Source organism: Thermobia domestica, chromosome 3 (genome assembly GCF_964235325.1).
Source record: "Thermobia domestica chromosome 3, izTheDome1.hap1.1, whole genome shotgun sequence".
Classification (NCBI taxonomy): Eukaryota; Metazoa; Arthropoda; class Insecta; order Zygentoma; family Lepismatidae; genus Thermobia; species Thermobia domestica.
In genome coordinates, this window is record NC_137456.1 from 178,813,236 (window position 1) to 178,930,138 (window position 116,903).

The 116,903-nt window shown below is 36.8% G+C and overlaps 2 protein-coding genes across 3 annotated transcripts; both read left to right on the forward strand.

Moving 5' to 3' along the window:
• Window positions 1-15,363: 15,363 nt before the first annotated feature.
• On the forward strand, window positions 15,364-70,228 carry LOC145680886 (uncharacterized). 2 transcript variants are annotated; one of them, XM_081752038.1, is made up of 5 exons: window positions 15,364-15,789; window positions 23,821-24,060; window positions 41,978-42,121; window positions 47,816-47,880; window positions 64,397-70,228. In XM_081752038.1, exons 1-5 carry the CDS (start codon window positions 15,655-15,657, stop codon window positions 67,023-67,025), a joined length of 3,213 nt encoding a protein of 1,070 aa, XP_081608164.1. In that variant the 5' UTR covers window positions 15,364-15,654; the 3' UTR covers window positions 67,026-70,228. The 2 variants fall into 2 exon arrangements, with proteins under 2 accessions (XP_081608164.1, XP_081608163.1); XM_081752037.1 differs by having other exon boundaries at window positions 15,365-15,789; window positions 64,394-70,228.
• A 15,436-nt stretch (window positions 70,229-85,664) lies between these two features.
• LOC145682036 (uncharacterized) lies at window positions 85,665-91,229 on the forward strand. The gene is made up of 4 exons (XM_081753636.1): window positions 85,665-85,968; window positions 87,201-87,392; window positions 87,684-88,412; window positions 91,222-91,229. Exons 1-4 carry the CDS (start codon window positions 85,665-85,667, stop codon window positions 91,227-91,229), a joined length of 1,233 nt encoding a protein of 410 aa, XP_081609762.1.
• The last annotated feature ends 25,674 nt before the right edge of the window (window positions 91,230-116,903 follow it).

A 116,903-nucleotide genomic window follows, 5' to 3' on the forward strand; every position in this document is an offset into this window, starting at 1 on the left:
CTACCCGTTCCTACTCCTATTCCTACAACTACTACTACTTCTACTCTTACTATTAATACTACTTCTCCTACTCTTACTATTACTAGGCTAAGTACTCGTACTTCTACTCTTATTACTTCTTACTCCTCCTACACCTACTACTACTACTACGTACTTCTACTACTATTACTCTTACTACTACTACTACTACTACTACTACTACTACTACTACTACTACTACTTCTACTACTACTTACGCCTCCTCCTACTACTACTTACTCCTCCTCCTCCTACTACTACTACTACTACTTATACAATGGATCCGTATAGTAAAACTACACGTTGCCAGCTGTCTTGCAGAAGACCTGTTAAAGTGGACCTGCACCGAAGAATTGAAAAGCACACCTCAAAAATGATTGCTGAAGGAACAATAAATGAAACGAGAAAGAATTTTTTTTATGAATTTCTGTGTGGATTCGTATAGTGAAACTGCACGCTTTTAACTTGGTACAAACAAGGATGTTCCTCATATTTTTTAATCAACATAATAATAGTATCCCTTCTCCAAATCATTTTTCTTTATAATTCAATTTCCCACACAAAAACAAAGAGCATGGATATTTGACAAAGAGCCTTATGCTGAGTCGTTTTGACGTGTGATTAGTGACATACTAAAGAGTTCGATTAACATATGTTTCCTGCAGTAGTCAGCCCTTTAGTATGACACTAATCATCTGTCAAAATGACTCTGCTTAAGGCGGAAAATCTTTCGCTTCCTTTTAACACTCCACGGCGCTGCAATCGGACCAGAAATGCTGGGGAAAATGCTCCGAAATAGAGCGGGTTCTATCGACAAGAAATGCCATAGGATATGCCATGGCATGGGAAATGTTACAGCATTTGCTACTTTACACCGTAGGATATCGATGATACGATTTTTGCTACGATAAATGCTTCCGTCTAAAACTAGCCTTACTTTGAAGCTCGTTCGTTGCTGTGGGTGGATGTGGAGCGATGGGGAATGCAATTGCTGCAGTAGAGCAATTCGAGTGGTTACTGCTGTGTTGTCATATCGAAGGCCTGTTAAGGAATCGAGACACACTGCTTGGAAAGAAGTTAGTTGATGTTTCAGTTCTCAGAAACTTGCATCATTGAAAGAAGATATTAAACTACAAAAGTATCAATATGATTTAGTTTATGCTATAATAACATTATTTTCCAATATTCTAGGGCTACCGCCGGTATCCCACAAAATACGCCACTATTCCGCATAAATATGGCGCGGGCTTGTTTACAGTGGCGGAGCCGAAAGGACTTTTCAAAGTCCATTTATTTCATTAAAAATATTGCATATATAAAAGAAATATATATTCCCCCTCTGCAATCCTTATGCGCACCTACTTTCTATATATATCAGGGATGGCCAAAATTTTCCGGAATCCGGATTCCGGAAATTTTGTTTTCCGGAATCAGAAAATTTACTTTCCGGAATTCGGAAAAATTCCGGAATTCGGAAAAAATCCGGAATTCAGAAAAATTCCGGAATTCAGAAAAAATCCGGAATTCGGAAAAATTCCGGATTTCGGAAAAATTCCGAAATTCAGAAAAAATCCGGAATTCGGAAAAATTCCGGATTTCGGAAAAATTCCGAATCCGGAATTTAGAAAAAATTCGGAATTTTTCCGATTTTACTTTTCGGATTCCGGAAAGTAAAAGTTCTGGAATTGGCCATCCCTAGCTAGTAGCTGTTAAAAGAGAAACAATAATGAATATATATACTGTATTAGTTTCTTGTAGTTGGATATGTCTTTATCACTTACGTAGACAATTGCTACTGCAGTTATTTACTGCTTTATGAGGAAGGTCTTATTTTCACACACAAAACAGTCGCCGGTATGTCTCAAACATTATCGCGTTCCCACCTGCAGCTGCTCCAAAGCACTGCAAACTACTTCGCTTATTGTCAACATAGCTACAGTGAGCGCAGAAAGTGTTCGTACACCGTGCATACTTTATATTGGAAACAGCTAGCATGAGAACGGGAGGTGGAAAATATATATATAACCAGAATTAAGACTACACATTCATACATTTTATTTCTATATACAAGAGAAAGGCCAAACAAAGACAATCACTGTTTTGTTCAGAAGAAAGAGAGAATTCCTTTCTTGTAAACGCAAAAAGTCACCGTACACTTATGCTTGAATTAATGCTTATAAAGTATATTACGCTATTTAATATTTTGTGGGATTACCCTGTGCGTTAATGATTGTCTGTAGTCTTCGTGGTATTGATTTCACCTGTAGTAGTTCGTAGTTCTGTAGCTTCGGGACTGATTATGTTCCATTCTTCTTGAATAGCTTTTCTCAGGCCTTCTTTAGTAGAGAAGCTGTGCCTTCTGATTCTTGTCTCCAGAACAGACCATAGATGTTCTATGGGGTTCATGTCTGGAGATTGGGGAGGTGTGCGAAGCTGTTTCAAGTTATTATAGAGTAGCCACAATCGAGTATTTTCCGCTGTATGTTTGGAGTTGTTGCCTTGCTGAACAATAAATTGTTTTCTGCGCACTATTATGAAGATTTTCCTTTAATGTTAATATACACTTTGTGGATCATCACTCCATCGATAAAGTGGAGACGACCCACTCCTGAGGCACTCATACAACCCCAGACGAGCACGGACCCTCCTCCGTGTCTTACTTTAGGGACGAGATTTTGACGATTCATCTCTGTATTCACCTTGCGCCATTCCATACGCCTCCCATTAGATTCGATAAGATTAAATTTACTTTCGTCCGAAAATATGACCCTATTCCAGAAACAAGCCTGATCCCTTATCTTTATACTTCTTTTTCAAACTTTAGTCTCTTTATACGATTTGTCTTGTTCACCCATAACATTTTCCTGGCTATCCGACCATGATACCCTGCAATTATTCCGCACTGTACTGGCTGATACTTTAACACCGCGTGTTTCCAGATCCGTTGCCAATTGCACAGCACTACTTTTCGGGACCTTTTTTCTTTCCCTAATAATGTAACGTTTATCTTGTTCACTCAGCACTCTTGGTCTTCCAGTTTTTTTTTTTTTTTTTTTTCGCACAGTGAGAGAAACATTATACATCGCAATTATTGTTTGTACTGTTAAACGAGGCCTGTCTGCAAGGTTTGCTATCTTTCTCAAATACGTACCTTTCTTATGCAATTTAATAATTACTTTTCTTGTCTCCTCATTTGTTTCTGTTCGGTTGCTTCCCATTTTGACAGCCCACCGTGCAGTTTTTTCACTCCTATTCACAACTAAACTCATTCTGTTATTCGTCAAGCTATACAGAGGTGTATACTCAGGTGAATACTATTGAACCCCAGTTGTGGTATTTTTGTTTCGTATTCGTACGTCAGGTGTACGATCTCTTTTTTCGTCTACTCTATACACTTTCTACGGAATTTATTTACTTTCTGACCATTAAACTTGTCTTTGTTGTTCTTTATTGATATATTCATAAAGCTTAGTTTTCATTATTCATATTGTGTGTGTTATTACACTTCTTAAATTTTCTGTTTCTTTTTCTCAGGCATTCTTGTTTCAATAGCATAGGTGTACGAACACTTTCTGCGCTCACTGTATGTACAGTAAATACAAATTTACAATTTTTGACTTTACGAAGTATACAATGTAATTGTTCAATAATTAACATAAGCAGGCATTCATTAATTTATAATAATATAATAATTAATGAAACTAATAAGCGGGTGATTGATGACTCAGTGGTAGAGTTTTCATCTATGGTATTCTAACCCAGGACATGTGGGTTTTCGATGGCTAATTTTGTGTTCGAAAATTTTTCCGGTGGTAGGCCTACTCTTGGTTCCCTTTCTTATATTTGTTCCATCATCACTCATTAACGAATTTAGTTTATCAAAACTCCATAGCCATATATTCATTCTGCCCGTCAGTGGAACAAACAGTCTCAAGAACTATCTGATGGATTACCAATCAATTTTGGCCATGATGTAGATGTACAGAGTCAATAGTTAAGAATCGAGTTTCCTGATGAATGTAATATTCAAACCGGAAGCGGTACAAATCAACCATTTCCGGTTTTAACGTTAATCATTATATAGTAAATATGGTAATAGATAGCGAGAAGCGGTTTCCAGTAATCGACATATATAACATTCATGTAGATAGAATGTTACCCAATTTGTGCATCTGCTGAAAATAATGAGCTTAGGTATTTAGAGAGCATTTTCCACTTTAGAGAATGTAGAGAATAAGCTGAGTCAGGCACGTAGCTAGAATGTGGTAATAGGAAGGGGGGAGGTCTGTCACGAAATACTGTAGTTATTTAAAGGGGCTCGATCATTCTAAACTATTTTATTGGCTACATATATTGGTTCGTTTAGCCAAGATTTCTAATGGAGGGATGATATGAAATACTGTGGTTACACACCAGAGGCTCGATCAATCTAAATATTTTACTGACAACATACCCATATTGATTGGTTTGGACAATAAAATGAGGATATATTAGTAAGTATTTTAATAAGAAGCTATGAAGAAATCTCGAGTAAAAAAATATAAAAAAGTATTGAAAAAGATATAGTCTTCCGAAGTCATTCGAACGGTGTCGAGAATTTTGCATCTGGGAAATTTGCGCCCTACCTCAAGAACAGGGAAAATTGCGCCTGCGATGTACCTCCACCGGCAAGTTTGAGCCCTGCGAAATAAAAGAACCTATTGGAGCTTACGCATTTGCTCGGAGGGGCTGACATTACAGCATAAACAATCCTGTCCCACAACCATGCCATTTGTGATTTATTTTCATTGTGGCTATATAAGGGGAGAATAAACTTCAATATAAGCCAAAAGAACACAACGGATCAACGCAATCACTGCTTCTTCCAGAGATGATTTTGGGGGAACACTGGCCTCCCCAGAGCTCTCAGAGTGCCCCCTCGGAGGAGACCAAAATAATACGTCTATAATATAATAATAAATAGAATAGTACCAGCAGTGACCCCCCCTCCGGAATACTAAGTGTGCCCCCCGGAACATTTTTTCTGAAAGAACGACTGAACGCAATTGTGTGTTTGAAGTGTAATTCCAGCAAGTAAACACACTGTACATAGTTTTCTCGATAATATTACTGAACTGATTTTACATTCACTTTACATTTCTTTTCTATATTTTGTGTCCTGAAAAGCCAAACAACTCGCAAGGATTGTGAACAGAGATATCTGGGTAGAACCAAACAGCCTTTTGTAGATTAAATTATACTCTTTGATTATATTAATAAATAATTATATATCAGTCATTTATACTTTTATTGTAAATTTTGTAGTATAATGAAAAATTGTATTTGTATGGATTGCCCTTTAGTGAACTAAAATTGTATTTTTTCATTTGTTCGGAATATTATAACAGATGGAGTAACTCACTGAGACGATGAGAGGCAAGCCTAGTTCAAATGTGAGTGGAAGTTACTTTACACAATGCAAAAATAAGTTGAATTGTAGGGCGCTAACATCCCAGTGCAAATATATAGCCGGAGCATTTTCCCCTCTTTTTGCGGTAGGGCGCAAACATCCCAGTGCAAATATATTGCGAGCGCATTTTTTCCTATTTTTGTGGTAGGGCGCAAATTTCCCGGGCGCAAAATTTTCGCATTCAAGGAAAATATAATGTCCGTGAAGTTGACAAGCCACTTACGTCAGACTCCAATTTCGACTTTAAACGTCGCTAGTGCTATGTTAGTGTTCGATAGTGACGCAAATCGTTAGTACTTCACAGATAACGTGTGCTTTTTAAATAATGGATATAAGTCTTCTAACTGCATGCCAACACGCCCACTTCTAAGAATCATCTCAAAAATGAGGTTAACCGTTAGAGCAAGTAAGTGCTCATTAGTGCCATTAACATTAGCCTCCATCGTACGGCCCTTTGAGTAATAATAACACAACGCTCTTTGCTAGAGTCTCAATGCGTCCTTATATTCTCGCGAACATTCTGACATGCCCAAGTTAGTTTTTTTTTTGCAACTATTGTTTATCTGTTATTGTTTATTGTTTATTGCTAGTCTGCAGAGTAGTCCTTACATTAATATGCCATTGTCCTTGATAATCATTACGTATTTACAAGCAGTTTGTTATTACTGTTAGAAGATATAAAAAAACAACAGATAAAATCTACTACTTAACGGTTCATATTTTTCTTTTACAGTACATAAACGATTAATAATAATAATAATAATAATAATAATAATAATAATAATAATAATAATAATAATAATAATAATAATAATAATAATAATAAAAATAAGACTATTCCAGCATAAAAGTTATCAATTGCATCACACTGGTAACAAGCGATGCATATTTTAACTTCATAAAAATTTGTTTCTTACGATTTTCTGGAAAACTACGTATGATATCTTCATTATGTCAAGTTGTTTATCTCAGTGTGATATATGTATTACCTCTGGACAATATCACAGTAAAACAAAAATTAAATATTAGGAGTACATCGTACTTTTGGACTACATCTCATTAACCATGGGAAGATTGAGTAGTGTATACTTTAGGATGTAAGTTTCAGCTTAACTTGCATCATACATTCTTAGGATTACAACAAGGAAATTTGTTCGTTTGCATTTGAACAAAATTCTTAGGATTACAAAAAGAAAAAACAATTTTTCCAAATTCCGGAATTATTCCGAAATCCGGCTTTTTTCTGAATTCCGGAATTTTTCCGAAATCCGGAATTTTTCTGAATTCCGGAATTTTTCCGATATCCGGAATTTTTCCGAATTCCGGAATTTTTCTGAATTCTGGAATTTTTCCCAATTCCGGAATTTTTCTGAATTCCGGAATTTTTCCGAAATCCGGATTTTTTCTGAATTCCGGAATTTTTTCCGAAATCCGGAATTTTTCCGAATTCCGGAATTTTCCGATTTTACTTTCCGGACTCCGGAAAGTAAAAATTCCGGAATTGGCCATCCCTAATATATATATATATATATATATATATATATATATATATATATATATATATATATATATATATATACAGGGTGGGCCATTTTAATTAATCCACGGAAATATCTGAAAAATGATAAAACATAGAAGAAATGTTTGAAGTACACGTTATATATTGCTAAGGGGGAAAACCAATTCTGCCAAAAGTACCCCTCCTCGCCCCCCGTAAATGGGGGTAACGGGGGGTAACTTTGAAATGTCAAATGGGAACATGGGTCGAGTAATACCTCGTTCGAAAGGTCTTGGAAAACTAAGTAACGCTGTACCAAAAGATGTTTCATATTGTGCACCAGTTTCAAAATGGCCGCCATGATATGGTTCGGAAACTCCAGTACCCGTAGTATTAAAACCATGGAAGGTAAATGAATGGAACAAAATTGAAATACGTAAATATCATAGGATGATCCCTGTGATCTCAGTGGCCTCCCTGAAGGGGTCTTGGGAGCTAACTTCAAAATTTCAATGTCCGACCGGACAACGGTTCGGGCGTACGCTTGACCTACCCAATGCTGTTTGGAAGGCAGACTTCATGGATAGAGAATTGGTGCACTGAGTTAATGCGGATGGCCACAGTTACATTTTGAGTAACTATTAGCGGCCTTTTGAGAACACTGCCATTTCACCTCAATCGTTTTCTCCTGCAAGATGTTTGATTTTGCAAGATTTATCGAACGAGGTACCACTCGACTCATGTTACTATTTGAAATTTTGAAGTTAGCTCCCAAGACCCCTTCAGGGAGGCCACTGGGATCACAGGGATCATCCTATGATATTTACGTATTTCAATTTTGTTCCATTCATTTACCTTAAATGGTTTTCATACTACGGGTACTGGAGTTTCCGAACTATATCATGGCGGCCATTTTGAAACTGGTGCACAATATGAAACATCTTTTGGTACAGCGTTACTTAGTTTTCCAATACCTTTCGAACGAGGTATTACTCGACCCATGTTCCCATTTGACATTTCAAAGTTACCCCCCGTTACCCCCATTTACGGGGGGCGAGGAGGGGTACTTTTGGCAGAATTGGTTTTCCCCCTTAGCAATATATAACGTGTACTTCAAACATTTCTTCTATGTTTTATCATTTTTCAGATATTTCCGTGGATTAATTAAAATGGCCCACCCTGTATATATATATATATATATTACGCCCCAGGAGCTCGTGCGCGGGTTTCGGAAGTGCAATTTACGCCTATGGCAAATCCCCACTGATTGCGGTTTGCATGTGACGGGGACTCACAGCCTCATGGTTGACATCCACGTTAATCCCCCCTTCTCACACTCATACTAATTCTTCCGTGCAGGCCCGGCGCTAGCAATTTTGCCGCCCTGGGCGGTGCTTTCACATGCCGCCCCTTTAATCCGCAAACCTTATTTTGATAGATGACGTTCAAATGTCATGTAAAAACATGTATAGAATGGAAAAGTAAACAAAAAAAAAACTTCCTTTCTGGAATGCTTACGTAATATTTAAACGACTCTATACTGACACAATATTCAGTATGCTCGATTTCGCTGTATATCTGTAATATAGAGAAGCGCATACAGAAAATAAAATTAAAAAAATATATATATATACTTTAGTCATGACTAAGAATTTTAATCTTTAGGCTTATTTTATATCAAAAGGCGTTTTCAATAGAGTATGGAGCAAAAAGATAATTAGTAAATCAGATATTACGGTAAATCTAAGTGATTAGTCTAAGCCTTATAATGTACTAAACACAATAGAGATACATAAACTTAAAGGAGCAGTTCGAGTTAAAAACAAGTTTGGTGCAATAGAAAGAGTAACAAAAAATAAGAGACCCGTATTTTTTTATATCTTGATAGGCCGTCTCGTTCAGCTTCTACAGACATTTGTTTTTGATGAATCGTAAATAGTGACGTCATTGGTGGGATAAGCGAGAAACTCAATGTGAGTCAGCAACCACTCCCTTGTACGCAGCTGATAAACCTTTAATAGTGCATTGGATTTAATAGATTGTGTTTTGGATTTGTTAGCAGTCTTGCTCTGTTGAATTCTTGAGGGAAGTTTTTGTTAGTTGTTTTTCCTATAGCATTAGTATAAAAAAGAGTAGAGAGAGAGAGCAGTAATTACGTTTGTTGTGCGAAACAGTGTTTCTTCCAGACATGTTTTTAGGGTGGCACTGTCTCCCGGAGCTCTGAGAGATTCCCCCGGAGAAGTCCAAAATAATACGTCTATAATGTAATAAATATAATAGTAGTGTGTAAAAATAATGTGCCTCGCCGAATACTAAGTGTCCCTTTGCCTCCCCCCCCCCGGATTTTTTTTTCTGAAAGAAACACTAGTGTGAAGTAGAAAACATGTGTTAGTACAGCGCGTGCTGTGTCTGTGAAGTGAAATAGAAATGCCTAACACCTGCTGTGTTTTCGGTTATAATTCTTGTGCAATTGAAGCTGAGGACGTAAAGTATCTTTTCTTACGTTTCTAAGTCGTGAGAAATCACCAGATCGATATAAATTATGGCTCAAGAAAATCAATGGGAAAAAATGTACCAAATAAAATCACTCGTGTTCCAAACATCTTGAAGAGCCTGCCTTCAAGAAGTCAAGTCTACTGAAAGAAAAGTTAATGCCAGTGGCGGATCTAGGCTGGGGCCGGGGGCCTAGGCCCCCCAGTTTTTGAGTGACAGAATTGATTTAAACTATTATTTAGATATTTTTGAAAGTTTTTAGTAAACATGATATACATATCATAGTCTGGGTTCTGACTCCCCCCTCCTGAGTTTTTACCGTCTACATCCACTTCTGGCTAATGCCAGGAGAATTATTTACACGCAAACAGAAAGAATGCTGCTCCAAGTATATTATTGAAAGGTTTAAAATCCGAGCCATTGAACGAGCACCGATCTATGTCCAGTTACCAACGTACAAATATCGTACAAGACGCAATTAACGGTTGTAGTCAAGACGAGGCATTAGAGGGTAATAGAGACGATGTCACTCATGATTCTGAAGATACTGCTTTAGAAATAAGCTATACAATGTGAATTAGGGAGTGAAATATACCGGCTTGTAGAAGGAATCAGTGACGATGACTGTTCCTCAAGACATTGATTCATCGTTTAATTTCTCTGTATCATGTGACAATGATGAAACGGGTGATGAGAGTTGTTCCGCGGACAGCTATGAGAATAAAAGAAATTTAACCGGTGAAGTGTTTTTCGTATTCTGGCAAACTTTACAGATGTTATTTCATTTTTGCCTCATATGTTGCGCTCCTGTACATACCTTGAAGCACAAAATCATAGGGTCAGCATTAAAAATTGCAACAAAACGTGAAAATGAACATACTTATGTTCGGGAATCGGAAGAATGCTTAAAGAAAAGGTACTTAGGTATTGCAGCAATCTCGTCCGCCATCTATTTACATACTGGTTTCGATTTTTTTTTTTTTTTTTTTTTTGAAACGCTGAACTCATGCTTTATAGGATACGTTTTATAATATAAAAACGTTTGTACAGCCCACCATCAAATATCATTTTCTACATGCAGATGATATTTGTAAGTCTTTGCAATCAGTTCTGGAAAAGGAAACCGCACTTAGAACGTGCCACCGCACCTCTCACAAACGAAATGCTTGGCACTGTGTAGTGTGTAAGCCTGCTCTCGCTACTTGCCCACCTATGACGTCATCACAAAATCTTTCTTCCTCTGTTACTCGCTAACAACTGAACGTATCGCGATCAAACAAACACCATTCCTTTTAGAATTTTCAACTCTACAAATGGAAATAAATTGTAAAAAATGCATTTCTAAGTCGAACTGCTCCTTTAACATACCTTATTTGAAAGAAACTTTTCTTGCTTTGATATAAGCAAATTCCTTTATCACATTCGCGTAGTCCAATGTTTTAGCCAGTTTGTGTTCTATTGATATTATCGCTAGACCATTCAGGCGTGTTTCAGATATGTAAGAACGTAGTTTTTAATAGGCTTAAGTTTCGAAAAACGTCTTTCTCTACTTGCCACTGTTACCGGTAAGGTTAACAAAATTCCAAGTGCAATACTGACTTTGGGAGCAAATTTATGTTCATTAATTAATTTTAAAGTCTCTTTTGGTGAACTTTTAGGCTTAATTATAGCGGATAACACTTTCAGTTCGTCTTTCAAATCACTGGGGTTAATATCTTTCTATTCTTCGTTTGTTAAAATGCTGGCAAGTTTAGTACACTTTTCAGACAAAAGTTCAGGTGGCATATCTTTAAAATTACTTATACTGTAAAGTAAATCGAAATACTCGTCGTGGTATATAAGTTGTTCAAACCTTTCTCTTATAGCTAAGCGTTAGAACTTTGTAATAAAAATCGATCTTGTATCTTGTTTGTAGATCTTCAATAGCTTCATCATTTGCCTCGCACTGAAACTGTCTCCTCTTCTTTCGACTTCGAGCTTGCACTGTATTTCATATCCGTGGATCATCCATATCTAGTGCTGATGCCAACTCTGTCGCATCAACTAAGATTGAAACTTTGGATAATTTCTTTTCTCAAAGTACCCAGATATATTTTCAAGAAATCCTACTGCATCCAACACATGAGAATCGATGTTTTGAAGATTTTTGCTTACTATGGTTATGTGGAGTAAAAAGTCAAGACTGGATCTCGAACGGGATTGTGAACTTATATGGGTGGAAGTATTTATTCCAAAGCGTCGTTCTGTGTTTATTGGATGCTTCTATAGGCCGCACAAGAACACCCCCCAGCACATCTTAGAAGCTTGCCATGCCTCACTGTTACATGCGTTGTCACACGGTGACGTCATCCTATTGGGTGATTTCAACCTTTCCATCACGTGGCAGGACAGCAAGCATGGAGTCGCTAAAGATGGAAACGACAGTTATTTCATGGACAATTTTATTCATGGACTTGGTCTAGGTCAACATAATATGCATAATACCCGCAATAATAGCAATCTTGACTACATTCTTTCTAACTTAGAACCTCGTTGTGTTGTCCCATGCAGAAATCTTTTTCCCTCGGATCACGATTCCTTGGATGTTTCTTTCGATTTCCTCCCCTCCACTACTACAAACCAGCCCCTCAAAAGTAGGTCACAACTTCTATGGAAGAAAGCCCCCTGGGGGGACATCTGCCGGGCTATTGAACTGTTTCCTTGGTGTTTGTTAGAGGTAGGAACTGTTGACGACGCTGTGGACTTATTTACATCCGTTGTCCACTCAGCCATAAAGGACTTTGTGCCGGTGAAAGCATCAAAATCGAACAGGTTTCCGGTCTGGTACGACAATGAACTTCGTGACCTTCTTAAAAACAAAAAGCTTGCCTGGACTCTATGGAAATCACATCCGAGTGACTACACATATAAAAACTTTGCTAGAATTAGAAGTCTTGCCAAGAAGGTACAGCGACGTAAATATTTTGAATACATGGACTCAATTGGTGATTTTACTGTTAGTAACCCTAAAGTCTTTTGGTCTGTAATTAAATCTAAAACAAAATCTCCGGGCATACCGGCAACAATTCAAGATGAAAATACTGAAGCAAGTGATGATCAAAGACCAGACCTCTTCAATAACTACTTCTGCAAAACATTTACTTCCCTTTCGTCTACAACCCATCTCCCTCCTCTCCACCCCATCTGTTCGAACACCTTATCCATTCTCTCTACCACCCCGGGCGAAGTTCTGGCTCTCTTGCTATCGTTATCTCCACATAGATCACTTGGACCTGATAAAATTAGTCCTCTCTTTCTCAACAAAACTGCTTCAGTTATTGCGGTTCCTCTATCTATCTTATTCAATAGATGCTTCAAGGAAGGGTATTATCCCACCAGTTGGAAACTGGCTCACGTGACCCCAATATATAAATCAGGACTTAAAGATCATGTATCCTCCTATAGGCCAATATCTCTTCTTTCTGTAATATCAATTATCTGCGAAAAAATAATTAAAGACAGGCTACTTAAATTCACCTCACCTTACATCCATAGTTCTCAGCACGGCTTTCTACCGAAAAGCTCAAGTCTCTCAAACTTAAGTACTCTTCTTTCCTGTGCAGTCAAATGTATGAATAACAATACTCAATTAGATGTTATCTACTTTGATCTCTCGAAGGCCTTTGATTCTGTCAGTCACATTCATCTTCTTTATAAACTCTCCAATAGATTTAATGTACATGGCAAATTTCTCTCTCTAATCACAAGCTACTTGAAGGACCGTAAACAGAGAGTTGTTCTTTCAGGGGCGACTTCTAACCCCCAACCCGTGATCTCAGGGGTGCCTCAGGGGAGTGTACTTGGGCCTCTACTGTTTGTCCTGTATATGGATGATCTCTACACGCACTTATCAGCTCAACCTAGTGGCCTTCTGCTTTTTGCTGACGATTGTAAGTTATACAGAGAAATATCGTGTCTCCATGACACAATTGCTCTACAGGAAGACATAAATTACCTTACAGGCTGGTGTGAAATGTGGCACTTGAAACTCAACAGTAAGAAATGTGACAGTATTACTATTACTGTGAAAAAGTCTCCTGTTCCCTCCACATACCATATCAACGATTCCCCTATCACACATTCTGCTAGTCATAACGATCTTGGTGTCATCTTTGATTCAAAACTCACCTTCTCTGACCACATCTCCTCAATACTAAAGAATTCAATGCGCATGTTGGGACTTCTTTATCGATTCACCGAACTACGCACTGTTACTTCATTAGCAACTTTTTATAAGACTTTAATAGCGCCCAAGATCGAATACTGCTCTCCCATATGGGCCATGGCAGCACCTACACATCTCTCCAGACTTGATTCTGTTCTCAATTTCTTCATTGCTATAGTCCGATTTCGTGTTCCTGCACTTCGAATATTATCTAAGAAGGAGCTCTTGCGACATCTTAATATTCAGACTCCTGAAGTACGCAGAATTATCTCTGACCTGAAATATCTACATAAAATAGTTAATGGAACCTTAAGATCGGAAATATTACTTCAGGAACTATCCTTACGTGTCCCTTCCCGCATCACTCGGAATACCCACCTATTCCATCTTGCCCGTCCTAGGTTGGCTGTTATACAGAGGTCTCTTTTTTATAGAATACCAAACAGTTATAATCAAGTAACAACTGATGTGGACATTTTTTCGAGCTACCCAGTGTTTGAAAGAGCAATTAAACGAGCTTTGACGGAATAGTTTTACTTTTACACTCTTTTTTTTCTATGTTGTTGTTAGTGTTGTCTTGTTTTTTTTTCTTTCTTTTGTTAGCATGTCCCTGTGTAAAATGGCAAAGTTATGCTGTATCTGGGAAATTGTTCAATATATAAATAAATAAATAAATATCAGACAATGAATGAGTAAAGGAAAGGAAACTAACGCAGCTGGTTTGCTATACACAGAGCATCGTGGGAGACCATTCTATCTGTTTTATTGTCATTACTTATTTGAAGTAAGCCATCATAAACTTCCCCTATTTGATAACTGAGTCAGAACATCAATTCGGCTCTCCCACCTTGTGGTGGTTAATGATTTTAAAGTGAGACTGCTAATATGTTCCTTTAGTATGGCCCAACATTGAACTGACGCAGAAAAGAGTCATAAACTTTTTTTTAGCTATACAAAAAATGAAACATTTCTCAAGAAAAAAATTTGCTCTACGATTTACTATATTCGAAATGAACAATTTGTAAATTGGTGAAAAATTCGCTGTTAGAACCTAAATGTCTCTAGATGCTACAGGCTAGAACTGCCTGTCTCAAGTGAGAGTGTACCTTTTGCATACTTGGAGCGGAGTAGTAGAACATTAGTGAATAGAAAAAGTATAAAAAGACACCTTGATAATCTTATGCACTCTAGCTCAAAATCTTGTCTAGCCGCTGCAAGGGAAATATTGAACGAGATACCTGTGGCTAGTAGTTTGATAATTGAAAATGAGGAGCAATGCTCTGAATTTCCTGAGTGAGTATTTTCTTGAATGTGAGTGAAGTAAGTTCAATTACATTCTCAGGTGAACACAATTTTATTTTTCCATGTGATCCTATTACGAAGCATTATATTTGATAGTATTCTTTTCTTTTTCAAATTTTGCCGCCTATTAGACTTGCCACCCTGGGTGGTGGCACGGCTAGACCCCCCTCGCGCCGGCCCTGCTTCCGTGCCATTGTCTCCAGTGTAATTTCTTCGGGTCTTCTTTTCCGAGGACGTTTTCCCGCTTCTCTTTAGCCCCCCCCCCAAACTAATCCAAACCTCTTTCTTTTAAGTATTTAAATAGTTATTAATTCAAAAAAGATATAGAAGTTCTCATTTTGTGTAAAATATTATCTAAAGATCTAATTAGAGGAAATATGGGAAAACCTGTTTGTAAGGCTCTGGCAGCACTGATGTAAGTGATGTCGTCTGAGCTAAAGTGGTATTTGGAAGAAGTGATCCATTTGTTACGTACAAGTGTTCTTTTCATTTATATTAGTGAATTTGTATTATTTATAGTCATCAAAAAGCAAAGAAGACATAAATATGACGTCGCAACTAGGAAGAGTTATCTATTGAGCAGCTAGTGCCATTAATGGATCCTCTTGTGACAATGTATACTACAGTTGTTTAGGAAAAACTCAGCTTTTCTGGTGTTTACATTAGCAAAAGTCGGCGATAAAACAGAAGATGAAAGTTATAAATACAGCTTTGAATATATGTCGTTTGTGCACGGAGAGTGATGGAATTCTCCTAAGTATATTTGGTGAAAGAAAGGAGAACCGAAATTTTCGTAAGGAAATCGAGAAGTGTTTACCCATCAAAGTAAGCATATGACATTAAGGGATGTTTGTTCCGTGAAATTAATCTAAATTTGATCATTTGCTGTACGAGAATTGTAAATTTAGGCCTTGTAGAAAGTGTATACCAATATATACAAATGTCTGATGGGAAATATTATACAATTAAGAACAACTACAAAATACCGGTAATATATTGTCAGTATTTTACAAAATAGGAATGGCCAAAACCAATTCCTGGTGGAATCGGTTTTCGGCTCTGGACTGATACAGTTCCGGAACCGGTTCTGGAAACTGGATCTCAAAGGTTCCACCGGACCCGGAACTTTGTGGCCATCCCTACGGTCAACCCGAGCTGCTGGCAGACTGTGAACAGTGTGCTAGATGAAATGATAGAAGCGAGAGGCAGGCGGCCGCTTGTCTCATTTGACTAAACAAACTGGGTAACTGGCAAACTTATTGGATAAACAGGCAAACTAGCAACCTTATTTGGCTAAACTCCCACTGGTGGACCAAAATTTTTTTCTGAGGGGCACAAGCGCGTGGTCCTCTTTGCAGTGTTTTGAAGGTGAACTTTGTGCCTCCTTTACGGTCTTTTGGGGCTTTCGGATCCAGGTCCGGAACCGGTTCTGAAAACCGGATCTCGACAAGAGTTTACTTAGGCCCTTTCATTCAATTGAATCGTTGGGGGGCGCGGTGGCTCAGTGGTAGAGCGTTCACCTCCGGTGCCTGGGTTCCCTGGTTCGATCCCAGCTCGCGCCGTGTGGACTTTGTGCTGAACAAACACCGTGCTCGTGTGTTTCCTCGTGGTTCTCCCGTTTCCTCCCACTTTCTTCATTCCACCATTTCACTCATCTCTCATCATCGCCGTCTTCTTTAGCCTAACCGTCATAACCGTTGGACATAATACCTAAAAGTTTCATTTCATTTCAATTGAATCGTTCAATGAACCGATTCATAACGAACCGGATCCTCGGAACAGTTCGTGAGATATCACCAGGAGTACCTACCTACTCTCCTAAATGTAGGAGATTAAATGTAGACCCCTACATTTACTCCACTAATTGTAGGGTTCTACTAAGTTCTTTATGGATGGCATTTAGGATCACCCTAACTCGTTTTATGGCTCTAGAACCGAGTGCCTTTTTCTTTTTTTAAATTGTGATAAAGATACAAAACAACGAGCCCTACGGCGCTTCTAACCCCCTTCGCTCGCTCAGCTATATTTTGTGAAATAAGTAACACAGGAGATCTTACATGTGCGAGATTGGAAGAGATACTAAAGATACCCGTTTTTTATATAACGATTATCATAAGCAAGTGTATTTATTCATATTCTCTCTCACCTCTAGTGTTAGGGGTGCTTGCCTCGGTCTTGGATAAGTGAATTCATGAAGAGTGGCATAGTGTCCGTGTATGGAAAGGTTCTAGAACACAGGTTCCTCCATATAGGTTAGTTCCTTTTTGTGCCAAATTTTAATATTTAATTCACATAGTATTGCCTACCGAGCGTTAGCGAGTGAAGGCGGGTTAGAACCTCGCAAGGCACGTTATTTTCTGTCTTTATTACAGCTCAGTGGGAAGGGGGACCTGTGTTCTAGAACCTTGCAGGGTTCTAGAACACTGGTTCACATGAATTGAGTTGTAGTAAATAAAGTAATAAACATAGCTACTAACCCACTTTCATTCGGTATCGCTCGCTCGGTATCACAGTGAATTGAGTATTGAGTTTTGATTAAGAAAAGAATCAACGTGGTTACTAGTTTACCTATGTGTGCGGATCAGCGTTCTAGAACCTTGCCATGTGGATTTCGTAGTAATACGAGTTCCTATAGCACTTATAATGGTTTCACGCTAGTAACGCTACATTTGTAAACATCCTTTGTACAGTGTGCAAAAGTATTCCATGGACAGAAAATACTATCTAATGTAGTCTTCTTTCATTTATTTAACATCGTTTAGCATTTGCAGTTGTTTCAGTCTAGTAACGCTGCACTTGTAAACATAAAATACACTGATTTGCAGGTTGGGTGTCTATACAAATAAGTTTACTAAATATGATTCATTCTTTGTAAATTAAGAGATTTTATCTGTGAATTCTCTAAAAAGTAGTGCCTGTAATCTTAATCTGCACCAAAATTCCATTTCATATTTGCATTCCCATTGCATATGTATGGGGAAAGAGTAAAGTGAGGTAAAGTTCAATTGTTGGTATCACACTAAAATAAAAAAGTGCAAATATTTATCAAAATAGTGACAGTGATGATTTAATTATGTTTGTAAAAGAAAATCTCCAAAATTAAAAGTTGTAAAAAACGAAACAATAAAAAAGAAACCAACTATTTCCAAGTAGTGCAGTGCAAAAAAATGTAACATGGCAATGACTAATCCATCCTACTTTCATTTTCATTGGTCTCCTTCCAAAAATACTACTATTTCAATATTCAAATAATCAATTGCGAATAAAATCACACATACGTTAAAAATGGACCCTATAACATCCACCTGGGACAAACTAAAATAAAAACCACCTGTTAACCATATCCCACGATTGAGTAGCTCTCACAACTACCACACAGGTAACACGTCATACACACCGTACAAGATTACAATACCAACAAATCATAATATTTAAAACCATAATTCACTATAGAAGTGTGCTTACTCACTCTCGCCCCAAAACAACACACTCTATCTCGAAGTGTGTATTAACTTAGTCTTTATGTTGAATAAAGTTTAACACAAGCAAGTTGACAAAAGGCAAGCTAATGAAAAGTTACTCTCACGAAGAGTATATTCACTAAACAACAAAACATTCCCGCAAAATACGAAGAGCAACTGAAACAGTAGACGTTGGTAACAAGGTAAGACAAGACTTAATATAATGTAAGTAGTTTAGATATAATGTAAGTAGTTTAGTGCGAAAGGAAGCATTTGTGCACCCAGATTGGTCTATACTTTTTATCTTATCTTGGTGTTAGGAATCACCTCCCAAACGTTGTCGGTATTGTTCTGAAACGCCCTGTATAATGCACACTAAATGACAGTGTAAGGCATTCATCATTTCTGTTTTCTTTGGATAATTCCATGTTCTTTGTTAAGTAGCCCTTTCCACTCCAATAAAGGAAATGTCTTGAGGAAACAGGGAAGGGCTGTTCTAGTCTACACAGAATGACAACTGCTAACGCTTTTTAAACGTCAGGTTTAGTAGGCCAGGAGAAATTTCTCCCGATCCGCGTCATAAAATTGACTGTCCGTATATTACCCTCAGACTCTTCCACAGTCCCTGAAAAGAAAACAATTAGTTGATCATAAGATTGAGACTTCAATAGGTTAAAAACAGATACCATCCATCTTGACTTGACTGAAGTTTTACCTCCGGCTACCTGACAGCCCCAAATCTGAACTTCCGCGAAACAATCCTTAAATGGGCTAGGACCCACCAGCCGGCCTTTCAGTGTGAATGACACTTGGTCAGCGTGTCGGCTCCTACGACCGTTGCGATGGTCTGCGCGATCAGGTTTCAGTACATCTCTACTCAAATGAGTTTTTCAATTGCCTCACTGTGCGAAGTAAACACCATTAATTTTTGAGCTTCCACCGGGAAACAAACCTAGAACCACGCACGAAAGGCGAGCATACTAGTCACTAGACCATAAACGAGCTTTATTTCTATCAATATATTGAAAGAAGCATAACAAACACTATAGGATTATCAACTCCGTAAACTTGTCTCAACACCGTGGATTCCTTAGTTTTCAGATGGACATGGAGTTGAGAAAATCGAATATAATTTATCTTTACCGGCCCACTTTTTAACCAGTACATGTGAGTAATTGTGTACGAATTTTCTACGTTAAGGCGTAGGTTCCTCAAGGGAAAGAAGGTATATACCATACAAATACATTCAGTAATAAATACCATGGTGTTGAGTATCAATTAATATACGCACCTGCTTTCCACACACAAAAAATATTTTTCCTATAGCTTTTAACACATGCACACAACTTTTTCTGTTCTTCAGTCAAACATGTCTGCCTTGTCTTCTTGTGGGTGTTGCCAATGTGGACGACCATGCTATCTGTTGAGAGCAATGATAATTTTTTCTATTGCCATGGAGTTGAGACGAAATAGAGGTGACAGAAACGAAGCATAGTCAAGCTTTCGAAAATAATCGTTATAAAGGTTTACTTTCCACAAAACCGAAACATTGAAGTGTTCTGTTCCATTTAATTACGATTAAATGATGTTTGATTTGCGACTTCAGTTGTAATTTATTGATTAAAATCAGTCAACTGTAGTCTGTGACAGCCCATGGTGTTGAGAAATTGGGTAATAATTAATTTTTACGTATGTTTCGTGTTATATTTGCAAACTGTTATACATAGCATACCTACTGTGTGACGGTTACTACCAAACAAAATAAAAATGAGGTGATTCTTTCTAGTAGTAGTTTGAAGAAATGCCCGAGACAGAAAATTTCCCTTTTTCGTGGAATCACCTAAATATATATATATATAAAGCAGGGTGGATTGATTTAAATCAGTCTGATTTAAATCACGATTTAAATCAAGATTTAAATCACTTGATTTTTTAAATAAAAATCATTGATTTAAATCGAATTCCGAAATAAATTAATTTAAAGTGAAAATAAGTAAATTCCGGTCTCTGTTCTGTTATTTCGATTATGGAAGTTAACAATCATAATACAATGAGACTCAAATATACAGTATAGTATGAAAACAAGTGTCATGCAGAGGATGATTATGGAAAATCCCGTTTTGAACAGGTAACGGAGCAATCCTGCTTTCTTCTTTTCGTAACATTGGGTTTGGGTTTTAAAATCGTTAACTATTCCAACGAAGAAATCACCATCGACATTTAAGACAAAAATTCTTTTTTGTGCGTGTCTGTTTGTTTGTTCCCAGATAATAGGGCGTACTTAGAGGGGTCCTATCACCTCTCCATTTTTTTTTTTTTTTTTTTGTTTTGTTTTGTTTTGTTATTTTATAACTTTAGGCGAAATTTATGTATTTCATGCCGCAAGCTAGTTCTGAGTTTTTAAAAATAGGCCCCTGCCAAATATCAATAAGTTTTGTAAAAAAAAAGTGTCGTTTTGATAAACGTTGCTGTACTTTCTCCTTAATGCTTAACCTTTTAAATTATATCACCTATTTTTAGGTGATAGGGTAGAATCTTCATTATTGGATTAAAAAAGTACCAATAAGGTTTTTTACTTCGTTTTCTTCAAGACTGGTAGCATTTTAGAACACATTACATATGCTTTCATGCCTTTCTGCGTTGAAGCATAGTATGTGATGACGTCATAAATTTAAAAAGATATTTTTTGTTATGCGTATTATTATTATTATTTGGCAGGTTACATTTTGCATTTAGAAAACTGAAATTTTACACACTCGTTCAGTGCACCCCTTTATAATTTTCAGATGTTTTCAGATTTCTGCGTGGAAACAGTGGGGTCCAGAGGGGCAAAAATGTTTTTAAAAAAGGATATTTTTAACAAAAGTAGCTTTTTTCGTGATTTTCCCGCCTCAGATGGAGACATATGAATGGTACCATTTGAAAGGCTGTTCTATTCTGAAGAAAATGATGTACGTACTATGCTCCTAGGATAAATAGGGATGTCTCAAGAAATTGTTACCTGAGATCTTGTTTTATACGGGAATCTTGGGTATTTGGGGAATATTATTTTTCGCGGGCTTACTTTTGCACCTACAAGACTGAAATTTTGCACGTTTACTCAGTGCACCCTTCAGCATTTTTCAGATTTGTTTCAGATCTCTGCCTTAAAACAGGGGGAGGGGTCCACAGAGGTAAAAATTTAAGAAAAAAGATATTTTTAACAGAAAATTCCTTTTTTCGTGATTTACCCTCCCCAGATACATGCTGGAGACATTTGAAGGGTACCGTTTGAAAATTTGTTTTATTCTGAAGAGAATGATGTACGAATCATGATCCTAGGATAAAAAAGGATGTCTGAGGAAATGTTCATATTACATCCGGGTCATCTGGGGCATTGTGGAAATGTTCTTATCTTATTGTTAAATAGTTTCCTCACCCTTACTACTCAAGATAGAATCTTGAAATTTTGTATACACATTTAGTACAGCCCTTAGTATTTCCTAGTTGATTTTGAGATCTGTGCGTGAGAACACAGGGGAATCCAGAGGGGATTTTTTTTTTAATTTAATTTTATTTTTTAAATGCAGGTTACTCTCAAAATTTCCCACTTCAGGGACATGATAGGGAAATGTGAATGTTACCGTTTCAAAAGCTGTTCTAATCTAAAGAGAGTGATGTATGTACCATGATCCCAGGATAAATAGGGATGATGCTGTAGCTGCTTGAATGGAAGTCTATAATTTATCTTTAAAAAGAGCCATAATTTAAAAGGGTTAAGAAACATTGTTTGGGATTGATATAGGTTAACAATTGGGGATAATTCAAAAATCAACCCCAATACTTTCACTTGAATGGCATAATTAGCATTTAATACTAATTCCTAATGCTTTTTCTTCAGTTTGCGACTTGTATTATACGAGGAAAAAGATTTGATTTAAATCAAAAAAATCAACAAAAATGATTTTTTTTAAAAAAAATCATGATTTTTTTCCACCCTGATAAAAAGCGAAAGATCAAAAAATTATATAACGTTTTGCCATCGTTGTATAAAAATGATATCATTCTTTTTCTGGTGAGATCCTGTAATATACAATAGTTATTATTTACAAAATATAATATTAAAAATATTCGAACAACAATGGCTACATCAGTTTAATGTGTTTTTGACAATGCCTGTAGGATATATTTGAGTTGAGTTGAGTTTAGGCTTTAGCGTCTCTCTCAGTAGTGAGTCTGTATGAGACGTGGACGTGTAGCTTGACGTTCAATCCGAACCACGTGAGCTCCCGCCGGAAATCGAACCTGGATCTGTAGGACGTATTGAATGTATGCATAATAAACACTGCATCGTATAGGTAATAACATTTTATATTTGGTTACCTTTGTAAAGGATCTTGCTTGCACTATAAGTAGTTGGTGCCGTATATGGGACGAATACTATTATCTGTATAATGAAACATAGTCCATTCTTTAATATTTGGTATTCCTAATCTTTATGCTTCACCCATTCCTTTCACATCTACTTTCTGGAACCACAGAGGAAAGAATGATTACTGGCACTGCTTAGCTGTATTAGGCCAATGGACTAGAATATGTCTTCACATAGAACACTCAGAAGATATATTTTAGTAATAAGAATGCGGTGTAATGCTATGATACTACTGATGATACAACTGCGTATGGTATGTGTGTTCTTAAGTTTACCAATGTATATTATACATATATACGGAAAGCATCAGCAAGCAAAGCTGTGTAGGAGAAACTTTGTATATTTCTGAAGAAATGTATGCAAAGAAGCTATAAACTGTATTTTTGGAATTAGATTTCTTTCCTACTCTGAAAGTTTGTTCGTACCATACCATTTTCCCATCTCGAAAATTCAAGTGAGAAAAATCTCTGCAGCAAAAGTTCTAATGCTAGATATAGTAGTTGTAATGTGATATAATGCTGCTTTACTTTCTTTATTTAATAAAATTGTCGGAGTTTTAGAACAGTCTAAAATTTCAGAATGATCAAATAATTCCGAATGAGTATTATTTTCATTATAAGAAAGGGGAATTATTATAATAGATTTGCGATGCAATCAAAGACGAGAACTTACTGAAAGTTTGATTAGGTTTAAAATTGGAATCAGTTAACCTAATTGGGAAGAATTAACATTGTAATTTATTCTATGGACGAAATAATTGTACCAGTTTCAACAAAGTTAGTTGTGAGAGTTATAGTGTCAGACGTAGAATGGTTAATTTATTTTTATCTTTTAATATTCAAACTGAAAGTTGTTGCAGAAGATTTCTGCAAAAACTGTACTTCTTTGAAATAAGGGAAAACTATATAATCTTTTTGTAAACAGATCATAATTCGCTTATACAGCATTTACTTTAGAATATTTATACTATTTATATTGTTTCAGGTTGTTCAGGATGATAATTTGCCACAAAAAATATGTCATAAATGTGCGTATCATCTCTCACTATGTATGACATTCCACGAAAATACATTGAAAAATCGCCATAAGCTGAAGAAAATGGATTCTTCAAAGGACTTCTGCTATTTATGCTTGGACGAAGAAGGTATTCTGTTTGCGTTATTTATCGACAAAGAGAAGCAGTTAAATTTTTCACTCAAACTGGATGACTGTTTGTCATTAAAGGTGAGTCTAACAATTTGATCATCTCTTAATACTTTATAAACCACTGTTATGCTGTATTTTCCGCCAATTTATGATCGGATGTGAATGTTCTAAAATAATACTTTTATTTATCATAATTATGAAATCACGATGATGATATTGTAATGCTACCTACCGTTTCCCTTGGGTACTGGCTTCCAGAGTAGTCCCTAAAGAAACAGTTGATAACAACCTGGGTCAGAGCTCGTGTCCTGTCCAAGCGTAAATTGACAGTAATAAGATAAAATAAGCGATATGACATAAATAGCCTCAGTGGTTCGGAAACTCAAGTTTAATTGTACTTAGTTTGTACACACACTTGCATATATACGACTGGCAAGCTGACGATCCATAAGCATTCGCGCACACACAAATAAAAAAGAGAATATTACCTTGGGCGAATTCCTATTTATTGAATAGACGTGTATATGTTAGAGATGCAAGGGCTCGGAAAAAATCTTTTTTTTTTTCTGTTTCGCTTTTTTGCTTGGGAAATTTTGCTTTAAATTGATAAAGCAGACTTTGTTTCGCTTCTCTACAGCACAAAAACTCATTTAATTAGTGGTTGATATACCTAAAATAAACCATGAATTTCGGGGATTTTTTTTAAAATTCTTAACATATTTACATTATGAATTCCTAAGGATTAACCAATAGATGTAATAATTTTTTAATCTCTTATACACAAAAGTAAGTACTTTTATTTTTTAAAAAATGATATACAAATAACTAGCAAAATTGTAGTATTTTTACTTCAAAATATCACACAACCTCTTTTTGAAACAAATAAAATAAAACATGAGAGAAATACATTTATATGATAATCTTAAAGGCTGCACATCAAGAGTTTGGTTTCGGGTGGTTCTGCACATTCTTGAAACTTTTAAATTTTAACTTTCATATACATTGTACGGATATTTCGAACAAATTTTTCATTCATTGTTCACATACGTATTAATTTGTTACCACCTATCAGGTGCTTCGGATCTGCAAAATCGGTAAAATTCCGAATTCTATAATGCACTGACTGTTCCTTAAGCTTGTTTAGAATCGGGCAAGTACCGAATTTTCTGTTCATGGATCGTATGCGTAATAGACCGTTCATCTGATCGTGTTGTTTCCTAGGCTTATAACTACCATCACGGCTTACCCAGTCCTGAAGGTTTCTGAATTTTTAACAACAGGAATTCAACTTTTTTGCTTTTGGATTACTTTGGTCATTTTGGATTACTTTTATATGTCTTGGTATCTCCCCCCCTCCGGTGACCCCCGACCCGGGGCCGAATAGCGTGAATTTGGAAGTTTATGCGACTGGAGTTTCACCATTGATTTCAGCGACCGCGAAAATATGAATTCGACATTAATAGCTCAAGTGGTAGAGCGTTGGCTTCGCATTCGGAAGGTCGTGGCTTCGAATCCCGCTGCCTCCCATCCTGACTGAGGTTTTCCAGGGTTTTCTCAGTCCTACCAGGCAAATGCCGGGATGGCACCTACTAAACAGGCCCTGGCCGATACCTTCCCATTGTTAATCCTTTCCATTGTTAATGTTGGATATTCAATGTAAAATGGCCTCTGAGCTGTATCTGGTGATTGTTAAATAAATAAATATCGGTCATTTTCTACTACTTTTACATGTCCAGGTAAACGCCCCCCTGAGACCCCCCTGGTTCGAATTTCGACAAAAACGTTTAACTCTGGTCTGGAGCCTGGACCAAGTTATTCGTGACTAAAATTTGGTAACTCTCAGTCAATTTGTCTGGTTCCCAAGCCGGTTCCGGTAAACACCCCCCTGAGACCCCACTGTTTCAAAATTAACATAAAAAACGCTTCGTCTTGATCTGGGGCCTGGGCCAAGGTACCCCTGACCAAAATTTGGTAACTCTCGGTCTACTCGTCTAGTCCCCATGCCGCACACAGACAGACAGACAAACACACAAACTCTTTATTTTATTTATATTAGAAGATAGTTTACAAGACAGTATTCAGTATGTACTTTTTATAATAATTGAGGTCATAACGAAAGGAAAATTGTTATATTTGAGTAAACAGGAGAAAGACGCAAATATTGCAAAATCTTTTATTATTTTGCTCGAAATTTCTTCATAGTTTGTTATTAAAATACTTGCCAACATATCCTCATTTTATTGTCCTAACAAACCAATATATGTTGATAGTAAAGTAGTTTAGATTGATCGAGCTCCTGGGCCTTCAGAATTTCATGTCACTCCCCCCTCCCCGTTACGAAATCCTGGCTAAACGAACCAATATATGTTCCAGTAAAAAGTTTAGAGTAATCAAGCCCCTTTTGTGATGACCACAGTATTTCATGTCACGGACCCCCCCCCCCCTCACAAAATCCTGGCTACGTGCCTGAAGAAGGTAGGAACGCTTTTAAAGTTTTAACTGGAAATGCAATCGGAAAACGTCCATTAGGAAAACCTAGGGGCAAATGGGAGGACAATATTAAGATGGATCTCGCAGAAATAGGAATACAAAGTAAAAGCTGGATCCAGTTGGCTAAGGATAGAAGTCAGTGGAGAGCCTTTGTGAACGCGGAATTGAACCTTCAGATTCCGTAAGTCATAGAGAGAGAGAATATATTTAAGTTGAGCACAACTGCACAACAACCATGAGTGAGTGGTTAGTTTTTGCATTTCTATCGGGAAGTCCGGGATTCAATCCCGAATTCGAGCATTTTGACAAAAGTTATTCTTGATTCCATCTGTGAATGTAGAGATAGTGCATGTACTGTGAATCCTGACCGACTTCCTTTATCATTTTTAAATCGTTGTTATTACTAATTACCAGCAGTGACGGATTTGCGAATGGGGTTAGGGTGGGGATGTCTTACAGATTGAAGCCTGTATCCCGAAATTACGGAATTTCTAAAACAGTCGAAATATTTGTTATGCCTTTACTCATAAACTTCAAGCTCTCCTCAAATAAAAATTAGATATTTTTAGAAAAATTAACATTAATATGGAAAAACCTTCCCAAAATATTTTTCTAAATCCGCCACTGATTATCAATGTAAAATGGTCTTCAAGGTTGTATCCGGGAGATTATTGCTGAATACTTACAAAACGAAATATTAGTTATGCCTATACTCATAAACTTCAAGTTCCTCCCAAATAAAAATTAGGAAATTTTAGAAAAACCAAACACTAAGCAGAGAAACACCTCCCAAAATACTTTTCTGAATCCGCAACTGATTATTTCTATAAAACTGTATTCAAGGATGTATCCGGAAGATTACTGCTAAATCATTGCACAGCTACAGTGTAACAAAAATGTGGAATTACGCTCTGACAGATATACTGACAAACATACGCTCTGACGGGTATATTGAAAAACATAAGTTTAACTTATGTGCTAGAAGCTAGAGTAGGCCTACTAATCTCTAAGAAATGAAATACGGATGACTAAAAAGAAATGACTTAGAGAATAAAAAAATTGTCGATAACTCAGAAGTTAAAATAAAGTTAAATATCCTCTACAATTGCCTTCAAATACTACGTACTGTATGTTTACTTTAATTCATAAAACATATGCTCCATCCATCATGATGGTAAATTCCAGAGCGAAATATGATATTTAGTTCGTGAAATCTTATTTACCTTTAGTGTATATTATAAGAAAGCTATTCAAATAGAAAAATCATGAAAATGAAAAAAGCCAAAATTTCCAAAATTCTAGTTTTTTTTTCAAAAAAGCCGGCTTTTTATGTGCAAAAAACCATCGATTCAAAAAAGCCGGCTTTTTTACATCTCTAGTATACATATATATATATATATATATATATATATATATATATATATATATATATATATAATATAGTAAACGAAAGGATATAACAACACACAAAATTTTCACTTAATATAGCATGAATGCTTGAGCGAATGACACTGCATACATACTTGAGAAATATAAAACACTTAATATCACGAAAATATATGTAGATATATATATGGTAGATGAAAACACTGAGAATATAGCCCTTTGGTTGTTTTTGTTATCACATTCACTAAATTACATTCACGTTGAAGTTAGGCTTTCTAGGGGCCATGAGTGTGGGGATTGGAGGGAACACCAATTTCTGATGAGCCTCTGCAACTCCAAAGATGATGCCCTTTATAAAGTAGTTACGTAAGCAACACTTTGTCCACTTTTCCAGTTGATGCTGTGATTATGATTCCACAAAAACTTAATACTTCTTCATAGCCATCACATACTAGTACATAAGTAAGTTTGTCTGCCGGAGACTTTTCGTTCCTCCTTCACTCAATACCAAGCGCCAACACCTGGGAAAATCCCTTTTGTCATGTCCCTGGTTGGCAGTGTATTTTAAAATTTAATAAGAAAAATACAAAAGTTTGTATATCCCTACATGATACAAATATAATTGTGGTATATTCAATAGCTCTGGCAACACGTGTTTTAGTTTCGTGGAAGAAAAAAAACAAAAAAACTGGAGATTGCAATTAAATAAGTGTTGCAGACCAACTGTAAGAGTTCAGTCCATAACGGATAGATTTTTCATCTCATAGTTCGATACAAAACAGTTTATTAAAAGAGAATGCACATTGGCAATTGTGGAGGTTAACCATTCTGTCTGTAATTCATACAGAGTGTGAGCGCTGTTCCCACGATAGTTGAGATAACAAAACGTTAGTGCGTGGGAATGCAACGTTCAACGTGCACCTGCTTACAATGTAACAATTTCGTGTCTAAAAGGATTTCCAAACATTAATAATTATTGATATGAAGAATACATCGAAAATCATGAGTTGGTAACTTCACTCAAGAAAAGAAAATTTTGCTGTTCCGAAGCACTCTGCTGATGAGATAAGCATTTGGTTCAGAAAGAGTGATTTCTTTGACGGCGACAATGAGTCTGAGGAACACCTGCAGGCAAAGAAAGAACAGAGTTTCTCACCAGCTCGGAAGCGTTCAGAGCGAAACAAGAAAAATAATTTCTCCTTTTATATGAATAAAATAATAATATTACATGACGATTAAAAGTTGAGAAAATACACATTCTGTCCAAAAAGTGTAACGTTGTGGCCATTCTGACGCTCATAGTAATGTCATTCAATTTCGAGGAGGATTTATTCAAGTTTGTATAAATATATTTATATATATGGAAAAAGTAATAGCAAGCCTTTGCAATTTTACGCATTTATAAGGATTTCAAAGATGTTTATACCTAAATATGCACAAACATACAATGATATGTACATCAAATTAAAGGAAATTTTATATAGAATCCAAATCTACTCACAGAAGTTACGTATCTTTACAACAGTTGATGATATTCAACAAAATATGACGTCAATTGTTAAGTGAAGTGGAAGTAAGTGAAGCGTACCCAATTGATTTTGGCTCAAGCTAATACTTAATTGGATGTTCACGTTAGCAATCACATCTTTGCATCGTTGTGGCATGGAGTTTACTAAGTTTTGTAGTGTCTGTATTGAAATGCAGTGTTGCCAGACGTCATTTATTGCTTGAATTAACTCAGCTCTCGTTGTAGAATGTCTTGCACGAACCTTATCCTTCAAAACACTCCATAAATTTTCAATTGGGTTAAGTCGGGCGAATCACCAGGCCAAGGAAGTTGGGTAATATGACGTAAAGACAGCATATAGTCTTTTATAACTCTGACACGATGACAGGGAGCAGAATCGTTTTGATAAATAAAGGAACCACCGTTGAATAAATCTCTACCCGCAGGTATCGTTGTTGTTTCAAGAATATAAGTTTGAGCATGAACAACACCATCACAAATGAAATGACGGATTTGTGTTTTCTTTCCCACACATTTTGTTGAATATCGTCAATTGCTGCAAAGATACGTAACTCCTGTTCGGATTCTACATAAAATTTCCTTTAATTTGATGTATATATCATTGTATTATTGTGCATATTTAGGTAGAAACTTCTTTGAAATCCTTATAAATGCGTGAAATTCCAAGGAGTTGCTATTAATTTCTCCACGACTATATATATATATATATATATGGTGGGTGTAATAAAAATACGGAATTTTAATTTCCGATTGGAGTAAAGTTATTCATAGTTCGATTATCAATTCTTTCTCGTCTTTTAAAACTCACGAAAATGCTACACCTGAATGCTTATTATTGTTTCTCAGAATGTTAGGGTACAATGTTGTGAGAACTCCTAATTAAAGCCTAGGATATATATGAGTGTGATGTACAGTATCATGTCCATGGATTTCCTCGACGTTCTTCTGTTTCCCCCCGCATTATCATTCCACTAATTCTTACTTAACAATTTTCTTTTACTAATCGCCTACAGAGTAAGACCATAGGACATAAGTAAAAAAAAAATATTTCAGTTGAAAAAACTAATTTGATCTTCGATGCAAAGACTCAATCGAAAATGTTTAATCTTGTCAGTCAGCAGTAAAATATCAGGACGCTATCTTATATGGTTTTACCCAAGCCATCTTCTTCCTCAATCATTTCTTCGGTAAGGATCACTTCTACCTGTATGTTCAGCAAGGATCATTTGACTCAGTTCTATCAGCACGAAGCTGGTGCCACGCAAAGTTAGTAATATAAATTGAAGAAAGAAAAGTGCATTCATGCTTAGTAGGGTTTGCCCAAGTGGGCTCAGCTCGAAAAAACCGGTGTTTTTTTTCGGGCTGGGCCCACCTGAAAAAAACACTTCGAAACCCACCTGAGTTTTTAAGCTTTTGGTTAGTGTATTATTGGTACAAATAAGGTGATCACATTGAAAGTGTTTTTTATCAGATTTTAGACTTTCTTTGGGCGAATTAGAGGATTTCACGTTAAGGTATATAACAACATTTAACATAAGACCTTTATAAAGTTCTGAATGCACTGAATGGATTTAAAAAAAAAAAAAAAAAAAAAAAAAAAAACAGCAGCTTGAGATAGTTATAGAACAAATTAATGTATGGGTTATGCTTATAGCCTATTTGAAGTAAAATGTGCAATTTTATATTTTAGAGAATACTTTCCGTGAATAGTGTGCTCGCCAACTCGGCGACAGCGAGGAATGTTATCCCTCATACATTTGACGGGTTTACGTTTTGTTTTTTGTTTAGTTCTGGAAAATTTGTGTATTTGTCCACCAAAACGTCACCAGATATTTTGTTTTTAACTTTTTTTTTTCAAACAATAAATTAAATTACAGATGCACATATGTTATGTTGTAGCTTATTGTGAAAAAGTTTATTTTTAAGTTTATACAACCTTCGCTTTAGGCTATTTTTACTTTTGAATGCTTTAACAATTTTCTCACCTTCCGCGTACCAAATATTTGCACTGAAAAATATTATTTTAATTGTTTATTTTGTTGTATGTTAATAAAAACTTTATGCACTATTAAGTGATAATTTATTTATTGTGTGATAATCCCCCTCTGGGAATTAATGAGCAGCTACTGATAACGTCCGCATTAATAAAAAAAAACTTTATGCACTATTAAGTGATAATTTATTATGTAATAATTGAACGCAGAAGCATCGGAATTCAATACTTCAACAATAAAACTATTCATTTTACACTGGAAGATATTTAATTTCATTTAAGATATTTTGAAACAATTACTTTATAAAATATGAATTATATATTTGTCAATTGTTTTAAATTAATTTTCGGGAAAGAACCGTCTCGCAACAAGTGCTCGGGAAATTTCCGTAATTGAACGCACAAAGTATCGGAAGTGAACTTTAACAATAAAGCCATTTATTTCACGCTGGAAGATGTTTATTTCATATAAGACATTTTGAAACATTTATTTATTTCATACAACATAAATTCTATCTTTGTTTTAAATTAATAGACTCATTTTAGTATTCATATTTGGCGAACGTCAGTCAGGCTTCTGGATGACTTGATTTACATTTGTTCGTTTGTCTGCCGAACTCCTTCATGGCTAAGCGGTTAGCGTACGCGTCTTCGGCGTGGGAGACCCGGGTTCGACTCCGGGCGGGAGCTCATGTGGTTCCGATTGCACGTTAATTAGTAGATCCCGTCTGATATAGTCTTCCTGCTGAAAGGGACGTTAAACACAAAATCAACTCAAACTCATTTGTCTGCCTCTACCACACGCACTACAGGATACAACTTTCGGTCTTTTAAGTTAAAATTTTCAGAGTGCAGGCCCGAGACACTAAATTTCCTGTATAGATTTTGACGGAATACCAACGGAAAATTCCAAATTGGCGGCTTTTTTTTTTTTTTTTTTTTTTTTTTTTTTCAAAATAGTGAGTATCCGCGCTACAAAGCGCAATTTTCCGTCTTTTAAGTTGAAATTTTGACGATGGAAACACGAGATATGCTAAATTTCTGTATAGATTTTCTCGGCGATCCAATGTAAAATTTCAAAATGGCGCCCATTATTTTTAAAAACAGCTGTGAGTAGAAAGTTGTTGCAAGTTATAACAATGACAATCTTGAAATACAAATCATAACTATAAATTACATTTTAACACTTTTACCCCAAAGACATTGAAATATTTCGAAAAAACCCAATTAAACCCGAAAATACCCGAAAAACCCACACGGGCCCAGGCGGGTTGGGCTTTTTCAAAAAAAAGCCCGTTTTTTTTTCAAACCTTGATGCTTAGAGTCTGCAGATATAAGCAAATAACTCCCATTTAGCAAAATACAAATGAAATCGAATTGGAAGAGAACTACATGTAGTATCAGATAGTCTTTCTACATAAATGCGAGCTTAGTTCTCATTCTTGTATAGCGTATCTATTATAATAGTGAGTCACTCACTAAGAGCAGTGGACGCTCACTTGGTCTAGTGGCTAGCACGCCTCCCCTTCTGTGCGCGTGGTCCCGGGTTCGATTCCCGGTGGAGGTACTGTTGAACGATAAAAGTGGTTCGGATCCCACTATAATCAGTAAGTCCACGACTCCTTTTGTCATCCAGGCATAACCATGGGACGCTAAACTCAAAAACTATCTCACTTAGAGTAATGTTGGAGAAATATTTGATAATAGCTACATGCTATTATTGGGTAAAACTTAAATAAAATATAATTTATATCCCTGAGAGTTTTCAATTTCTCTACAATAAACACAATTGCCGTACCGAAACTTGAGAAAAGTAACTTCTAACTCTACACGATAAAAATTATTACACAAGCTGTTGTAAAAGGATAGCCTACTCTAAATTTTCATCTATGGTATTTATAAAACTTATATTCTAAACGTTAATTTAGTATATTACTTAAATAACACATAACTTTATAAATAGGAGAGTAAGAAATCTTATCTTTCTTATTGGCTTCTTATCTCCTACGAAACAAACAGCTTACTGATCCGTTTCTCTACGGGAAGGTTTGTCACTTGCGGAATGTTGTCCTTTTTTGATCCACATGGCAGCACACTTTATAACCGGAAAAACTTCCAAAGCGGGGCCATTAATAGAGATGAACATTAGTGACGACAGAGTTTCTATTACATTCTGTTCCTTAATTTCGTTAAGATAAGGTTCATCTAATTAAAGCCACCCTCACACTCTGCTGACGATACAGGCACAACATCAATTTTTGACATCAACTCTTTCAACAGAAACACCAACCGACAATATATTCTTGTTTTCTTTGTATTCCCTGAAGTCCTTCATTACCAACCACAGAATTGCTACTATCAGATAGGTCCATTTTCACAAAATCATATAGAGTTTGTATTTGTTCATCACCAAATAAGAGTAATTCGTTCTCATTGCTTGGCCACTTCTTTTGGTTCAACTCTTCACAAGTTTTTATGAAGTTGTTGGAGTCATTGAATCGCGCAACAATTTTATCAACAAGTCCCTGCAATAACTGTTTCCGAAACGATACGAAATTCTGTATTTCAGTGGCTGAGGAAGACTTAATTTCCAAGTCCTTAAACGTCATTTTTGCTTCGTATTCCTGTGTGGCAGATTTAAGATATGGCCCAGGTAAGTCTTTCATTGCACTTAGGGCACGAATGGTACGCTGAACTTCAGAATTTACAGTGATTGCGTTTGATGACCTCATTTGTAAGTATAATGATAATTGTTTGATAGTATCTAGAATGTCTTCGAACAAACAAATCTGCACGACAAAAGACCATTTTGACATTACTTCATACATTCCATGAAACTTAGCTCGAGCTTTTAACGAATATGTATCATCCGTACTACATTCATTAACAAAGTGAATAAGAGCAGAATAATCTCTCAATACAGCTGTGACTGTAGAACAGGACGAGGCTACCCCCGAATATCAAAACTACGACCAATTTTTTTGTAATTCAAAATGAAATGTCTCTGCAACAACTTCTAAACGCCGTTGATTCTTTGGACTTGCTGAGAAAAGGGTGTATAATTAATCCATAAAGGACTTAAAATGAAGAGAAGTTGCGAGCTCTAACTTGTGATTTAGGCAGTGTATTATAATTAAATTTGAATTAAATCTGTTCTTGAGAATTGATGCAGCGCCCTTATAGTGTCCCTGAAGATTTTCTGCACCATCAGAAACAAAAGCAACTAATTGTTTTTTTTTAAGATTTCTTCAGAAAGTCCATGTTGCCCTAAACACAAAATGATAGCATCTGTTATTGAACTACCTGTAAGAGAGGATAGTTCCAATATATCGAAGAAGTAATTGCATGCTTGCCCGTCAAACTAAGTACGAACATACATTATTAGGCAAGATTTGTTAGAAATTGTAGTACTTTCGTCTAATAAAATGCTAAAAATATTGCCTGAGTGTACAATACGGTTAATTAAAGTTTCCTGCATTTTCTTAGCTGTGAAATTAATTACATTTGAGCAAACAAGAATGTTCTGAATGTAGCATTTGTCCCATAGCCCCGTTAAGGTGTTGTAAAGTGCACATATCTTTAAAGAGTTTAAAAGGTTCATTTCGCTTACACAACAAATAAGCAGTGCGAAAATTATGTGAAGTCACTTCCACTTTCGATTTATTTTGCTCCTTCCACAATGACATACTGTTAGATAGATTTTAGTGTATCCCTTTGTCTCTTCCAAAACTCTTGCGCAATCTATGTGATAATTAAATTTCGCATGGTCTAATATTTTATCATTTAATTTTTTACTTTTTGCAACAACTCCGTTCACGAATTCAAGTTCCACTCGCGTGTTGCTGTTCTTGAGAACTCCGAGTTTTTGCACATCACTACAATACAAACAAATCACTTCCCCACTATGTTTTGCACTGAACCAGGATCGATTTTGCTTCCATTTTTCAAATCTTTTGCTTCTCAACACAGCCACCAATAACTGTACAAGTTTCATTTGTATCCACTTAAATTAACACTTTCTGAATTTTCTGAATTAATCGCGCACACATTACGTTGGGTCGGTACAGCCACACCTTTCGCTTTCGTTTTCCAGTTACTACTTTCTGAATTATTTGAAAAATCGATTTTTCCTTTTTGTCGAAACAATCTAAAATTGTTTTTTTGACGCTTCATTGTTTTTCGAGCAATGACACCACAACTTCGAAACACTTAATACTCCTACGGGTCCGACGACAATACTTCTTTACAAGCTCATCGGAGATGGCTATGAATCAGTAGCTTAACATTCATTAGAACGGGGAAGGGGATCTAGATACAAACAACTATTAAGGGTCTATGAAAGTAGTTATTTCCTTAAGTGCAATTTCTCTTAAAGCTAGATTTATCATCCTTATAATGAAATCGTATTGGATTGTCTTAATCTATGTTATCAAACACATACCAACTTAACTAAAAACTATTCGATATTGAAATCTCTTCTTAATACAGTGAAACCTCTACTAACGGACACCTCTATAAAGCGGACACCTCCCTTAACGGACATATTTTGTAATCCCCAAACACTGTAATAGGAAAAAACATATTAGCAAACCTCTCTAAAGCGGACACGGACAGTCTTTTCTGTCTTTTATAAGTATTATTTACCTCCGTATTACGGACACTTTCTCTAAAAATAAGTTGAAAAGTGTAGTAAAAATACATTTTTAGTAATTCATACATGTGTCACCAAGGATGCATTGTGACAACATTTTGCCTCTTCAACTGTCTGCTCAGCAATCCAAATGAAGCGTCTCTGTTTAACAACACCCTTATGTCCTTTGCTTGCATCCAACTCCCACCCAAGCTGTTTTAGACACAAAAGTGATTGACAGTTGCCCGCCACACGGATGACACGTTATGCTACTGTCCCGTTGGAGTCTCTAACCAACCAGAAGACAAGTTTAGTATTTTTTGCCCTCACGTATATATATTGTCTCAAAAAGGACACTTCAGGACTGCAATTACCCCACAAATTATAGCGCCATACTGAAAACGAAGGAAATACTGATAAGTGTAAAGTGCAGAGAACTATAACATGTTATTTCCATGTGTGCCCCGAACATAGAGTATTGGATGGCAGGGGATAATGCATGTAATCGTAAATACGTGATTCATGCAAAAATATTTTTTTCTAATTGTATATTACCTTGCTCACTAATTTACATAACAAAATACTGAAACCTCTTGAAGGCGGACACCTCTCTATAGCGGACAATTTTTGATTCCCCACGGCTGTCCGCTTTAGAGAGGTTTCACTGTAGAAAGATAATATATATATATGTAGATGTTTGTAGATGAAACTAGATCATCATCCGTTTGACTAAATCTGGTGACACGGGTTCTTTTCCAGTAACTGCAGACTCAAACATTTGGTGACCTTTCCACCCCCTTCAAGTTCCCTTGCATATTTCGGTCCCACCCCCGCCACCTTCTTGCGGAGGAAACCATCACTTTGCTTGGGAAAATAAGTCAGTGGCATCGGCTGTATTGCCAATTTGTCATTCAGTCGTTTGTTCTTGGCGAGTGAAGATCGTAGGCTACTTAGAATGGCTACAGTGCACAGCGAAACCCGCGAAATAATTCAATGTGGCAACTTGTCTGCATCCAATTATTGAAAGATCTCGGTCACAGCAACTTGTCCCTTCCCCTTTCGAGTGAGATACGGGAAAACACACATAGGCATAACACAAGTAGGGACACACTTGATTATTATTTATTTATTTATTTATTTATTTATTTATTTATTTACTAACGAGTACAAAACAGTTGAGATGCGAGATGTTTCATAAATTTTCACTCAAATAAGCAATATTTAGGTTAGCTACACAAAATAAGAATTGTTCCCTTTTTTCTATCTTCATGGCCATTCAAAAATACTCCAGAGGGGGAAAAAATTATCCCTGCCAGGAATAAAATTTTTCTTCTCCAGGGAGGGAAATCCTGGCATCCCCCCGCCAATTCGCACTCTTTTATATATATATAGGGTGTTCCAAACAACACCGACAACGTTTGGGAGGTGATTCCTGACACGAAGATAAGACGAAAAGTATAGTCCAACCTGGGTGCACAAATACTTTTGCAGTTATATTCTGCCGAAAACAGTAAAATATGAACTTTAAAGGTCAACAGCTCCACAACTTTGGGACCTACCGTAGTCGAATCAAGACTTCGCGTAGAAACTGATATGTGCGCTATCTAAAAATACATGTTTTAGAATTCTAAGGTACTCAGGCAACAATTTATATAGAGACAATTTTGCTACGGGCATATAATTTGAAGTACTCACCAACTACCTCTATAAAAATTGTTGCGGAAGTACCGCAGGATTCTGAAACATTGTTTTTTTGGATAAGGCGCATAATAGTTCCTAAATAAAATCTTGACCCGATTACGTTAGGTCCCATAGTATTGGATCTCTAGACCTTTAAAAGTTTTTTGTAATGTTTTCTGCAACCTATAACTCCGAAAGTTAGCATTTGTGTACCCAGGTTGGTCTATACTTTTCGTCTTATCTTGGTGTCGGGAATCATCTCCCAAACGTTGTCGGTGTTGTTTTGAAACACCCTATATATACGAGGAATGTCCAATAGTTATTATTCCTGATATAGAAGGAAATTTATTTTTCCTCAAAGTTACCCAATTACAAAGTGCCCTTCGTGCACCGGTTACACATTAAAAACAAAAAGTTGGTCAACAAGCCATTGTTCCTTAGCTTGTATAACAGCCGCATGTTTTTCCTTTTTTTACCTTGATGACTGCTCGTAATTTGGGAATTAATTATACGTATTAGTGTCCCGTGATAATGTGTTCGTGTTCAAGATAATCAATGAGGAGAATTACAGCACATAACCAGCACCTTGGCATCACAAAACACAGTGGCCATAACGTTACAGGCGGATGGTTGGGCTTTGAATTCTCATAACGGTTACGTATCTGGTAATAAAGTTCTCAGGATTCCATTTGAACAGGGCTATTATGATTTCTGATGCACGCACTCTTTCGCGCTTTTGATCCACAGTAAGTTAAATGTTTAGAATCCATCTTGCAGACAGTTTTTTTAACCCTAAATTTTTATTCATAGGAGCCTTGGTGGTACAGTGGTGAAACGTTCATCTCTGGTGCGTGGGGTTCCTGGTTCTATCCCAGCTCTCCCCAAGTAGGCGTTGTGATGGACAAACACCGTTGTGTGGGATTTCTGGGGGAGGGGGAGGTTTCGTTTTCTCTTACTTTCGTCATCTCACTATTTTATTCATTCTCACCATTACCGTCTCCTTTGGCCTGTATGGCATATCTGTGAGACGTAAATATTTCATTTTTTCATTTTCTAAGTTTTCATGCAAAATTATTTCTATTGATCTAGTGGATATACCCGTGGTCTCACTTATTTTGCTCATTGTTCTTCTGTCAGTCATTACCAGATCCACAATATTAACGTTCTCTTGCATACATATACTTGTTGGAGATGTCCAGCAACTTTGCCTGCAACAACGGAATCACGTGACGACTTTTTTTCGGCTTGATATGAGGGGACACTATCACCCAACATACTAACCATATCAGCGTACATCTCCGTCGGTGTTTGGCCTTTCACCTGGAAGTATTTGATCACGGTAGACACTTCAGTTTTATCCATTTTTACAATTTGGACGCACTTGCTGCCTGCCAAATAGAGAACACAACCAGTATCAATAACATTGTCGTATATTTTAATACATATACTTCTAAAGTTTCAGAGTACAGCATATTACAAGCACAATGTTTTTGTTTTCAGCTCCTTTTGTATCGGGTACAATAGTTGTAGAACACCCCTCGTATGCATATTTATTTAATGTGTAACTTTCACAGTAGTGGAAGCTCGAGGTCTAATTTTCAGTTGCAATATTATGTGAATATTTCCACATTTAAATATTTTTAGCAAAAAGATGGGCAAAACCTTTATTTGATGTACTTATTTCGGAGAAAGTATTATTTTTTCTATTATATGCTTTTTTAAGTAGATTGAACGATCTACTCAATATAACGTGCTTCCGTTATTTTTAGAAATATTTGTAAGGTAAAGGTTGTTTTTAACGCATTACTTAAAAGAAGCAAACATTATGTGAAAGATACTAACTTAAACCTAACTCTAATTGTGTGAAACTACATTTCAAGTATTTGGTTGATATTTAAGTTACTTATTAGGTTAGTGGCATTGAAATATCCACCCTAGATGCGTCGTCTCCAAAGGCAAAAAGAAAGAGAGAGAGAGAGAAGAAACCTACTATAGCTCGTTAATCAAAAGATAGTCATCTGCTACCACACACTTTTTAACATAATTCAGCCAACGATTGGATTCCATGGCGAAAAAGGCTAAAGCCTGCTATGCGAAGAAGTCTTCAACTTTAACGTTACACGGCCCGCTTATCAGGGAAGCTGTTTCCCCCCAAAAAGTGACCGAGATGCCAGAAGAGATTGTGGCCAGTGATATATACATCGGTGAAATACAGTGAGTGAGGATGAGTTTCATACTGCAACTCATGGAGAGCCTACATCGTCCTTTGTGCGGCATATAGGCGAATATTATCGTCCAACATGAGAACATCATGTCTGTTGACCATTGCTTGATACTTGCGGACAAGTTGGTGTTGCATTTCATGGAGTTCGCACTGTAATGATCTCCATTAATCATTTCACCTCGCTTGAGGGAGATATGATGGATCATTCCCACCATGGACTCTCATACCAGCAACAAAATCTGTGGTGAAAACTTTGTTTTGGAAACCGTTTAGACGTTGATTATGATCCAGTCATTGCTCTGACGATTGCCATAGAAGATCCATTGTTCCTGCAATACGGGAAACTTCCCCAGATATTCCTTACACTTATAGAATTGCACACTTCCAAACAACTATTCTTGTTGACTGGTGTTCAACACATGTGGCACCCGTGAGTCCAACTTTTTCAGCTTACCGTTTGCACAGACACACCGAACGACAATGCCTAACACGTCTGCAATGGCAAGAACACTTTCTGAGAGTCTGCTTTCCGATTTTTATGAGGAGCTACAAACATGATGTTGGTAGGTACCCACAGGGCTCATTTTTCAATGCTGTGTCACTGAAACGAAATTTGACAAACCAAGAGCAAGTTCCGACGTCCTTGTCTGTAACTATTATTTGTCGATGTCATAAACAGGACTGTGTTAGGAAAGGTGGGGGTTGAAATTCCATCCTTCTGCTCTATATAGAGGATATGTGCAACATTATTTTAAAATAGCTAGAAGACCAGTATCGCGTGTTGAAACCAAAATGAACGTTTCAACGTGGACTTCAAAAAAGGTTCCTGAAAAAATAAATTTATTATTGTACGGGCGTATTAAAGAATATTGCTGCAAGTTGCGTGCAAGTGTTCTGTATAAAACGTACTCACTTCATATATTTTTTTTCCAACTTTACCAATCAACCTTTCGACAATTATCATAAAATGATGAATCCGTCGATAGAGCTTAATCTTCATACAGTGACTTACTTCTCATTCTATGTAGTTTCTGAGTTACATGCTTCGAAATTCAGAGTTGCGTTATATTTAGAACATCTCGTAATTTAAGTATAAAGGTAAAGCTACGAAAATCCCATTTCTTGTTTTTATTAAATTTTTGTTTCACATAATAACCCATGTATTTACTAACGTGTGTAAACTAAAACATTCCGTAGGGATACAATAGCGCAGGAAGGACTATGACCAGATGGCATACTTTCAAGTAGATAGCACATGGTCAGCATGACCATTTCCAGATTTCTAGACTGGAATTTTCTACATAACTCATAGCTCTAATAGTCTCACGATGCTATTTGCACACCCCAAAATCCTCCGTCCAGTGAATCGATCCTTTCTTATTTTCAAAGAAAATGCCATTGTCTTCGTTACAGGAAATTATTAACAAATCAATCCATATGTTTAAATTATTGATAACAAGAAGCATATGTCATTCCTAAAAACCAATTATATTGTTCAACTCTTGTCAGTTGATGTAGATTTTTCCTACAGACTTATATAAATAAAAATGGCATAGTTTTGTGATTTTCAATGAATTGTTAGTTCCCTCATTAGCTTAGTGGCTAATACACATGCCTTTGGTGCACGAGGTCCTACATTCGATTCCCAGTAGAATATCGAACACCTCCTAGTGGTTTGATCCCACTTGAAACTGTAAACCTTTTCGTATATATCCCCTAAATATATCGCTGCTCTCAAAGGACGTAAATAGAAATCCATTACGTAATTGAAAATTCGTAATTTTATCCGTGCATCGTCAGGCAAAGTAGTTACTAGGGAATCATAAAGTTGAAGAAGTAAATTACATGGTACGAGTCAGAAAAATAGTTCGTATAGAAATTTCTTGCTTGATAACTTCTGTTCCTGAAAATATTAAACGGTCCTGAAAGTGAGTAGTTAAAAGAAGGTTTATGAACAAATTTCAAATCATAGTCACATCAAAATATTAATTCTCATTCTGTTATCTGTTAATATTGTTATATGTAATTCGTAAGAAGTATCTATTGCTTTTTCTTCATTGTTAGGTGACGGAAGATGAAGAAGATAATAAGAAAATATGCCACAGATGCTCTTATAAACTGGATACGTATTACGAATTTCGAGAAGCATGCAAAGATGCAGAAGCAAAATTACGAAGAACTTTCAGAATCAGAGGATCACAAACCAGGGTAATGTTTATTATTTGTGATTGTAATTATTTTATTACACTTGAAATGTAATCTTGTGTACATTTTTTTTTAAATAAAAAAATTAGAGTACACGTATCCATATTCAGTATTAGCGCTCAGAACGTAAACAATTATATTGAAACTAAGGCAAAATATCTATTGAAACCACTTTTGTCAGACAAGTTTCATAGCAATTATTATTAACCTGTAACTTTTTAGAAGTCGAAATAAACTTATCAGGTGCCTTTTAACATGCGATCACCAGTTAAACGCACACTCAACTCTTACCTTCTTTTATCTTCTTTTATCAATAACTTCGTAACCAACTGATTATTTTGAATGCAATTGTCTGTGTTATTCTGTGTGGATTATCGAAAATTTTGTTTAATTTAATCTCTTATTTTGTAGGCTATTCATAAAAGAATATACATAAGGTGAATACGCACTTTATTCGCATCAGTTTAACATACGAAACATAAAAAGATCCCTATCATATTTCATTTCCTTTTAGAGTACTGGAAACGAAATAATTATTGCAATTGCAAGTACTTTATATAAATAAACAAACTCGGGGTAGAAAGGTAGTCAGATAGCCCTTTTTTTTTTTCTTCTCTAGTTTTCAGTTTGGAACAAAATATATTACCTCTGTTTGTTAATAGGCATGTTGAAGAAAGTACACGAAAACTTACGTTTTATGAGAATAATAACCTCATTAAAAGCTCATATTGGTTAATGATGCGAAACACATTGAGTGAAAAATAATACATTATTATTTATTTTTATTTTTGAGCATTTTGTTTTGCAAATTCCAAAGTGTTTGATGTGACGTATTCTGTTAGGTTTAATAAAAGATATTTTGGGTAATAATTCGATATATTATTAAATGTGAAATTTGCATTTTTAAGTTTGTTTGCCAATGTAAAAGTTCTAAATAATGCACAAATAATAACATAATAAAAATTTATAAGACTGTTCCACTGGATGACTTAATATGACTCTTCAAGTAAAACAAATATTGCAAATTCAGAATTACAGATTGCTGATACAAGTACATATAATCGGGTGAAACAAAATCAATTGTATCCAAACCATTACATCATTGTTACAAGTTTTACTGAAGAGTAGAGTGGAATTTTCTTAAAATAGACAAGAGGAATATCTAAGAAAGAAATTGCCAATATCTTAAAAAGAATCATAAATAACTATAATATAAATTTAGCATGTAAAGTGGGAAGGAGCATGTAGATATAAAAGCTACTTTACAAAAGCAGCAAAAAGTATTGATGTTTAAGAGGTGTAAGTTGTTATCAGTAATATGGAACGAAATATTTCGATTTAGAGAAACAAAACAAAACAAAACAAAAAAAAAAAAAAAAACAGAAGGTAGACTTTTCAAAGTATCTAAAAGATTACATTATTTTAAAATTTTATATGAAATGGATTCATGTGGAGCACCAAATAAAAGAAGCTTGGTTTTATTAGGACGAAATAGTTGCAGTTAAATTTAGATTCTGGACAATTTAGTAAAGGAGGAGAGTATCTAACCAGTGCCTAAGTTCGTTGGCGAAATGGAAACAAAAAGCGTTAACTGATTGACCATTTAGATTAAAGTTGCTAACTTCAACTGGTAGTAGAGAATTCCTGCTTTTTGATTTTTTTTTTTTTTTAATATATCTTCCCATATTTTGAACAACTTTCTAGTTCCTTTCACAGCAAAACAAAGCTTTGGCTGGAAGTGTGTGAATTTCTGTATTTTTTTAGAGGAATTGTTACTAAAATGTGCATGCACTGAACTGAAGTGAAGATTTAATTTCTAAACAGTTTAACATCTGGAATTTATAATATTGAACATCTCGAATTTATAATTTTGAAGTTTAGTTTTTAGATGCTTGTAAAGTGAATAAAAATAACATCTTTTTATTCCGAGACTTCATTTTCAGTGGCATACTGGTAAGATAAATACGAGATATTGTTATTATTTTGCCACCCTTTCGTTTGTTGTTCACTTCTTCAAATCTGTGAATTTTAATGAAGAGTACATGTTAAACCAGTTTAAATAATGTTCAGATAAATAGATTTAAGAAGTGTATGGTCATTTTTATACCTAGAGATATGAAAGCATTACATAACTGTTAACGCTTAAAGTCCATGAGTATTCTTATTAATGTACACTATAGAATACATATTAATAAATTAAATAAGTATTAATCTTTTATCCCAAAAGAATACCTCTTCATTTACCATTTCAATGATCAATCGTCTCTAGAATCCTCATAACTAACTCCTCTTTTGCTGCTATTCCTTTTCTTTAATATTCATGCACCAGGAGAATATTCTTAAAACATCAAAATTAAGAATCTGATGACACAATAACAACTTTTTTGTGTAGATTGTAGGATTGTAGAACCACTAATGACGGTGAGAAGGTACGAATGTTCGAATTGTCATTTGTGGTACACTTACAAATAAGGTTTTTTTTTTTTTTTTTTTTTTTTTTTTTTTTTTTTTTTTTTTTTTTTATATATTCAAGTACCATTTAGATGCTTACAATTTATTTTTCAAAGATAAAACCGTAAAAGTGAAGATGTGAAATACAAGGTTGTACGAACTACACAAAAAAAGTGATTAGAATTTCGTCAGATTCTTAATTTTGGCGTTTCAACAATGTCTCTCTTGTGGATAAATATTTAACAAAGAGAATAACAGCTAAAGAGGAGTTACTTAGAAAGATTCCAGAGAAGGTCCAAATGATATGAAAGAAAATATATTCATTTGGAATACATGGTTAATACTTATTTTTATCCATGAAAATTCGTTTACTTTGATTCAAAGCGACATGTCAATTATAAACGTATGGTTATATCTTAGGTCCTTTCATAATTATTAATCGTCCTGCAAGTTGAACTTGGAGCATCTTTTCCATTTTATGGGCCGTTCACTCTATATGTACTAGAGATATTGTGGTCAGAGCTGAATATTATTGATCTAATGGAGCAATGCGATGGGATACAAGTTATTTTGTAAGAATTGATACTTAGATATCATAGATTGATGAGTCGAAAATAGTTGTGTGTGAATACGACATGAGTGAGACTGCAGCCAGTTAGAGAAATGTCCATAGATTATCTTTTTAAGATTTCGTGCTAGCGATGTGGACATCAGTCACAAGCCAGGAACCAGTCGTCCGGTTGTGATAAACACGGTACAGTTAAGGAGAGCGTGGAAGAATGAAGTCCACAGTATGTGAGCTAAGTGCGAAACTTACCGTTTCGCCAGTGACAGTTTTCACTATGGACATTGTTCTAGAGCTGGATATCTAGAATCCTCACACATTCACCGAACAGCGGTAGTTATGGTGTCTGGGAACAGTTTCTCTAGCAACGTAAGGCAAGCATGCCCTTTCTGCATTGGACTCTTACAATGAATGAAAAGTGGGTAAAATACGACAGAAAAAAAAAGTTTTACGTCCCACTGTTATGCCGGCTAGACTAAAGGAGACGGTGATGATGAGAAATGAAGAAATAGTGGAATGAAGAAAGTGGGAGGAAACTGGAGAACCCCGAGAAATTCACGCACACGGTGTTTGTTCACCATAAAGTTCACTTGGCGCGAGCTGGAATCGAACCAAGGACCCCATGCAACAGAGGTCAACGCTTTACCACTGAACCACCGCGGTAAAACAGAAAGTAAACGGCACAGTGATTAAATAAAGGAGAACCACCGAATCAAAAGTCAAAACCCATTTTGCAAACAAAAGATCCTGATTCCATGTAATGATTTGTCAAAACCGTAGTGTAATATGGGTTTCCTCCGCGGAGCCAGAGAATTACAATTCTGCCTGCTGGCCCATCTTACTAGAAGTTACGCACGAAGCAACCATCACTTGTCAGCCATCTGGTTCATATATTCTTCCAGGACGGGGATGCTTATGTGTCTGTTGAAAGAATACAGAAATCAACGCCTTTGGATACGATGTCCTTCCACACCCTACATGCTACCCGGATTTGGCCCCTTGTGACTTCCACATATTTCGCTGTTTGAACCCGCATCGTGAGGGGTAAAAGCATTTTTGTACTATGAAAACATGTTCGGAACCTTGTATTGATGCTGAGGTTAAATATGGGCAAACAATTTCCTGCATAATATATGTCTGTCTTTAATACTTGTAAAACCAATCATAAAAATAATAGTTTTAAAACTTTATTATAGAAAGAATACTACCACTAAAATACGAGAAATCGCTGTAGAAGTGTACAGAGGTAGTTCAGTCTACATTTGGCCAATTTCGATTTACCTAAAGATTTAGAAGAATCCATGGCGCCAGGTCCATAAGTGCTGGATGTGTTTCCCTTGGTTCCTAACAATAGCACGACAGCGTAATTTCCACTGTAATAGGCTTCTCTGAAGAACTGGGAGGGGCATCTTGTCCCATTCCCTTTGCATAGCTTTCCAGTTGTCACACGCTGTTTTCCCAAAGCCCGCTTCAACAATCCAAATCCACAATAGTCCATAGGGCGTGCGTCTGGAGATTTAACAGGTATCTCATTGAAAGGTATCACCTGTATACCACTTGCCTCCTCCATCTCCCTGTAGAATGCGAGGGACGATCGTGAGGTATGTGATGAGGCCTTGTCCATGTGAATGCGCACCAGATTGGCGTCATTTCCGTACATTGTTGGTATCTCATGCTCGTAGATCGTCCGCATGATCTGCTCCTGAAAATACTGCGAATTTATTTTGCAGTTCTTCGCCACCCTACGAATCTTCAGTTTACCTCGGTAACAGTAGCCAGTAATGACCATGAACCCTTTTGGGAAGGATTCTTTACAGACACGGACCCACCTTCTGAAGTTCTTGGCGCCTTTCTCTCGGTACATGATGGCTCTCGGTTTGCCGCAGTCGGAAAGGTAAATCCATGCTTTATCGAGCGTTACGACGTACATCCACCTATGTTTTGCCAGATGCCGTTCGTACAGCTTCCGGGCGTTACACTTTCGTTCCTTTTAGTAGGCATCCGTGAGAACATGGCCACGAGCTTTCATGACTTTTTCCAGCTTGAGTTGATGGTGTAACGTCCGGCTCACAGTCCCCAAAGACATGTCAAGACGATTAGCCATACACCTTTATGTTGGCGGATTTTCTTGCATTGCCATTTTGCGAAGTTTCCTCTGCATGGTGGAGGTGGCCTTGGTGCATTCCCGCTTCCTAGGTAACTTCGTTGGTGATCCAAATGGTGGAGCTTCGTTGCCCTTGTACTTTTTAATAACATTTTTTATTCCACTTAAACTGATGTTGCAACCATTCTTCCTGCACTGTTTTCTAATGACAAAAACAGTAAAGTGGGCGTAATAAAGAGCCGCAATATAGCCTTCCTAAAACCGGCTTAGTTTGGGCGGCATTTTGGTCACAGAGCGGAAACCCACACACTTGGAAACAAATTTAACACAACACTCACAACAATGGTCCTGTTTTGTGCGTTATTGTCGTCCGCGCGGAAAAACAACTCCGTTCCCAGAAGCCACTGCACAACACTGCAGGACGCCACGAGCCAGGTCGGGTGAGTCCATTCTGCCCGGGAGGGGGAAGGAACGAAATCGGCCAACCGTAGGCTGAACAACCTCTGTAGTTTAGGTATAATAACCATAGCTGTTCATTATGTAAATTCTTAGAATGTCTTAATATTTTCTTTTTTAGGCGGTCTCTAAAGGATTTGTTTCTGTCAACAAAAGGAAATCTGTCGACTATAACGAGAAATCCAGGTAAGAGTAATGCTTTCTTTACTGATCTTTCATTTCTAAGAAATTCCGTTTCGGTGTCAGTCATAAGACGGCCCAGAGTTAAAGATTTTGTACTGTATTTCTTTTTAATTGATAGACGCAGAATTTAATTACCACTATTGGTAGCCCAGTTTCTCTTGTTACCAGACAAATGTTCAATGGAACCTTTAATTCCAAGCTTGTTTCTCTGCTCATTTCGTCCATATATTGTTTAAGTTAAGTTTGAGATATGGATAACTCTGTAATATAGTTATGAATCCAATCCAAAGTATTGTGTGCACGGATATATGGACATGCCTTTACTATACATAGAAGTTTCATTTTCATTCAACATTGGACGCATAAAGAGTGTACAGCCCAAACGGCTCGTCCGATTTAAAAAAGTTCATTCATTTTAGATTGAAAACGTCATATGTGGAGACGGTTTCCTTTCGTACATTTTGTTGTAGCTGTGATAATAACAGAGTTACCGTATGTTAGGGGACTTTTGAGATACCCTGTATATATATATATATATATATATATATATATATATATATATATATATATATATTAATCTTAATATTCAGTTCGCTGCCCTGACTGATGTCCATAACAGTTGTTTTGGCAGCAAAAATGTAAGTTCACGTGTTTATGTTGTACTCTTTCAAGCGTTCGCTTGCATCACAGAACAGCCCTTTAAACACCTACTTTTATGTACAGTGTATTTTTAATGAATGTGTAAACCTTCCGTCGTTCTCTACCTCTTCCAGGTGGGCGGGAGTGATGAAAATATGGTGGTGGTTTTTAAGTTCTCTGCTGACGCGCGCTGCGTACGAGCAAGGTATAATGAATTTGTTCTGCTTCTCGCAGAAAAAAGACTTGACATATTTTGTGAATGACGAAAGAACTCCGCAGTACATTTTCGAAGCAGTGTGTTTTCTTTACGGTAGTCATATATAAATTATTATGAAGGAATAAAATAAAATACTTTTTTGATGGACTTGCAATTTCGATATTTAATTAACACCTGATGCATATTTACGTCCTTTTTGTAAGCATTTAGGAGACAAAATGAATATTCTTGAATTACATTTTAAATTTATTTACTTCTGACATGTTAGCATGGAAGTAAATGTGCAAAACCACTGATAAATATGTCCGAGGTTTGTAAATTTATGACTTTTTTGAAACTAGCATATATAACTTTTACTGATAATATATCTACACTTGCATTTTGTCACTTTTAAAGTAGTTGCCCTGAAGAGCCATGCAGCAATGGAGACTTTCCAGTCTTCATGACAATACTGGAACTGAGAAAGCGGGATGGCCTTCAACTAGTTGGTTAGAGCTGCTTTGATGTTTTTCGTCGTTCCATAACGTTGGCCTTTAAGATGTGTTTTCACAGTTAGAAAAAGATGAGTCACAGGAATCAAATTAAATGACTACGGAGGCTGAGAAGCCACCGAAATGGTTTTCCGTGCCGAAAGCTCCTCAACCGAATGCGCTGTGTGACAAGAAGTTTTGTCGGGACCCAGTATCGAAGTGTTTGAGATGCCTCGCCGCACGCGAGGGACTCGTTTTCTCATCTGCTCAAGAACTTCGCAATGAAAATATTTTAAAAAAGTTTCTTCACTGCACTTAGAGGTACGAATTTTTTAAAGATAAGCCCCTAAGTCAAAAAAGCAAATGAGCATGGTTTAATTTTTGACTTATTCATTCGCACTTTCTTCCGACGTGGAGAACTGGAAGTGTGCCACACTGCATTTTGTTGTTTGATTACGGGATCGTACTCAAAGATCCAATTCCCGTCACTTGTGACAACACTCCAAAAATCTGGGCTTTTTAAATCCACTCCAAAAGGTTGCATCACACTTCTTTCCTGTTGTGCTTCTGTCAGAAGTGAGATTTTTCGGTAGTAGTTTTGCACAGTTTTCTCATCCCCAGTTTATTGATCAAAATCTGATGGGTGGTGTTTGGTCTAAATTCACTTCATTGCTATTATTCTGTTGGTCAGTCCGCACAAAGGACACAAATTCGTTCCACATTAGCATCATTTCTGGCGTTGATGGCTTTCCAGACCTTTCTAATCTTCCACTTGTTCCCGGCTTTGCGAAAACTTCTTGAACCACTTAAACACCTGGGATCGCGATAAAGCGGTCGCCCTAGGTCTGTTTGATTTTTTACACACTCTCCGTCTTGTTCTACTGAAGTTCGAAACAAAATTTTATGGCATACTGTTGCTCGTAACTTCGTTCGCTTATTTTTGTGATACGGCACAACACAGTTCACACCACAAGTTCTATATGCCTTCAATTTGCGTCCGCCGTATATGCCTTCAGTTTGTGATGCTATGTGATAAGGATATTGGCTGAAAAATGATCGTAATGAAACACAAAGCGTTAATAGGCACACTCCGCAGTAAACATGTTAACACGGTAGACTCGTCATTCAGACTGAGGTTGCATGAAACATTGATGCCTGCGCGCTGTAAAGGGAGGGGACACGGAGTGTTGCCAATTCGTGAATTCTGACTCCAATCTCATTACTTTATTTACAGATCTCGTAAGTGTTACACTTGTAATCAGGGCCATATTTAACATTTAGCCGGCCCAAGGCGTTATAAAAATGCCCCCTTTCCCTTCCCCGTCTATCCTGAAATCAGTGAATGTCGGTGTAAAAAATTTGAGACTGGCTAATGAAACACTATGCTGATAAGATCTGTGAAGCACATGAATAATAGCGTGGATCAATAATAATAATAATGAAAAGAAATAATCTCGTTAGAGCAAGTTGCGGAGAAGTTGTCTTTGGGTTAGAGTGGTTTCCATGCAAAATTGTATGTTTTTTCCCGAACTCCTTACCCTACCTCAAGAAGGTCGAAGTTTTCTGCACCGAAAGTGGGCAACAAGTAGGTCACGAATTGCATTTTTTCCTTTTTTTGAATTAAGTATCGAAAGCAAATTCATATTTTGAGTAAAAGGTATGCCTTTTAAAAATATTATTGTTGTTAATGAGTCAGTATTCTAATGAGAAGTCATAATTACAAATATGAATCGTCTTATGTTTGTTGAATTTTTCCGAAATCCATGTATTTGCCACTCGTTTATTGAATTTCACTGCATTTGAGAATTTTCAATAATGTGAAGCAAAGAGCGAGCGTAACACAACACGTGACAAACCCAACATTGTTAACACGCGAGTGAATTGAGGCAAAATAGAGTGAACCAGGCAATACTACTAGATGCGAATTCGATTTTGGACCTGGGGAGAAAGAGAGAGAGAGAGAGAGAGAGAGAGAGTCAAACACACACAAAAAGTTCTTCACATCTGGTGCTACTTTTCGTAGGGGAATCTCAGACAAATCAGCAGCTATGATACTATGGTAGCAATTGCAGTTCTTCAGGATGCCGACGTTGTTACTTCGGAAGACCGTGTACATAATACATAAATAAAAGTTTGTCAGGAGAAGGAAGAACTAGCGTGTGATTTAATAAAAGACAGTGGTACGAAATTTGTACTTCGCGGACTTTATTTCGATGGACGGAAAGGAAAAATTTGGAAACGAATTCTACAGAAGAGATACAAAAAGAGCACTATGCGTTAATGGCAGAACCTGACTCAAAATATCTCGGTCATGTTCCGTTTCCAGGGTATGGAGACAAAATAGCGAAAATTATTCTCTATTTTTATTTATTTATTTATTTGTTTATTTAATAAAGTGGAACAGGCACTTCACGACTATTTCCATTGGGATGCGATGGAACTAATGTGAATACAGGTAGATTTAGTGGAGTAATGACATGTGTGAAAAAAAAAAAAAAGGAGTTGCAGACGATTGTGTGTCTATTTATAGGAATGAATTTCCTCTCCGCCATCTAGTTAAACATTTCGATGGGATCTACCGGCCCTAAAGCACTATTGGTTCGATTGGAAAAAGATTGACTGCCTGTAAAAAGATTACCTGTGGTTTCTTTCCAACCGATTGAAGTCCAGTGAGTCAAAACGATGATAAATTTCATAGATTTGAATGCCAACCAACAATACCTATGTAACGCCCACTTCCGCCTAGCCTCCTCCTTCCGAACCCAAGTTAAGAGCTTTAAAAAAAATTTAACAATCAATTTAAAAACTCAAACTGTCAATCTGGGCTCACTCGGATAAAGCCTGGCAGAGCGAGCTTACTGGGGTTGTCTCATATCACGAATCCACCTCGATGCAAGTAGCAGACAATCGATCCAATATTTCACACCAAACATATAAAACAAGGTAAACACTTCAAACAAATCAAACAGATAAAACAATCAAAACACAATGTTTCAATTTTTCATAATAACAATTTTATTGCAAATGAAGTGAGGGTGGTGTATATGCACTAAAACGTTTGAATAATACATATACACATTATTTAAATAACAAGTCATTTGCCATTATAGATAACTAAATTTTACAACTCAAAGTAAAACTGATCAAATTTCAATTATCTAGACTTCAAATAATTTGTACCAATTCCAACTGATTAATTTAATTTCTGGCATATGATTCCAAGTATTATTTAAGTTCCAAATTTCTTTAAACTTTTTTTTAGAAAGAATAGTAATTAAATTTATGAATTCTCAGGACAAACTTCAAAAATATCAAAACTGGAATTCTTCTCTGATAAATTTAATCCTGACCTCAATTCTCTATCGTTAAATTCTAGCTAATGAAATTTTGCCTATATCAGTCTTTATATATATATATATATATATATATATATATATATATATATATATATATATATATATAGAAAGAGAGAGAGAGAGAGAATAAAACCTGTCTTTAATAATAATAATTCAAAATTGGTTTATCCACTTTGAGCATTAATTAAAATACCAAATCTTGACCTTTTGATAACTGGAGAAAAATCGACTATATTTCATTTAATTGAATTTAAAGATTATAATCTCAATAAGAATCAGAATAAAGTAGCTGTAACAAAAACATGATCAAATAATGAAATATTGGATCTAGCGTTGATTCAAATGTCAAACACGTAGTTCCCGTTAATTTTTCAGCACTATACTTCGCCATTTAATTTGGAGGAATATTCGGATTAATTTAAACAAAAGCAAAGGTCCGCGAATTTTTCCCTCTATGGAACCAATTCTACAGACGACCTCACATATTAACATAGATCACGTGACACTACTACTTATTTAATAGAAATCAAATTTATCACTCACCTCTGTATAGCTTATTCGATTTTACCTTCAATCAGTCTCCCTTCAATAGAAACCTTGTCTCCTTTTTGACTGAACAGATAACCAACAGATAGAGCAATTCTTTGTTCAGTGCCAGTCTGATATTTCCTCAAAAATTATACTAAATTGAACTATCCCGACAAATTAATTATTCATGGATCGAAAGCTTAAGTATGGGCAATTCTGGCGATAAACTGGTCGAAACAAGGTCAAACCCAGCAATCGGACAATTGACCAAAATCGGATTTGTACACCACAAATATTTCTCTCTTTTTTCTATATTAAAAAAAAAAAAAAAATCCGAGAAAATAACAACTGAGAAAGTTATAGTAAAAATACTTTGATTTAACTCTTGGAGCGCTAAAAATAATGTAATCTGAGGGATTCGTAATCACTTTGTATTCACTGCCCTCTATGGCCACCGAAATCCCTCCCCGACTCCGTAATTTTCTTACCTCAACAAAATCACTCTTTTCTTCTCCAAATTCTTCTCGAATGACTACAAACTCATTCCAAATTACGAAATATTATAAAACTTTCAATTCACTAAGAATAATGAACAGTATTAAGCTCACTGGCACTGAACTTCGAGTTGCCCCACACTCTCCATTCAAACACATAGCCTAGCTACCACAAGCAAACGAAGCAGAGAACGCGACAACGAAACAAACCACCACGGTTATATCAAAGAACTAGTCAGCGCAAGCAGGAGTTACGCTGGCTGGTAAAGATTAACAAGTTAGGCTCCGCCCCCAAGTTCGCGCGCATAGCTCTTTCTCTCTTTCCAGTTGTCAATAGTTACAATAAATACAGTCAGTTCCTCCACCTATTTTTCCTTCTATCTTTCACTCTTTTTTTAACCTTATTAAAAAGAATAAACTTCTCGTTACATCAACAAATTATGTACATAATTATTAATAATTCTTGCCAAACAAGATATATATATATATATATATATATATTATTTTTGTACGCATTCATTCTTCGTCGATCATAGCATCTCGAAGGGATGGAATGCTACACCTACTAGACATTTTTGAGCTGGCTCTAGTGGCACGTTTGCCAAACCTATCAAAGGAAACCGCAGGACTTTATAATCTTGTTGGTTAATTACTTCGTCAAAATAACTATATCTTTACGTAACTATCCTTGCACTTGAAGAAGCGTTACGTTGACTGGCTCAGTACGTGATTTGAGTCTACACTCCTATGAACTTTGAAATTAAATTACACCCAGTATGCTGTGACGGATCCCAACACTTACGGAAAATCGTTGAATTGACCCGATTTCGTCCAAAAGACATGAAACAAGTTTTCCACTCATCCATATGTGTTAATGAATATTTCTCCCATGCTGGAAATCTCTTTTCATCCATGATAATGAACAAATAGAGCATCATTAGAACATTGGGGTGAAAACGTGTCAAGAAATGTCGACAACAGAAGAGACTTACGGGAGTTCACTGTTTCCGAAGTCAACTTTACATAAGTCGATTACTACGACATGATCGATTGGTTTTCCACTCAGATAACGAAACCATCGCTGACCAAGCCAATAACGGTGGACTAGTTTGCTTTGAGGAAAAGATCAATGCAGTCAAGATCGGTTATAAAATTACGTCGTTCCCGTACATCTCAAGCCTTTGTATGTGTAGTAATGGATGCTTCGAAAGTAGTTTGTGTACCTGAGAGAAGAGACGGTCACATCCGGGTGTAATCGATTCATCGTCTCTGTTCGGGCGGCATTTATTTGTAATCAACTTGGTATGGGGTCGCTGTTCGGGCTGCCATTTATTTGTAATCAACTAGTAATAGTCTGTCCTCCGTGGTCCTGTCAATGTGTATTTGCTGAAAACCTGGACTTACCTGAGTAGGACGTTGAAGGACCTCGCCAAGAAGGGATTTCAAATTGTTCCCAAATCACTCGTCGGTCTCAATGATGTGATGAGCATTAGGTGCCGAGAGGTTTGGATGTTTCGTCTCGAAAACCTCACGGACGATCAGACGGTCATCCAGACCATAACGCACACAAATATCATTCACACATACAACGAAAACACACTGGGTTAATGACACTATACTTATTAGAATACTATAAAAAAAATAACGAAGAGAAATGATCACAACACTCAACACTAAATACATATATAATTATTTCGTTATCACAATCGCACTTTACTTTTCACTATATTGTAGCCCTTTATCACTTTGATTTATATATAGAAAATTATAATTGAGATTTCACTATAAATGCCTTTCTCACACCATTGACGCACTTGGGGGATTAGCACTGAGGGAAAAATTGCCCGGATAATCCCACGTAGCAATCTAGTTGCTGCTCCAAACAATCCTGAAGAATTTAGATGAGTATTCAGCAAATTAAAAAAAAAAGTCTCCAAAGTGGAATGCTAATGTTGGAAGGCGCGTTTATAACATACGCACAAGGTATGTGAACCTTGGACTTCATTAGTTGGGGCTAGCCGCAAGAAAACGTCCTTCACCGGCTAATAGCTTGTGCCTCTTAACACGAAGTCATACTTAATTCCCAACGCGACGTGCGTGGTTACGGCTTCTAAACCTGAAGTCAAATTTTTCGAGCACAAAGATTCGAGATACGAGCTGCAATGGTTCACTGAAGAATGTTGGTAGTTCATTCTAAAAAACACTCAGTTAAATCACTTGTATGCACATGCAAACAGAATACGGAAAAGCATTTATGTTAATTTTAGTCCACTGGCCACGATGCACGAGACATTGCGATAACTCGGGCGTGTGAAAGTACAGATAAGGAACTTTAAAAGCAATGTGACTGGCTTCACTCTGGTCACTTGAACATCTGGTCAGCTAGTATTTCCATACATGATTAAAGAAAGCACTTAATTCAGTTCCAAATAACTGCAGAATATATACTGTGCATATTAATAAGTCAAGGAGAAACTCTGAGAAGGTTCGTCACTCACTGAAATGTTGTCACCAAAAAGCAATGTTTTAAATATATATATGAGAAAACAATGAAAGTCTTCTTTGTGTAGTTGCGTGGGAAGGAAGCAATTCCCACCGAAGAAAGAGCTTATTTGCGTTGCAAAATAAAGTACAAATCGAAAAAATAATCACTGTCTTTACGAAATATACAGAGCGTCCACAAAAAAACTTCTATAACCTGCTGGCGGTTATACGGGCAAAACCGGCCTCTAGTAAGCATATACTAGTATTTGAAACGAAGTATGTCATATGAAGACGAACAAGCTTGCTGATAGAAGAATAAATAACAGTGGGTTATGGTAGGTGAGAGGAACTCGAGTTGCAGCCACCTTCTCGTGTTAAGTTTCGAGTATTTTCCGATGTATTATAGGGTGAATCCGAAATCAGCTAAGATCTGCAAGCTCGATCCGAATAAGAGTCACTAAAGTATTTTTTTGTTTTATGAATTTAGAGAAGTATGGAGAAATGATATGCCATTAATAAATAATAATAATAATAAAAGTCTGCTTAAAACGGCGTACAACAAAACAAAAAAAAATTTACACAAAACAACATTTTTACACATGATGTTTGAGCCTTCATCGCTTCGGAACGTAAAAAATACCAAGAAAAGATGATGCAATTTATCACATTAAAAACATTAAAACTTATGAACTCTTGCTTAGAAAACAGTTTCTTCAGTATAAATGTACATTACAAACGTTCAAAATGGCAAAAATGCGGCCCGTGAAGTGCTTGTTGCCTACCTTCGGCAGCTGAAAACTTTGACCTTCTTGAAGAGGGAAAGGAATCGACCCAAAATCTTCAATTTTTCATGCAAGCTACTCTAACCCTGTGACAACTTTTCCCCAACTTTCTCAAACAAAATTCCAAAACTAAATAAATAAATAAATAAAAATCTACCTACCCTAATGAATAATAATATACGTTTGTCACAACAACGGAACAGTCATAAATTACTTACGCTGGCGGCTGGATAATAAGCTTTCAAAAGGTAATTCTGAAAGTTAACCAACAATGGATATGGTGAAATTAAGGTAAAAGAATACGATGTCAACAATGGAAAAAGAGTAATAATGAATATTAATTCATAATTAAAATATTAATTATCTTTTTCTAGCCAAGCAGGTTCTTGGTACTTGGGTATTTAGAAATACTAAAGTCCCACGTCATATTCATGTGCTCGTGCATCATAAATTTCTGAAATGTCCTGAACAAGAATATGAAAAAAAAAAAAAAAAAAAACTGGTCCGAGAAAATTCCCCTTCTCCCTAAAATTCCCGCCCCGGGCCGTGGTCCGTGTTGGCCAATGTATAAATGCGGCCCTGCTTGTAATACAAACAAATAATTATAAAATACCAATAAGCAGGGAATAGTCAATTGTTAAGTCGTGTACGGTTGTGTAAGGCTGACAACACGCGGATTTTAGTAAATTCTATTCATGCTAGGCTTGCGGAACTTAACGCATAACTTGGAACTTCCTCGTGGCTATATGGTTAGCAAACTCGTCTTCAGCATGGAATACCAGGGTTCGATTCTCAGTAGGAGCACGTCTGATTCAGACTACGTTAAACAGTAAGTCTACGTCTTGGTACTAAAAATAAATTATGTAATGAATTATTCATTTGCTATAGAAACGATTGAAATCGAATGCATGCTGAACTTCAATGCATTATGAAAAAAATCTATGGTTCGTATTTTATAAATTAATAAATATAAATATAGTAGAAATGGAACTAGTTAACTTTTCACCATTATTATTATTATTATTGTATCCGTTTCAAATTACATTGTTAGTAAGTATATAACGAGCTGATTTGTTACAAACTCGATGGAAAAATTCCAATGAAGAAAAAGTTGAAGATTGTTGGCAACATCAATTCTTCTCCACTTCTCCAATAGCTAGAATTCTTTGTGCTAAGTAAAGTATTTAAAATTAAGTTCAATAATTCCATATGTAAGACATATACTTGGGTTCCCACCGACCTGGAAAGGTTATGGAATTCAGCCTACTCGTAAGAAGTTCTGGAGAAATTAGAGAAGTGCGGATCTTTTTTCAGAATACTTGAGAATTGTCGGTCTGCTGGATTTCTCTTTGTATCTTACCCGGCTATATGGTAGGGGATATTTTAGAAGGTAACCAAAAAGTTCTTGCCGTTTTTGACGTTCCATTAATAATGCGCTCACAGAGAAGACACGAAATGATCCACGTGCCTGCCAAGCAATCAGAAGTTAGTCCGACAGTCGACCTTCAGTAATACAAGCATGTTGCGTTCATACAGCAGTCATAGCTCGTCCAGTGTCAAAGAGAAATAGAAGTATCGAAGCAGTTTGTTCGCGTGTGTTTGTTATATGACTTTAAAGTGGGCCTGTTAGCTGTCGCATGTGCCAAGCATTTGGGGAGAATACCGTGAACGAATGCACTGCCAGGCATTGGTTCCAGAAATTCCGTTCGGGAGATGTGAGTCTTTCGGATGTACCTCGCAGTGGACGACCACTTGTAGAAAGGTTTGATGTTTCCGCTAAAACAGTCAGACTGCACTTGCATGGGATAGGGGAGTCATCATATTAAGCAAGTGGACATATTGTCGGCAGCCATCAAAGAACAAGAAGTGACAACTTATTTGTCCTTCCTTAATCGCCACCTGAACACCCCCATTTTTGATCGCTTGCTCACTGGTGACGAAAAGTGGATCCTCTATGACACTGCCAAGCGAACCAGACATTGGTTGTCACCACGTGACCCTGTTCCTCACACCCCAAGACCATCTTTGCAGCCACGAAATGTTATGCTCTTTGTATGGTGGAATTGTCAGCAAGTGGTACATTACGAGATCCTTCCACCTCGTGAGACCATCACTGCTAACCTCTGCTCTCAGCAGTTGCAATGGTGCACCGTGCATTGCGGCAGAAGGAGCCGCCATTGGTGAATCGCAAGGTTTTAAGTACTATTTGTACCCCAATTATTGTGTTTGATCTCTCTCACGTCACTGGACAAGAAAACTTACCATTTTAGATTGATATTTATTTTCCAGCATTTCAAAAATGTTAAATATACACACCATTAGACATAGTCCGCGTTTGTTATTTGTGAAACTTTGTGTACCTTTAATAAACAGAGTGAAAAAGTGCACAACTGGACTGAGAATCGAACCTGGGATCTTCGGCGTACCTTGCCAATGCGTTACCCACTACGCTACCCAATCCGCCTTTAGAACAGCCACACTTTCTCCCACTCTTTGGTACTCCTCCACTCAGACCACGTGGCTTGTACCACAACCTTACTGTTGTGCTTGGACAAATCCAGTCTCTGTGTGGTTGTTCTGTGGGCTAAGTGATCAAATGTGATTATCTTGGAGGTCATGCAATGGTATGTCCTTACCATCCCTGAAAATTGCGCAGTAGAGAAGCTACTGTATATGTTGAGGTATGTCCGTCCTCTAGCTATGACTTTCTCGAAAGAGAATGGTTAGATCACTCAATCACGGATAAATATCTTGTATGTATGTTAAAATGGTTGGGAGCTCACTTCAACAATAGGTATTCATAACCTTGATATTGCATTAAGGAATGTAAAAGAAAGCAAGTAATCTCAACCACTGAAAACACCACTTTGTGAGGGGATAAGATCTTTTCTTTTTTAATGATTTAAACTTTTTTTAAAAAATAAACTAGTAGCTCAAAATCAGATTTTGAAATGAATTCTTTGTAAAGAAAATAACGTAAATGTCGCTGTTGTAAGATTTATAACGAAATAGTTTTCTCTGTATAAAAAATATCAACATTTGTACAGATTATAAGGCTTCTACATAATTGTGACTTACTACGCACCTAATCATATTAATCAAATCATGTAAATCTTACATTCCCCCACTTTTGTGTGTCTAAAATGCAGTTTCGTTTTACAATTTAGCGTTGCTGGTTATTTATAATATTTCGATTTAAAAAATGAACATTTTGAACATTTAACTTTTCCGGTCCTACAATAGAAGCAGAAGTATTATACCTAGTAAATAATAATAATATACACCACAAAATAGAAGACTTAAAAGGAGGAGAGTACCACAAATATATAGGAATAATGCAGCTTCGAGGCATTGAACACAAACACATTAAAAAGCACATTGCAGAAAGACTTCCAGTTAAGAATTAAGGCGATATTCAAAACTGAGCGTACTAATGCTATCAAAGTTAGTCATCAACACATTTGCAATACTTCTCATTACATATTCATTTGACTTAACCAAATGAACAGATACTGATTTGATTAATTTAACACGAATTATCAACAGCAGATTCAGAATGAAACACCAAAAGCTGCAATAGAGCGAGCACTCCCCACAGAAGTAGAAGGCATTGATATCGCAGATATACCAAAACTACACCGAGAACAGATTAAAGACGTTCGTCAATATTTCCCCAACAGAAAGAAACCAACCATCTCTTTCATCTAATGTGCGATGCAGACACAAAAGCTACACCACTCTATCTAGTTCACCACAAACAATGAATCAGATAAACAAGAGCATAAGAAATAGAAAGCAAAAGAACTTCATGGAATCTTTAAGAATCTCTTAGAGAACATAACTCAGATAAACAGCAGTCAAATGCCTGGTTCAAGAAAACGGAACTCTTTTTCCGAAACAGTAGTATTTATAATGGCTGTCCAGGACTGAGTGATACCAACCCGAAATTACTGTAAATACATACTGAAGCAAGAAGATCCGAATGAAAAATGCAGAAACACATCAAAAACAGTTGAACACATAGGTTCATACCGTATAATGGCTCCCACAGACATCTGAAAAGATACAACAATGTTGCAAAAACCATTCACTAGTTTTTGTCACATAACATGGAATTAATCACTGATACCAAGGCATACCACGAATAACAGCCAAATCCAGTACAAACTATACCGGGATCGAGAAACCAGAACGGATGTAACGATACCTACAAACAGACCTCGACATAAATATTGTCAATAAAGTGGACCAAGAAGTAACTCTAACGATGTAGCAGTGCCATTGACTCAGAACATACATACAACATTTAATACGATAATTAGCTAATATAAAGACCTGGCAAATAAAAGCAAAAAGATATAGAAATGTCAGAAGGTTTCAGTGAGACCAGTCATTATCTTAGCTACAGCCGTTGTCCTTAAAAATACTGAGACACAACTGGAACAGATAAACGCAGAATATCTTCTAACAAACCTTCAACAATCAGTAATACTAGACACCTGTCATATGGTCAGGAAGTTCTTTGGAGAAGAACTTTTCCAATAATCTGCACTTGCCAGAGACGGCCGTCAGATTATTAAGCTGAAACCGAAATACAGTAGTAACGATAATAATAATAATAATAATAATAATAATAATAATAATAATAATAATAATAATAAAGATCGATATAATTTTGGCACTCTGTTAAAACTTAAGCTTTGTCAGCGATTCTAAAATTTTTTTGACGTGCAGAGCCATTTCTAAAGCAAAAGTTTGTTGTGGAACCTCAAGAATGTTTAATTCTATCTCTGTGTTCTGAATAATAATAATAATAATAATAAATTGTGTGTGATATGAATAAAATATCTATTAATAAAATAAGACTTCACTGTTAGTAATTTATTTCTTAGAAACAATAGGAAAAGAGAATCAGAGACAATATTATTTATTACTGAAATATACAAAGTGATATAAATATAACAATTACGTTGTTGAGAATGTTACATGTATACCTGAAGTTAATATGCCTGCTTCTTGCAGCATAGTCTGTCAATGTTCGGCGTCACAGAAATCAGCTGATGACGCATAACGTCTTCTGGATCCAAGTGAGCTCGATATTTAGTTTTTGTAATCGTTTACCTCGAAAAGCCATTTCACAGAGGTAGATAATACCAAAAAGTAGTAAGAGCAACTTAGTTTTTGAACCTTCCCACAACTGAGACCAAAATTTGTGAAATGGTTTCCTTTTAAATGATTCTTGACAGTGGCTGTCCGAAACTTTGGCGTTAATTCAAAGAAAATTTCTCGAAAGATTTTATGATGATTGTTGGCTTTTGCTATAGATTGAAGCTCAATATTCAAAGGTCGAAAAAATGTCAAAATCATTGCTGCTTATTACCAAAAAGGTCCTATCCCCAGTATACACAAACGAGATCCTAGTATCTATTATATGGAACTGCACCAGACAAATGTTCAAGTCACCGGCTAAAATATAGCTGGCCTTCTGCCGATGCATGGTAGTTAAAACTGGTATCTATGCTATTCCATTCGAAAACATTCCTGTTGTTAAAATAAAAGCCCAAATGCTACTTCCATGGGTTACTGTGCTTTCGAACTGCTCAAATGGCATATTTCATCACGTCGAGTTTACATAGTAAATGAACACTGGAAAGCTTGCAAACAGGAATGAGACAATATACTCCTGGTACAGCTGTATCGAAGTATGTTGCAGTGAAAACTGCGATGTAGTGTAATCGTCCATACGGTAGCGATTACACCAAGCATGATGGATAATAATAGGATGGAATATTTTACGTAAGCAAAAACGCATTTTTCGAATCAAAACAGATCAACCTTTAAATAAAACTTAAATCGAACATCGATAATGAAGTAAATTCAGTCTCATTTTGGGAGTTTATCCATTAAAACAGTCATTTATATTTAATTCTGCTTCACAGTTATTATTTTATTGGTTTACCATTCGTGCTATGAAAGAAGATCCGGCTGAATTAAGTAAAATAATAATAATAATAATAATAATAATGAACTGCACAGTACAGAAGGTTGATCTGGCTATACCCAAATGATTCCAAGGTGCACTTACATATGAAAAGCCGTGCTGTCGCTACCGATTATGTTTTTCTGAATCATCACTATTATGGACTACCATAATTTCCTTCAATACTTTTTTTTTTTTTTTTTTTTTAAACACAGGCATAGGAATTCTATTTCATTCCTGTCTGCATGTTTTTTATAAACCAGTAAGGATATGTTGTAGATGTCGAGTTTACAGTCCAATTGTGCAGAAATACATTGAGCTGGCATTAGGTCTTTTTAACAGGAGTGTCTTTTCCGTTTCGTGCTTCATGTCATGGTAAAACCGGAGGGATGATGCGACAGTATGACTGGATCTTTGTCCTTCTAAATGGATCCAAACCTGGTTCTTGTTGGTTCCCTACAAACAAGAGATAGATAGAAATTATGAAGATTCCTTAAAGTAGGCAACGTTCATCTTCACATTTTTGTTGCCATACATATTACAATTTATCCTCTTAATTGTATCCGGCTATAATCATGATTCCCACAGGAAACTTCCTGTGCTTTAGTCGTAGAACTCGGTACGTCCCTTGCAAGAGGCGTCATAATAGCTAGAAGATAACCAAACAAATTCTTGCCGTTCTAGAGCAGTGATAAACAAAAAACAGTACAGAGGATGGTACGTACTTTTAGGTGTCGAAGTAATCTCCATCAGAGTTCAATACCTTTTGCTAATGTTCGTGCAGCTGCACAGTACCCTGGTGATAAAACTCGGGGGTCGTGGATGCAAAAAAGTCCGTGTGTGCGTTCCGCAAGTCTTCCTTACTTGCGAAGGGTGTCCCACGGAAGTGGTTGTAGAAAGAATGAAACAGGTGGTAATCTTGGCGCAAGGTCCGGTGAAGATGATGCATAGTAGTGTCTCGCAGCCAACTTGCTGAAGAGTCTCTCAAATCCTCTTTGCCACACGTGGCTTGGCATTGTTGTACAGGAACATCACACCCTTACAATTCACCAATGCCGACTTCTACCGCAATGCACGACGGATCTTTTCCCAGACAAATACGGAGAATTCCTTTGCTCCGTTGTAGTGTAATTTTTCTAGTTAATTCCAATACACTACAACCTTTCGTGTAGTCACTAGCCATTTTTCAATAACATGCATAAACGTTAAGGTTTTTTCATATCTATTGTCACCTCGTGATTTTTTTTTACAAGAATGGTATCTTTGAGATTTCGAAAACTATACCAATTCCATAAATAGAATCAGTTTTCATCTTTAGTATAAGAAGTTACTAAATACGTTGTTTCAGTTGTGAAAGATATAATAATGTTTATAGTCATTTTTTTAATTCTATTGTCGGAAGTCCAGGAACTCTATTACTGTAATAAATTATATTTCAATGTGATGTTCTATGTATATGCTACTAGATTTTAGATTTCTATTGTTTTTAGTCCATTCTAAACATTAGTAATTATCATAAATTGATTGCTTCATTAAGTATGTTTCATTTCATGTTTTTCTTTGCAGCAGTGAAGAATTTTCAGATGAAGATATGTCTTCAACGCAGAAAAGAAAACGAGAGAGTGTAAAACTAAGATTGAAAAGGGAGAAGAGGAATAGCTATAATGAAACAGTATCTTCTTGTGAGTTGTGTGGTAAAAACTTGAAAGAAAACGTTTCTGCAAAGAGAAGAGTAAAGGGTGGTTTCTGCCAAGAATGTTTAAGTGAAACGAGCGCACAGTATGATATCAAAGAATGTACTATTTCACTAATAGATGTTTTGAAAACTGAGAAATTCGAGAAAATTGAAGGTGGTGTTTATAAATGCATTGACGCAGTAACTGAGAATACGACTAAACCTGGTAATGATTCAGAAGTGAATCCAGACTTTAAACCTGCCAAGAGAGATTTAAGACGACGTCGTAGTTTGGACACTTTACGGGATTCTCCAGTTACTAGTAGATCAGTTAGTGAAGACGAAATATCTAATACGTCCTTTGAAGTTCGTAGTAGTAAAAGGTTCCGAAAAGAGGAGAAAAGTAATGTTTCTACTCAGTCAAACAAAGCAAAGGTTGAGAAAGAAGTTGGAAGTATTTCTCCGGCTACAATTAAGAATGAAAGAAAGAGGAGTGAAAGTGATTCAGACAAGACTGATAGTTCCTGTCGATCTTTACGAGTGAAATCAGAAAGAAAATTTGACTTCAGTGATCAAAGTGATAACAGTTCCTCTCGTCTTCTTCGACAAAAGAAGGATAAGGGTACTGAAAGTAGCAGCAGTTCGGTTGATATAGCGATTTCAAAATCCAAACGAGCAAGAAAAGAGAGAGAAAAGGCATCTTCTGGTGACGAGGATGAAACGTTCAAAAGAAGGAGTAGATTACGAAAAAGTTCAAGCAAGGAAGATTCTTCTGATGATGATGTATATGCAAAGTTATCGTTAAAAGAATCAAAACAAATCTATACATGCGCAACATGCGGGAAAATTTTCGACACACAAGTCCTGGGCAAGTTACATGAAATCAGTCATTCCGGAAAAATTCCTCGTATTGTGTTGAACAAAAAAGTAAATGACGCACGAGGTGAAGTAGGGAGTGATGAACAAATGAATTTTTCATCAAAACACGCACTCGAAACTAACTTGACTGATGACACTTCAATGTCTGTAGATTATACCGAAAATGCTAATCATCAAGACATGGAAGTTCATAGCGATCAGCCAGAAGTCGGAAATCAAATGACTGTGCGATGTGATGAAGAAATCGATGAAGCCTGTTCAGATCAAAAATTAGCTGGTACAAATTCATTAGAAGAGAACAGAAGGTGTAATTCAAAGACTGAAGATAAAGCAGAATCCGAAATGAATAATATTAATAAAGCGAAGCCCGAAAGCCCAGTTTCTGAGGGGGAAGAAAGCAAAGAGAACTTGTCTAGTAAATCGGTTGCCTCTGAATCCGACAAAATAAACCAGGAAAACATCAAGATCATAGAGGAAATTATTCGTGAAGCTGAAGAGCGTGGAAATTCAAATGTTAAAGATCACAAAAATGGAATGAGTGAAAATTCGAATAATGAAGAGGCGCGAACAGAAAAAGTGGAGTATGTATTAGAAAAGAATGATGAAAACAAAAATTCCGAGTTAATCAATGATGATGATTCCAATGACGACAGTGTTAAGGAAGAGATACAAAAAAATAAGGAAGGCGATGAGAAACTAGGAGATAAAGCAAGCTCGGAGAACACTTCACTACAAGAAAATGAAGACATTATAATAGATATCAATAAAAGCACTGTACACACCGTAGAGGGAAATGAGAGCAAACTCAGTAATATAGAAGAAACTTCAAATGGAAATGATTCTGAGGAAGACATACGAAGTACAAAGCCGTTAGAAGATGGAAACTCATCAAACTTATCTAAGGAATCAACTAAATCAGACGAAGCATTGGAAATTGAAGAAACACCAAATGAGTTCTCCAGAGTGGAAGAAGATCCAGATGACGATGAAACTAGTCAAGCAAATGCACAATCAAAGTTAAACATAGCATCGAAACAAGAAATTGAAGGTGACAGTAAAATGTTAGGACCGCTGGAAAAGAAAGGCACAGCTAATTTAGTAGAAACAGAAATGATGCCTAATAATGAATCACTGAGTACAGAAGGAAAAGTGAACATGGCGTCAGAAACGAGTACAAAATCAAATAAAAACGAAGAAAATTATATACATGAAACAACTAAATCTAAACCTTCAAAGAAAACCGAGAAATCAGGAGGAACGACTTTAAAAAATGGTAAACCTAGTTTACTCGCGTTCAAGAAGCCATCGCAGAAACAAGATTCAAAATTTGGCAGTAGCTTGGGAGATCTAGCAACTGAGCCTGAACAATTAGTAGAAGGTAATTCAGAAGTTCGTAGCAATTCTGAGAATAATCCAAATTCGACGGAAGATAATGATAACACGATTTCAAGTGATTTGAAAGCAAAAGAGAAGTCAGTTGTGCATTATCCCAAAAGTGAGTCAAGTGCACCAAATGAAAGAACGGAAACCAATAAAGACCCAAATCAGTCGGATGAATTAGATAGCCGCACATGTGAAAACGTAGCATCCGATCATGGAAAAGATGATAGTTCTCAAAACTCAATGAAGGAGACCAATCAATAGGAACAAGCAGATCCTTTTAATACGGCAGCAAAATCTCAGTGTACGGAGAGAATAACTGATGAACCTGTTAATTATTATATATTTTCAATAGATCAATATATATATATATATATATATATATATATAGTGATCTATTAAAAATTTCAGAGCACACAACTTTAATTCTGATAGATCTAAACGTTTTACGTAAAAGTATATTTACCTTGGCTAAAAATATTTGTTTCAAGGTATTATAATGGTTGAGTAAATGGCATATTTTTCTAATACATTGCACTACTTTGAATGTATAATGTAATTTAGTTTCTATTATGGCTGTAGATTGTAATAGTAAATGTTGTTGTCACGATGAAAAAGTTAGTTTATACACATTGAAAGAGATCTCTTTTATATTAACACAAGAAAAGGAATTTCAGAGAAGTTGATCTTGAAAACAAACTGATGATCGTACAAATATATACCAAGCTGAGAGTTTCAGGTGCGCGTCACGTTGAAACAGTAAGAGGAAAGAAAATAACAATCATAAGTAACATATATATATATATATATATATATATATATATATAATAAACTACTCTGTAAATACTTTTTTTTTTAAATAAAAACAGAAAGAGGGTTGTGTATTTATACAGAAATAAAAAAAGTACAATTTGTACATATTTATCATTTTTCAAACAAAGAAAGAAAGAAAGTTTCGTCCAAGACATTTTGTCAGAAGTGTTTTCGTAATTCTCTTGTTTCTAAAATTTGCTAGGTGTATATACGTATATATAATGTATTTGTGTGTAGTTATCGATTATATCAATTGTTTGTAGTTTGAACATGTTGGCTACATTAAATACTAATATCTATGGTTCTCTCATTGTAACTCGCGTAGTTTCGAAAAATCACTGAAAGTTAGGAGATGAACAAAAATTTATATTTTGCCGTAAAAGCGTCAACTTGTTTTCAAGCTAAAGTTCTTGTAGAAGGCATGTTTTATACGTTCTATCGATGTATTCATTATATAAATATTTAGAATAATCTGATGTAAAACAAGTTCCTGTAACAAATTATTTTATGATTTTAAATTCAGTAGTATAATTTCATACTTCAAAACTGATATGAGATCGAGGAAGAGAAAATTCTAAGCTGCTCTCCTATGAGATTACCATGTACTTGGACGTTGATCTAATTCGGTACAGGATTTTACACTTTTTTCGTTTTATGGATCGTCTGAGATTAGCTTATTCATTCATGCACTATCATATCTGGTTATCCACCTTCAATTCGTGTGTGACATAATAGTGAGTGGTCTCTTACAATTTCAGTTGAAAACGAAAAACATTGAGAGATCACATATAACCAAACTTGTCCTAACACTTGTTCTTTTGCGTAAAAGCGATGTGAGAAGGGTTGTTGTTACTTATTTCATTCTCTATTTAAAGATATGATTGAATGTATTGTGCCTGAGTATTTATCGTTATGAAAATGTTCCCAAAAGATGCTCCTGCCTTCTTCAGTCACCCGACAAATTATGAAAACAGAACTTCCAGAACTCTTATACTTACTTGTTCCTTTAACACTACATTGTAATACAATGAGAAATGTGAATATAGTCGACCAACTAAGATTCTACCATTCATATACATTAAAAGACTTATAGAAAACGTAAATTGAAAAAAGTTCATCAACTGTCAAGCAAACTCTTTACAAAATATAATCACTTTTGTCACTTCTCACCCCCGTGATCAGTTGCTTCAATATCGTGCCTTTGAGAATATGCACGACGAGAATTGCAGGGTAGGTTTAACGTTATTTCAACGTAATTTTTCATTAATACTACTGATAAGGCAGTCACAATCCTGATCAAGATTCTCATCGTCCAAGTTTAAATTAACCTTTTTATTTCTTACATGGTAACACTCAAACAAGTTCCTTGCAATTTGAGATGTTTTACACATAATTTTTCCTTTCTTAATGCTGCAATTGGACATCGCCAGATGTTTCTGTAGACCTGGTACTGCCGAATCCTGATCTTTCGAGTTTCTTTATTCTGTAACATGTAAGAAAAATATTGATTCCAAAATTAAATCTCTAAAGAACCTCTAGATGATCCATATCTGTGGGTGAGTTTTTGCTCGTTTCCGATTTTTCTTGTTCAGTTTAATTCCACTTCTGTTACTTTCCATGAAGACGGCTATTGAAATCAGTAGAAAAATATTAACAAAATAAGGGAATAGGGAAATTAAATTTATTTAAGTGTGTTGTGAATTCGTGTTTTGTCAATGATGAAAAAAGGTAAACCGGGAATGGAGCTTCGGTCGATTCATTTTATAGAAGCTGAGTGAAATGTTTTAAGTAATTCTTTTAGTAGATTCCACCCGTTAAATATACTGAAAAACACATTCCACCTTTCGTATTTACCAGAATTTTATAGCAGGTATATGTATTTACTTTTTGGCTAAGAAAGAAGTAATTTTTGAATAAGAAAGAAAGGTAAATTTCTTTCATTGTCCAGTTTATTTGAAGTTGGTAGATTTTCCGAGTAACCATGCTAGCCAACATGTAATGTCCAGTGAGATTTGCAATGAGATGTCAGTCATTAGCAACCACTACATTGCTGGATATCACATCAAACAAATTAGTGTTCTCAATGCAACTGGAAAATTGATTATTTATATTGTGTTAAAGAGACGTGTAAGTTTTTTTGAAAGTTACAAAAAAAAATCTCTTACGATATATTCTATGCAAAGTAACAATAAATATTGGTGATGATCAAAATAAATGTTATTTTAATATAGATATAAAATTTGTGTTCTAGTAAATTAATGTAATAAAAAATTTTAGATATATAATGAAAAGAGATTTTTAATGAATTACGTCATTACTCAGTTGGATATATTTGGTGTTCGTGCCAAATTTGGTTTCATGGAATTTTACTGAAATGTATTCTTGTTTAGTGTAGCTTGTCAGTTGTAATGGCATGGCTTTGTAAGCTGTGAATTTATTCCTAAACACAGATGCGGTTGTGTTGTTATTTCGTTAAAAGAAAAAAGAATATGTTGTTCAACAGTGGGTTCAATGGAAATGTCTTCTGTATATATTATTTTTGTTATCTGGGAATTGTTTTGTTTTATGAAAATATTTATTGTCCTAATATTTATAAGTCCGTGTGATGGGCAAATACATACTGCAGAAATAAAATATAGTTTCAGTTATTTAAAGACTTGAAAATATGCTTTATTGCAGTTGTTTTTATTTACAGTTAAGGACATTTTCAATTTGTATGCATGTTTGTGTGTGTTTAAATTTTTCTTAATCTAATAAATTACATTTATTGGGAGAAATTTATTTATTACGTCAGTAGTCTAGGAACAAATTAAAGGGTGAGGATATTTTACAAGCGGTGATCACAAAGCCTGCAGTGAAACGTGTATATATATATTTTTTCATACAACCAATACAGCCAACAGATAGTACATACATTAGGTTATTTTTCGACAGTCTCCATACCGGTTGAGACACTTGTCGCATGTGGGATGAGTTCCCCTCTGGTAAAAATCCTGTTGCGTGTTCAGCTACGTTGTTACGAAGTGTTTCACCTCCTCATCTGAAGCGAAGCGACGGCCTCCTAGGTGCTCCTTCAAGTGCGGGGAAGGTGAGAGTCACGTGGAGCGAGGTCCGGGCTGTAGGAAGGGTGGTCGATGATGTCCCAGCGAAAGTGTTTCAACAGCATGGTGGCCTTCTGGGCTGTATGCGGGTGCGCGTTGTTTTCTCTACCAGGTGCAAACTTTCGACGCCATTCTGCGACATGCTGACGAGACATTACAGTCTCTCCGTAAACGTCTACCAGCTGCCGGTGAATTTCAGCCGCGGTTACATGTTTCACCCACAGAAGTCGAATACCTGAGCGGACTTCTTCGCGAGACTAGTTTTCCAAACGAGTTGCCATTTGTGTTTACCTACAACTAGCGCTGTAGGTGGCGGGTGGCCAGTACTCTACACAATTGGCAACTGCATGTATTAAAATTACCGCACACTCCTCACTCCTCTATAACAGACGAAACTTCAGAAATATCGGTCTTGTAACCTTGGTTTCTGATTCTCCCTCGTAGCTTTTTATGTTGTTTATTGTATTTTCCTTCTGTACAAGAATTTAGACGAATTCACGCTGCAAGAAACATACACCTTATGCTTTCCATTGGAACAAACCATTATTACATAACGAATAGCAGATCGAAATGTTTAGTAAGCAAAGTGTACATTTGATATGTTACTTTTCGATATTCTGGATTATTAAAGTCCTTTCTCTGTGCCTAATTTATTTTTAAGGCAAATATACCCGGAACTATTCGATATATTTTTGATACCGAAAAATACGCGTAGATATGTGTAGTGTTACGTTGACAATTAGCACACAAATAGTAAGTGGGTACATTTTCAATTTAATAATCTTCTGATAAAGCAGCTTTGAAAATTATACTGAAACATTTCTGAAACGCGTTGTGTATTTAATATGAAGAGATGCATGTAATAAAAGTTCAATGGATTAAATGAACTTAGTTAATTGAAATATTTTTTGCATCATTTTGTCACAATTTGCAGTGTTTAAAGTTAGAGATTTAAAATAAAAGTGTAATTATTTTGAAATAAATAATGTTTTATATAAAGTAATTGACGACTGAAAATTTATTGCGGTATGTATGTGTGTGTATTAATAGAAATTGTACATTTTGTTATATACAGTGTGTTTCGAAAATCCCTGCCACCCCTTTTAAAATCCGTACGGATGTATATATATTGAACTTGATGTAGGAAATATACAATAGGGCTAGGGGCAAACATTTTGGATGATGGTTCACGGACGCCGCCATCTTGAATTTCAATTTTTTGTTTCAAACGATAGGTGGGTCATGTGATACATTACCTTCGGCTAGAATGTACTCAGGATGTCAAATCTGAAATTAGATTTCATGTATCTTTATTTCGTGAGAAGTTATGGACAACAACAGTTGATGTTTACCCGTTACACAATGTGCTCCACATGTGCTCCGTGCTGGGCAATGCATGTGCGCAGACGCCACTCCTAATTGCTATGAACACGGAGCAGGACAGCTGGAGAAATTTGCTCACAGGCAGTCATGATACGTTGCTCAATATGACGATCACGAAGTTTCACTCCATACACCATAGCCTCAATGTGTCCCCAAAAGTTGAAGTCCATGGAAGTGAGGTCTGGTGATCAGGAGGCAGGCCATTCAGCTGGCCCACGGTGACCAATCCATGCCCCAGGAAATTGTTCATCCAGATACTGACGCACCCAGATGCCAAAGTGGGGAGGCGCGCCGTCTTTTTGTAAAAACTGGGAAATGAACCATCTTCCAGTTACCTAGCAATATCTGATTCTGTAACATCTCCAGGTATCGTTCCGCATTTCAAGTTTCATTCATTCATTCCGTATTCATTTGTTTCCAAGTTGAATTTTAGCAATGAGTTACTCTGTCTGTCCCACCATTGTAAATACAGTTCTCGCCATTCATAAAGTAGCATCCAGGAAGCCTGTGGAAAAGAACTTTCGGTAAACCAAGGAGACGTAAGGAGATCTGAGAAATATGGGTTGTAATCCAAGTGACTTTGCAGATTGTCATACAATGGAGAAGTTTTGTTTATGTGTCTATGAGTCTTCATGTTCTATACACAAGCTAGTTATTAGAGAGAAATGAATGGTACAATACTCGGTGAGGAATTTTCCAAATTGTGGCCATGTTAAGAATCACTAATATAGAAAACGCATAATAAGATGAATTCTAAAATAGTCATAGATATAAAAGAGAAGGATTTATAGTATAGTTTAGATATTGTTGCGTTCTAACTATACGTTGTATAACAGTCTTGACGTATTTTTATAACATTCGTACACTCATGCACGGGTGCTCTTTATCCGAAAAACCAAGCAATTAAAAAAATCTAACAGATACTACTTTGCAGTTTCTGTGAGAATATGATTAAAGAAGGAAAGGATGCTACTATTTTTGGCTTTCACTTTAGATAGCGTTAAAATCACATGGCCTGAAGTAATAATAACTATCACACCGTGGGGTCAGTGTAAGCTTGTCTGAGAGTTTGATATACTAAAGAAAAATAAGATAAAAAGAAACAATTTAAAATATAACTCAGTGGCCGGAAGATTGGACATCCTCAGTATCTATAATTTCTGAGAAAGAACTGAATTGGTAAGTCTCGAATACGAAGAGGCTAAAATTTCTTTCTCTCCGAATCTGCCAATGTCATACATACACTGACCTAATAAACGTATGAAACGCCAAAATCTGTGAGAAAGAAACCAAAAACTTTACTTGAATGCAAAATATTTATTGTATATTTTCCAGAGAACGATATAGCAAAAAAATTACACACGAACACTTTCATGCGTTATGTTCGATTTTAAGATATATGAAACATTGAAACGCTTTATTGTAACCATGGCCTTCTGATGGTATTCTCACACTTAAACTGATAATATCATTTAAATCATTTAAACACTTAGGTATTCACATCACAAGTAGGAGGGAAATGAGTGGTAATCCAAAGAATTACTAATATGAATGTGGAAGATTATTATCTAAAGTTACGATTCATTGAACGATCTTACGAGCAAAACTCTTTAATAACTCCAAGCAGCTCAATGACTTGTTGTTTGGTCCCCATAACTAAACTGTTAATTTATAAATTAGTTCATTTATGCATTATGCAAATAATAAAAACACTGGTAGTTAAATGTCAAATTAGAACATTATTAATACACTGACGTATTCGCGTCTAAAATATAAAATGTTCAAAACTTTGGCAATCCATGAAGAGCAGCCTAACGTATTTACTGTGATGGAGTACGCGAATGCATTGTTTTGAGAAATATAAACTTCCTTAGTGTTGGGTTTAAGCATTGTCTGTAATACAGGAAATCCCCAATGTTTGTGGTGGTACTCACGGATTTCATTTGGGTCTAGAATTTCTGAGGTCCGATATTCATGCGGTTTGTGGCAAATGATTAAGTGCCATTCTATCTCAAATCGACCAAAGTATAAGCATTTTAAAATTTCATGGTCTCAGATTTTGATAATTTTTTGTACATTGAAAGACATTTGAGAATAGTTATTTCCCAAAATGAAACTTTTCCAACTCTTATAGTTAATTAGTAATTAATTACGGAATTAGGTTCAAGGTCACGACTCAAACACAGCTGTGTTGCATTTTATTGTTTATTTCAATAACCATAAGTGCTATGAAGCTAAAAATTTTCATCCGCATGTAATTTTGCCCGTAGATTTCAAATCTGCAATATGCACCTGAATATTGCATAGGTGTAGAGTTATAGCAGCATTTAGGTCCAAGTTCAGGCCCCGGAATGAGTATGTGGTGAAAGTTGTACATGTGTGAAATTTAGCACACTATGCAGTGTGATCTTCCACTAGCCGTGATAGAAATGTGATCTATTGCATCAATAAGAATGTGACCAGCTGGCATGCATACGATATCGTCGGTTCGAGACCAGTGAAAAGTAGAATCGGAGCCTGCATGGTGTAAGAACTTTGTGTTGTAGTCCTGATATCCCTCAGAATATTCCAGCACCATCCCAATCCACCATTTGCAGTGATAGACACACGCTATAAATTTTCCTGGATCCAAGACTTTTTACTTCTGATGTCTTCTGTTTGTGCTTTTGTATCTACCCCAACTCTATGTGGCTTTTCCATTGATGTAGAGGAAATTAGTCCAATTTTTAAACTTATTTCACTATCAAGAATGAAAGCATTATTATTTCTTGTTCAAGGTATTGTTTTCACATGTATAAACCTATTTTCTTGAGTCGTGCGATGCTGCTGAACATCTTCATTTGATACAAAAAAAAAAAAAAAAAAAAATCTAATGGATGTGATATTGTCCACAGTCCCTTTATGAAATTGCTGTGCATTTAATATTTAGTTCGTAGTTGTACTTCGTAAACTCGCACGAGTAACTAATCGCTGTGTCGTTCCACCTGTGCCATCGCAAACATTTTCACTATGTGAAGTGGCAAAAAAATGCTACTCATATAAAACCAAAATCTGATTTGTGCATACAAATGTTCTTGAAATTTTTACAATTTTTATATTGAGCCCCAGAGCCATCACTGAAATATATGACATGTTTAAGCGAATATTTGCGGTTATTCTTGAGGTGTGGCCAATATTACCTCGGATGAATTTAAACCAGTAAACATGGTCCCATAAATCTCTCATCCTTGTCATTTGTCACAAACCGCATGAACATCGGATTTCTGTTAGAAATTCTAGACCCAAATAAAATCCGTGAGTTTTTAAAAAATCAACCTGTAATGTGTATATATAATATGAACATACGGCAATCGCTTTTATGCTAAGACACTTAGTTTTAGCAGCACTAAAATTTACTATGTGTTTCGGATTTCCTGGGAGAAGAAATGACAAGTTGTTCTATAAATATTTCCAACAGACTCTGATGAAAATGTAATGAGCCTGTCAGAGGTCCATATGTTAATAATATGAGAAAACAGTTCGAAAAATAAAATGAATTTGGCAATTCTGAATATGCTATCTTTCGTCTGGGTTTTTGCCTGTATACATTTAGAAGTTCACAAAGCACTATTCTCGGTTTCTCCAACAAGAACTGCTCTATGTCTTATCAAGAGTCTCAGCGACGAAAGTGTGAAAAATACCTGATTCTCTTGAATAAGAAAAAGTAGATTGTTCGTTATGAAGAAAAAAGAAAAATTATGATTTCAGAATGTTTCACCCTTTATGTTTCTCATATATTTTTTTTTTTTTTTTTTTTTAATATAAGAATATCTATCGGTTAAAATGCATTATACACTCGAGTAAAAAGAGTCATGAAAGAAAGTTTTACATATATATATATATATAATGTGTGTGTGTATATATGTATGTGCGTGGGTGCGTGCGTGCACACACGCATTTTATTCTTGGTTTTGTTGTGTCATCTACAAGCTTGGACATTTGTTACATGTGTAAAACCTGGTATACTATTTCGCTTAACTTAATTAATTCAAGAAAATTACTGGTTAAGTTATAATCACACTATAATTGTGCTTCTGTTTATTTTATTGGTACCCGCAGCGTATTATATAGCTACAACCGACGTGTATGTGACAATCCACTTATTCATATCTTCCACAATTCGTCTAATTACGATAAACACTTAATTGTAGATACAAACAAGTCATAATATCTACCATTTAATTATATTAACAATTTTTTTTTCATCTTATTGCAGCTTTTTTTCCTTATTCCTGTAATATTTACAGCCCCAACAACATTCTCCACCTTTTCCTTTTTTACTATTTTTCTTCTTTTCCTGATGAATACCACCTTTAGGCATAACTTTTTCGTTCCGCCTTATACCATAATTCTTTGCGTCATTACTTTGTTGTTGCCAACCTGTTGATTTCTTTCTTTCCCTCTTCCCTGATGACTTCTGTTTCGAGATCTCTTACCCTCATTTATTTCTCTTGTACCGCATCCACTTCCTTAACCCTATCTTTAAAATTGTTTTCCTTATTCTAAACTGCTCCTTCTTTGTTGTCATATATGTCATTATTTGGGCTTCCTTTTTTAACTTCTGTGGTTCTCATCCATATTGTTTCGAAATATTCTGATTCCATTGTAATTGGTATAGTGGTTTCTTTTTTATTTACCTTTTTCCATTCCATGATGCTATGTGGATTAAAGTATAAGCCTTCTTTGCTGTCTTCTTTGACAATAGATTTAGAAATTGTTTCTTTGATATTGATGTCCTTTATAACCAAAGTTGCTTTAGTTGTGCAGTCCATATTTACTCCTATCTTCCTGGTTGTTATGTCTTGGCTAAGGTCATGAGTAATGTCCGGATTTGTATGTAATTACATATTTTTTCCTTCATTTGTAGGTTCGTCAAATTCTTAAATGTTTGTGATTCACACCTGTAGGGTGCTTCAACTCAAGTTTCATATTAGATATTTTTACATATGTTGACCAATATTACATATTTCTATGGTTTCTATGGACCAATATTTTTTACATAAAACTGTCTTAAAATTTTGCATTTACTGAAATTTTAATTTAAAATCATAATAAAAAAATAAACTCCCCAATTGTGCAAGGCTTGCATCTAGATTCAATTTTGTCATGTCTATCCTTTCGTTTCTTTACCGAAAGAGAAATATCTCTCTCTCTCTCTATTTTTTTTTTTATTTATTTATTTGTCATACTATGTTTCGCAGAATTTTCGTCGATAACAAAAGAAATATAAGAAGAAACAAGTAAAAATCCTCCGTCCGGGGTACATTAGCAGCACTTTATTCTCAACTCTGGAGGAAGACAGATCACATGCCTGACAGGCGACTGGCCAGGAAATTCCTAAAATGAAGTCCATTTGATTATTGGTGGTCGGACGGGAAAAAAGATTAAAGTAAATCCTGCAATTCAAGTTAAAACTGTATGCTACTGTGCTTCCAGGAATTTACTGCAAGAGTTCGTTCCAAGAAGCTGGCGACAATGGCAATATCATAGCAGGTAACCTAAGCTTCCAAGAACTTAGCTTCAACTGAATGACAGGAGGACAGTACTCTAGTATTGCAGTTGCAAAACGCAGGTGTTCTGTATTGACCGTCGAAGTTAGAAATAGCTCCGGTTGCCTCAACTTTATCCGCGAAATTGCGGTCGTGGGTAACTATCGATGATGCGTTTACAACGAACGGTAAAGTGGTGTTGTGCCAAGTGTGTGATAAAAAAAAAGAATTGGATGTTCAATGAAATCTCAGAACAACATATATGAAGTGCACTCCATGCAAGAAATAAAAATTTGCGAACTGAAAAAAAAAAAAAAAAAAAAAAGTACTCGACACAAATGCATCAAGATACTTCAGTGAGTGAGTTTTTCAAAGACTTGTGCCAAGCAATAATAGCAGCAAACATTCCTTGGAACAAAGTTCAAGTGCCAAAATACCGTGATTTTCTGGAGAAGTACTGCGGGCGTCGAATTCCTGACGAATCCACTCTTCGAAAGCGTTATCTCGAAGTTTGTTATAGGGAAGCTATTATAGGTAGTTTATATATTTGGATTTCTGTGGACAAAACAACAGACGTTTTGGGACGTTATGTAGCAAATTTAGTGATTAGAAAGTTAAGTGAGAATGCTCCATCTATATTCTATCTTATTGCGAGTAAATTGCTGGAACGCACGAATCATTCAACGATTGCTCGCTTTGTAAACCATGGTCTTAAAGTGTTGTGGCCGGGAGGAGTTCAGGAAGAAAAAGTCCCTTGTTCTCTGTACAGACAGTGCAGCGTACATGTTAAAAGCGGCTAGAGCACTTACAGATTTTTACCCTCACTTAATTCATTTGACCTGTATGGCCCATGCTCTTCAGCGTGTTGCTGAAGAGGTGAGAGACAACTTCTGCGAAGTAAATCAACTAGTTTCTTCCACGAAAAAAATGTTTGTTAAGGCGCCACAACGTGTTCAAGTTTACAGAGATCAACTGCCAGACGTGCCACTTCCTCTGGAGCCTGTGCTAACGCGATGGGGCACTTGGATACAGACAGTACGTTTCTACAATGAACATTTTCAAAAAATTAATCCTGTTGTTCATTCATTTCCGTCAGAGTCTGCTGTGTCAGTTGGCATTGCTCAGAAACTGTTTAATGACTCAAAAGTAGCGTGTGATATCGCATACATAGACAGCAATTTTTGTTGGCTACCTACAAGCATTAAAAAGCTAGAGACTGTTAGGCGACCTCTTCCGGAATCCATGGAAATCATAGAGGATGCAAAGAGACTGCTGCAAGGTGTGTGTGGAGATGTAAGAGAAAAAGTTCGAAAGAAACTAAATGCAGTGCTGGAAAGAAACCCGGGTTACGACAGCCTATTGGCAGTGTGTGAGATTCTCAGTGGTGAAACAAGAACCCCCGCTAAAGATATTATCCCCAACTACATCCCCTGTTAAAATACGCTCCTGTTACCTTATGTGATGTGGAGAGATCATTCTCTGCATACAAGAATATTTTATCCGATCGCTGACAAAATTTTATTTCTGATCATTTGGAAGTACCTTGTAACCCATTGTGCAACAACACACAGTTGAACTGCAGGTACATCTTTTGTAAGTACTTATTTCAAATTAAAAATGTTCATTAGTGGAAATATTCTTCAATCTTAGTTCAGCTGGTATTGTTTAAAAGATATAGGACTGCTTTTCCCTGCATGAAACAATACATTTCGTCTTAAATTGCTTTTAGTATTTAAATTTGTATATTACGTATAATTCATTTCAAGATTGGGCCGTGGTGACGGATGCGCATTTAGTGTAAAAGGTTCTAGATTTAAAACGGGACCACACCACACCACATGAGATTTCTGACGTACAAATGCCGTATGCATTGCTTTTCTCGGGGCTTTCCTGTTTCTCTCTACCCGATTCACATCTTCCTTCATTCGCGTCTGATTTGCATTATCCTGCAATCAGTCACGTCAGTGACGTATGGCTGTCTCAGCTGTTCAAGCATTTCACTTCATTGGGGGACTTGCATTAAGTAGCATAAAGTGTAGTAGATTTTCCTTTTTATTTTCATAATTCGTTTAAATATTGCATACTCATACTCGTGTTAATATTACGTTTTCATAAATATGTAACATATGTAATATTACAGATTCTTATATAATATTACATATTTCTTACATTTTAAGCAATTTTTGTTACATATTTATGTACATATTTAGGGGGTTGATATTACATAAAAATCCGGACTCTAGCCATGAGCCAAAATTGCATTCAGTTAGACTCCAGGGTAATTTCTCTTGACAGACCAACAATTGTCCCGTATAATTGTTTCCATATATTGAAAAGGATATGATAATTTCTGCTAATAACGACAATCCAATGTTTCTCCATGACATTACATTTTTTGTATAGATTTCGTAGGAAAGTCTTCAAGACAGCGTATGTACATGTCGTATTAAATTGTAGAATAAGGAACATTTACGAGGCGTGTTTTTAAAGTAAGGTCCGTTTTGTTGTAGACACTAGTAGTTCGCGCGCATACCGCAACGAGCGTGTGCGTTGTGTACCGGCATGCCTCGGGAACAACTGTGCTCGGTTTCAGCTCTGTAGCTGACCTGTACGGTTGTGTTCTGTGCTTTCACAATGTTTAAGACTATCAAGTCGCCCGCCGCGTGTTTTTGTCGGCAAGAAACCTGTCTGCTGCAGAAATTCATCGACAGATTTGCGAAGTTTATGGTGATACTGTTATAAGTGCAAGCAAAGTGCGTAAGTGGGTACGAGAATTCAAAAATGGCCGTGACAACGTCCATGATGAGGACCGCTTCGGTCGCCCTTCTTCGATTACAGACGATTTGGTGGCTTCAGTTGAAGCGAGGGTTCGTGAGAACAGGCGCTTCACAATAACAGGTCTCTCAAACGAATTTCCTGACGTGTCGAGATCAGTGCTTTACAAAATTGTTTCTGAACACCTAAAGTTTAGGAAACTGTGCTCCCGTTGGGTCCCGAAACGATGTGAAAACGACAGTGAACTCTTGGTTATCGGAGCAGGCGGCAAATTTTTATGAAGAGGGTATTTTGAAATTGGCAACTATGTCGAAAAATAGAGTATAGTATGTACTTTCTGAAAATACATTTACTTTTTTAAAATAACCTTTCGTTGTGTACTTATGTTCAAACGGACCTTACTTAAAAACACGCCTCGTATATCCGTTAAAAATTTAATTGCTATTGCATTGTAAATTAAATTTTCATATTTCAGAATAGTCTCCAGCTTCAGTAGTAGCATTTTCCACGTCTGAATCAAATTCTCTGCTCGATAGATACCCAATTTGTAAGTCCTCCATGAGATCTCGACGGTATTTGTCCTCGTCTTGAATGTGCCACGGTGATAAACTGTACGAAGTGTTTGAATACTCTTCAGCTGTGAGAGGATCCTGTTTCTCTGTTCCCTTGAAATCACAACTAGCCAGTTCATTAATTCTAGATTACGAACTTTACGAGTAAGAATGTTTCTTGGACTGTTATGTAGAATAATTACAAATTCCGCAGATACGGTATATAATTCCTTTTGCAGGATATTGAGATTTTATATGATTCAGTTCGCATGAGCGCTGAATCATGCCCCAACAATATGCGCTTCCGCATGCTCTTGCTGCAGTAGGTTCGTCTTATAATATTCTTGTGGTGGTCAATAGTGATTATATTGATATTTGATCTGCTGTAGTCATCTATCCTCCTTGTAGAATACTGTAACTTCCTTCTCTAGGAGTTCTGCCTGATTCACTTCATAGATAGCCTTATTCATATCTAATGCCAGAGTACCCAATAGTTTTCTTTCTAGCGACCTCATTTGCAACTTCACAGACTACCTCGTATTGAATCTTGAAGGAATGCTATAAACTGACATCGATTTGCATGCTTTTTCAATTGATGAATATTTTCCTGGCACGGTTGCTCCAATTCCTGTTTCATGGTATGAAATCGATAACGTTCCACTATGAAGTTGGATGTCTGTTTGTAATGCTTCGCTAAAAGATCTTGAAAAGTTTGAAAATCGAGTTCTGAAACCTTGGTGCTGCCAATTCTTTGAGATTTTGATAAAAAGAATTTCCCATTAAAGATATCAAAAGAGAAACTTTTTTTTGTGTGTGTATGGAATGTCATTCGTCAGACAGTATTGACCAAATGTCTTTACGTATTATGTGTCAATATAAATTTCTTCTGAATTAAAGTTTTGTAATATGACTACCTGCATATATATTACAGGTACCTAAGGAATAATAGGTTAAAAGTTCATGAAGCAAAGAAACAATATACAATTTTTTCTGTAAGTACAGTCTTGGAGAAACCTATCATTCCTGGGAATTTTTGTTGAAATTAGTAAAACATTCATGTTTCTAGATATTTCATAAATAGAACAATGAAAATTTACAATAACTTCTAAAATTGCAATGAGTGATATTGACAAAAAGAAATAGATTCTATGTCAATTAATATTATATAACAAATTATAAGTGGAGAAACTACTTTCAGATATAAAACTCATTAAAAGTGAAATTAGAATTACAATATTATTTTCAACAAACAAATCTCAATCTATCTATATAACTACCAGACAAACTAATACACTTTTCTTTAGACTGATGCTACAGATTCTACTTTCTTCAGGTTGTCTTCAGGTTCTCCTTATGTCAGGTTAAAGTGTTCTATCTAAGGTAAAAGATTTCTTCAAGCTTATGGGAAGAAGGGAAGGAACTCAAAATACTGACAGCATTGCCTTTTTGTATGGCTATGCTTATACGTTGCAGTAAAAATTGATAGCTTCTAAGGTCTCCTGTTTTTGCTGCCAGACTTGCTCCTAGTTCTTTCAAAAAATCCATTGCTTCTTTGCTGAAGACACCTGTTGTTTCGGTAGCAAAGGCTATAAAATGATGGTCTTCTTTAAGTTTAGAGTATTTTGAGTGTTTGCGTGAACAAGCCGCTTCCGCTGCACTCCCTGCTTTTATACTTGTGGATTGTAGATAAGATGGAGCAAACGTATCCACACATGTGACATCCCAGACTAATCTTAGACCCTTTTTCCACGGAATTAATGTTATTCCGTCTGGCCGTTTACCATCGTTCTGAATTAAATGTCTCATAATAAGCTACATGACCGTACATTGCTTCCGCCACCTTAATTGGAATTCTCGCTCCCACTTGTTAAACCTTATATGCTTTTTCGATAACTTAATTAATTCACGAAAATTATTGGTGATAAATTACAATCATACTATAATTGTGCTTCTATTTATTTTACTGCTACCCGGAGGGTATTATGTAGTAGCAACCGAATTCAAACTAACATGTACGTGACAATCATCTAATTTCCACAAATAAGAATTGAAAATGCAAAAAATTCATAACATCTGCCATTTAATTATAATAACAAGCATTTTCTGTTGTTTTCTTCGTCGAGTTCACTCCAAATTCCTGTAACATTTACAGCCCCAACAACTATGAAGTTTAAATTTAATTTTTTTTTTTTTTTTTAAATCTTACAACTGTTCTGTACACGACAACTATATATTTGTTCAGTTGAATATAAACTAATTATTTGGTGAGCAAAACTGTATATTTTCATTAAAATTCAACACATGTTACAGTTTCGCCAACTAACTCTTTGGTTTCATCAGACACTATGTGATACAGGCGTGTCGAATTTTAATGAAAATATAAAGTTTTACTCAGCAAATAATTAGTTTATATTTAATTATAATAAAGCAGAGCTTCTACTTATGGATAATATCACAGTTGTTCAGTTGATACGTGCAACAGTTTATTTAGGCGATCTATTCCTCTTTCATATTCTCCTATATGTGTATGCTGTAGCAGTCAGTGATGCAAACCTAGAACCTTATAAAATTCCATCTTGAAAGGCAGAAATTCCCATTTTGCGCATGAATTTCTCACGCGCTATACTAATTACAAAATATGAAGGTAATTATATTTATTCATACACTTACAACACTTTGTAAGTTCTGGTTTCTTTTGCACATGCCAGGCGTCACCACCGGTCCAAACTACACGTTTTCATTTATTATGGTACCAACTTGGAATATAAGTGGAAAACCCACCAAACTAAGAGCAAATTCCACTGTTTTGATAAGAGAAGATAAACTACGTGTTACATAGTTGCCGTAGAGTATGAAATTTTTTTCAGTTATGGAAAAAACATTCAAGAACTATGGTCTACCACTTTTGTAACTGCGTGAAGCTTCATAGTTTTGATAATATTCTAAAATTAATTTAAAGTTTAAAATTCGACGTTGGACGTAGCCATTTTGCATACCAATATTCACTGGAAATGAATTTGGAAAACACTAATCATTAGAATAATTTTGGTATAATTGATGTTGATTAAGTTGATGATTAAAAAAACACTTTCGCTAAATACCTTATCTAACGAATTGGCGAACTCTGATTGTTGACACTGACTATGGAAGGTGCTGCCTGAGTTCCTCCGTAACTTCCACGACAATTCTGAGTGACAACCCGTTATAATTCTCGGCGGAACCTATCAGTGAGGATTTGTTCCGACCACTGTTCCTTTTCGCCGATGTGATTTTGTCGTGAGTATTGTAGACAGTCATCACCTAGGACACGATCCATCACAACACAGCAAGTATACTTGCTGCTTTCATCACGCTTGCACTTTATAACCGAAGGTCAACTATTTGGCTTCTTTGGAAATCAGACATTCTGTCCTTTTTCCACTATCATGGTCTATTCAGTTCACTGAATAATGCCGTCCTGCTGCTCCTCAAGTAGTACAGAGTTTGCCCTAACACACACTTCTAACCGCCTGGTACTGCGCTCACTGTCTGATTGTTGTCAACCCAGACTCTTACTTTTTCCAATTCCATATGTTTCTATTAAATTGGTAAGAATTTGTACACTTCAACATTGTCAAGTGAAGCAAGCCTAATATTATTCGCAGATACAAAACATGTAATTTTCTGTTGTACCGAATGCCTGTTTTGCACGATGAATTTGCACGATTGGATTTTTCTTTTATTCCACTAAATGATAAGCCTAAATGTGCGCTGGATAGTGGAAAGCCGAGATTATTGATCTGAAAGGTATATAAACGCTGTGAATTTTTGGCGAACGATTTAATGGCCAGCTTGCAATTTCTCTTCATAGATCTACTAATTCTTCGAAGTCATACATAATTTCAACCTGTCGTGATTGGAATACTTTGCTAACCTCGATACGTAAGCTCTGTAGCGTCTTTTAAAAGAGCAGTGTACAATTTATTGTTATCGAAGCAGGGTTGAATATACAGAGACAGAAGAGGCAATACAGAAGCTGGTCATAAGGATATAAAACTCAATACTTATTACCCCCTCCATGCAGCGGACCGTCATCGTCGGGAAGGGGGTGGAGCTGAGAGGGCGGTTTCATCATTCATCTATTACCTCTCATCTGCATATTTTTGCATGCCCTCTCAGCCGTGAATACCGCTACCGGACTCGCGAGTGGTTGATGGAAGTCGGAAAGAGGAAGGTCCAATGGACGTCTTCCTCGTCCACCCGGCCTGCTGTTCTGTACGTCCAGTGTTTGTGTTGAGTCTTTGAAAAAAAATTAAATGCAAAAAAATCGTAAAGTATAAAAATTTTACAAAAAACAGAAAAAAAATCCAAAGTACAAAAAAGAATCCGCACCTTTTGTTTTTCTGGGCTGGTGAGGATCTATCTTTTAGTTGCCCAGGTTCTTTCTTTTCGTTTGACTTCTTTTTTCCGGGGCCACGCGTCTCTGTACACGGGAATGGTTTGTTGCACTCCTATTCCCCTTGACCGTCCCTATTTCCCTTGTCGGCCCCACGCTGATCCTACGGTGCGGGAGTGCCAAGAGCATTACCAGAGGGTAGCGTTAGTTCTCCTCGTTAACGCCCCAGTGTGACGTTCACACCATTTTTTCTTTTTATAAGTGTTTTACAAAAAAAAACTTTTTTAATGTACCAAAACAATTAAAACGGGTCCAGGATCACCTTCTTGTAAAAAAAAAGTTTAACAAGAGTGAGATAGACACTCCTGTTATAGAGAATGTGGAAAAGACAAGTATCGCCGACACCTGTGGTCCGGTATCTTGTAATTAAAGATAAAGATGCTGACAGTGTCAATTCTGATGAAAAGCGTCCGAGTGCTATTAAGGGCTTATTCCTTTCTGTCATTCATAAATTTATCTCATACTGCCGGAAAGGTAAAAGACATCAAGAAATTGCGGACTGGCACCTTGTTGGTGGAAACGATCGACGAGAAGCAAACAGCGAAGCTACTGAAATTGACTGCGATTGGACCAGTGAACGTGTCAGTAGAACCCCATCGTCTACTGAACGTTTCTCGAGGGGTAATATCGTATTTTGATCTCCTCAATGCCACAGAGGAGGAGATTAAGTCGGAGTTAGCGGACCAACACGTTATAGACGTAGCTCGCATCAAAAGTAAGAAGTCAGGTGAACTGGTTGCTCCCCAGTCACTGATTCTTACTTTTAGTTTGCCAACGCTTCCGGAGTATGTAAAGGTTGGGTACTATCGTTTGAAAGTTCGGCCCTATATACATAGTCCCTTGCGCTGCTTTAAATGTCAACATTTTGGGCGCACTAACACCTTATGTAATGCGAGTCTTGCTCTTTGTGCAAATTGTGGCCAGGCTAGTCATGGCGGAACCCTGTAAAGCGACCAAGCCCTTCTGTGTCAACTGCAAGGGTGAGCATTCTGCTTGATCTCAGGATTGTCCAGCCTTTCAGCGCGAGAAGCGTATCCGAGAACTCATGGTTGTTGAGAAGATTTCTGCTGCTGATGCCAAGCGTCGTTTGAAAGAAAGCCTTCCTTCCTCGCTTTCTGTCCCATTCGCGACTGTTGCACCTAGTTCTCGGAAATCTGTAGCAACCCAGACGTCCGACGTTTCCACCCAAACAGACTTGGTCCCAGAGACTAGTTGTGAACCCAAGACCCTAGTTGCAACGTTGAGCGAACTTCCCAAAACCCTACGTGTTTCTTGGCGTGTCCCAGTGGTGATCTTGGCGTACTCCAGCCCATCGCCTATCATCTTACATCGCTGGTTTGAAACTTAGCCAACATAAACAAAGGCTGAACGATACAGTTCTCTCTCCGAAGAGAACGAAATGTACACTAGTTCGTAAGCCACTTGCAGTTTCTCTCAAGTCTGATGTGGTGGAGGACGAACTCATGGAGACGGAGTGGACTGTAATTGGACCTCGTGTGAAAGGTCACCTTAAACGTTGATCTCTTTCAGTATGGCGCTTCTTCAGTGGAACCTAAATGGCTTCTGTAGTCACCGTGAGGAATTGACACAACTGGTCATTGACCACTCACCTGTACTTATCTGCTTACAGGAAACCCATTTTAAGCCTACCCAGTCTTTCCTTCTTTCTGGGTATACTATGTATAGATGTGATAAACCAGATGCTGACCACGCTGCTGGTGGCGTGGCCATATGTGTCTCCGATTCCCTTAATTAACGGCAGACTCACATTGTATCCCGAATGCAAGCGGTTGCGGCACGAGTCTACTCCCCATGCCAGCTTACCATTTGTTCGTTTTACGTTCCTCACTCAGAAGTCTTTACGACTGCCGATCTGCTTCAGCTTGAGCCGCCAGTCTTGCTTGTAGGAGATCTTAATGCATACCACAGTCTATGCGGCACTGTCCGTACTGACAGTCGTGGCCGTCAGGTAACGGAATTTGTTGAGGAGAGTGGATTGCTTCTTCTTAACAATGGCAGTCCTACTCATTTCTCCACTGCCCATGGTACATATTCCTGTCTTGATCTCTCCATGTGCAGTGCTGGTCTGTTGACCGCACTGACATGGAGAGTACATCCTGATCTTTGTGGCAGTGATCACTTTCCGTTGTTTGTTGAAGGTCTCCCTGTCATTCCCCATTTTTCTCTTCTCCGCTTCAATCTGAAGTGTGCTGACTGGCATAAGTTTCATGAGCTAAGTGAGTTTCATTTTCGTGATGATCTCACTGTAGCTGTTGTGGCAGAGGCTTTTGAGTAGAGTGTTATGAGTGCTTGAGATGCTCATGGTTCCATTCCAGAATGCGGTGGCGACGTTTCCCATCGGTGTATTCCATGGTGGTCTGCGGAGATCGATGAGGGTATCCTGGGTCGTCGGCGTGCTCTTGCCAGTTTTAATCGTCATCCCACTGAAGCAAATCTTCAGAGCTTCTGCATTTTGCGTGCTCGGGCTCGACGTCTCGTAAAGATCTCGAAGCGCCAAAACTGGAAGAATTACGTTTCGTCACTCCGTAGTCGCAGGCCCATGTCTACTGTGTGGCGTCGGGTTCGCTCTCTACTCGGCCATCCATGTTCACTTGCTTTGTCAGCTTTAAATGTGAAAGATGTGCTAGAGACCCACCCCTTAGAATTCTCTAACATACTTGGCCACCACTTTGCGACTATCTCTGAGTCGGCTCACTACCCACCAGCGTTTGCTCGTTCACGCCCTCGGCTACAGCGAAACCCGTTGAAATTCCGTACCGCCAATAACGAGGATTATAACGCTCCTTTCACGCACATTGAATTTGATTCAGCTCTCCGTGAATCGTACAATACTGCTCCAGGGCTTGACCGCGTCTCCTACGATATGTTGCGCAACCTCTTCCGAGATACTCAGCTTGTGTTATTGCAACTGTTTAATCGCGTCTGGTTAGAGGTAATTTTCCCACCTGCTTGGTGTGAGGCTCTGGTTCTTCCAATCTTGAAGCCAGGGAAAGCCGCAACTAGTCCCATGATCTACAGTCCTATTGCTCTCACGAGCTGTGTCTGTAAGCTGCTAGAGCGAATGGTCAACAAGCGCCTGGTGTGGTATTTGGAATCGAATTTCCTCTTGAGTAAGTATCAAAGTGGCTTTTGTCGCTTCCGTTCGACTACTGACAATCTTGCTTATCTCGATGGTCAAATTCAGGACGCATTTCTCAACAGCGAACATCTTGTTGCTATCTATTTTGATCTAGAGAAGGCGTATGACACAACATGGCGTTACGGTATTCTGAAAGAGTTATATGACTGGGGTCTTCGTGGACATATGGCACAATTTATTAAAGATTTTCTCTACGAGCGACATTTTAGAGTGCGTGTGGGATCTCTTCTTTCAGAGTGCTTTTGTGCAAGAAAATGGCGTTCCTCAAGGCAGTGTCCTTAGTGTCACGTTGTTTGCTGTCGCCGTCAACAGTGTTCTTTCGCAGATCCAGGCTCCTGTGTCTGGTCTGATTTATGTTGATGACCTTGTCATTTTCTGTCGCTCCCGCCACCTTCGCGGCATTACTCGACAGCTTCAACTGACTTTCAATCGTCTTGTTCGCTTGTCGAATAAGACGGAATTTCGCGAGAAATCCGAATATATTCACTTCTGCCGGCAGCATAATTGCATTGTTGACCCGAACTTGTACCTCGATGGCACCCGTTTGTCCTTCGTCACTACAGTCCGTTTCTTGGCTCTTTGATCGTCGCTTGTCATGGACACCGCATATTCGCAATCTTAAGTATTCTTGTCTGCGAGCTCTGGGAATCTCCTTCGTGTCCTTTCCCACCACACATGGGGTGCTGATGTACTGTTCTGCTTCACTTGTAGCGTAGCCTTAATTCGGTCCAAGCTAGACTATGGCTATATTGGCTATGGGTCAGCTCGTAATTCTCTGCTGCGGCAACTTGACACAGTGCATCACTTGGGTTGGGAATAGATTGCTACTGGCGCGTATCATACTAGCCCCGTTGCCAGCCTGCATGTTGAAGCTAACGAACCATCGCTAGCCTATCGTCGCAGGAGACTTCTCCTGAATTAGTGTGCGCGTGTGCGTTGTATTCCTAACCACCCTTGTAGACCTTGTTTCCGTGGTGGTCCGACTTACAAGCGTATTCTTCCCGTCCTCGCGCTACATGCTCATGGTACATACGTGCGTGTGAGAGTTCTCTCGCTGACGATTTCGTGTGGTCCTCTCTTTCGTTGCTTCACTTTTGTGTTTTCCCACCGTGGCTCCTTCGTCCACCCAGTCATGATTTGTCATAGCATGCAAAAGTTGCCATTAGTTCCCAGGTGTACCAGGAGGAATTTGCAGCACTGTTAGAATAGTACCCCAATTCTAATGTGTTTTATACGGACGGTTCTAAGGATAGGAATTCTGTAGGCTGTGCCTTTGTCACCGACGAGGACAGCTCAGAGTTCGAATTGATCGCTTGTGTACAGTCTTCACTGCTGAATTAACTGCCATTAAGCTTGCCTTGGACTATGCTCTCACGTTTTCGTTACGTCATGCGCTGGTTTGCACCGATTCTCAGAGCGTGGTTCTGAGCCTCTAGAGTGTCTTCAGTAGGCACGCCCCCCTTTAAGACATTCTCGTGAGATGCCATCTATTACAGCAACAAGACTGTGTCGTCGTTGTCTGCTGGGTGCCGGGTCATGTCCGCATTCGGGGAAACGAACGCTGCCTTGGCTGGGGTTGCCTTGGAGCATAGCCTTCCTTGCTCGATATTTGCTGTTATTTTTATACCGTGATGCGCTCTCACTGGCAAGCGGATTGGGACCAGGTAATTGGGAATAAACTCCACACAGTTAAGCCGCTCCTCGCAGTCGTTCTGCTTTTGTCGTTTAGATGAAGTGCTCCTGACGCGTTTGCGTATAGACAACTCTCATCTGATGCAAAGCTACTTGTTACGGAGATTGAACCGTTCGTTTTGTGACCAGTGTATTGCCCCCCCCCCCCCCGAGCATTCAGCACATTCTTGTCGAATGTCCTGAATACTCAGATCTCAGAGAACATTTTGGCGTGGCCCTTACTCTTGACCGGTTACTGGGGGATGACTTTCATAGTATTGATCGTGTCTTTGATTTTATTTATGCATTCAAAATGGATACCGTTCTCTAAGTTGTTTTATGATTAGTTTCTGTGTTGTTTTCTGCCTTTCGTTTTCCCTTTTTACTGTTATCTCAATATTTTTATTGTCAGTTTTATCCATTTTTATTATTCTTCATTGTTTTCTTTATATTGTTATTGTTCCTTTTTCCTTATATCGTTATTGTCGTGGTTCTATTTTTTCTTTCTGTTGTTGCTGTTACTGTTTTATCTTTTTAATTTCTATTGTTATTGTTGTTGTTTTTATCTCCGTTATTTATTCTTTTACCTTGTTTTCCAGTTTTATTCTTGGAGCACTTATTTTTAGCAACTCTTTTTAAGTAGTTTATTTTTGCCTTCGTAGTCTTTATCGTGATGGGAACAAATGGCCACGCTGCTGACGTCCCCATTGAACCCCCATTCATTCATACAACACTTATTACACATTGTAACGCGTATATAAACATACATTATTCTAGTGTAGCATTGTGTGTGTGTGTGTGTGTGTGTGTGTAAGTGAGCGCCTGTTTCTGTATTGTATTTTTTACTTTCTAACTTTTTTGTTTGTTATTGTAAACTCTAGTCTTTGAATTTTGTATCATGTTTAACTAGTCGCTAAGGCTTCTTATAGCCTTAACCTCGACATGTAAAACAAGTAGAAATAAATAAATATTCAGGAGGTTAAGTTACATGGTGGTTACGAATGCTTTTTATTTATTTATTTATTTATTTATTTATTTATTAGGTGGTTAGTGAGGATGTCACCAATATGACTAATGAATCCTCGTTATGATATTAGTTACTGACTAAAGAGACGGACTGCCGAAGCTGTAAACAGACCATACTTTAAAAGCAAAGTAAAATCTCCAAGAAAGTAATAAGATTTAAAAGCGGTGCAAGATAAAGAAGAAAACAAAGTGAAGAGTTAAAAGAATAAGTAATACACATAAACCATATAACAATAACAAAAATAGTTGTATACATCATATACAAAAAATAAAATTCAGAACCGTGAAAGAAATACGAAAGGTTTAAAAGGTTCTTAAACACCTGAGAACACTTGTCAGGTCAGCAGTTACAAATCTTGATGTAATATTAATTATAGTTGGTAAGAGAACTCGCGTGGGTCTATAGAGTTCTTATTGGAAAACGTTGGAAATCCTCTGGATAAGCTTAAGAAAAAAAAGCATAATATAAAACTAGACCTTTGGAAGTAAAATATACCAATTCCGACTGGATTTATTTTCACGCATAGTTAAATAGAGAAAAGTACGTATGAAAAATTAAATATTTTTTAGTTTAACGTCATGATTATGCCTTTTAGGTAAAGGAGATGGATGAGTAATGAAAGTGGATGATTCTGAAATTAAATGTTTATACTTTCCCTCAGGGAATCAAACCAGAGACAACGTTCGGCAAAAACCATACGCGATAGTCACTAGGCCAGTGGGCAGTGTAAATAGTACATAGGAAATAAGAACTTCAACATCCATATATTTTTGTTATATCTTTTTCAGTACACTCGATATATGAGACATAAATTTATATTGGGTTGAAATGTCCGATTTGTGTTTGGTGAGAAGCTACCCTCTGTAACGTAGTTAATGGATTGTCGAGGTCCAAGCTCAAATTGGAACATTCTGCATATCTATCTGCGAAATCATTTGGGCCAGAAGTTGTGAGTGGGTGCACCATATAACATTAGTTTGTGAAATTTCGCACCCATGGTACAACATCGAAATATGAGTTCTGCAGCCACTGACTAACATCGTGTTCTGTTGAGTTCTTCAGGAACATTATGGAAGCAAACTCTTGCATAAACGTTTGTGCAATTGCCGTCCAGTTAGCCGTAGACTATACCATTGTCGTTCGGTGGCTCCGCGCAATCAATAAGATGGAAAATTTGGACTCACAAGTGCCCCCCACATATAGTGGACCATATAGTGCCACATATGTTGACACCGGCCAACAAGGATCCCTGTCTAGAGTTATTCAAGTTCTCTTGAGTGTACGGAATAAGCAGGAAAGTTTCCTGCATCGGATTGTTACTCATGATGAAAAATGGATGACAATCCTAAAAGGTCAGGGACGTGGTTGGATCATGGTCAACATTCAGGATTGTTTCCAGAATCACTCCTCAACTCGTAGTAGGTGTTGCTGGTATGATGATATGTTGTGGACTTGATCCACCATGTCTTTTTCTGCCGAAGTAACTGTTGATCGTTATAGTGCTGAAATCCATGAAATGCTTCTCAAACATGTCCCCAAACAAGCAATGGTAACCAGACACAAAGTCTTCAAATTGGACAACAATGAACACCCATGTGTTGCACAAAATTCGGTGCAAACTTTATGCAGCATGAAATCCCTCCTCACCCACTGACTACCACCTCTTCCGGGATCTCGATCCATTCTTGACAGGGAGGAATTACTCTGACAACAGAGCGGTGCAACGTACAGCTGAGAACTATCTTCGTGGTAGGATCCAGTTGTTGGCTGCAGGCCCGTAGCCAGCCCAAAAATGTAGAGGGGGCCCGGTAGAAGTTAGGGGGGATCCGAGCCAACCGTATTATAGTTCATCAAATAGTAACATCAGAAGTTCATCATATCTGCTCTTGAATGTTTAAGTATTTTGCTTCTACATAATTCTATTATCCCCCTCTACACACATATATTAAGTTAACATTCTTTAATCTACATGAAAAAACTTGATTTGGTATGCTTTTCCATTGATTTTATTAAATAGGTGTTACTAACTACACGAATTAGAATTAATATATATATATATATATATATATGTTTTAATAGTCCCACATGTAGAGGAAGTTCGGGTATTATGGAATAGTCGTACAATATGGAATACCTCATTATCTCACCTGTAATGTGTTGCTTCCAAGCTGAGAGGAAAGAAACTACTACCTCACGTTCCCATGATGCTCTACAGTCAGGGGTTAGATTCACTCCTAAATTTTTGTATCATATCATATAGGATTTATCGGTCTGCAATTCTTGCCAATATAACTTCAATTTATGCATAAATTAAAATATATTTAATTCTCAAACTCAGGTGGGCAATTGCCCAGTTCCTTCCCTGTGTTGGGCATAACCTCTCGAAACAAAATCCTAAATGTGCCATTGGTTGTCTTCAATATTGGGAGAAGGGAAGATTTGGAGTTTATTCTAGAGAAGGGAGATGAAACGCATATTACGGTAGATGAATCTGATTTCTGAGGTGAACCTGTTGTAGAGTATATTATATATTAGGCGCTGTAGATGAAGTAGTAGTGCGTATCAGTATCACAAACCACTGACGTGATCACATTCTGAAATCTGAATATATTTATATTTATAATTGGTATAACGCTCTCGCCTTCGGTGCGAGCGGTCCCGGGTTCGATTCCCGGTGGGGGCACTCGGTCGAAGAAGTGTAAAACGCTTTTTCAGGCCAGCCACCCTGAATGAGGTTTTCCTGGGTTTTCCTCATTCACACCAGGCAAATGCCGGGGTGGTACCTAACTTATAGGTCCCAGGCCGCTCCCTTCCTTCCCTTTCCCCAGATAGTGTGCTCGCTGAGGGACGTCATCCCTCAAAACGTGTAGGGCATACAAATCAACTTCGAAATGTGTGATTTTGCCGCCATTAAGTTCAACTAAACTCTTTGCAAAATTTGTGCTACTGGCTCAAGGTACGAGGAATATTGACTGATAACTGACAAAGAAATAATAAAGGCTCCCGTTGTTCCTGCACAAAAAAGACGATAAGCATTGCTTCTAGTTTCAGAAACTGTAGAATTTATTGACAGTTCTTCTAACGCACACACTATTTCTATGAAATGTTCAGAAAATTTTCTGATGCTGCTGTATTTGGAAGTCCAGCGGGTTTCAGAAAGAAGTGGGATATTTGGAATATTTTTTTCTTAATGGGCTCTCGCGAAAGAAAATTGTGATTTCTTTGATAGTATCCACTGTGTTTCGTATGTAAGAAACGGAACATAGCTTATTAACGACAAGATTAAGCTTGTTAGGATTAGGATTTTAGATTTCTGGGCTCTCGGCATCTAAGGCCATTTAGCTCGTCACGTTTCGAGGGATGACGTCCCTCGGCGAGCACACTATCCGCGGAAAGGAAGGAAGAAATGATTGGGGAAGGAAGGAAACGGCCTGGGACCTATAAGTTAGGTACCACCCCGGCATTTGCCTAGTGTGAATGAGGAAAACCTCATTCAGGATGGCTGGCCTGAGAAAGCGTTCTTATACCTTTTCGACCGAGTGCCCCCACCGGTAATCGAACCCGGGACCGCTCGCACAAGATTAAGCTTGTGTGATGCACAATGGTAAAAAACGCTTTTGGGAATTGTCGTCTGATAATGCTTTGTACACCGTTAGTACATCCAGCCATGGTGGAACAATCATCGAAACCCTGCCCTGCAAGTTCACACTGAGATAATCCACATTCTTCCAATGCTTTTAGAATTATTCTAGCAATATATGGGGCGTTTAACTCTCCTAATGAAATGAAACCTACGAAATCTTCTCGCGTCTGATTTTCAACAGTGTCATAAAACCGAATACCTAGAGACAATTGTTCTATCCCCCCCCCAATATCAGCTTTCTCACACTATAATAAACAATTTTAGGCTTTATATACTGTTCATACAAAGTGTTGCCTGCAACTGATATCAATTCATTTTGAGTCTGCACAGATAAGTATTTTCCATTTTGAGCAGCAGTTTCAAAGTGTTGCTTTAATGTTATATCTCCTGAATCTACTTTAAATTGGAGAAGATCGTAGAAATTGCCAGATTTAGCATTCTTTCCTCGTAAAGAAAATCATGTGTCGCACGAAAGACAATTGTCTCAATGATTGATGGCAGTTTTTTTCGGTTTTCCTGAACTTGCTTCCGAGCCGCTTCATCAATTTTCAAATCAACGGTCAAACTTTTCGTAGACATAACATTCGAAAATAACTGAGCACGTTCTGTGGACGCCCGATGCCATTGTTCGTGTTGTCGCGCAGATGCAAAAAAAAAAAAATCATTGTATTTTCTAAACGGTGTTAGTATAAAAGACCCTTGCAATCCTCTTTTTACCGGAGATCGAAAAAGAACACACTGCTTGCACAATCCCCCTCGCAACTTTCTAGAATATGCTAGCCACGGAAATTCAACAAACCACTTATACAAGAACTTTCCTGGCATTACATCTTGTTTAAAATCATATGTTTCGGTCGGGTGCCACGGCGACATCAATATTTCATATCGACCAGTGTCCGACAAACTTGACTGCAAATTTAAGTCTACATAGTTGCCTATGTCTTTTGGGTCACAGGACGTCTCCTCATCTAATAAAGTTGCACAAGGTGACATTTGGGCAGAAGGTACGCTAACGATATTGCCCTCCGGTAACTTTTTCTTCGCTCAGATTTTCAACACACAGAATATCACGTTTGGTATTTTCCAATTTTGAGGACACTTGCTGTTTTAGAAAAGCATCGAGTTTCATTTGCTTATGCTTATGCATAATTAATTTTTAAAAAGCAATTCTTTCTAATTCACTCACCTACACATGAGATATTAAATAAATTATACGGTAAACTAAGGGGAAAACACCCACTAAACTCTGAAAGAGACCAAAGATCGAAAACAACACACATTTATCACTCTCCGACACTCCCGAGCAACTTTGAATTTTTGAAAACGAAAACTGCCTATAGGACACACCAGAAACACAGATTTCCAATAACTGCGCACAACCAACTATGCAAAACTAAACCTTTCTCTTCTTGAAAAGGGCCAATCTCCATCCTCCCCGCTAAAAATAACATTGCACTTTTAAACCGCGGGGTCTCATAGGGGAAAAAAATGCTCAATTTCTTTCTGCTCAGAAAGCTACTAAGAACAAGGAAGACAATGTTTGACAGCATTAGAATCATTGTCCCTGCCGCTCCATTTGTAGTTTTGTCTTCTCGACCCCTTCCCCTCTCTGTAATCCATCAAGATTCTTGGTTTAAAAGGAGGCGGGGTCATTCAGGATCACCTTGCTACAGCCAGAGTGCAAACAGGTGCAGAGCAGTCAGTGACATTATTGCTTTCACAAACAGAATTCTTGGGTTATTTTTAACATCAATATGTGTTAAATGCTCATACTTTTCCGATTGTTGCAAAGGTCAGACTAATGAGTCAGAGAAACACTTTTATTCTGCTTTATAAAGGAAACCACTACAGAAGTATTAAAAAATGTGGCTCTTCTTTTTCTATGGGAACGATTGAAGATAACTTGCTTGATTCTTTCAACGTTTGAGATTTTGAAAACAGGAATTATCGTGAAGTGCTACGGAGGGAACATACGATCTTGTCTCCGGAAACTCCTTCTAAGTTTAATATATATACTTGACTACTTCAAGATCAAGATAATATTAACTAGATTTCCAGGAAGTCGACCGACCCCTTCGACCCCCTCCCCCCCCCCGCCGACGCCCATGATTCCAGTAAGTCAGTGTGGTGTCCGAATTTAGTTCCTGTGCTGTACTTGTCTCGCTCCAAATTTGTATCTTTTCAGTTTATTATTGTCATATTTTAAGCAGATTAATATCCTATTAAAGCACAATAAAGAACTAATCTAGAGCTTTTCGTTCTGCGTCATTGTGTTCCGCGAAATTATTCTAGGGAAAGACGTTCCGGCTATTGACTAAAACAATTTTTAGCACAGAGGCAAAGGCTTAATTTTAGGTCTCATCCGCAAAAACAGACGTAAATTTAGGCTGGATATTTGCCTGAGTAGTATTTATATCATTTCCACACTCCAACTATACAATGATGATCCAAAATCAGAAACTACAGGTTTCTTTAAACTACGGTGCTAAATATTTGGTTAAAACATTAGAAGCAAATGTATGGCTGGTTTAAAAAACTGACAATTTAAGGTCGAAGACTACCTGCCCAAGTGGAAATTTGTGAATATATTTTTGTCGAAACAAAGAAAAGTTTACATGTGCACAAGTGAGCAATGTATATTATATACTTCTAATTACAGCTTGTGAATCTTACACTCAATAAATAAAACTTGTTGTCTCTTAATAATGAAAGAAAAGAAGAATCGCAGTTCACGCTCATGCCATGAAGCTGCCACTGCAAATTCAAACTTTATAATCAATTTTTATACCAAAGGCAATAATTTGAAATATGTTGCTGCTTCCAATCTAAAGTAGGAATTAAAATCTACGCCTGGTTGAATTCACAACTTCTTGTGATCAATTGTTAATATATAATGCTCTTTCTTAAACTTCCATAGGGAGAGAGCATATGCAACTCAAAGAAGCATGGAGAGATGTATGCTTGGAATAACCCGGAGAGATAGAAAAAGAAATACATTTATCAGGAATATGACAGGAGTGACCGATATCATCGCGAAAATAAAAAGACTCAAGTGTCAGGGAGCTGGTCATATTGCAAGAAGAACTGACGATAGGTGGACAAAAGCAATCCTTGACTGGATCCTAAGGGAATGAAAACGATCCAGAAAACGTTGTAATACAATATGGTGTGGCGAAATTATGAAGCAGTGTGCAGTAAGGTGGAAACGAACTGCCGAAAATAGATACGTGTGAAAAAGAATTGGAGAGACCTTCATCCAGAAGTAGGTCGGCAAAGGGTATTAATTATATATATATATTGTGTGTGTGTGTTTGTGCACGAATGTTTGACCCCTTCCAACCATATGGGCCAAGGTTACGCTTATGCACCCGTGTGTCTAATAGAACTCCAGTGAAGCATCATGACGGCCGAAGCGTATCGCACACTGCTTGCAGACTACGTACACCCCTTCATGACGACCGTGTCTCCCAACGGTAGTGGCATTTTTCGACAAGATAATGCATCATGTCGCAAGGCCAGGAGTGTGATAGAGTGGTTCGAGGAACACAGGGGCGAGTCCCAAGTGGTGTTGACCCCCCCAACTCGCCAAATCTCAACCCAATCGAACACATCTGGGATGTGATTGAACGTGACGTCAGAGCGCATCGCCTCCCCACCTCCCCGGAATTTACTGGAATTAGGCGACCTGTGTGTGCAATGTGGTGCCAACTCTCTCCAGCGACCTACAGAGGATCATTACGTCCATGCCAAGAACATTCGCCGTTGTTATCCGTGCCAAAGGTGGACATACTGACAATTAGGTAGGTAGTCACAATGTTCTGGCTAATGTGTATGTATATTTTAACTCGTATATTTTGTCTCGACTCGAATCCGAGTCGAGTTGAAACAGGAACTGTCGAGTCGAGACAGGAACATATTTTCGAGTCGAGACAGGAACATATTTTCGAGTCGAGACAGGAACATATTTTCGAGTCGAGACAACATTTTCTCGAGACAGGCTTAAATCTCGAATAGACTCGACTCTTGCGCATCCCTAATCAAGTGCCACTGATGTTGCAGGTGCACTAAAAAATGAAAGAAAATCTGGAAGAAAGAAGAAACTGTAATTTTATTCCTGTTGAAAATCTTTTGAAAAATCAAGAAAAAAGTCAACTACATTATATGATCATGCAAAATGACTTCAAGGCATTCTATGATCGGTGTATATCTTACAGAGAACTTTGGGAGAACAGTTTTGGTGATGCGAATGACTTTGTCTGGATAAATGAAAATATTGTATCTGTTGTAATAATATAGTAAAAAACGCAGAAAATGTGTGTTTTTTTTAATGTTGTTAAAGCTATGATCAATATAGATGAACTTATTGACGAAGTTGCTGTTGCTAAAAAATTTTGGACTTCTAAAGTGGGAAACTGGGAAAGAGAAAGAAAACGACAAAAAGCTATCGAGTGGAGAAAATGGGTGCAATTCTTCAGCCATGCTAAGCAAAATGATATCCCAATATGCAACCCTCACCTGATACTTGAGTACATCTTTTTTCTTTCCGGAACATTAGCTCCAGCAGAGAAGGTTTTCTCACTGAAGAATAACGCTTTGGAAGATGACAGAGGTTTGATACGTGAGTCAACAGTACATGCATTGATGCTGTGTAAAGTAAATTTTGGAGTTACTTGCAGTGAAATTTATAGCGAAATCAAAACAAAAAAGACATATTGAGAAAGGTGCAGTCAAGTTAAAAATATGAGTGGTTTAAAAAAAATATATTAATAGCACTGCTCTATTGCATGTCTCTAGCCGACAGACAGATAATTTTGCTGCAAGCTTGCTTGCTTCAATTTGGCCAAAAATGATTTTCAAGCTCTTTGGAATTAGCTTTAATTGTAGATCATATTGTAATAGATGTAACTAATACTGTAATAGGTGCATATATATACAGATGGTGATCAGAAAAATGGAAACACCTGTAGTTGGCAACACGTCAGATGTATGGGGTGGCAGTGGTGTCGTGGTGCTCGCAGCGCCGGACCGCTGGTAGTGGTGTGTTAGGTCGGTCTCCATACTACGTCAGAAGCAGTGGAACAGCAGTGTCCAGTGGCTGCAGCAGACGGAGGTAGTGTAAAATGGGAGACCTCTCGGATTTTCAAAGAGGGCAAATTGTTGGTGCGCGGTTATGTTGAGTGAGTGTGACGGCAGTGGATACTGTGTTAGGTGTGTCGCGTGGGACAGTGTCGAAGATGATGACGGCCTACACAGAACACAGGAAAACCACATCAGGGGAGCGGAACAGTGGGCGGAAGAAAATCATGAGTGACAGGTCACGCCGGGTATTAAAGCGCATTGTCACGCAGAACCGTCGTGCCACTGCGAAGCAAGTGACGGAGGAACTCAATCAGCACCTCCCCCACCCTGTTTCGACAATCACAGTCCGCCGCGAATTACATGACATGAACTTACGGGGTCGTGTTGCACGGGCCAAACCGCTCATCAGGGACCATAACGCTTTCGTACGCCGCAAATGGTGCCGCAACCATGTAACTTGGACCGTTGAGGACTGGAAACGTGTGATATGGTCGGATGAGTCATCCTTCACCCTATTCCCAATCACGGACCGTGTTTATGTGTGGAGAACGCCCAAAGAAGCTTATGATCTGCAATGTCTCCGCCCAACTGTGAAACATGGCGGCGGCTCGGTGATGCTGTGGGCCGCCATATCATGGTTTTCATTAGGTCCTGTGATCACACTTAGCGGACGAATCCCTGCCAACGATTATGTCGCAATTTTAGGAGACCACTTGCATCCTATGGTCCGGATGTTGTTCCCGGACAATGACGCCATCTTCCAGGATGATAATACACCCATTCACACAGCTGGCGTTGTTGCAGCGTGGTTTGAGGAACATCGGGATGAAGTTCAACACCTCCCCTGGCCCGCCCAATCCCCAGATCTCAACATAATTGAACATCTATGGTCCATCTTGGCTCCGGCGACAATTTCTACCTTCATCCTCTCTCACAGAACTGGCCGATGCCCTGCACGAGGAATGGTGTAAAATTCCACTTGCTACCAATCTCTATCTCTATGCCTACATCCCACGTTACATCAAGGCTGTTCTGAAAGTTAAAGGTGGCTCGACACCATATTAATCTGGTAAGTTGCAATTTTGTTCAGGTGTTCCCATTTTTCTGATCACCATCTGTATATATATATATATATATATATATATATATATATATATATATATATATATATATATATATATATATATGGCAAGCCAACATATATGTATGTAATATAAGGAAGACTGTTAGACATCAGACATCCTGCAACGGCAGGATGTAACGTCTAAGGGCAGTGCCTATGTAGCATACGGATAACGTATGCTCCGTTCTGATTTTTGTAGTAAGCAAAAGGATTCCGTATAATTGTACAATATACCGCTATCCGGAGAGCGGATTTTTCTCAGTGTAAGTAAAACGCTACACCCATCTAGTAGCAAAAGCATGACTGCTTTTTTTTATGTTGAATTATTATGCGTACGCGACTAAGAAATAATTCCAATTTACAACGTTGTTATATGAAAAGTAACTACTTCCATGGGGGGTTACATGCACAGGACCGACACGGCATAGGATCGACACGGCATAGGATCGACACGGCGTAGGATCGACACGGCATAGGATCGACACTGCGTAGGATCGACACGGCATAGGATCGACACGGCACAGAACCGAAACGGCACAGGATCGACACGGCATAGGATCGACAGCAGAACTTTCATACGATCGAAATAATAAAAAATACATTATTTTATAATTACGCAATATTAAGTAACAATTATTTTCTCAAGGATATATAGGAGAGAACCGTCATACGATCGAAACGGCATAGGAACGAAACGGCGTAGGATCGACACGGCATAGGATCGACACGGCACAGGGCCGACACGGCATAGGACCGAAACGGCACAGGATCGACACGGCACAGGACCGAAACGGCATAGGATCGACACGGCACAGGATCGACACGGCACAGGATCGACACTCTGTAGGGTGGTCAACACTTTCTGAAAATATCAATATCGCATATCCCTCACCTTGAATTTGTGGATATAAAAAATTGTAAGGATAAATAATTCTAAATGGTCTATTTTTTAAAAAATTATGTATATATATATATATATATATATATATATATATATATATATATATATATACAAATTGTATAAAAATATTGTGCGTAATATATCCATGCCGTAATAAATACACCTTTAATTTTGTGATATTAAAAAAATACGCTAAATAACTCCAATAGTTGATTCGAGGTTTTCAATACCGAATAAATAATATTATTTGTCTGATATTTTTATAATGCTGTAATTTTTTATGTATACTAAGTTGAAGTATGTACATGTAACTGCAATTTTAAAACTGTAGGCTTAGAATTTGCGTTTGGATTTTTTTTTTAAGCGAAGCAATGCACCTATGTTAAGTTGCCTCCTTTCAAATTTCGAATTGAAATCGGAAGCCAAACGTTTGTTTTTCGTTTGTTATTGACTTTTTTGAAGAAAAATAGTAAAAATCGTATCTTTCTTAAAACATAAAGAGATGTTTACAAAATAAAGTTGGTATATGGCCAAATTTACCCTTGTTCCTCCACTTAAAATTTTGATTGAAAATCAAAATCAATTGTTTGATATGCGTATGCTACTAATTATTTTGAAAAAGAATAGTCTGTTTCGAAAAACATAAAGAGTCTTTTCAAGAGAAATGGGTGATGGAATTTCATATTGGCTCCACTTTAAAGTCTCGAATCAAAACCGAAGCCAAGCGTTTCTTATTGGTTGATTTTAAGAGCAAATCGCTTGTTTCGAAAAAATAGAGAAAGAGATTTACAAAATAAATTTAGAATGTGATCAAATTCAATCTGATTCCTTTACTTACAAATTTCGATTCAAGACCAAAATCAGTCGTTTGATATGGATTTGTTGTTGCTTGTTTGGAAGAAAAGTAATTTGATTCAAAAACATAAGAATATAATTAAGAAATAATGTTGATGAAGGTGATTTGTTTCGGGGCGGTTTGCTTATTTTGAAGAAAAAATCACTTGTTTCAAAACAACCAGTAAAATATATCTATTTCCAGGATACATTTGGTGGTCAACTTCATACTGTTTTTTCTGCTTTTAAATATCGATTCAATACTCAAGCTAATAACATGTTTTCCTTTCTTATTGATTGGTTTGAAGAGGAAATAGTTTGTTTTGAAAATTATTAAGAGTCATTTACAAAATAAGGTTGGGTGGGCCAACTTTTTGGTGGTATTTCAAATTTCGATTTAAAATCAAACTCAATCATTTATTTTTCGTTCGTTATTGATTGTTTTGAAGAAAAACTAAGAACCATTAAAGAAATTTTTATAGTAAAGGTGGTCACCTTCACAGGGTTCCTGCACTTCAAATTTCGTTCAAAGCATAAAACGGTTAAAATAATAAGAGAAACACAATCAGTACTCTACGCAAATGTTTAGGGGGTTCAGGGGCTTTAGGAACACAAGTTTATAAAATATATCAAGTGTTTATATATATAAACGTGCTAATATGATAAACGTGCTTAATTTTGCATAATACCTTGCTCAAGGGGGGTTTCAAAGTCCTTAATCCCTTTACTTCAGTACGCCACTAAACATCAATTATAAGTCATTCGTTATCCAAATTGTACTTCTTGTACTGATTCAATCCTTAATTTTAAAGTTCAAAATTATATGAGCACTTATTATGCTATTGGAAAAGAGCACATATTTTACGACAGTGCAAGGTAGTTTCTTGTTTTAACAATTGAAAGAAAGGAAAACACCAATAAAAGTAATAATAATACCTGACACGAATTCCGATAGTAAATCATATTTTATTATCTTATTTGAAACTTTGAGAAAATTGAAGCTCTACACCGAATACAAATTGGATAATAAGCAATGCTTTATAATTGCTTGATAAATTTCAAATTGAGAACAAAGAGAGTGATACTGTTTAAAAGAAAGATTGGATAAAAACAAGAATTTTAGGAATGATCTAAAAAATGGATCAAAGTATTATGATCTTGGCTAATATTAATTTTTGGATCAGTTACCATAAAATATTCGAACGGTCTCTAAATCGAGTTTTCTCCAGATATGTAGTTTTCCAGGTATAAGGAGTACAAGAAAAATTTCGATTAATTAAATATTTTGGATTTTTTTTTATAACGGGCCACAAAATTTTTGGACGGTCCCTAAATCGACTTTTCATATTTTTTACGCAATAAGCATATCTCACTGAGTTAAGTGATATCTTGGGTTGGGTTACACTATATGTAGTTCTCCATATATAAGACATACAATAAAATTATTGATTGAATGAAATATATTGGACTTTTTGGATCAGGGGCTACAAACGTTTGGACGGTCCCTAAATCAAGGTTTCGTATTACTTTCGGAATAAGCACATCATGCTGAGTTAAGTGATAGTTTTGGTTTGGCTGCACTATATGTAGTTCTTCAGATATAAGACGTACAAGATTTTTTTTTTATTGAATGAAATATATTAGATTTTTTGGATCAAGGGCAACAGAATTTTTGAATGGCCTCTAAATCGAGCTTTCGTTTTATTCAGGCACTAAGCACATCATACTGAGTTCAGTCATAGTTTAGGTTTGGGTACACTATATGTTGTTCTCCAGATATAAAGCCTACAAGAAATTTATTGTCTGAAATATATTGGATCTTTTGATCCAATAATAGTCCTTCATCCTCCATTTATACATTAAGAAGTAACAGTATAACGTGTACATTACGTGATACACTTTGTATTTTATGGTGTGATGTTTAATAATAAATTATTAACAGAATACCCGTTCTTCGCACGGGGAGAATAGTTTCATTTTGAGCATAAAGGGCAATGGAATCTGAGTATGGATTTAAACTGCATCGGGAGTGTTACTGTTCGTCTGAGTGATCCAAATACTATTTCATCGACACTAATATCGGTATTATTTTTTATCATTATATATATAGTGTGTAACTTCATTAATGTAATGAACGTCTGGAGGTGATTCCTGGACTCGGAAGAAGAATTTAAATGAAACGAAGTCTTTAGCTTATCATAATTATAACTTCTATGCCAATAGTAACGGATGATCAATCAACGGCTTCCTGTTCAACTTAAGAGTGTGTAAAAATGAGAAAAAAATAACTTTGATCCAGATTAGGTTTATAACGACTGTGCATAAGACAGTCAGGGGCAAAAGATCATGTACGATGAACTAGAGTATAAGGGATTCTTCACATAACAACAGTGATTCCCACAAATTATGTGAATATAATTTGAGCCAAAGTAAGCTAGATTAAAAGATTTCCTCCCCGTAATGCGTAAATTCGTGGAAGATAATAACTACGAGTACAGAAGGAATGAAACTCGACGATACTCAAGGTTTTGCGCGTGTTGCACAAGGAAAGAAAGAAATACAATTTCAAATTATCGATTTATTCTGTTTCGGAGAAGGTAGGATAACTGAAATACTCAGAGGTACCTTGTACAGTATTTGTGCAATGCAGTATGTGTACACGAGACAGCTATGAAGAATAACAGTTCACAGTCTGATATTGTCGACCGTTGACCGCATTGCAAAGATGACATCGGCGAAGCAAATTTTTCCGCGTGTGATCAAGCACATCTGAAATTTCGTAGATGATTGCCGCAGCTATATTACATCGAGCTAGTTCTTCGACTGTCGTGGCCGGAGTTTCATACGTATCCCCGAAATAAAAAATCAAGCAGCGTGAGGTAGAATGAACGAGGTTGTCATAACACAGGTTTTTCTCTCCCAATCTGGGAATGTTTCATTTAGGTAAGTCTGCATATTCCTGTCAAAATGTGCAGGTGTACTATCATACTGAAATCACATCTGCTGTCTTATCTTCAAGGGCACATGTTCTATCAATTTTGGGAGAAAATTACGTAAAAATAAAAGATACGTACTCCCACACAGGCAGACCGATAATAAATAAGTTCCTACCACAAAATTATCCACCACACCACACCAAATTTCTGCTGCTGATCGTTTACTAGAGTTGCATGTGGGTTTTTACGCCATACACATGATAGTTTCAAGACGGTTTTGATCATTCGACGTACGCTGTCTTCAAGTTCAGCTGTCCATATGGGGCTATTTCCTCCGATTTCACGTACGAGAAACCGAAGGGACCCCTCTCTCGAAGTCGAATATGGAGGCGTGGAAAAATACAAGGAAAGTTACTCTCTTTTGAGGGCGACGGTCACGATATAAACGCCTCACTTCTGGGCTATTGCCCTTTGCTACTCCATAAATGAGTTGCATATCTGCCAGCTCGTGGACAGGGTAATCTTCCATCGCGCAGGCGTGTACAGGTTAACACAATCAATTTTACTTAAACACCAACGTCTACACTTTTACACGACCTTAAATACCTGGACACAACCCTCTACCGTTGAACACAACATTTCCCATCCTGTTATACAGCAATTACACGTGTAACAGTAGAGCATCTGACTATGTATATCACTCACAAGTTGCGTAGATGCTTATTACAACTCAGCCATGCTAACTGAAGCCATTCCACAATAAAACTTCAAGACAGCCTTCTGTAAGCCACTCGCAATTGGCACACAAGGGACGATAGTTCCGTAGGTATTCCTCCGTGTAGGTATTCCATACAGCTCTAAGGTATGTACATTAGAATGTCGAAAAAAGACTATCCTTTTTTTAAAATGTACTTTCAACGAGCTTCCTTTGAGAAAATTTCTCCGGCAATGATAAAATCAAAATGTAAGTGGTCTACACTAGGATAGTATTTTGGTATATTCACAATAGCAATGAAGTTTTTCATAGCTCAAGGAAAAGTTGAGGTTTGCCAACTCGAAGGAAGGGGAAAACGCCATCAAAAGTATTCCTGGGAGAAGATTCATCTAACGGATAAATCAAGTATACTATTCCAGCGCACTTCTTGGTATCGTTATGCAACGTGTACAACATCCCTTGTTTCTCCACTTTTGTTGCTTCTGTGCACAGAAGTACCATATTCCACGGAATTACATATTACGAGGAAGAAACCGTTTAATGCAGCTTACTTTTGCCCCATATCTATTCACACAATATTTGGAATCCCTGGGTCATGTGGAGAATTCCTTGTACACTCGTTCATCACATATGATCTTTGCATTTTTCGATGTTATATTTATTTACATGCCGCCTGACTGTCCTATGCACAGTCGTTTTAAACCTAATCTGGATCAAAGTTATTTTCCTTTTTCACACACTCTTGGACAGGAAGCCGTTCATTTATCATCCGTTACCATTAGCCTAGAAGATATAAGTGTGATACGTTAAAGACTTCGTTCCATTTAAAATCTTCTTCCGAGACGTCATTATGTACTGAGACAAAATAGATGAATCACACATGTGTATCTCTCTTTCTTTCGAATTCTGAGTGTTCTTCTAACTTGAACGATGCACTATTATTTTTTAATGTTAAATCTTGTACTTGATTGATCATTTCTTCATTCAACGTTTGATAAAATACTCAAAGGAATACTCCAGTTTCTTTGGAAGTCATCCTTGCATCGTCACTGTACACTAATCGAATCTACGACTAAAAACAATGGACATTCTTTTGCCCGACTTCAATCCGACGTTTTGTTCATGAGTTATGGCGGTTTATACATTTTTCCGACAAATTTTCGGGTGTTACACCCAGGTTGTTGTATAGTTTTTGTTTTATTTCGGTGTCAGGAATCACCTAACGACGTTTGTTATATTAATTAAGTTACACCCTATATATATACGGGCGCCATTTTATGTATTAAAAAAACCAAATTTGTTTAGTAACGTCAATAGCTAAACTATGTAAACGTATTTACTAGAGAAACACTTTTTAGTTCTTGTAATAATTTTCTCTCAAACAAACTGAAGGTAAATATATACCAATAAATCAATACAGCTATATTTTAGAAAATGAAATGAAATCTTTGAGTTTTACGTCCCACGGTTATGCCGGTTAGGCTGAAGGAGACGGTGATTATGAGAAATGAATGAAATGGTGGAATGAAGAAAGTGGGAGGAAACGGGAGAACCCCGAGAATATCCACGCACACGGCGTTTATCGACCACAAAGTTCACTTGGCGGGAGCAGGGTTTGAACCCGAGACCCCATGCACCAGGGGTGAACGCTCTACCACTGACCCACCGCGGCTCCAGCTATATTTTAGAAATACAATAGGCACTGATTTTTCGAAGACTGCTCTAATACATAGGAACAATCAAATTTGTAAATAGAGAGTTTTCTTTTTAAATAAAACAAACTGAATTGCTTAAACTGCGCTATATCGATTGGTTTCAGCATCTGATTTTTTAAAAATAAATAATTAGCAGCACGAAAAATTCCTATATTATCTTCGAAAATAGACCTACATGTTAATTGCTTTACTGGCTTTATACATTTTTTTTTGAAAAAGTGATTGTAGGGGAAGATGGGGCTAGTTGCAACAATTTTCAGGTCTGTTTTTTTTACTCGAAAATTATTATAGATATAAAAACTATATTGAGTGTACTAAAAGGTACATGCCTTAACTACATACCATAAAAAGAGAAGTGCAAAACATCGAACGGCAGTTTTGATAGCATCTACTTTTTGAACTAAGTCCGACTGTTGACACTTGCCCCACCCATGGGGTAAATTGCAACATCATCTGGGGTAAGTTGCAACAATCGGACTTGATTCAGAAATTTAATGCTATCAAATCTACAGCTTGAACATCGCTTCACTCATTTTCACTGTGGCAGTCAATGTCTATAAACTATACAGATGTAGTACGGATTTCTCTCGGAACACGACCAATGAGACCACTTCTCACAACATAAACACTGTACCTAGTCGGGTCCATTTAGTTGTAGTGCGACATCTTCAAATTCGAATTTTAACTAGCTCAGAATTTTGTCCAATTTTTGTCCATTTTTGTCCACCCAAGAAAAAATTTTGTACCATTAAAATAAACGAGGGAGGGCCATTTCAAAATTTGGGGTACTTCGATCACCTGTAGTGCGACATCTTCAAATTCGAATTTTAACTAGCTCAGAATTTTGTCCAAATTTTGTCCATTTTTGTCCACCCAAGAAAAAATTTTGTACCATTAAAATAAACGAGGGAGGGCCATTTCAAAATTTGGGGTACTTCGATCACCTGTAGTGCGACATCTTCAAATTCGAATTTTAACTAGCTCAGAATTTTGTCCAAATTTTGTCCATTTTTGTCCACCCAAGAAAAAATTTTGTACCATTAAAATAAACGAGGGAGGGCCATTTCAAAATTTGGGGTACTTCGATCACCTGTAGTGCGACATCTTCAAATTCGAATTTTAACTAGCTCAGAATTTTGTCCAAATTTTGTCCATTTTTGTCCACCCAAGAAAAAAAATTGTACCATTAAAATAAACGAGGGAGAGCCATTTCAAAATTTGGGCGAACCATTTAGCTGTAGTGCGACATCTTCAAATTCGAATTTTAAGTAGCCCAAAATTTTGTCCAATTTTTGTCCATTTTTGTCCACCCAAGAAAAAATTTTGTACAATTAAAATAAACGAGGGAGGGCCATTTCAAAATTGGGGCAAACCATTTAGCTGTAGTGCGACATCTTCAAATTCGAATTTTAAGTAGCTCAGAATTTTGTCCAATTTTTGTCCATTTTTGTCCACCCAAGAAAAAAATTTGTACCATTAAAATAAACGAGGGAGGGCCATTTCAAAATTTGGGCGAACCATTTAGCTGTAGTGCGACATCTTCAAATTCGAATTTTAAGTAGCCCAAAATTTTGTCCAATTTTTGTCCATTTTTGTCCACCCAAGAAAAAATTTTGTACAATTAAAATAAACGAGGGAGGGCCATTTCAAAATTTGGGCGAACCATTTAGCTGTAGTGCGACATCTTCAAATTCGAATTTTAAGTAGCTCAGAATTTTGTCCAATTTTTGTCCATTTTTGTCCACCCAAGAAAAAAATTTGTACCATTAAAATAAACGAGGGAGAGCCATTTCAAAATTTGGCCGAACCATTTAGCTGTAGTGCGACATCTTCAAATTCGAATTTTAAGTAGCTCAGAATTTTGTGCAATTTTTGTCCATTTTTGTCCACCCAAGAAAAAATTTTGTACCATTAAAATAAATGAGGGAGGGCCATTTCAAAATTTGGCCGACCATTTAGCTGTAGTGCTACATCTTCAATTTCGAATTTTAAGTAGCTCAGAATTTTGTCCAATTTTTGTCCATTTTTGTCACCCAAGAAAAAATTTTGTACCATGAAAATAAACGAGGGAGGGCCATTTCAAAATTTGGCCGAACCATTTAGCTGTAGTGCGACATCTTCAAATTCAAATTTTAAGTAGCTCAGAATTTTGTCCAATTTTTGTCCATTTTTGTCCACCCAAGAAAAAATTTTGTACCATTAAAATAAACGAGGGAGGGCCATTTCAAAATTTGGGCGAACCATTTAGCTGTAGTGCGACATCTTCAAATTCGAATTTTAAGTAGCCCAAAATTTTGTCCAATTTTTGTCCATTTTTGTCCACCCAAGAAAAAATTTTGTACAATTAAAATAAACGAGGGAGGGCCATTTCAAAATTTGGGCGAACCATTTAGCTGTAGTGCGACATCTTCAAATTCGAATTTTAAGTAGCCCAAAATTTTGTCCAATTTTTGTCCATTTTTGTCCACCCAAGAAAAAATTTTGTACAATTAAAATAAACGAGGGAGGGCCATTTCAAAATTGGGGCAAACCATTTAGCTGTAGTGCGACATCTTCAAATTCGAATTTTAAGTAGCTCAGAATTTTGTCCAATTTTTGTCCATTTTTGTCCACCCAAGAAAAAAATTTGTACCATTAAAATAAACGAGGGAGGGCCATTTCAAAATTTGGGCGAACCATTTAGCTGTAGTGCGACATCTTCAAATTCGAATTTTAAGTAGCCCAAAATTTTGTCCAATTTTTGTCCATTTTTGTCCACCCAAGAAAAAATTTTGTACAATTAAAATAAACGAGGGAGGGCCATTTCAAAATTTGGGCGAACCATTTAGCTGTAGTGCGACATCTTCAAATTCGAATTTTAAGTAGCTCAGAATTTTGTCCAATTTTTGTCCATTTTTGTCCACCCAAGAAAAAAATTTGTACCATTAAAATAAACGAGGGAGAGCCATTTCAAAATTTGGCCGAACCATTTAGCTGTAGTGCGACATCTTCAAATTCGAATTTTAAGTAGCTCAGAATTTTGTGCAATTTTTGTCCATTTTTGTCCACCCAAGAAAAAATTTTGTACCATTAAAATAAATGAGGGAGGGCCATTTCAAAATTTGGCCGACCATTTAGCTGTAGTGCTACATCTTCAATTTCGAATTTTAAGTAGCTCAGAATTTTGTCCAATTTTTGTCCATTTTTGTCACCCAAGAAAAAATTTTGTACCATGAAAATAAACGAGGGAGGGCCATTTCAAAATTTGGCCGAACCATTTAGCTGTAGTGCGACATCTTCAAATTCAAATTTTAAGTAGCTCAGAATTTTGTCCAATTTTTGTCCATTTTTGTCCACCCAAGAAAAAATTTTGTACCATTAAAATAAACGAGGGAGGGCCATTTCAAAATTTGGGCGAACCATTTAGCTGTAGTGCGACATCTTCAAATTCGAATTTTAAGTAGCCCAAAATTTTGTCCAATTTTTGTCCATTTTTGTCCACCCAAGAAAAAATTTTGTACAATTAAAATAAACGAGGGAGGGCCATTTCAAAATTTGGGCGAACCATTTAGCTGTAGTGCGACATCTTCAAATTCGAATTTTAAGTAGCTCAGAATTTTGTCCAATTTTTGTCCATTTTTGTCCACCCAAGAAAAAATTTTGTACAATTAAAATAAACGAGGGAGGACCATTTCAAAATTTGGCCGAACCATTTAGCTGTAGTGCGACATCTTCAAATTCGAATTTTAAGTAGCCCAAAATTTTGTCCAATTTTTGTCCATTTTTGTCCACCCAAGAAAAAATTTTGTACAATTAAAATAAACGAGGGAGGGCCATTTCAAAATTTGGGCGAACCATTTAGCTGTAGTGCGACATCTTCAAATTCGAATTTTAAGTAGCTCAGAATTTTGTCCAATTTTTGTCCATTTTTGTCCACCCAAGAAAAAATTTGTACCATTAAAATAAACGAGGGAGAGCCATTTCAAAATTTGGCCGAACCATTTAGCTGTAGTGCGACATCTTCAAATTCGAATTTTAAGTAGCCCAACATTTTGTCCAATTTTTGTCCATTTTTGTCCACCCAAGAAAAAATTTTGTACAATTAAAATAAACGAGGGAGGGCCATTTCAAAATTTGGGCGAACCATTTAGCTGTAGTGCGACATCTTCAAATTCGAATTTTAAGTAGCTCAGAATTTTGTCCAATTTTTGTCCATTTTTGTCCACCCAAGAAAAAAATTTGTACCATTAAAATAAACGAGGGAGAGCCTTATGTTATTATTAAGAAGACTCTTATGTTGTTATTTCTTCGAAATGTGTTGTTGGCTTTCGAGGTTAATGTTATTTCGGCATTCTGAGTTTGGAATTTCTCATTAACTGTGAGGTTACAAAATGAAATATCGAGATTTTCTGTGCGTGCAAAACTTGTAGAAAACGCTGGTATTCTTGGTTCTTCAATACGAATTGGTGGCGTTCCAAGCTAATGGAAATTCGGCATTTTGAATTAGGAATTTCTCATTAACAGCGAGGGTACATAATGAAATATCGATATTTTCGGAGAGTGCAAAACTCGTAGAAGACGCTGGTGTCCTTAATTCTTCAGTACAAAATAGTGGCGTTCCAAGTTAATAGTAATTCGGCATTTGGAATTAGAAATTTATCATTAGCAGTGAGGATACAAAATTTTCGAAGCCAAGCTTTAGAAACTTGCGAGATACACTACCCTTTAAAAAAATCTTACCCCACCCTTTTTACGACACTTATTTCCAAAAATTCTTTCTTATGTACTGCTTTTATAAGAAAATTATATTTTATAACTAAAATTTATCGACTCTACTTGTAGTAGTTTGCCCAAAAATCACTCATCTTTACTCTTTTATATAAGAGTACAGAAGATAAATACAGTCAAACAAATGGACTTCCATGAACAGTTTCCGATTTCTTATAACTAACTTATTCGTACATTTCCCACAAGCTGTGGTTTTAAATTTACGCTCTGTCAAGGTCCAGGTTTCAAAAAGGAAGTAACTGGAAATACAATAATATTATGTATTTATGTACATGTGTAATATGTATAAATTTATTGTCTTATTGAAGCTTTCGTAATCTGAAAATAAACTTTTGATTTGCTTTTAATATATAAAAATCAAGCTCCCCTAGAAAAAATTGCAGGCTACACGCCTAAATGACTATGTAGTAATTTCTGCAAAAATGGCACAGGACCTAAAATTTAGGTCTAGTGCCTATATTTTTAGGACTTGTGCCGTTTAGAACTTATGAATGTCACCCAATGTATTGCATAATAAATGTTCTTTGTTCAATTTTAAATCTACTGCGTTCTTTATGTATACCGTTGGTATTTAATGTTCACTCGTGAAATGTCTAGTGAGCTTTTGTCTTAATTAAGTAAACTTTGGTGGATTTTTGTCTTACTCTTAATAAAATTCGCTCCACACAGTATATATTGAAATTCTGAATGTTTTCTTGCTCTCAGAAGTCTGGTAAAATATGCTTTTTAAACATTTTTTCAATTTTTTATTTATTTATTTTTGTTTTAGGAATTTGTCTTGGGATTCTCGTATCTCCATTCGAAAGAAACGAATTTCTTAACTAATTATGTAATTAATTCTTAGAATGAAATAAGTTGTATTATGTAATTCACGTATAAGTGCAGAACAGATAGTGATAATAATAATCTTAGTAGTACAAATATAGCTGTTATTGTTGGAATTAGCTACGTTCGTGACATTATTGCCAACTAGTTGCTGCATCGTCGCAATTTCGTGGGGTGGTGGCGAATTTCAGAACTAAAGCAAGTGAATGAAAAAGGCACAAGACCTAAACGGCACAAGTCCTAAAAGGCAGAAGTCCTAAACGCCAGAAGTCCTAAACGCCAGAAGTCCTAAAAATCATATCGCGGCACAAGTCCTAAACGGCAGAAATCCTAAAAATCATACCGTGCCACAAGTTCTAAACTGCAGAAGTACTAAAATTCAGGTCTAGTGCCTATATTTTTAGGAGTTCTGCCGTTTAGGACTTCTGGATGACACCCGACACATCATGCTGCCTCAGTGATGGTTTGGTGGGGAGTGAGCTACTCAAGCACAACCCAGCTGTATTTTTGCGAACAAGGTGTTAAAACATCTGCCAAGGTATACCAGGACACAGTGCTAACACCTATAGTGTAACCACTATCTGCTACCATGTTCCCTGGAGAAAGGTGGACCTTCCAACAGGATTCCGCTCCAGGCCACACAGCGAAACCAACTTAGGACTGGCTGGCGCGGAACGTCCCTCACTTCATTTCTACCACTGATTGGCCTTCTAGCAGCCCGGATCTTAACCCGTTGGACTACAAACTTTGGGCAGTACTTCAGGCAAAGGTCTGCCATAAACGGCATCCATCTGTCGACAGTCAGAAACAATCTTGGCCCGAGCAGTGAACAATTTTCCCATGGACAGTTTTGGGTAAGTTACATGTAAAAATGTAACGCGTTACAAGTTACTTTACTTTTTCCTAAAATGTAACGCGTTACTTGCCCCCAAAAAGTAACTGTTACTTTACTTCGAAAGTAACGCGTTACTTTTAGGTCTGAAACTTAGAATATGTGAACAAATGTTATCACTTCAATTTTCCGTACTACTATTACTATCGCTTTTATTATTATTATTATTATTATTATTATTATTATTATTATTATTATTATTATTATTATTATTATTATTATTATTGCCCTTTCTGAATTGCTTTATGTAAATGCAAGGACACATTTTTACTTGACAGCTATAAGTTATGAATATTTTCATATAAGGTAACATTGGCTAAAATGCCATACTGCGTTACTCGTAGGGATGGGCTAGGGTAACCAGACGTACTGATTTTCGCAGTACAGTACTGTTTTTCAAAGAGCTGTCCTGCGTGTTGCGAAGATATCTAGGAAATCGAGAAATATCCTTCTTCTTTAAAATGTCCTGCGAAATGTCCAGAGTTAATTTATTTGCAATATCTTAATGTTTCATTCTTTATTCACAATATTTTGGATCAAACACACTCTTTTCCTGAATGATGAACCGCTGTGTTTTTTAACACTCCTCAGAAGACTAGGGATGGAGAACAATCAACAAACCATTTTTTACAATACATCGCTTTTACTGAGAAGGCCTTGTTGAGATATCGGTAAAGTAGGAAAGGTTTCTTATTGAACTTATGACAGTGATGCTAACCAAGTTAAATAGAAGTTCCTTTGTGCCGGTCTAAATTTTCTTTCATTTCTTAAAATAATACCACGCTTCGAAATTTATTATTATTATTATTATTATTATTATTATTATTATTATTATTATTATTATTATTATTATTATTATTATTATTATTATTATTATTTAGCCCAACACGAACTTTGACTGTACGTTCATAAAATAAACCAATTTGTTATTCATCAAAGCATTTGGAGTTGTGTTTAATTCCTTTAATAATTTTGTTCAGTGCTTCTTCTTAACAAAAATGTTCATTAACTTAAGGTTAACATTAATTGAAATAATGATATGCGTATTGCCGACGCAGTAAGATATCATATACAGTACTATTATACTTGTGTCCTACTTTTCGATTGTTAGAATGTGGTCATCCTACGATGGGCACGAGTGAGTACGAGCGAGTATTCTTTGAAACTCGATTCGACTAAAAACAGACATCTTTGAACGCGATTCGAAAAATTTCCTCCAACTCGACTCGAATTCGGGTCGAGTCGAACCAAATCTGGTTTGTAGTTTCGAGTATTCTCTTCAAGTATCTTGCATAGACAATATAGGTTATCAATGATACTAGTACTACTACTAGTACAACTTTTATTATTATTATTAATAATAATAAATAATAATTATAATTATAATTATAACAACACTGTGTTTAAACATGAAAGAAACGCGGTCTGTGTTTGAATACTAAAAAACTAGTTGATTGCTAACCTCGGTAGTCGTGAATTCTAGGAGTCAAGGATATTGTTCACGAGCTTGTGAATTTGGGTTGAGGGTTTAGGTTGAGTATTCGGGCTCGAGCCAAACATTGTTAAAAGTTATAGGGCACTGGCCAAATATCTTCAAAACTGTTCGGCCCGGGTTTACAATTGTAAACAACTTGAGCAGCTGGGCTCACAGCTCACTCACTATGGACCCGAACCGAGAAGTGAGCCGAGCCAACAGCTCACCGAACCGTGTCAGCAAGAGCCTTCGGCCCAGATGAGCCGAACCGAGCAGATGGTTCATCCAACCAAGCCAGCTCGAGCCGATGGTTCACCCCGAGCGAGCCGGCTCGAGCCATCGGTTCAGTTATTACTTCCCAACTGAGCTTCTTATTAAAAAAGTATCTTGTGGTCTCGATATCGAGACGAGAAGACATGCGAGCATGTTTCCTCTAGTGAGCAACATTAAAAGTATTCCATATTACTACTTAGCTTACATTTCTCATGGCTTTCGCTTTCTAGTGGAATCAGGCCATGATTTCAAAACGAGTTAAAACGTAATAATAATAATAATAATAATAATAATAATAATAATAATAATAATAATAATAATAATAATAATAATAATAATAATAAATATAAGTATTCCATACATATAGAAATGCTTTTGACCAAGCACACAAGAAATTATATTTTGTCCATTTAGCACTATCATTCTTTTGTCACTCACAATTATTAATATTCATATAGTAAATATCTTATAATTCTTATATTTTAAAATCAATTGACAGGTCTCTGATTGCTTTTATGAGA

Bases quoted from the DNA above. Each gene is read 5' to 3' on its own strand.
- LOC145682036 (XM_081753636.1), top strand. From the start codon at position 85,665: ATGTGGAAAAGACAAGTATCGCCGACACCTGTGGTCCGGTATCTTGTA. The intron at 85,969-87,200 runs GTAATATCGTAT...TTCCTCACTCAG, and splicing joins TACTGAACGTTTCTCGAGGG to AAGTCTTTACGACTGCCGAT. The intron at 87,393-87,683 runs GTACATATTCCT...GTTCCATTCCAG, and splicing joins TCATTTCTCCACTGCCCATG to AATGCGGTGGCGACGTTTCC.
- LOC145680886 (XM_081752037.1), top strand. From the start codon at position 15,655: ATGAAAGTTATAAATACAGCTTTGAATATATGTCGTTTGTGCACGGAG. The intron at 15,790-23,820 runs GTAAGCATATGA...ATATTGTTTCAG, and splicing joins AGAAGTGTTTACCCATCAAA to GTTGTTCAGGATGATAATTT. The intron at 24,061-41,977 runs GTGAGTCTAACA...CTTCATTGTTAG, and splicing joins ATGACTGTTTGTCATTAAAG to GTGACGGAAGATGAAGAAGA.